The sequence below is a fragment of the Rattus norvegicus genome, chromosome X, assembly GCF_021556685.1.
Source record: "Rattus norvegicus strain SHRSP/BbbUtx chromosome X, alternate assembly SHRSP_T2T, whole genome shotgun sequence".
NCBI lineage: Eukaryota > Metazoa > Chordata > Mammalia > Rodentia > Muridae > Rattus > Rattus norvegicus.
The window spans coordinates 114,376,313-114,520,491 of record NC_141554.1 but is presented as its reverse complement, the minus strand read 5'-3'; the positions used below and the strand labels follow the sequence as shown (position 1 = coordinate 114,520,491).

At 40.0% G+C, this 144,179-nt stretch overlaps 1 protein-coding gene across 1 annotated transcript; it reads left to right on the top strand.

The window, feature by feature from the left end:
* Positions 1 to 39,538: 39,538 nt before the first annotated feature.
* Positions 39,539 to 137,361, top strand: Gucy2f (guanylate cyclase 2F). The gene is given in 20 exon segments (NM_053831.2): positions 39,539 to 39,709; positions 46,662 to 47,477; positions 55,981 to 56,282; positions 74,345 to 74,699; positions 76,059 to 76,143; positions 79,908 to 80,004; positions 85,366 to 85,497; positions 92,940 to 93,029; positions 104,651 to 104,827; positions 107,004 to 107,160; positions 112,170 to 112,319; positions 115,430 to 115,578; positions 117,655 to 117,818; positions 118,555 to 118,747; positions 122,186 to 122,360; positions 125,262 to 125,360; positions 128,367 to 128,461; positions 133,758 to 133,846; positions 133,943 to 134,031; positions 137,211 to 137,361. Coding segments are annotated over 18 exon segments (3,327 nt in total). The 5' UTR covers positions 39,539 to 39,709; positions 46,662 to 46,747; the 3' UTR covers position 134,031; positions 137,211 to 137,361.
* The last annotated feature ends 6,818 nt before the right edge of the window (positions 137,362 to 144,179 follow it).

Below are 144,179 nucleotides of genomic sequence, written 5' to 3'. Positions count from 1 at the left end.
TATTTTTCAAGATAGGATTTCCCTGTGTAGCCTTGGCTGTCCTGGCACTTGCTTTGTAGACCAGGCTTGCCTCAGACTCACCGAGGTCTGCCTCCTGAGTTTTGGAAATATAAGCATGAGCCACTACTGCGTGGCTTAAATAAATTACATTTTTCAAAAACTTGACAACAATATACTAGTGTTCCCTATGGCCTTTTCATTCCTTTTTGCTTTGATTAGCCCTCTCTCTGCTCCCTTGTCTTCTCCCATTCCCAGGTCTCGCTCCCTAATTAAGCCTTTCAATCCCCAGTATTCACTCTCTCTATTTTCATATTGCCTACGTTCTACTATGGCCTGCCCATCCTCTTAAACCAATCCTCTCTTAGTGGCCTCTCTAGTTTTCTGGCTTTCACAAGTACTCAGATTTTAACACATAGTATTTAAGGCTCTACTGTAATGGGAGACTGGGGATGGGTAACCTACTACCTTTAGTGACTGAACAATAATTTTGTTAAGGCCACCCACCCAACTCCAAAATTTTAACTCAGAATTTTTCCTGTCTAAAGCAGATACAGGGACAAAGAGTGGAGTCAAAGAAGGGGTGAAGAAAAAGAAGAAAAGGCCATCCAGAGTGCCCCACCTGGGGATTCATCCCATATCCAGCCACCAAACACAGACACTATTGCTGATGCCAATATAAAAGATAGACATCTTATATATCAATTTATCTATTGATGGATATTGAGCTGTTACTCTTCTTATAACTATTGGAAGTAATGCTGTTGTGAATATACTCACATATGTGTATTTGTTTCCATTATATTGGGGTATTGGATATCGTTTTCTTTTACTGTGATGTATCTGCTATTCATCAGGATCATAATTGTCTGAATAATTTGGGAAGTGCCTCTTTACCTCTTTAATATTGTGCATACACACACACACACACACACACACACACACACACGGGAGTGAACAGTTGGCCCTAATTCTTCCTTCAATATTTAATGGTTTTCACCGGTTGCAGTCATTTACTCCAGGTTTTATTACATAGAAATTTTTAATTTTAATTACTTATCCAATCACTTTTATGTATTTCTTTATCTGTTTAAAATTTTCTTTTTGTAATATTTTTCTTGCACATCCTTTAACATTTTATTTGTTGTTATTTTGTGTATGATAAATATGAGGGGTGCCATGAAGTACATGTGTAGGACATTTTGTGCAATTTTTCTCTCTTTCCACCTTTGCATGGGTTCTAGGGATTGAACTCAGGTCATAGGACTTGTGTGGCAATCACTTTACCCACTGAGTTATCTTAATGGCCCATGTCTTAGTTAGGTTCTTATTGCTATGAACAGACACCATGACCAAAGCAAGTTTTAAAATGGACAACATTTAACTGAGGCTGGCTTACAGGTTTAGAGGTTCAGTCCATTATCATCAAAGCATCTCAGCATCCAGGCAGGCATGGTGCAGGAGGAGCTGAGTTCTACATCTTCACTCAAAGGAAGCCAGGAACAGACTGAGCATCCTCAGGCAGCTAGGAGGAGGGTCTCTAAGCCCCACCCCCACAGTGACACACTTCCTTTAACAAGGCCACACCTACTAATAGTGCCACTCCCTGGGCCAAGCACATGCAAATCATCATAGCCCATATTTAATTTTAGCTGCTTTTTGGTTTGTTTTTACTAATTTGTCCATGTATGTGTGCATGAGAATGAGTGTACTTTTATATGGTGAAAATGTGTATATTTAGAATTGACTAACTAAAATCAGTTTAGATGACCCCAATCTTGTTGTCAACATCCAGAACATCAGGATCAGGAAGCATCCTAACATATGCCTTCTTCTCTATATCAGGCCTCATCAGGGTATTTCCTTTGGCCACATCAGTGTCACTGAGTTTCTTCACAGTCAGCACTGGTGAGTGCTGGCCTTGACATCCACAATGAACTGTTGTCCTCTAACTTCTTCAGGGCTGACTCAGTGGACAGGGAATTTGGTGATGGCATAGTGCTCAAGCTTCTATCTGCCAATCATGTTCTTTTGAGGGTTTTTGTGCTGCTTCCTGCTCTGCAGGTTCTTGGGTCACAGGAAGGTGGGTGATGTTTGGATCTTCTTTTTTTAGGCTGTGGAGATCTTTTACCACTGCCTTCTTTTCATTCAAGGCCTTTGATTTGGTTCAGCTTTGGGAGAGGCAGGAGTTTCCTTCTTTGCTTTTGGTGCCATCTTGGCAAAAAGGCAAGAATGAATATGTTTTATCTAGGCTATATAATTTGTTATTTTATCATTGTTCATTGTATTCTTTTATATTTTTTATTAAAATTGATTTATTTGTGGTGATCTCTGTCTCTGTCTCTTTCTCTGTTTCTGTCTGTCTGTCTCTCTCTCTCACACATGCATGCGCGCGCACACACACACACACACACACACACACACACACACACACACACAAACAAACACACACTTGTGCCACAGAGCATGTGTGGAGGTCAGAGGACAACTTGCAGGAATTACTTCTCTCTTTCTTCCACAGGGATTCATTCCATTGTTTTCTTTTCACTTTATGTGGGTCTCAGATTGAACTCGGGTCCTCAGGCATGGTGTCAAGTGGCTTTTTATGCCGAGGTGCCCTGTATTTTTATATCTGTAAGCTACGACATCACTTTATTTTTCATTTAGTGATTCACCTTTTCTCTGTTTTCCTTGTTAATATTGGTCAATGTTTGCCAGTTTGTTAACCATTTCACAAAATTAACTTTGGATCTGGTAGTGTTCTCAGTTACCTTTACTCCCGATTGCAGTACATGGTAATCTTCATTATTTCCTTCTGCCTGGTGACTTTAGCTTCTTTTGCTCCCCCTAGTTCCTTCAGGTGTAGAGTTATTGATTTCAGATGCTTCTTCTTTCTTAAACATGAACAGTTATTGCAAAAATTGCTCTTTGACCACTGATTTCATTATTTACCACATATTTTGGTATGATGAGTTATTAAAAAACAGAATCTTCCAAAACGTTTCTAATTTCCTTTGTGACTTGTTTGATCTATAGACTTTTTAAGACCACAATATTTAATTTCCACACATTTATGGATTTTCAGAGGTTTTTTCCTAACAATTATTTCTGGGTCTATTCTGTGGTACTCAGAGGAAATACATTATATTAGGAATATTTCTCAATATTAATATATTGAGAAATTTGGGGGAACTTAACATATGATCTATTACAGGGAATGATCAGTGTGGGTTTGAGATGAGTATTTCTACTGGAGGCTGTCAAGTGTTGAATTTGTATTTGATTTGTTTGGCTTATGGTGTTGTACTCCTCATTTTTTTCCTGATCATTAGTCTATAAATTCTACACAGCATTAAATGAGAGGAGGCACCCTGGATGGTCTTTGGACATTTTTTTACCATAGCATTGCTTATCTTTTTAAAAGACTTGGGTTTTGTTTTGTTTTGTTTTTGGTGAGAGGAATAAGTGAAGCATTCAAATTTTCCCCTTTTATTGAACATAGATTTTTGTTTAAACCATGGAATGTAAAATGATTATGATTTAGTATCCCTATACTCCCCCCAGCTACTTCTCAACTCCCCTCCTATTTGGATCCATTGTCTTTCTGTCTCTCATTAGAAAATAAACAGGCTACCATGAGACAATAATAAAATAAAATTTAAAATAATAAGACATACAAAAACTAACATATCAGAATTGGACAAAACAAACAAACAAGACAGGAATCCATTTGTTCATACACTCGGGTATTCCATAAAAATTCTAAACTGGAAGCCACAGTATATATGCAATGGACCAACAGGGTGGTGGGCTACAAGGAAGGTTAAAACATTTAAGAACCATCTTTAAAAATAGGATTTGAAAAAATTAAAGTTGCAGGAGGACTTCCCTCTCTCACTACTTTTACTCAATATTTTACTGAAAGCACTTGCCAATTCAATTAGTCAAGAGAAATACATAAAAAAATCCAAGATGGAAGGAAGAAAGTCACAGATAATATAGTTTTTAATATTAAAAAAACCTGTTGACAACTTCACCAAATACTGTTAAAAACAACCAAGCAAAATCAAATTTGGTAATGCTAAGGAATGAAACATCAACATACAAAAGTCATATCATTTGTATACATTAATAAAAGCTAAAGGAAAAAATATCACAACATCTATAATTACCACAAAATATTTATGAATAAAAGAGTTAAATAATATCTATAGAAAATAAAGTGCTTTTCAGGAAAGCATGAGGATTTGTGGTCAAATTCCAGCACCCACATAATAGTGATGGTTACTTATAATGCTACCACTAAGGAGGCAGAAAGAGAAGACTCTCTGAGGCCAGCCAGTCTCAACCTAACCGAAACTATGAGACACTGAACCTGACATTGATCTCTGACCTCTACATGTATGTTCCATAAATACACAAAACCATACACACGTATACACAGAGAGAAAAGTAAAAAAAAATATTGAAGAAAAATGATACAATCAAGATAAATAACACAAACGAAAAGATATTCTGTGCTCATAGATTGGAAGAATTAATATTATTAAAATGTCCCTATCACCCCAGTCAGCCTATAGATTCAATATAATCCTATCAAAATATCAGTGTTCTTTTGCCCAGACATTTTTTTTAAAAAATCTTGAAATCCACACAGGACCACAGAATACTCTGATAGCCAAAGTAATGTTTAGCAAAGAGAACAAAGCCAGATATTTCACATATTAAATATACTATAAACCTTTTCTAATTAAACCATCATGGCAATGAGATAAACACATGAACCTGGCAGACATAACAGAGCAACTGAGCAGAATAGGAATTCCAGAAATAACCACATACTTTTATAACCAAATTATATTTAAGAAAGGAACCAAGACTACACAATGAGGAAAGACACAATTCTAATAAATGATGCTAGGAAAATTGGATATCCATATGTGGAATAACAAAATTATATCTCTATATTTAAGTAGTTACAAAGTCAACTAATGAAAAATGAAATGAAATATTTATTATAAAATTACAAATTTATGAATAAATTTACAAAATTTATTTTAATATAAATCTATGTATATATATATAAATAAAATTACTAAAATGAAATAAATATTTAAATGTAAGATTAGAATACATTAAATTACTAGAAGAAAACCAAGAGGAAACATTTCAAAAGCACAAGCAACAAAGTAAAAATTAACAAAAGATACTAAATCAAGCTAAAAACCCTCTTTACAGAAAAAAAAACCACACACACATAATTATCCAATGAGAGAAAATATTTGTAGCATATACATATGACAAGGGGTTAATACACATGATTTCATACGGAACTCAAACAATTCAGAAAAAAAAACCACGTCTAAATGATGCAATTTTTGTATCAGATAAAAACCTGAACGAGCATTTTTGAAAAAGAAACATGTAAATGTTCATCAGACGTTTGAAAAGTATTAGACATGACTATTTCTCATAGAGCTAATAAGACCCTGTTTGTGCATATGATAAGAATCAGAGTAATTATCAGTAGTCAGAAATAGTATTTAAAGAAATGCTAAGCAAAATATGTCTAAGACTGACAAAAGACATACAAAAGGAACCCCCTTAAACAACTAAGCAGTATAACACAGAATATACCGGAAGTAAACTTTTGAAAAGTTAGTCAAATAAAGATGAAAAGTAGTTACAATACGAAAAAATAAAAACATATAATAAAAATTTTTTTCTTCAATAAAAAATTAAAGAAAACAGGAGACAAAAATGACACTTTAACAGTTGAGGAAAAGAGAACCTAACAAAAATCACGGCAGGCAGGGAAGCAGGAAGGCTAACTGCAGGTCTTCACATCTCTCTTCATTCCTCCAAATCCAAACCCCTAGTTTCATTCCCAGCAGACCACCTGCCCCCCCCATCACTAGTGGATCACACAGATCTTCCCCTCCAAACTTCCCTCTCCATACTCATTACTTTATTCCAACCCCCAACTCTAGAAGGTACTCCCTGAGATCCCACAGGCTACTCCAACAAGGGAAGCAGGTAGCCTAACTGTAGATCTTCACCACACCCTTCTATCCTCCAGTGTAATCCCTCATTCTCAACCCCTTTTTAGTAGCAGACTACCTGTTGCCACCTCCCCCTCCTTTCTGCTCTCATTCAGGGGATTTAGCAGATCTTATGTTAATCCTGAGATTTTCCAGGAAAAAAACAATTTCAATATTTTGGGCCAAATTTAAAGCAAACATTTGTTAAATATTAAACACTGACCAAGAAATGGACTTTGGTCAGGATCATTTCACCACAATTGCCCAGCTGGAATGCCCTTAGGACTCTTGTTGTAGGGGCTTAAAAGGACAACCATATCTGCCACTGTACTTTTCCATGAGGCTTTGTTATTTTCCAAGTATTACAATTCCCAGCATTCCAGGAAGTTACCTGGTTCCTAGGCAGGTGGGGCTTACAGATTAATTTTAAGAATTACATTTATTCTCCTATCTTATTCCAATTCATATTGTTGTCCCAGCTCTCAACTCCAGAACACCTTCACTGGGAACCCGCCAGCCAAGCCTGGCAGAGAAGCATGTAGACCAGCTGGGCAGATATGTGAGCTTCAGAGTTTCACTCTCCTTTCCTTCATATGAAATGTTCTAGTCCCATCCCCAGCTCTGTAGCAGACCTGTTATGTCCTCTCTTAACTCTCTCACATATCTCAGGGGGCTAAACAGATTCCAGTGGAACACTCTGCTTTCCACACTCCTAAGGACTCCCCCTTACCTCCTAACCCATGCACATGTCAGCTCCAAATACCTAGGAACATGTCTTACCAGGGACCTCCAGTGACCACATCTATCAGAATCCCCGAAGAATTTCCTACCAGGAAACACACAGCCACTAAACTGTCCTAAGAATCAGATAAGGCAACAGAAACCAAGGAACAAAATCTCCCAGACAACAAAGACAAGACCAGATATCAGCACCTAGAACATTGGTTCTCAATCTTCCTAATGCTATGACCTTTTAACATAGTTCCTCATGTTGTGGTGATACCCCCAACCATGAAATTATTTTCATTGCTATTGAATAATTGTCATTTTGCTACTGTTATGAATCACATGTAAATATTTATGTTTTCTGATGGTCTTAGGTGAGCCCTCTGAAAGGGTCATTCAACTCCAACCTTAGGTTGGAGTACTAGAACCATAGCTTGAGAACTACTGACCTAGAATAACAATCTTCAAAGGCACATCTAGATATCTAGAATCTGGTATAAAAACACAATTAGTAAAAGCCAAGACAATATGTCTACATTAGAGCCCAGTAAGGCCCTGAGGATTGCAACATACTTGAAGCATAAGACAAAGATCTTAAAATAGCCCTTGTGAACATGACAGTAATCCTTAAAGGTGAAATGAATATTCCCCCCTAAAGACATGTATGAAAACACATAGTGAATGTACTGCCTGGGTTGTATCAACTTGACACAAGCTATATTCATCAAAGAGGGAGAAGCCTCAGTTGAGGAAATGCCTCCACGAGATCCAACTATGACGCATTTTCTAGGTAAAAGCCCAGCTCATGGTCAGTGAGCAACTTTTGTTTAGCAAGCCAGTAAGCAGTACCCCTACACAACTTCTACATCAGCTCCTGCCTCCGGGATCCTATCCTGTTTGAGTTTCTGTCCTAACTTTCTTCAATAATGAATATGGAAGTGTAAGCCAAATAAACCTGTTTCTTCCCAACTTGCTTTTTGCAAGTTGTTTCATCACAGCAATAGAAACCCTAACTAAGATGCTAAAGAAATGAATAAAACAGTTCAAGTTGGGGCTGGGGGTTTAGCTCAGTGGTAGAGCGCTTGCCTAGGAAGCGCAAGGCCCTGGGTTCGGTCCCCAGCTCCGAAAAAAAGAACCAAAAAAAAAAAAAAAAACAGTTCAAGTTCTGAAAGTGGAACCCAACAGGTAGTGGTAGTGCATACTTTTAATCCCAGCCCTCAGAAAGCAGAAGCAGGTAGATTTCTGTGAGTTGGAAGCAAATCTGGTCTATAGATCAAGTTCCAGGACAGCCAGGGTTACACAGAGAAATACTGTCTTGAGAAAAAAGAAACATAATAAAATAAAGATAAACAGTAAGGAGAACCCAAACTAAAACAAATCTGTAAATGAAAATTTTAGGAAGTCAAACAGAACCTCATCAAAAAATACCAGAGATGGAAGGAAGATAGGCTCTCAGACATTGAAGACACGATAGAAAAAATGGATACCTCAGTCAATGAAAACATTAAATCTAAAACAAAGTCCTGGCACAAAACATTCAGGAAAAACATTCATCTGTGAGAAGAACAAATCTAAGAATAGGAATAGAAGAAGAAAATGAAACACAGGTCAAAGGCGCAGAAAATATTTTTAACAAAATCATACAAAAAATGTCCTTAACCTAAAGGAAGAGATGTCTATAAAGTACAGGAAGCATACAGAACACCAAATAAACTGGACCAGAAAAGAAATTCTCCACAACACATAATAATTAAAACACAAAAAAATACACAACAAAGAAAGGATATAAATAAAATTTATAGACTTATAAAGTATAGATAGATAAAAATTTTAAAAAATGGAAAAAGATCAAGTAACATATAAATGCAGACCTATTAGAATAAGACCTAACTTCTCAATAGACACTCAGGAAGACCAAAAGGCTTGGAAAAATATAGACTCTAGGAAACCACAGATGCCAGGCTAGACTACTATACCCAGCAAAACCTTTCAATCCAATTAGTTCTTTTATAAATTGAAGTCTTTTACATTTTGGGAAGAATGTTGTCAAACTTTCCCCAAAAATCACTTCAAGCTCTTTGCCAGTTTCTTCCCATGATGAGGCAATTTCAGCATTAGTAAAAACGTCCCATAATTTCTGCTGGGTCTATTCCTGCTAATTGACAAAGTCACATGTTTCCTTTCAGAATCAATTCACAAATCTTTTCTACATAGTTCTTTAATTTTACACTATGTGCTAAAAATATCCATTCTAAGATACTATCTTCCCTCTGCATAAGAATACCTGTGGGAGAATGAGTAGAAGACAAAATAACAAAATACATTCCAGCTTTGGAACCAAACAGTCAACATGTGTATCCTGTAATTTCTTTTCTATGAGAGACAATTGTATATTAGCTTCAGTTGATACTTTTCTTAGACTGTTTAAATCCTTATCACCTTTTAAGGTTTGAAACAAATTACACAGCTCTTGAACAGTTAATCCATTTGTGAACCATAGCCAAATAATATCTCCCAACAATTTTTGAAAATTATTAATAGATTATAATTGCTCTACAGATTTGTACTTTCTGGGGTCAAATTTTCTGTAGCTCTATCTTATATTCTAGATAATTAATAGAATCTCCTTTTGTGTATCTTTTCAGGAAAAATTTGTAATCCCCAACAAGGCAAGATTCTCTTTACTTCATCAAACATTTTTTTTCTTCTCTTTTTTTCGGAGCTGGGGACCGAACCCAGGGCCTTGTGCTTCCTAGGCAAGCGCTGTAACACTAAGCTAAACCCCCAACCCCAAACATTTTTTTTCTAAGATGACATTATCTGCATCTGAATCAGCCAGCAAAATATCATCCATATAATGATAAAGTATTACTTTAGGAAACTATTTATGAATCATCTCTAAAGGCCGTTTGTTGTACAAAATATTAGCATAAGGTAGGACTGTTTAATATTCCTTGTGGTGAGACATTCTATTTATATCCTTTTTTTTCTTTTTTTCCCTCCATCTTTATTAAATTGGGTATTTCTTATTTTCATTTCGATCGTTATTCCCTTTCCCGGTTTCCAGGCCAACATCCCCCTAACCCTTCCCCCTCCCCTTCTCTATGGGTGTTCCCCTCCCCATCCTCCCCCATTACCGCCCTCCCCCCAACACTCCCGTTCACTGGGGGTTCAGTCTTGGCAGGACAAAGGGCTTCCCCTTCCACTGGTGCTCTTACTAGGATATTCATTGCTACCTATGAGGTCAGAGTCCAGGGTCAGTCCATGTATAGTCTTTAGGTAGTGGCTTAGTCCCTGGAAGCTCTGGTTGGTTGGCATTGTTGTTCATATGGGGTCTCAAGCCCCTTCAAGCTCTTTCAGCCCTTTCTAAGATTCCTTCAATGGGGGTCCCGTTCTCAGTTCAGTGGTTTAATGATGGCATTCGCCTATGTGTTTGCCATATTCTGGCTGTGTCTTTCAGGAGAGATCTACATCCGGTTCCTGTCAGCCTGCACTTCTTTGCTTCATCTATCTTATGTAGTTTGGTGGCTGTATATGTATGGGTCACATGTGGGGAAGGTTCTGAATGGGCATTCCTTCAGCCTCTGCTCTAAATTTTGCCACCCTATCCCTCCCAAGGGTATTCTTGTTTCCCTTTTAGAGAAGGAGTGAAGCATTCGCCTTCTGGTCATCCTTCTTGAGTTTCATGTATTCTGTGCATCTAGGGTATTTCGAGCATTTGGGCTAATATCCACTTATCAATGAGTGCGTATCATGTGTGTTTTTCTGTGATTGGGTTACCTCACTCAGGATGATATTTTCCAGTTCCATCCATTTGCCTATAAAGTCATTGTTTTTGATAGCTGAGTAGTATTCCATTGTGTAGATGTACCACATTTTCTGTACCCATTCCTCTGTTGAAGGGCATCTGGGTTCGTTCCAGCTTCTGGCTATTATAAATAAGGCTTCTGTGAACATAGTGGAGCATGTGTCTTTGTTATATGTTGGGGCATCTTTTGAGTATATGCCCAAGAGAGATATAGCTGGGCCCTCAGGTAGTGCAATGTCCAGTTTTCTGAGGAACCTCCAGACTGATTTAAAGAATGGTTGTACCAGTCTGCAATCCCACCAACAACGGAGGAGTGTTCCTCTTTCTCCACATCCTCGCCAGCATCTGCTGTCGCCGGAGTTTTTGTTCTTAGCCATTTTGACTGGTGTGAGGTGAAATCTCAGGGTTGTTTTGATTTGCATTTCACTTAGGACTAAAGATGTTGAACATTTCTTTAGGTGCTTCTCAGCCATTTGGCATTCCTCAGCTGTGAATTCTTTGTTTAGCTCTGAACCCCATTTTTTATAGGGTTATTTCTCTCCCTGCAGTCTAACTTCATGAGTTCTTTGTATATTTTGGATATGACCCCTCTATCAGTTGTAGGATTGGTAAAGACCTTTTCCCAATCTGTTGGTTGCCGTTTTATCCTAAAAACAGTGTCTTTTGCCTTACAGAAGCTTTGCAGTTTTATGAGGTCCCATTTGTCAATTCTTGATCTTAGAGCATAAGGCATTGATGTTTTGTTCAGGAAATTTTCCCCAGTGCCCATTTGTTCGAGATGCTTCCCCACTTTTTCTTCTATTAGTTTGAGTGTATCTGGTTTGAAGTGTAGGTCCTTGACCACGTGGACTTAAGCTTTGTACAGGGTGATAAGAATGGATCGATCTACATTCTTCTACATGTTGACCTCCAGCTGAACCAGCACCATTTGCTAAAAATGCTATCTTTTTTCCATTGGATGGTTTTGTCTCCTTTGTCAAAAATGAAGTGATCATAGGTGTGTGGGTTCATTTCTTGGTCTTCAATTCTATTCCACTGGTCTATCTGCCTGTCTCTGTATCAATACCATACAGTTTTTAATCACTATTGCTCTGTAATACTGCTTGAGTTCAGGGATAGTAATTCTCCCAGAAGTCCTTTTATCTTTGCGGATAGTTTTAGCTATCCTGGGTTTTTTGTTATTCCAGATGAATTTGCAAATTGTTCTGTCTAACTCTCTGAATATTTACATCTTTTTATTGGACAACTATTATTATAAGTAGGTAGTGAGAATGTCATGGACATTCTTCTATCCATACAGGTTTGTCAGTTAGCTATTTTAAAGTTAGGATAGCCGATACATTTGAAAGACCTTTCCTCATCATACTCAGGCAAAGGGATTGTGAAAAAAACCTTTTATTTCAATTAGTATCGTAGGTCACAACTTGAGCAATAAAGAAGATACTACGATTCCAGGCTGTAAAGAGCCATTGACTGAATAACCTTAACAATGGCACTTAACGTTTGTTAACACCTGTCATTTTCCTGATTTCTTTTATATAGCACACAGGGGAATTCCATGGGCTGGTAGATTCTTCAATGTGTTGAACACTTAGTTGCTCTTGTAACTGCTGTGCTCTATCTGTAAATTTTCTTCTGTCATAGGCCATTCTCCCATGTATACAGGTTTGTCTGTTAGCTATTTTAAAGTTAGGACACATGGTACATTTGAAAGACCAAAACTATCATGTCATACTCATGGACAACATGTACAGTCTGTGACTGTTCTTGATAAACACCTTTTAATAATTTTCTCAGGACCATTTTTATTCTATGGTTTACGTCTGAGATTGAAAGGATGTTAATATATGTCCTCTGTTGCTGCAACAAATCATGTTCCCAGAAATTCATGGCGATATTAGCCACAGTTGGCTTTAATTTCCCTATTTGACATTCTGGTCCTATATACTTAGGCCCTCTCACACTTCGTGTTACCTGGGATAAAGTTTCCACCCCTAGAATCTAAATGGCTAACTCTCAATATTGCCAATCTGGAGGTCAAAATTTCGCTGAAATTCTTGTTACATCTGCTGTTGTGTCGATCAAACTTTCTGCGTTAGTTAAGATTTTACTGCTGTGAAGAGATACCACGACCAGGGCAATTCTTATAAAGGGCAATATTTAATTGGGGCTGGCTTACAGATTCAGAAGTTCAGTCCATTATCAACGTGGTGGGAGCAGTGCAGCATCCAGGCAGACATGGAGCAGGAGGAGCTGAGACTTCCACCTCTTGTTCTGAAGGCAAACAGAAAAAGACTGGCTTCCATGCAGCTAGGACAAGGGTGTGAAAGCCCACGTGACCCATCTACTCCAGCAAGTCCACACCTTCAAATAATGCCAAGCATATTCAAACTATCACACCTTTCATTTCAATACCACTTATAAGTACTTTTAATTTTGGCATCTGATCACCTATAGCAGATTGCCAAAATATTTGTCTTCTGGTTTCCCCTGAGTTTTCCATTTTATCTACTGAAGCTTTTGTGAATTCGATATCTAGGGTATTAATGGCTATATCCAGAAAGTGCTGTTTAATTGCTATGCAGGTGAGTTTTCCTACTGCCCAATTTGAAGATGATACCAGGGCCTGCAAAAGTCCCTCTATGGCCTTTCCCAACAAGGGGTTACCTTTTTTGCCCTTGTTGATCTGCGTGCATTAGTCTATTGCTGGCCTTTGCTATACCTTCTGCATATTCCGTAGGCTCAGATCTTTTTTGAAGTTATCTTGTCTTTGTCTACAATTTCTTTAGAAACAACTTTTCTTGCTATGCCCAAGACATCTGACCGCTTGATTTTTCCTAAAGTCTTTAGAGATTACTTTTAGTAAAGTTAAATCATAAGTTTGAGATTCAATATCAGCTATATTTCTAATCCATTCATCTATTGGTGCTAATATTGTCTTAGAAACCTAATTATTTTTTGAATTCAGAATTAGCGTTTTTGAAAGTCTAAGATTCAATTAATTATTGCCTCTGGATTAGATATTCTTCTATTTACAGCTAATGTTAATCTTTGTAGAAAGTCAGTGTATGTTTCCTTTGCAGCTTTTATAATTTTAGAAAATGGTTCAGATCCTTTTCTTGTTTCTTCAACCTTGTCAAAGGCATTTAAAGCTGCCATAGAACACTGCACCAAGGTGGCATTGTCATATTCAACCTGCGTTTGTACCTCAGCATGTAGACCTTCACCTAGCAACTGATCTTGAGGAAATATTGATATTGATGGCCCAATTTCTCTGTTCTAACTCCTTAACTTCTTCCTATCACCATGTCAACATTATAACTAAACACTAACTTTTTTTTTTTTTATTAACTTGAGTATTTCTTATATACATTTCGAGTGTTATTCCCTTTCCCGGTATCCGGGCAAACATCCCCCTCCCCCCTCCCCTTCCTTATGGGTGTTCCCCTCCCAACCCTCCCCCCATTGCCGCCCTCCCCCCACCAGTCTAGTTCACTGGGGGTTCAGTCTTAGTAGGACCCAGGGCTTCCCCTTCCACTGGTGCTCTTACTAGGATATGCATTGCTACCTATGAGGTCAGAGTCCAGGGTCAGTCCATGTATAGTCTTTAGGTAGTGGCTTAGTCCCTGGAAGCTCTGGTTGCTTGGCATTGTTGTTCGTATGGGGTCTCCAGCCCCTTCAAGCTCTTCCAGTTCTTTCTCTGATTCCTTCAACGGGGGTCCTATTCTCAGTTCAGTGGTTTGCTGCTGGCATTCGCCTCTGTATTTGCTGTATTCTGGCTGAAACACTAACTTCTAATATTGCTTTTGTAATATCATTCCAGTTTTGGGGGATTACTCTATTTTGAATTACCTAAGTATCTTCTTCATGTATGGTGAATGCATATTATATGAAGTGGCAGCTTCTTTAAATTTTTTTAAACCCCACATTTCTACCTTGGGGGTGCCTATCATCATCTAGCATTTATCATATAGTAACAAGATAAGCTAAGGTTGGTTTTCTTTTTTTTTTTTTTGTGTGTTTTTTTTTTTATTAACTTGAGTATTTCTTATATACATTTCGAGTGTTATTCCCTTTCCCGGTTTCCGGGCAAACATCCCCCTCCCCCCTCCCCTTCCTTATGGGTGTTCTCCTCCCAACCCTCCCCCCATTGCCGCCCTCCCCCCATAGACTAGTTCACTGTGGGTTCAGTCTTAGCAGGACCCAGGGCTTCCCCTTCCACTGGTGCTCTTACTAGGATATTCATTGCTACCTATGGGGTCAGAGTCCAGGGTCAGTCCATGTATAGTCTTTAGGTAGTGGCTTAGTCCCTGGAAGCTCTGGTTGCTTGGCATTGTTGTACTTTTGGGGTCTCGAGCCCCTTCAAGCTCTTCCAGTTCTTTCTCTGATTCCTTCAATAGGGGACCTATTCTCAGTTCAGTGGTTTGCTGCTGGCATTCGCCTCTATATTTGCTGTATTCTGGCTGTGTCTCTCAGGAGCGATCTACATCCGGCTCCTGTCGGTCTGCACTTCTTTGCTTCATCCATCTTGTCTAATTGGGTGGCTGTATATGTATGGGCCACATGTGGGGCAGGCTCTGAATGGGTGTTCCTTCAGTCTCTGTTTTAATCTTTGCCTCTCCCTTCCCTGCCAAGGGTATTCTTTTTCCTCATTTAAAGAAGGAGTGAAGCATTCACATTTTGATCATCCGTCTTGAGTTTCGTTTGTTCTAGGGATCTAGGGTAATTCAAGCATTTGGGCTAATAGCCACTTATCAATGAGAGCATACCATGTATGTCTTTCTGTGATTGGGTTAGCTCACTCAGGATGATATTTTCCAGTTCCAACCATTTGCCTACGAATTTCATAAACTCGTTTTTGATAGCTGAGTAATATTCCATTGTGTAGATGTACCACATTTTCTGTATCCATTCCTCTGTTGAAGGGCATCTGGGTTCTTTCCAGTTTCTGGCTATTATAAATAAGGCTGCGATGAACATAGTGGAGCACGTGTCTCTTTTATATGTTGAGGCATCTTTTGGGTATATGCCCAAGAGAGGTATAGCTGGATCATCAGGCAGTTCAATGTCCAATTTTCTGAGGAACCTCCAGACTGATTTCCAGAATGGTTTTACGAGTCTGCAATCCCACCAACAATGGAGGAGTGTTCCTCTTTCTCCACATCCTCGCCAGCATCTGCTGTCACCTGAGTTTTTGATCTTAGCCAATCGCACTGTTTTTCTAACAACTTTTGGCTGACTTTTAAATTCATTATATGTTGATGCAATAGGCTCCTGTCTTAATACCCCTGTCTCTGTCCAACTATCTTTTTCATTTTTACTTATGTCTTTTTTTCTTCTAAGGGCTGTCTTTCATCAAGTCACCTTTTTTACTTTTATTTTTCCTGTATCTTTGAGAGGGCACAGAAAGCCATATGGCTATTAATAATGAAATGTAAAATACCGAAATGGTAGTAAACATAATCATCATTGAGCCAATCTCAGTTAATTCATTTATTTTTTCCATTTTGTTTCTATTTTTTTTAGAAGAATCCACATTATTTATTTTTTAAATTTTTTTTAATTTTTTATTTTTTATTAACTTGAGTATTTCTTATATACATTTCAAGTGTTATTCCCTTTCCCGATTTCCGGGCAAACATCCCCCTCCCCCCTCCCCTTCCTTATGGGTGTTCCCCTCCCAACCCTCCCCCCATTACCACCCTCCCCCCATAGTCTAGTTCACTGGGGGTTCAGTCTTAGCAGGACCCAGGGCTTCCCCTTCCACTGGTGCTCTTACTAGGATATTCATTGCTACCTATGAGGTCAGAGTCCAGGGTCAGTCCATGTATAGTCTTTAGGTAGTGGCTTAGTCCCTGGAAGCTCTGGTTGCTTGACATTGTTGTACATATGGGGTCTCGAGCCCCTTCAAGCTCTTCCAGTTCTTTCTCTGATTCCTTCAACGGGGGACCTATTCTCAGTTCAGTGGTTTGCTGCTGGCATTCGCCTCTGTATTTGCTGTATTCTGGCTATGTCTCTCAGGAGCGATCTACATCCGGCTCCTGTCGGTCTACACTTCTTTGCTTCATCCATCTTGTCTAATTGGGCGGCTGTATATGTATGGGCCACATGTGGGGCAGGCTCTGAATGGGTGTTCCTTCTGTCTCTGTTTTAATCTTTGCCTCTCCCTTCCCTGCCAAGGGTATTCTTTTTCCTCATTTAAAGAAGGAGTGAAGCATTCACATTTTGATCATCCGTCTTGAGTTTCATTTGTTCTAGGGATCTAGGGTAATTCAAGCATTTGGGCTAATAGCCACTTATCAATGAGTGCATGCCATGTATGTCTTTCTGTGATTGGGTTAGCTCACTCAGGATGATATTTTCCAGTTCCAACCATTTGCCTACGAATTTCATAAACTTGTTGTTTTTGATAGCTGAGTAATATTCCATTGTGTAGATGTACCACATTTTCTGTATCCATTCCTCTGTTGAAGGGCATCTGGGTTCTTTCCAGTTTCTGGCTATTATAAATAAGGCTGCGATGAACATAGTGGAGCACGTGTCTTTTTTATATGTTGGGGCATCTTTTGGGTATATGCCCAAGAGAGGTATAGCTGGATCCTCAGGCAGTTCAATGTCCAATTTTCTGAGGAACCTCCAGACTGATTTCCAGAATGGTTTTACCAGTCTGCAATCCCACCAACAATGGAGGAGTGTTCCTCTTTCTCCACATCCTCGCCAGCATCTGCTGTCACCTGAGTTTTTGATCTTAGCCATTCTCACTGGTGTGAGGTGAAATCTCAGGGTTGTTTTGATTTGCATTTCCCTTATGACTAAAGATGTTGAACATTTCTTTAGGTGTTTCTCAGCCATTCGGCATTCCTCAGCTGTGAATTCTTTGTTTAGCTCTGAACCCCATTTTTTTTAATTAACTTGAGTATTTCTTACATACATTTCAAGTGTTATTCCCTTTCCCGGTTTCCAGGCAAAATCCCCCTCCTCCCTCCCCTTCCTTATGGGTGTTCCCCTCCCAACCCTCCCCCCATTGCCGCCCTCCCCCCATAGTCTAGTTCACTGGGGGTTCAGTCTTAGCAGGACCCAGGGCTTCCCCTTCCACTGGTGCTCTTACTAGGATATTCATTGCTACCTATGGGGTCAGAGTCCAGGGTCAGTCCATGTATAGTCTTTAGGTAGTGGCTTAGTCCCTGGAAGCTCTGGTTGCTTGACATTGTTGTACTTTTGGGGTCTCGAGCCCCTTCAAGCTCTTCCAGTTCTTTCTCTGATTCCTTCAACGGGGGACCTATTCTCAGTTCAGTGGTTTGCTGCTGGCATTCGCCTCTGTATTTGCTGTATTCTGGCTGTGTCTCTCAGGAGAGATCTACATCCGGCTCCTGTCGGTCTGCACTTCTTTGCTTCATCCATCTTCTCTAATTGGGTGGCTGTATATGTATGGGCCACATGTGGGGCAGGCTCTGAATGGGTGTTCCTTCTGTCTCTGTTTTAATCTTTGCCTCTCCCTTCCCTGCCAAGGGTATTCTTTTTCCTCATTTAAAGAAGGAGTGAAGCATTCACATTTTGATCATCCGTCTTGAGTTTCGTTTGTTCTAGGGATCTAGGGTAATTCAAGCATTTGGGCTAATAGCCACTTATCAATGAGTGCATGCCATGTATGTCTTTCTGTGATTGGGTTAGCTCACTCAGGATGATATTTTCCAGTTCCAACCATTTGCCTACGAATTTCATAAAGTCGTTGTTTTTGATAGCTGAGTAATATTCCATTGTGTAGATGTACCACATTTTCTGTATCCATTCCTCTGTTGAAGGGCATCTGGGTTCTTTCCAGTTTCTGGCTATTATAAATAAGGCTGCGATGAACATAGTGGAGCACGTGTCTCTTTTATATGTTGAGGCATCTTTTGGGTATATGCCCAAGAGAGGTATAGCTGGATCCTCAGGCAGTTCAATGTCCAATTTTCTGAGGAACCTCCAGACTGATTTCCAGAATGGTTTTACCAGTCTGCAATCCCACCAACAATGGAGGAGTGTTCCTCTTTCTCCACATCCTCGCCAGCATCTGCTGTCACCTGAGTTTTTGATCTTAGCCATTCTCACTGGTGTGAGGTGAAATCTCAGGGTTGTTTTGATTTGCATTTCCCTTATGACTAAAGATGTTGAACATTTCTTTAGGTGTTTCTCAGCCATTCGGCATTCCTCAGCTGTGAATTCTTTGTTTAGCTCTGAACCCCATTTTTTAATAGGGTTATTTGTTTCCCTGCGCTCTAACTTCTTGAGTTCTTTGTATATTTTGGATATAAGGCCTCTATCTGTTGTAGGATTGGTAAAGATCTTTTCCCAATCTGTTGGTTGCCGTTTTGTCCTAACCACCGTGTCCTTTGCCTTACAGAAGCTTTGCAGTTTTATGAGATCCCATTTGTCGATTCTTGATCTTAGAGCATAAGCCATTGGTGTTTTGTTCAGGAAATTTTTTCCAGTGCCCATGTGTTCCAGATGCTTCCCTAGTTTTTCTTCTATTAGTTTGAGTGTGTCTGGTTTGATGTGGAGGTCCTTGATCCACTTGGACTTAAGCTTTGTACAGGGTGATAAGCATGGATCGATCTGCATTCTTCTACACGTTGCCCTCCAGTTGAACCAGCACCACTTGCTGAAAATGCTATCTTTTTTCCATTGGATGGTTTTGGCTCCTTTGTCAAAAATCAAGTGACCATAGGTGTGTGGGTTCATTTCTGGGCCTTCAATTCTATTCCATTGGTCTATCTGTCTGTCTCTGTACCAATACCATGCAGTTTTAATCACTATTGCTCTGTAATACTGCTTGAGTTCAGGGATAGTGATTCCCCCCGAAGTCCTTTTATTGTTGAGGATAGCTTTAGCTATCCTGGGTTTTTTGTTATTCCAGATGAATTTGCAAATTGTTCTGTCTAACTCTTTGAAGAATTGGATTGGTATTTTGATGGGGATTGCATTGAATCTGTAGATTGCTTTTGGTAAAATGGCCATTTTTACTATATTAATCCTGCCAATCCATGAGCATGGGAGATCTTTCCATCTTCTGAGGTCTTCTTCAATTTCTTTCCTCAGTGTCTTGAAGTTCTTATTGTACAGATCTTTTACTTGCTTGGTTAAAGTCACACCGAGGTACTTTATATTATTTGGGTCTATTATGAAGGGTGTCGTTTCCCTAATTTCTTTCTCGGCTTGTTTCTCTTTTGTATATAGGAAGGCAACTGATTTATTTGAGTTAATTTTATACCCAGCCACTTTGCTGAAGTTGTTTATCAGCTTTAGTAGTTCTCTGGTGGAACTTTTGGGATCACTTAAATATACTATCATGTCATCTGCAAATAGTGATATTTTGACCTCTTCTTTTCCGATCTGTATCCCCTTGATCTCCCTTTGTTGTCTGATTGCTCTGGCTAGAACTTCAAGAACTATATTGAATAAGTAGGGAGAGAGTGGGCAGCCTTGTCTAGTCCCTGATTTTAGTGGGATTGCTTCAAGTTTCTCTCCATTTAGTTTAATGTTAGCAACTGGTTTGCTGTATATGGCTTTTACTATGTTCAGGTATGGGCCTTGAATTCCTATTCTTTCCAGGACTTTTATCATGAAGGGGTGTTGAATTTTGTCAAATGCTTTCTCAGCATCTAATGAAATGATCATGTGGTTCTGTTCTTTCAGTTTGTTTATATAATGGATCACGTTGATGGTTTTCCGTATATTAAACCATCCCTGCATGCCTGGGATGAAGCCTACTTGATCGTGGTGGATGATTGTTTTGATGTGCTCTTGAATTCGGTTTGCCAGAATTTTATTGAGTATTTTTGCGTCGATATTCATAAGGGAAATTGGTCTGAAGTTCTCTTTCTTTGTTGTGTCTTTGTGTGATTTAGGTATAAGAGTAATTGTGGCTTCGTAGAAGGAATTCGGTAGGGCTCCATCTGTATCAATTTTGTGGAATAGTTTGGATAATATTGGTATGAGGTCTTCTATGACGGTTTGATAGAATTCTGCACTAAACCCGTCTGGACCTGGGCTCTTTTTGGTTGGGAGACCTTTAATGACTGCTTGTATTTCCTTAGGAGTTATGGGGTTGTTTACCTGGTTTATCTGTTCCTGATTTAACTTCGATACCTGGTATCTGTCTAGGAAATTGTCCATTTCCTGAAGATTTTCAAATTTTGTTGAATATAGGTTTTTATAGTAAGATCTGATGATTTTTTGAATTTCCTCTGAATCTGTAGTTATGTCTCCCTTTTCATTTCTAATTTTGTTAATTTGGACGCACTCTCTGTGTCCTCTCGTTAGTCTGGCTAAGGGTTTATCTATCTTGTTGATTTTCTCAAAGAACCAACTTTTGGTTCTGTTGATTCTTTCTATGGTCCTTTTTGTTTCTACTTGGTTGATTTCAGCTCTGAGTTTGATTATTTCCTGCCTTCTACTCCTCCTGGGTGTATTTGCTTCTTTTTGTTCTAGAGCTTTTAGGTGTGCTGTCAAGCTGCTGACATATGCTCTTTCCTGTTTCTTTCTGCAGGCACTCAGCGCTATGAGTTTTCCTCTTAGCACAGCTTTCATTGTGTCCCATAAGTTTGGGTATGTTGTATCTTCATTTTCATTGAATTCTAAAAAGTTTTTAATTTCTTTCTTTATTTCTTCCTTGACCAGGTTATCATTGAGTAGAGCATTGTTCAATTTCCACGTATATGTGGGCATTCTTCCCTTATTGTTATTGAAGACCAGTTTTAGGCCGTGGTGGTCCGATAGCACGCATGGGATTATTTCTATCTTTCTGTACCTGTTGAGGCCCGTTTTTTGACCAATTATATGGTCAATTTTGGAGAAAGTACCATGAGGACCTGAGAAGAAGGTATATCCTTTTGCTTTAGGATAGAATGTTCTATAAATATCCGTTAAGTCCATTTGGCTCATGACTTCTCTTAGTCTGTCGACATCACTGTTTAATTTCTGTTTCCATGATCTGTCCATTGATGAGAGTGGGGTGTTGAAATCTCCCACTATTATTGTGTGAGGTGCAATGTGTGTTTTGAGCTTTAGTAAGGTTTCTTTTACGTATGTAGGTGCCCTTGTATTTGGGGCATAGATATTTAGGATTGAGAGTTCATCTTGGTGGATTTTTCCTTTGATGAATATGAAGTGTCCTTCCTTATCTTTTTTGATGACTTTTAGTTGGAAATTGATTTTATTTGATATTAGAATGGCTACTCCAGCTTGCTTCTTCTGACCATTTGCTTGGAAAGTTGTTTTCCAGCCTTTCACTCTGAGGTAGTGTCTGTCTTTGTCTCTTAGGTGTGTTTCCTGTAGGCAGCAGAATGCAGGGTCCTCATTGCGTATCCAGTTTGTTAATCTATGTCTTTTTATTGGGGAGTTGAGGCCATTGATATTGAGAGATATTAAGGAATAGTGATTATTGCTTCCCTTTATATTCATATTTAGATGTGAGGTTATGTTTGTGTGCTTTCATTCTCTTTGTTTTGTTGCCAACACGATTAGTTTCTTGCTTCTTCTAGGGTATAGCTTGCCTCCTTATGTTGGGCTTTACCATTTATTATCCTTTGTAGTGCTGGATTTGTAGAAAGATATTGTGTAAATTTGGTTTTGTCATGGAATATCTTGGTTTCTCCATCAATGTTAATTGAGAGTTTTGCTGGATACAGTAACCTGGGCTGGCATTTGTGTTCTCTTAGGGTCTGTATGACATCAGTCCAGGATCTTCTGGCCTTCATAGTTTCTGGCGAGAAGTCTGGTGTGATTCTGATAGGTCTCCCTTTATATGTTACTTGACCTTTTTCCCTTACTGCTTTTAATATTCTTTCTTTATTTAGTGCGTTTGGTGTTTTGACAATTATGTGACGGGAGGTGTTTCTTTTCTGGTCCAATCTATTTGGAGTTCTGTAGGCTTCTTGTATGTCTATGGGTATCTCTTTTTTTAGGTTAGGGAAGTTTTCTTCTATGATTTTGTTGAAGATATTTACTGGTCCTTTGAGCTGGGAATCTTCACTCTCTTCTATACCTATTATCCTTAGGTTTGATCTTCTCATTGAGTCCTGGATTTCCTGTATGTTTTGGACCAGTAGCTTTTTCCGCTTTACATTATCTTTGACAGTTGAGTCAATGATTTCTATGGAATCTTCTGCTCCTGAGATTCTCTCTTCCATCTCTTGAATTCTGTTGGTGAGGCTTTTATCTACAGCTCCTTGTCTCTTCTTTTGGTTTTCTATATCCAGGGTTGTTTCCATGTGTTCTTTCTTGATTGCTTCTATTTCCCTTTTTAATTCCTTCAACTGTTTGATTGTGTTTTCCTGGAATTCTTTCAGGGATTTTTGCGATTCCTCTCTGTATGCTTCTACTTGTTCTCTAAGGGAGTTCTTCATGTCTTTCTTGAAGTCCTCCAGCATCATGATCAAATATGATTTTGAAAATAGATCTTGCTTTTCTGGTGTGTTTGGATATTCCATGTTTGTTTTGATGGGAGAATTGGGCTCCGATGGTGCCATGTAGTCTTGGTTTCTGTTGCTTGGGTTCCTGCGCTTGCCTCTCGCCATCAGATTATCTCTAGTGTTACTTTGTTCTGCTATTTCTGACAGTGGCTAGACTGTCCTATAAGCCTGTGTGACAGGAGTGCTGTAGACCTGTTTTCCTCTCTTTCAGTCAGTTATGGGGACAGAGTGTTCTGCTTTCTGGCATGCAGTTTTTCCTCTCTACAGGTCTTCAGCTGTTCCTGTGGGCCTGTGTCTTGAGTTCACCAGGCTGCTTTCTTGTAGCAGAGAATTTGGTCTTACCTGTGGTCCCGAGGCTCAGGTTCGCTCGTGGGGTGCTGCCCACGGGCTCTCTGCAGCGGCAGCAACCAAGAAGACCTGTGCCGCCCCTTCCGGGAGCTTCAGTGCACCAGGGTTCCAGATGGTCTTTGGCTTTTTCCTCTGGCGTCAGAGATGTGTGTGCAGGGAGCAGTCACTTCTGGTTTCCCAGGCTTGTCTGCCTCTCTGAAGGTTTAGCTCTCCCTCCCAAGGGATTTGGGTGCAGAGAACTGTTTATCCGGTCTGTTTCTTTCAGGTTCCGGCGGTGTCTCAGGCAGGGGTCCTGCCGCTCCTGGGCCCTCCCCCACGGGAGCCCAGAGGCCTTATACAGTTTCCTCTTGGGCCAGGGATGTGGGCAGGGGTGAGCAGAGTTGGTGGTCTCTTCTGCTCTGCAGCCTCAGGAGTGCCCACCTGACCAGGCGGTTGGGTCTCTCTCTCACCGGGTCTGGGAGCAGAGAGCTGCTGCGGGCCGGGCTTTGTTTCTATTTTTAAGTCATCTTATGTAGCATTATATAGAATCCAAGCACCCTGTGTTAATATAATTTAACTCTATCTCTTTCCAAGTCTGATAACTTCTCAGAATCTCCTGCCCTTTCCACATGTCTGGTGTGATTTTTCTGCTTGTGCGAGATGCTTACTGCCTGGCAGTTTTCTGCCTGACTTCTCCCTCTGTACTTTTGCTGGTGTGCCTTCTGGCCAACCAAGTTTCTGCACCTTACACCCTCTCCACAGGTGCAGGCTTTTTCAGCTAGACCATGGCCCTGGTTGTTTGCTCCAGTCCCAGCCGTTCCCTCTGCTCACAGGGAATAGCTGGTTCGGCTGCTTCAGGCCCATAACAGCCAAGTGGAGAAACCATGGCTTCTGTGCACTGGGACCTATTCCTCCCACTGTGCTGCCAGCTCACAGGCTCTGTCTTCCCTCCAACTCTGGCTGCAGCAACTGTCTGTCTGCGGGCAACCAGCAATGTTCCTTGGGCTACCGTGCCCTCCTATCATCATCCACCACCTGCCCTGGGCCCACATACCACACTGTGGGTTGAGCTGCTGTGTGTTCTCCTGTGAGAGCCAAGCCTCATGATGGCCGGGGGCACCAGTGAGTGCCAGCAGCTCTGTCACAGCTCTGGGAAGTTCCTCCCTTACATGCCTTGCACCGATGCTTCTCTCTGCCTTTTCTTAAAGAGAATTAGTCTCTTGTCAGTTCAGAGCAGCCTCTGGCTGCTAGGGAAATATTTTCCCTGCCTTCCATCTGGAACCTTTCTCAGGCCCTTAGTTTGGATATACATGCCCTCATGTTGGACACCATTTATTGCCAGAATGTCTCAACGTTCCAGCTTCCCAAGTAATAACAGAAAGAGCTTTTATTAATTATAAAAGCTTAAGCCTGATTGCTCAGGCTTTTGACCAGCTCTGTATATTACCCAGTTATACTAATTTATGTTCTGCCATGTGACTTCTTAGCTCTCCTCAGTCCTGGCACCTGTTTGTTCCTCTGTATCTGGCTAGTGAATTTCTCACACCTTATTTTTCCCAGAGTTCCTATTGGCCTGCTTATGCTGCAGAGTTCCATAAGTCCTGCTTATGCTTTGCTGTAGGCTGGTGAGCTCTTTATTAAACTATTCAAAAGGTGAAGGAGACGACATTTACAAAATGCCAAGATAGGCGATGCTTCATAGCAAGAATACCAAAGTCTGGGCCTTCACCAACCGTCAGTACAAAAATCAGTATTTGAATAATATAAAGCCCCTCTTTGCACAGTGCACAAGAGATTATTCCAACATATTTATCTACAAATCCAGCCCTACAGAAGGACTATAACGAAAACTCCAACCGATAGAGTTAACAACACAAAAAAAGAAGGAATAAGGGGCTGGGGATTTAGCTCAGTGGTAGAGCGCTTGCCTAGGAAGCACAAGGCCCTGGGTTCGGTCCCCAGCTCTGAAAAAAAGAACCCCCCAAAAAAAGAGACCGGATAAACAGTTCTCTGCACCCAAATCCCGTGGGAGGGAGAGCTGAACCTTCAGAGAGGCAGACAAGTCTGGGAAACCAGAAGAGACTGCTCTCTGCACACACATCTCGGATGCCAGAGGAAAAAGCCAAAGACCATCTGGAACCCTGGTGCACTGAAGCTCCCGGAACGGGCGGCACAGGTCTTCCTGGTTGCTGCCGCTGCAGAGAGCCCCTGGGCAGCACCCCACGAGCGAACTTGAGCCTCAGGACCACAGGTAAGACCAAATTTTCTGCTGCAAGAAAGCTGCCTGGTGAACTCAAGACACAGGCCCACAGGAACAGCTGAAGACCTGTAGAGAGGAAAAACTACACGCCCGAAAGCAGAACACTCTGTCCCCATAACTGACTGAAAGAGAGGAAAACAGGTCTACAGCACTCCTGACACACAGGCTTATAGGACAGTCTAGCCACTGTCAGAAATAGCAGAACAAAGTAACACTAGAGATAATCTGATGGCGAGAGGCAAGCGCAGGAACCCAAGCAACAGAAACCAAGACTACATGCCATCATCGGAGCCCAATTCTCCCACCAAAACAAACATGGAATATCCAAACACACAAGAAAAGCAAGATCTAGTTTCAAAATCATATTTGATCATGATGCTGGAGGACTTCAAGAAAGACATGAACACACTTAGGGAAACACAGGAAAACATTAATAAACAAGTAGAAGCCTACAGAGAGGAATCGCAAAAATCCCTGAAAGAATTCCAGGAAAACACAATCAAACAGTTGAAGGAATTAAAAATGGAAATAGAAGCAATCAAGAAAGAACACATGGAAACAACCCTGGATATAGAAAACCAAAAGAAGAGACAAGGAGCTGTAGATACAAGCTTCACCAACAGAATACAAGAGATGGAAGAGAGAATCTCAGGAGCAGAAGATTCCATAGAAATCATTGACTCAACTGTCAAAGATAATGTAAAGCGGAAAAAGCTACTGGTCCAAAACATACAGGAAATCCAGGACTCAATGAGAAGATCAAACCTAAGGATAATAGGTATAGAAGAGAGTGAAGACTCCCAGCTCAAAGGACCAGTAAATATCTTCAACAAAATCATAGAAGAAAACTTCCCTAACCTAAAAAAAGAGATACCCATAGACATACAAGAAGCCTACAGAACTCCAAATAGATTGGACCAGAAAAGAAACACCTCCCGTCACATAATTGTCAAAACACCAAACGCACAAAATAAAGAAAGAATATTAAAAGCAGTAAGGGAAAAAGGTCAAGTAACATATAAAGGGAGACCTATCAGAATCACACCAGACTTCTCACCAGAAACTATGAAGGCCAGAAGATCCTGGACTGATGTCATACAGACCCTAAGAGAACACAAATGCCAGCCCAGGTTACTGTATCCAGCAAAACTCTCAATTAACATTGATGGAGAAACCAAGATATTCCATGACAAAACCAAATTTACACAATATCTTTCTACAAATCCAGCACTACAAAGGATAATAAATGGTAAAGCCCAACATAAGGAGGCAAGCTATACCCTAGAAGAAGCAAGAAACTAATCGTCTTGGCAACAAAACAAAGAGAATGAAAGCACACAAACATAACCTCACATCCAAATATGAATATTAAGAAAAACAATAATCACTATTCCTTAATATCTCTCAATATCAATGGCCTCAACTCCCCAATAAAAAGACATAGATTAACAAACTGGATACGCAACGAGGACCCTGCATTCTGCTGCCTACAGGAAACACACCTAAGAGACAAAGACAGACACTACCTCAGAGTGAAAGGCTGGAAAACAACTTTCCAAGCAAATGGTCAGAAGAAGCAAGCTGGAGTAGCCATTCTAATATCAAATAAAATCAATTTCCAACTAAAAGTCATCAAAAAAGATAAGGAAGGACACTTCATATTCATCAAAGGAAAAATCCACCAAGATGAACTCTCAATCCTAAATATCTATGCCCCAAATACAAGGGCACCTACATACGTAAAAGAAACCTTACTAAAGCTCAAAACACACATTGCACCTCACACAATAATAGTGGGAGATTTCAACACCCCACTCTCATCAATGGACAGATCATGGAAACAGAAATTAAACAGTGATGTCGACAGACTAAGAGAAGTCATGAGCCAAATGGACTTAACGGATATTTATAGAACATTCTATCCTAAAGCAAAAGGATATACCTTCTTCTCAGCTCCTCATGGTACTTTCTCCAAAATTGACCATATAATTGGCCAAAAAAACGGGCCTCAACAGGTACAGAAAGATAGAAATAATCCCATGCGTGCTATCGGACCACCACGGCCTAAAACTGGTCTTCAATAACAATAAGGGAAGAATGCCCACATATACGTGGAAATTGAACAATGCTCTACTCAATGATAACCTGGTCAAGGAAGACATAAAGAAAGAAATTAAAAACTTTTTAGAATTTAATGAAAATGAAGATACAATATACTCAAACTTATGGGACACAATGAAAGCTGTGCTAAGAGGAAAACTCATAGCGCTGAGTGCCTGCAGAAAGAAACAGGAAAGAGCATATGTCAGCAGCTTGACAGCACACCTAAAAGCTCTAGAACAAAAAGAAGCAAATACACCCAGGAGGAGTAGAAGGCAGGAAATAATCAAACTCAGAGCTGAAATCAACCAAGTAGAAACAAAAAGGACCATAGAAAGAATCAACAGAACCAAAAGTTGGTTCTTTGAGAAAATCAACAAGATAGATAAACCCTTAGCCAGACTAACGAGAGGACACAAAGAGTGCATCCAAATTAACAAAATCAGAAATGAAAAGGGAGACATAACTACAGATTCAGAGGAAATTCAAAAAATCATCAGATCTTACTATAAAAATCTATATTCAACAAAATTTGAAAATCTTCAGGAAATGGACAATTTCCTAGACAGATACCAGGTATCGAAGTTAATCAGGAACAGATAAACCAGGTAAACAACCCCATAACTCCTAAGGAAATAGAAGCAGTCATTAAAGGTCTCCCAACCAAAAAGAGCCCAGGTCCAGACGGGTTTAGTGCAGAATTCTATCAAACTTTCATAGAAGACCTCATACCAATATTATCCAAACTATTCCACAAAATTGATACAGATGGAGCCCTACCGAATTCCTTCTACGAAGCCACAATTACTCTTATACCTAAATCACACAAAGACACAACAAAGAAAGAGAACTTCAGACCAATTTCCCTTATGAATATCGACGCAAAAATACTCAATAAAATTCTGGCAAACCGAATTCAAGAGCACATCAAAACAATCATCCACCACGATCAAGTAGGCTTCATCCCAGGCATGCAGGGATGGTTTAATATACGGAAAACCATCAACGTGATCCATTATATGAACAAACTGAAAGAACAGAACCACATGATCATTTCATTAGATGCTGAGAAAGCATTTGACAAAATTCAACACCCCTTCATGATAAAAGTCCTGGAAAGAATAGGAATTCAAGGCCCATACCTGAACATAGTAAAAGCCATATACAGCAAACCAGTTGCTAACATTAAACTAAATGGAGAGAAACTTGAAGCAATCCCACTAAAATCAGGGACTAGACAAGGCTGCCCACTCTCTCCCTACTTATTCAATATAGTTCTTGAAGTTCTAGCCAGAGCAATCAGACAACAAAAGGAGATCAAAGGGATACAGATCGGAAAAGAAGAGGTCAAAATATCACTATTTGCAGATGACATGATAGTATATTTAAGTGATCCCAAAAGTTCCACCAGAGAACTACTAAAGCTGATAAACAACTTCAGCAAAGTGGCTGGGTATAAAATTAACTCAAATAAATCAGTTGCCTTCCTATATACAAAAGAGAAACAAGCCGAGAAAGAAATTAGGGAAACGACACCCTTCATAATAGACCCAAATAATATAAAGTACCTCGGTGTGACTTTAACCAGGCAAGTAAAAGATCTGTACAATAAGAACTTCAAGACACTGAGGAAAGAAATTGAAGAAGACCTCAGAAGATGGAAAGATCTCCCATGCTCATGGATTGGCAGGATTAATATAGTAAAAATGGCCATTTTACCAAAAGCAATCTACAGATTCAATGCAATCCCCATCAAAATACCAATCCAATTCTTCAAAGAGTTAGACAGAACAATTTGCAAATTCATCTGGAATAACAAAAAACCCAGGATAGCTAAAGCTATCCTCAACAATAAAAGGACTTCAGGGGGAATCACTATCCCTGAACTCAAGCAGTATTACAGAGCAATAGTGATAAAAACTGCATGGTATTGGTACAGAGACAGACAGATAGACCAATGGAATAGAATTGAAGACCCAGAAATGAACCCACACACCTATGGTCACTTGATTTTTGACAAAGGAGCCAAAACCATCCAATGGAAAAAAGATAGCATTTTCAGCAAATGGTGCTGGTTCAACTGGAGGGCAACGTGTAGAAGAATGCAGATCGATCCATGCTTATCACCCTGTACAAAGCTTAAGTCCAAGTGGATCAAGGACCTCCACATCAAACCAGACACACTCAAACTAATAGAAGAAAAACTAGGGAAGCATCTGGAACACATGGGCACTGGAAAAAAATTCCTGAACAAAACACCAATGGCTTATGCTCTAAGATCAAGAATCGACAAATGGGATCTCATAAAACTGCAAAGCTTCTGTAAGGCAAAGGACACTGTGGTTAGGACAAAACGGCAACCAACAGATTGGGAAAAGATCTTTACCAATCCTACAACAGATAGAGGCCTTATATCCAAAATATACAAAGAACTCAAGAAGTTAGAGCGCAGGGAAACAAATAACCCTATTAAAAAATGGGGTTCAGAGCTAAACAAAGAATTCACAGCTGAGGAATGCCGAATGGCTGAGAAACACCTAAAGAAATGTTCAACATCTTTAGTCATAAGGGAAATGCAAATCAAAACAACCCTGAGATTTCACCTCACACCAGTGAGAATGGCTAAGATCAAAAACTCAGGTGACAGCAGATGCTGGCGAGGATGTGGAGAAAGAGGAACACTCCTCCATTGTTGGTGGGATTGCAGACTGGTAAAACCATTCTGGAAATCAGTCTGGAGGTTCCTCAGAAAATTGGACATTGAACTGCCTGAGGATCCAGCTATACCTCTCTTGGGCATATACCCAAAAGATGCCTCAACATATAAAAGAGACACGTGCTCCACTATGTTCATCGCAGCCTTATTTATAATAGCCAGAAAATGGAAAGAACCCAGATGCCCTTCAACAGAGGAATGGATACAGAAAAATGTGGTACATCTACACAATGGAATATTACTCAGCTATCAAAAACAACGAGTTTATGAAATTCGTAGGCAAATGGTTGGAACTGGAAAATATCATCCTGAGTGAGCTAACCCAATCACAGAAAGACATACATGGCATGCACTCATTGATAAGTGGCTATTAGCCCAAATGCTTGAATTACCCTAGATCCCTAGAACAAACGAAACTCAAGACGGATGATCAAAATGTGAATGCTTCACTCCTTCTTTAAATGAGGAAAAAGAATACCCTTGGCAGGGAAGGGAGAGGCAAAGATTAAAACAGAGACTGAAGGAACACCCATTCAGAGCCTGCCCCACATGTGGCCCATACATATACAGCCACCCAATTAGACAAGATGGATGAAGCAAAGAAGTGCAGACCGACAGGAGCCGGATGTAGATCGCTCCTGAGAGACACAGCCAGAATACAGCAAATACAGAGGCGAATGCCAGCAGCAAACCACTGAACTGAGAATAGGTCCCCTATTGAAGGAATCAGAGAAAGAACTGGAAGAGCTTGAAGGGGCTCGAGACCCCAAAAGTACAACAATGCCAAGCAACCAGAGCTTCCAGGGACTAAGCCACTACCTAAAGACTATACATGGACTGACCCTGGACTCTGACCCCATAGGTAGCAATGAATATCCTAGTAAGAGCACCAGTGGAAGGGGAAGCCCTGGGTCCTGCTAAGACTGAACCCCCAGTGAACTAGTCTATGGGGGGAGGGCGGCAATGGGGGGAGGGTTGGGAGGGGAACACCCATAAGGAAGGGGAGGGGGGAGGGGGATGTTTGCCCGGAAACCGGGAAAGGGAATAACACTCGAAATGTATATAAGAAATACTCAAGTTAATAAAAAAAGAAAAAAAAACAAACAAAAAAAGAAGGAATAAATAATCTCAGAAAAGCAAAATCAAGAAAGAGAACTACACACACACACACACACACACACACACACACACACACACACACACACCACTACCACCACCGCCACCACCACCACCACCATCACCACCAAAACAACAAAATAACAGGAACTAACAAACATGGCTTATTGTTACCTCTCAAAACCAATGGTTTCAACTTTCCAATAAAAAAGACACAGACTAATAGAATGGATTCCTGTACCCAAGGAACACACTTTAATATCAAGAATAGATAACATCTCAAGTTAAAAAGGATAGAAAAGATAGTCCAGGCAAATGGACCTAAAAACAAGTTGGTATAACCATTTTAATATCTGACAAAATAGACTTCAAACCAAAACTATTCAGAAGAACTAGGAAAAGCCACTCCATACTCATTACAGGAAAAATCCTCCAGGATGGCATTTCAATTCCTAACGTGTATGCTTCAAACATAAGGGCATCCAAGTTTGCAAATGAAACACTACTACAACTTAAATCATGTATTGCCCCTTACACACAATACACCGTTCTCTCCAATTAACAGATCACCAAGAAAAAAAACTAAACGGAGAAATGCTGGACCTAAAAGACATAAGCCAAATAGACCTAAGAGATATTTACTGAGAATTTCACCCAAAACAGAAGAATATATCTTTTCCTCAGCACTTTATTGAACTTTCTATTCGAGTTGTTAGACCAAAGAGCCTATGGGAATTCACAAATATCCCATGATGTGGACAAGACCATAGATTGCAATGGAAAAACTGACAGGAAGGCTCCATTGCTGAACACAATACCTATACAAAACATTAAATCTGAAGAAGTAGAGTTTCTGCCTACATAGAACCTTCACTCCTATATGGTAGCATTTTTGGTACAGGAAAGTATTCATGTTACCAAAGGGTTAATATAAACACGAACCCATCCACAACCCTCTTGATATAAAATGGTGTCCTGCCTGAAAGATGTGCTAGTGCGATGGTGGTGCAAAGCTTGTGGGAGTAACTGACCAATGTCTGATTTAGCTTAAGGCCCACTGCACACGATAAAACTCATATTCAAAACTGCTTGGATGATCAAGAATCTAAGTCTAGGGCTGGAGAGATGGCTCAGTGGTTAAGAGCACTGGCTGCTCTTCCAGAGGTCCTGAGTTCAATCCCCAGCAACCACATGATGGCTCACAACCACCTGTAATGAGATCTGATGCCCTTCTGGTGTGTCTGAAGACAGTTACAGTGTACTCACTCATTAAAATCTTAAAAGAAAAAAACAGTGTAAAATAAAAGAATCTAAGTCTAGATATCTCAGGTCCTAGGATAAAACCAAATACTACTGTTTTTAAAAGTAACTTAAAATGACTCCTAATAATATCCTGCTAGCCTGTTGCTCAGTCATCATCAGAGAGGCTTCCTAAATCAGATGGGAACAAATACAGAGTCCCACAGCAGGACATGATACAGGAAGCAAGAGACCTCTTAAAATAGGATGGCTCCATGAAATCCGTTTCTGCAGTACCCAGAGAACTGCTCAAAAGAGAATGCAGAAAGAGTCTAAGAGTCAGAGGGATGGAAAACATGAGGAAAGCAAAGTCCTTTAAATCAATATGATCAATCCACATATGAATTCATAGAGAATGATGGAGCATGCATAGTACATGCATGGGTCTGTGGCAGATAGGTTCCTAGAGCTAAAAAAAGAGGTCACATGCTCCCATCCCTAACGCAGAAACAAGCTTGTATTGATAACCATTTGCAAATGAAAATTTGATTTCCTCCAATTTGGAGAAAAATACATTTTATTAGATATTTTATGTATTTACATTTCAAATGTTATCCCCTTTCCCTGTTCCCCCCTCTCCCCTCCCCCTCTCCCTGCTTCTATGAGGGTCCTGCCCCACCAGAGTAGCATTCCTGTACACTGGGGAATCAAGCCTTCACAGGACCAAGGGCCTCTCTTCCCATTGATGCTAGGATAAGGCAAACCTCTGCTACATATGTGACTGGTGCCATGTGTACTCTTTGGTTTTAGTTTAGTCCCTGGGAGCTCTGGGTAGTCTGGTTGGTTGATATTGTTCTTCCTATAAGGAACAATCCTCTATTGTTGGTGGGATTGCAAGCTGTTACAACTACTCTGGAAATGAGTCTGGAGGTTCCTCAGAAAATTGGACATTGAACTGCCTGAGGATCCAGCTATACCTCTCTTGGGCATATACCCAAAAGATGTTCCAACATATAAAAAAGACACGTGGTCCACTATGCTCATAGCAGCCTTATTTATAATAGCCAGAAGCTGGAAAGAACCCAGATGCCCTTCAACAGAGGAATGGATACAGAAAATGTGGTACATCTACACAATGGAATATTACTCAGCTATCAAAAACAATGACTTTATCAAATTCATAGGCAAATGGATGGAACTGGAAAATATCATCCTGAGTGAGCTAACCCAATCACAGAAAAACACACATGGCATGCACTCATTGATAAGTGGCTATTAGCCCAAATGCTTGAATTACCCTAGATGCACAGAACACATGAAACTCAAGACGGATGATCAAAATGTGAATGCTTCACTCCTTCTTTAAAAGGGGAACAAGAATACCCTTGGCAGGGAATAGAGAGGCAAAGATTAAAACAGAGACAGAAGGAACACCCATTCAGAGCCTGCCCCACATGTGGCCCATACATATACAGCCACCCAATTAGACAAGATGGATGAAGCAAAGAAGTGCAGACCGACAGGAGCCAGATGTAGATCTTTCCTGAGAGACACACCTAGAATACAGCAAATACATATGCGAATGCCAGCAGCAAACCACTGAACTGAGAACAGGACCTCAGTTGAAGGAATCAGAGAAAGAACTGGAAGAGCTTGAAGGGGCTTGAGACCCCATATGAACAACAATGCCAAGCAACCAGAGCTTCCAGGGACTAAGCCACTACCTAAAGACTATACATGGACTGACCCTGGACTCTGACCTCATAGGTAGCAATGAATATCCTAGTAAGAGCACCAGTGGAAGGGGAAGCCCTGGGTCCTGCTAAGACTGAACCCCCAGTGAACTAGATTGTTGGGGGGGAGGGCGGCAATAGGGGGAGGATGGGGAGAGGAACACCCATAAAAAAGGGGAGGGGGAGGGATTAGGGGGATGCTTGCAGGGAAACCGGGAAAGGGAATAACATTCGAAATGTAAATAAGAAATACTCAAGTTAATAAAAAAAAAAACTTGGCCCTCCCTCCCTCCGGCCCTCCCTCCCTTCCCCCACATCACCCCACTTCTTCCCTTCTTCCCTTATTTCTCCTCTTTTTCTGTCCTTCTCCGTTCCCTTTCTTTCTCTGCCTCCACTCCTTTCTCATCCCCTTCCCAGGCCCCAAATAAACTTCATTTTATTCTAAACCCATCATGTGACTGGTACCGCTGTGAGTGGTGCCTCAGCATGGGTCAGCTAAGGCACCCTCTCCCACTGCATTCTGCTGCTGTATTCCAAAACATATCAGGCATCTTGGCTAAAGTCACCTGCATTGACTCCTGGGAGTCCCCATGATATATATTCCACAGTCCCAAAGAAGTTAAACAAGAAGGAAGGCTTAAGTAAGAGTGTTTGAATCACTCTTAGAAAAAGAAACTGGTCATAGGTGGAAGAGTCAGCGAGGGAACTGAGCGGGAGAGGCGAAGGGAGAGGGGAATAGGTTGGTACAAAACAGTATTATTGGAGCTCCTGCTGCATACTGGAATCATCATCTTTAATCCACACAGGCAAACCCAGGATGTAAGGAATTTACACATCTGATTCCAGTTCTGAAATTTAGGAAAGGTGGGGATGGTATTTGAAGAGCGGTTCAGTTTGACACCATAGCCTGTGTTTGTTATGAGAACATATATGTCATAATATCATGATAAAAATGAACTGCACTGGGCATAATGGTGCATATCTTTAATCCCAGCAATTAGGGAGCAGAATTAGGCGGGTCTGTGCGTTCCAAACCATCCTGGTATAAAATATAAACTCAGTGTGGTGCCTCTAATCACAGATCTTGGGAGGCAGAGGAACAAGGATTGCCTCAAGTTTGGGCCAGTCTGTAAAGCGTGACCTTTTCTCAAAAAATGTAAATGTGCACACAAATAAGACATCTAATAGAAACGACATATTTTAATTATTTTGTACTGTTCTCCATCACAAAATATTGTCAGCATCAAGTTAGAGGAATTTTGTAGTCATGATGATGTAATAGTGACATCGTGTGGCTCCCTGCTGTCATTGCAGCCTTAGTTTTAATTTCAATTGCAAAGCTGACCACTAGAGGTCAGCACTGAAATCTGTTCTGGCCATGTATTCTGGACTAAATAAGATAGCATGAACAATATTCCACCTATACAAGTACAGAAAAACAAACCATTACTGATGTCACAGATAAATACATATGTTCACAAAATAATATATTCATGAAAGTTACTTTCCATCCCCCGCACCATAAAGCCTGAAGAAATATAGTGAACTTAGAAAGTTCCAGATTCTCTCTCTTATTTTTATTGGATATTTTCTTTATTTACATTTCAAATGTTATCCCCTTTCCCCTCCAGAAATCCCACATCCCAAGGTTACAGATTCTCAAACCACACTTCCTATAGGACCCCACCATTTACTAACCATGTAATATTATTCAAGCTACATAACCTGTATAGGATCACTCAGTTTCTCCATATGTAAAGTGAGGTTAGGAATTGTCCCTGTGCCTTAGAGTTGCTCTGAAAGATCAATGAAATAATACATTTGCAGTGCCACTTGTGAGGATGTGCACAGTAACTGGTAATTATGATATTGTTCCTAACCCCAGTATCGTCTTTTCTTTTCCTTCCTTCCTTCCTTCCTTTCTTTCTTTCTTTCTTTCTTTCTTTCTTTCTTTCTTTCTTTCTTTCTTTCTTTTTCTTTCTTCCTTCCTTCCTTCCTTCTCTTTCTTTCTTTCTTTCTTTCTTTCTTTCTTTCTTTTTCTTTCTTTCTTCCTTCCTTTCTTCTTTCTTTCTCTCTCTCTTTCTTTCTTTCTTTCTTTCTTTCTTTCTTTCTTTCTTTCTTTCTTTCTTTCTTTCTTTCTTTCTTTTTCATTTGCTTTGTTTCTCTATGTAGCCCTGGCTTTCCTGGAATCCATTCTGTAGACCAGGCTGGCCTCAAACTCAGATCCATCTGCTTCTTCCTCCCAAGTGCCACCACACTAGGCTGAGACTATCATTTTCTTTTAAGAGCTAATGTACACCCTGTGGAGCACAATAAGTATGAAAAATGTGACAAATGCAAAAAGAACTTTGCTATTGCTACTAATTGTACTAAAGAAATGTCAGTGATGTGGCTCAGCAGTTAAGAGCACTGACTGCTCTTCCGGTGGACCTGGGTTCAACTGCTAGCACCCACATGCCATCTCATGACCATCTGAACTCCAGCCTCAGGGAATCTGATACCCTCTTCTGGCCTCCATGGGTATTGCATACATGTTGTACACCATGTAGACAAAACTTCCATACACATAAAAATATTAAATGATTGTTCAAAACTATTTTAAGAAAAAAATTTCGGTGGTATGGGCCACATGAAACAATTTTTAAAGGTTGAAAATTGCCAATAAATACCCTCATTGGAAATAGAGGGGGTTGTGGACATGTGCGGTGTCTAACATCTTGTCTAGTAGCTTTCCTCTTCATTCATACTTATTTTTCCCCAACATTTTTCCCAGGTTAACCCACCATTTCCTGACTTGATGAGAGAACATATCGAAGGCTTCATTCTGAATGATTAATCAGGGGCTTGCCAATAGGAATCTATTTTTATAGCCCACGCTCTAGCCTGCGTCCCAGTCATGAAAGGAATATGAGGGTTGTGGGCTAATGTCATATAAAGCCTGTGCTACTTTTTCATGATAAATGTCTTTGAAGTTCTCAGTAGTGTTTAGTAGAAAAAACACCATTGAATGGAAAGAGACTGTAGTTTCTTTTGTTTGTAGTTATGATTACAAAGGACGATAGGAGTCAGCTAGATGTCTCAGTAGATAAAGGGACTCCCCAAGCAACCCTAGAAGCCTAGAGTTCAATCACCTGAATTTATCTAGAGTGAAGGAAAGAATGGTCTCCCTCTGCAGACATGCAAGGCGACTGTGCCTAGGACTTCTCTCTGTGTATACCCAAGAGAAAAGAAAATACTACTTCCACTTGGTCTTTTGTTTTGTTTTCAGAGACAGGGTCTCTCCGTGTGACCTTAGCTGTCCTGAGGTTCACTTTATAGACCAGGCTGGCCTCAAATTCAGAGATCCACCTGCCTCTACCTCCTGAGAGCTGAAATGAAAGGTGTGAGGTACCACGTCTCTGCCCATCTAAAATTTGTATATGAAATTCGAGTTTCAGAGATGGGTCAGTTTATAAAATGTTTGCTGTGCAAGCAAGGACACCTGAGTTTATCTCCTAATGCACCCATAAAAAAGAGGAGCACTGTGGCTTGCTCCTGAAATCCCAGTGATGTTGAGACGGGGACAAGAGACTCCCTTGGGCTTGCTGGTTACCACTCTAGCCAAAGACTGCTTTAGTGAGAAACCCCATATTAAAAAACAAGGTGGATAGTGATTGGGGAAGACACCTTCTTGTCTCTGAATATATGCACACACACCTCCACATTTATGCCCAAAGCACATGATCCCCAGAGAAAACCATTTCACATAAAATAGAACATTTCATAATGACTGAAGAGTGGGAACAACCAAAATATCAATCATCTGATGGTAAATGTAGCATGTCCAAGGTAAGTAAAAGGTGGTATGTCCTGGAGGGTGTAAACTAAATGTGTTATGTCTAAGTGGGTGTAAAATGTGTGGTATGTCTAACAGGGTGTAAACAAACAAAATGCGGTGCATCCAAGAGGGTGCGAAGAAACATATGGTTGTATGTCCAAAAGAGTGTAAACAAAATATGGTATGTCCAAGTGAGTGGAATATTATTTGATCGTTAAAAGGAATGGAATACTCCTGAATGATAGAACAAGCATAAATCTTGGAACTATAATGCTAAGTGAAACAAGGTGGTTTCAAAAGGCCACATACTGCATGCTTCTATTTCTATGTAATCTACAGGATAGGCAATCCACAGAAAGTGAAAGCAGATCAGTAATTCCCTAGGCATGGGAAGAAAGGGGATTGAGTTGCTTTTACTCAAGTCTTGTAGAGAAAGTGAACATTGTCCTGGGATGAAAGAATGGTAATCATTGTACAATCTCGTGGATATATTTAAAACCTCTAATGTGTGTCAGGGAAGTAAATATGATAGGTGAATTATAACAGAATTAAGCTATTGTAAAATGGTTGTCATGTAGTAAACTTTACTTAATACAAGTCATTTTTATTCCTTGATATCTCAACTCTTAAAGTCTGGATGGCAGAATAGAGTCCTGAATGAATGGTGGCAGGCATCTGGGGAAAGGTGAGGGGGATGACAGGGAAAAGCACAGATCTAAAGTCTAAGTGGGGGGGGAGGGGGGGAGGGCCGGAGTGCAGGAAAGTTAGAAAGCCTTTCTTGCAGGGAAAGGAAGTGCTGGTCCTTAAGGGGGAGGGCTATAAGAGGGAGAGGAATTTCATCTCCTTTGAAATTTTCAGGACTCAGCCTGGATCATCACTCATATCTCAGACCAGCATCACAGCTGATAAATGTTCTGGCATTTAGAGCTCTCCTGGAGAAAGGGGGCTTTGTAGTTATTAGACAGACGGGGGATGGGAGGAGGAACACACAGGCAAACTGCAAAGCTATGTGAGCCTAGCTAGAAAGGTAGAAGGCAGTAGTCTGTGGAGGATGCACATGTCTAGAGGATTCAAATTGTTAATCTCTGGGTCAATGCATTTAGGTCAGCTCTAACTCGGCTACAGGTGGGATCAATTTAAAGGATTACAAGTGTCACTCTAAATCCTAATCCAGGTCTTGGTGAGGGGATACCGCAAGTGATTTTCTAAAGGTTTACAATGCCTCACAATTATTTACTCTTTCAATGGAATTTGTCAACAGACTGGAGTCCTTGGTGGGATTATGACAGCCCAAAAGATGGGTGCATTGGAGTAGCTGTGCCTGAGATCTGCATGTTCAGGCTGTCCACTGGAGATGATTGAATGGTGATTTACATGGTAAGTAGCTGATAACTCTTGTCTATGGGAAAGCTTGTAATGGGGGAAAGAAAATCGGTCCACTTGTGAGCTCAGACACTACCTGAGATATGTTACATTTATTGCAATATGTGGTGAAAAGAAGAAAGGAAAGGAAGCAAAGGGAGGGAGGAAGAAAGGAGAGAGGGAGAGAGGGAGGGAGGGAAGGAAAGAGAGAGGGAGGGTAAGAGGAGGAGCTGGTTAGTTCAAGACACGTTTAAATCAAGATTTGGATTTAAAAACTCTCCTCCAAGCTTTCATTTACTTTCTCCCATGGCTCTTTTATTTCTTCCTGACATTGTCTTAGCCAAGCTGTTAACTTAATTCAGGCTGTAACTGCGCAGATCAATCTTCCAGAGAAGTCCCCAGCTTGACGAGCTAAGATAAGGAGTCATTTCCCTCAGTTCTATCCGTCTTAGCTTTTCTTTGTGTATGTTTAGAGAACAGTGTCTGTCCTTGCGAAGCCAGGCTGCCCAGAGGTTGGGGAAGCTACCCATGCCCTGAGCATTGTCTGTGGAAGCAGAACCCTTGTGTAGATCTTCATACCTGAGTTACTTACACAATAATCACAGAACTTTGGGTCAGTAGTGTTCTAGTTCCAAAATTACTTAACTTCAGATTTCCTTTTGGTTGTGTCTAGGCTTCCTATTAACCCCAGGGAACCCTACAGCAGGCTTGTTTTGTAAGCGAGGAACAGAGGTCATTTATATAAGAATTTTATACTTTGTCTTTAAATCAAAATCAACATGTGAAGGCATTCTTACTTCCTCATTCCTCCCTCTTCTTATTTTCACTTCCCCATCTCCATCCCTCCTTTAGTTCCTCTATGCATTCCCCCCTTTAAAGAGTAAGATTTCCTTCTGTAAATCTTGAGTTGGGGAAACAAAATGCAATACTAAAACAACATAGAAAGTTCTGCTTCTTCAGGGAGACCTAGCATTAATAGCAGCCATGCTTAATGCATGACATACAGAAAGAATGTGAGGGCAGATCTTCAGCTTGGTAGAGCATTAACTTTGCAGTTCATGAAGGAAAAGGGCTGCAGCAATGGGCAAGGGACACTTTCTGACCCATGGCTAGAGGAAGGGCCTATGTTATATGTGCATGTAAACTTTGAAAAATGCTTCAAGAAAACCAAATGTTTTAGAACTTGAGATGGGGCAGGCATTAGGAAGACTGACCTGGATTACATCATTACAATGCCAGGCTTATACCAGAGAGGACAGCCAATGGCTTTGATCCACAGGCTCGAATTTCCCTGTTTAAAATGTGAATGCTCTTCACGTACCTGCAATGTATTACAAATTAATACTAATAATGTTGGCATGAACATGCCTCCACCACTTTTTCAAACACTGTTCACTTGAGAAGGGTAGGAGAAGCCATCAAATGTTCTAATTCTTTTTTTTTTTTTTTTGGTTCTTTTTTTTCGGAGCTGGGGACCGAACCCAGGGCCTTGTGCTTCCTAGGCAAGCGCTCTACCACTGAGCTAAATCCCCAACCCCTCTAATTCTTTTACATATCCATGCAGATTATTTAAAGACAGTTTTCTCTAGAGTTGCTTTTCTCTCTATTAATGGAGAAGCCAGAGAGAAATGAGAAAAAAACAAGGGGGCAAGTTTTTGGATTATTTTGCAAAGGTAGCTATTTACCAAGTTCTAAAATAGAGCTGTTTCAAGAACACAGTAATGTAAAAACATCTCATGGCTGCTGTTTAATCCTCTTTGCCAATTGCTCAACAAGTATTTATTGAGCATTTTCTATGTCCCAGGCACAGTGCTAGGTGCTCAGGTTCTAAACAGATGTGTAGGAGCAATATGGTAAGTGATAGCTTTAGAAATCCAGGCTGTCGCCATAGTATAACTCACACTGAAAGAGAAAGTAGGCTTCACATATTAGGGTTTCTATCAAGGATTATAAATCAAAATTTAAAAAACTGGATCTGCCAGTTTGCACTCAGTAGATAAAGGTTGGGTGTGTGACATGAGGAAGAAGCTTTCTTTGAGGAAAAAGGCCTTTCACGGGGGTAGGGGGTGGGGGATGGGGGGTGGGGGGTGGGGGGTGGGTAGTGTTGTTGACTGGTTTATCAAGCACTTTAACTGTGGTATGCTTGGGAATCAGTGTCTGGAAGAAGCAGAGAAGTCAGGATGTCAGAGAAAAAAAGATTATTTAAGATCCCAAAGTCCAGTTTAGGGGGGAGAGGGAAGCAATTTGGTGACAGTTGAATGGTACTGAGTCACTAGCAGAGCTGGATCCAGAGGCCTGGCCTTGTGACTGGCAGCATGGCCCACTTGGCAAGCAGCAAAGAGGAACCAGGGTAATGAAAAGACTGCTGTGTGCCGAGCATGATAACTTATTTAGCTAGCTCTCTTCAAAGAATTGCATTCCACTTAACCACATTTTGCAGATGAAGAAACGGAAACAGTGAGAGATATTCTCCCAAGACATCCCTGAACACCTACGTAGGCTTGCTATATAGTGTAGAGGTACTAGTGACCCCCACTTCTTCCCGAAGCACTGTGCTTCAAGTCAGGTTGTTTCAGGGAGAGGATTAAACATAAACCACAGATTTCTTTCATTTCGATGGTGATTTTCTTTTTCCAATTTGCTTTGTTTCTATACCTCTTGGTCTAATCTATTCTTTCATAGGGGGGTGGGGGAAACTAAAGAAGTCTTAAACCACAAATGAGTCGATAAAACTCAATTTGAGTGTGAGAGAAAGTATAATGAGGTGATCTCAATTATTTTATAGATTAGGGGATATCTGTAAGCCTTCCTTCGCAGTGCTTAATCAACGGGGGTGTAAATCCTCAGTCTACCATGGTGCACCCTCAGGCAAGGTGTCCTCTCAGTACTCTCTCCCCATCTATAATTGATTATGACAGCAGGTGCCTCTAAGCTCAAATGAAGTCTTTAAATTAAGTTGCTATTAAAATAAGATACTACATGCAAAGGATATAGCTAACTGTTTCTCACATACTCAAAACTCAGTAAATGTTAGCCTTTATTATTTGGGGTGCTGATTTTTAATTTAAATATACAGGTTATGGAGCAGAACTCATCAGATTGGTGTATTTGGGTTAAAAGAACCAATTGTTTGTCTTGGTAGTCCACCTTGGGTTGCTATGACAACATATTTGAGGTTGAGTCCTTTGCAAAGAGAGATGTTTATTAAGCTCACAGCTTTGGAATCAGGAAATTCAAGATGTGGCAGCTGCGTGGGCTATGGGCTTCGGCCTACACTGTAATATTTCAGGTGACATTGAATGAGGGGGCACAGATAAGAGATCGCATGGCATAAAACACTAGGAAGAGGTACCAGACTCACTTTATAAGAATATATTCACTTTCTCAAGAACTCATCCATCCCTATGGGAACACTAAGTAACTCCAAAACCCATCAATCCCTCCTGAAGACCCATTCACCTCTTAAAAGTTCCACCATGACACTGGTGGTACATTGGTGATGATGCGTCACCATGAAGTTTGTAATGCACAAGCTCCTTATGAATAACAGCAGCTTAGTTCGCCTTGTTATAAATGAGGGCCAGTTCACCACAAGGAATTGCGTTCATTGCGGTCCATTCCTGGGGGTTGAAAGAGCAAGGACCTGTAAGTTAAGGGGTATGCAATCCAATATCTTTGTCACAAAACGTACTTGAGACAGGAACCCGTCCTGTAAAATGGAAAAACCTTGGAAGGAGAAGAAGGTGGGAGGAGAGGCACATGGCTGTCTGTCAGATCTCAGCTTGTAGCCACACCACTTTAGGTTGTGTCTTACCTGCATGTTTCCACCATAGCACGCAGACCAGATGCGAGGTGGGTTTTTTTTGTTTTTTTTTTGTTTTTTTGTTTTTTTGTTTTTAATGAAAGAGAGGTTAAAGCATATTATCTTTCAGGGCCTAGCAATGAATCTGAGATCTTCAGACATATAGCCATCCAAGAGGCACCTTTTCTCTACCCCTAAAGCTTCTCTTTCTAATGCTTACACCCCTGTCTTCAGTATGTTACTTTTGATCTTCCTAATTTCCCAAGTTACCACCACTGTCCTTTAAAACAACTTTCACTGGTGTATGAATGTTAGCCACAGTAGCTTGTTGATGCTTAAAGATCTACCAGGTGTGCCACAGTTAGGCTTTCTCACAAAATTAGGTGTCGGAGCCAGGATAACATTCAACGGGGCTACCACAAGGAAAACAATTATAGTTTATTACAATAATAATAATAATAATAATAATAATAATAATAATAATAAATAGTTTGACATGATCAGTGTACACCTATGCTAATTATCAACCCAGAGGAGGGCCAAGGCATTATTCTGACATTTGATTCAAGTTAAGTGTTTACTAATGGTTTTCCTCATTATCACCTCTCCTGAGCAATTAATGTTTTTGAATGTATATGTTTTTTGAAATTAATTTTCTTTTGAGGGTCTCAGTCTGTACACTGGGCTATCCTTGAACTTACTTCAGTCTTTTTAACTTAGCTTCCTAAATGCTGTGACGACAGTAACGAGAAATTAATTGGAGGTATTTAAGGTATTCCTGGCCTGGGACTAACTTGAATGTGTTGTTTCTCCATTTCACACACATTCATCTGATTTTCTTTGCTGGGTACTTGGCTACAGGAAATCTTAGTCAAGCAGGGCCTCTTCTCCATACAACCACCCTTATCGTGGCTTATTTCATTTGAAGTTCTGTGAGTGCAGAGAACTCAGTCAGTCCAGTGTCCTTATCCATCCAGAAATATAGAAGCTTAGAATGAGAGTAATACCTCCTCTCAAAGTTATGAACATGGGCGCAATGAATTCAACCTGGGAGGGTTTTCTAAGGTAGCACACAATGGGAAACACTTCACTTGGTTCTTAAAGGGAGAGTTCATCAAAAGAGTCTGAAAGGAGACAATGGAAGAGAGAAGAGGGAATTACACACAGAAGGCATGAGATTTCCTAAATCTTAGCTCTGTCAGATGATGTGACATGTGTCAGAAGAACTATACGACCTTTCTCAGAGCACGAAGAAAGAAGGGCAGGGTATGGGGGGAGAGTAGAGGCAAAGACTGAATCTTTAGCATCTGTTTTCTTGGATTCTCCATGCTTGCCGACTTTAAGTCATGCATTCATTCTTCTTTATTTCCTCATTGTGGTCCTCAAACTTGCATCCCTACTCTTCTGACTGCAAGTCTACTAGGCCCCTATCTTTCACTTACTTGATTTTACTGAGGTGTGATACAGATAAATAATCTGTGTTCTCAAAGTTTTATCATCCTTGGAGTATACAATAAGGTTTTCTTTTTTCCTTAGGAGCTTGTAAGTCATTATGACTTATTTCCTTTCTGATTGTCTTTTAAGTGTTGTGGAGTCTCAGAGATTTGGTATTTTTCATCCTGGAGAAATTCATCTTAATTCTTCTATATCTTCACTCCTATGCTCTTGGTCTGTTACATCTCTTTTATTCATTTTCTTTCTTTTTAAAAAAGATTTATTTATTCTTCAGCACATTGGTGTTTTGCTTGCGTGCATGTCTGTGAGAGGGTGCCAGATTCCCTGGAACTAGAGTTATTGACAGTTGTGAGTTGTTATGTGGGTGCTAGGAATTGAACCCAGATCCTGTGGAAGAGCATCCAATGCTCTTAACCACAGAGCCATTTCTCCAACCCCCCTGTTATGTCTTGTATGGGTGTTTGCAAACTGTCTTTTTTTTTTTAAGTCTTGCCACCCTTCCAGACCATTCTCCACATTGCAGATAGCAGCCATGTCTGATCTACTAGCCAGGCTCATACACAGCTGGGACAGCTATGAGGTTGGCCCAGATAGAACAAGTCATACACATATTAAAATGTTATAAGATTATTTTGTGATTTGGGGGGTGGGTAACAGGATCACACATTTCTGGAGCACGAACGCTGTAGATGACAATGTCTTATACAATGTCAGAAGCTTGAAAACTCATGATATACAGATCTTAGTGATCTGGGCTTTGCTTTCATTGATTCCATAAATCAAGGTCGGCAGAAGAAATAGTTTGAAACTCTGGAATCTAATGTACACTGTTTTTGGTTTTATTTTCAGACAGGGTTTTCTCTGTTAACAGCCCAGGCTGGCCTTGAACTCTCAGAGCAATTCCTGCTTCTGCTTCTTTAGTGTTAGGATTAAAGGTATGCTCTACTACACTCAGCTAAATTCACATATTTTCAACTCTGATGCATTCTACACAGTGTAAGAAACAAAAGGAAACGAAACTCCCTGAAAGCCTTCTAACTTTCCCCTTGTTTGCTCCCTCCCTTCTTGTGGTTGAAAGTAGGAAGTGCTCTAAGTGCAGAGTGCAGAGGTCTCAAACAGGAAGATATCTTTTATAACACCCAGAGATACCCCTTTTCCCTGTTCTCTTCTTTCCTCACGTTCCCTCTACCCAGTTGCTCCTGTCAGTGCGAGCTACCTCAAATAGCACTTCTCTGCACTGCTGCCATCTGTTTTCACCCGTCTGTCTCTAGGAAGGCAGTGTGGGGGTAAATGGACGTCTTGTAAACCATCATGTGTATAATAATACACCAAGTTTAATTCTGATGATTATTCAGGCCATGTTATAAGCACTTCCCATATGTCACCCCTTGTAATTGTTACAAAAGTGTGAGGTAGATAAATCTTATTAATGTTGAATCCACCGGACTTGGTGATGGATTGAATATGGAGGGGTAGCAAACGAGGAACCTCCATAATACTACAGTTTTTGACTGAAGCAAGTGAATAAACAGTGGAAGGAGATGTTGCCATCTACTATGAGGTAAGGAGGACCAGATGAGGAAATGTTTTGGTTGGGGTGGGGAACAGAAAGTTTCACCTTGGGAGGCTGCATTGTTTCAAAAGTGATTTTTTTTTTTTGCCCTAGAAACTTCAGAAATAGAGTAACATATATTTCCCTCTGCTTGACAGGCACTCAGAAACACCACTGTTCATGTCCAGAGGGCAGAGTAATCCTCCAGTATCTCATCACTAACTTGCTGAAGGGCAGCAAGGCTATGTTCCTCGGACCCTGGCCTTTTTCTCGCCTTCTGTCCTGGTTTGCCATTTCCAGCAGACTGTCAGGACAGCATGGCCTCACTTCCTCCAAGTTCCTGAGATACTTGTGCCTCCTGGCCCTATTACCTCTCATATGGTGGGGGCAAGCACTCCCCTACAAGATAGGGGTCATAGGTCCCTGGACATGTGATCCGTTCTTTTCCAAGGCCCTGCCTGAGGTTGCTGCCGCTTTAGCAATTGAACGAATCAGCCGGGACATGTCATTTGACAGAAGTTACTCCTTCGAATATGTGATTCTTAACGAAGATTGCCAGACTTCAAAGGCCCTCACCAGTTTTATTTCCCACCAGCAGATGGCCTCAGGATTTGTTGGGCCTGCCAACCCTGGCTACTGTGAGGCAGCCTCACTCCTGGGAAACAGCTGGGACAAAGGGATTTTCTCTTGGGCTTGTGTGAATCATGAATTAGATAACAAACATAGCTACCCGACTTTTTCTCGGACACTTCCTTCTCCTATCCGGGTGCTTGTAACCGTCATGAAGTATTTCCAGTGGGCTCATGCTGGGGTCATTTCCTCAGATGAAGACATTTGGGTGCATACAGCCAATCAAGTCTCAAGTGCTCTTCGGAGCCACGGCCTACCTGTAGGGGTCGTCCTGACCTCGGGACAAGACAGCCGTAGCATTCAGAAAGCTCTGCAGCAGATTCGCCAGGCAGACAGAATTCGCAGTGAGTGCTCGCTCCTGGCTAAGGTTTAAATGTGGTTTTGGTTAAAAGCATGACAATCTCTGAAAGCTTTTCTGCCTCCATACCCTAGGCCAACACCTTATCCCCTCGTTCTTTATGCATATGCCTTCTTTCACCCATAATCAGACCCCAAGACTGTGGCTTCAACAGAGCCAAACTTAGGGACTTAATAGAGATTTCAAGAACTCTATGGTCAAATGGGCCAGCACTTGATTGCAGTGGCTGGTATGGAAGAACGACATCAAGAGTCCTGTAGGCACATCCTGTCTTTGTCCCGAGGACCACAGCAGTTTCAGACTAACCACAGCAATGCCCTCCGAAAGTTTTGTCTCATTTTTGTTTGGTTATTTTATGTTCTGGTTTCTTTTCTCATCGAGTGGAGATGTACCTTCTGAGTAGCTCCTTCATGGGTGCCCAGTACCATTTTGTCATCACCCCTGTCCTTCTCTCTCCTTCCTAATAAAGCAGGCACTTCTCCCTGCAGAATGCAGCTCATTGGTATGGAGGGCACTTAGGTGGCAAATGAAAGCAGAGCAAAGCATGCTTTGTGTTCGCTCGCCTCTTGTTTCAAGGGAAGCTTTATGCTTGGAAATAATTTTCCCAGAGGCAATAGGCAGGCAAAATGTGCCCCAGGGGAATTGACTCACGGAAGCTTCAATTACCAACAGGATTTGAGTTAATTTGGGGAGGGAACCTTCCTAGTTCTCTAGAATCAGAGTTTTTTCTCTTACATTTCTGACACTTGGTTTTAAATTTTTTCTTCTATATACTATTTGGTTTTTTAAAAGAAATTTCCTCTTTACCTTCCACTGGAAGTGGCAGTGATATATGGGAATGATGATGCTCATGCCAAACTCTAACCCCTTCACCATGATAGGACCTGTAGCTCAGAACCCACTAGTCAAACTGATGGCTTCTAGGATTAGTCCTGGTCCCAGTCATTTCCTTAACATAGCAATGGTCTTGCTAGAAACTGGTCCATCTTAGGTCTGGCCTATAGCCAGAATCCATTTTAAATTTCAAGTGTCTCCAGTATTGCACCTTAATTATGATCACTGAAGGAAGATGGAAGGCAGAGGTCTATGTTCCAGGAGCTACAGTAGTCCTAGAGTCTGCAAGCTCCAGTCTGTAAGACCTTCCGTCCGAGGCAATCAGCGTGGCTCTGATTATTTCATAGCAGAACTTAGAACCTGTTGAGCACAGAATTACTATTTTTTTATATATATTAGCTGTTTATTGTCTACAAAGTTTTTTTTTATTAACTTGAGTATTTCTTATATACATTTCGAGTGTTATTCCCTTTCCCGGTTTCCGGGCAAACATCCCCCTCCCCCCTCCCCTTCCTTATGGGTGTTCCCCTCCCAACCCTCCCCCCATTGCCGCCCTCCCCCCAACAGTCTAGTTCACTGGGGGTTCAGTCTTAGCAGGACCCAGGGCTTCCCCTTCCACTGGTGCTCTTACTAGGATAGAATTACTATTTTTTAAATGTAAGAAAACATTTCCAGAGAGGAGCTATGTTAGAAACAAAACAACATACTTAGTGTCAGTATTTTATGTCAGAGATTCATGAAGACCTGTGTCTCTTATAAGGCTCATATCCCACTCATTCTAAATACTAAGTTCTTCAAATGAGTGTTCCTCGTTTGAAGTGACTGTCATCTTTGCCTTAATAAGACTTCGTTTGGTCAGAATGTATTTTTTGATGATGATATGTGTTAGCCCATTCATGGGAACGAACGGGGAACCCAACAGAGACTGTTTAAGGAGCAGTGGAAGCGCCTGTGTAAGGGTGGCAGAAGCAGGTGGAGGAAGGAGACTCTGAAAGAGACAGTGTTGGAGGTGACGATAAATCAGTATGCTCCAGGAATACTATTTCTCTATTTCTGACAAACATAAGCCAACTCAAGTGAGTCACAATATGATGAGGTATGGAAACAGAGAAATTGAGTTGTAGGCTGGGTTGTAGACTGAGTGTGAGGTCGTGTTATTTCTGTGTAGAGCGAGCAAAGGAGTACGGGGTTCCTGCAACTGGTACAATTAAGTACACTAGATTTTAGTCTGTCCTAACCAGTGGGTGAGATATGGTAGTAGGAGTTGGAAAAGAGAAGTGAGAGTTTGAGAAAATCAATCTTTGGGTCAATGCAAAGAGGTCTTGTTATGCCTTGAAACCAAGAGCTCCCAACACTGTAACCTAGGTTCTTTACAGGACGATAAAGGGACTCAATAATAAGGAGTTTTCCTAGGAAAATACTTTGTAGCTCTGAATACAGCGAGAAGAGACCCATTCCTTTGAAGAGACCTGGTAATAGTTGTAAGGCTGTATCACATTAACAGTGATGACATTTCTTTTTTTTTTTAAGACCTTACATATTTAATACAGTGTGTTACCCCTGTACAAATGGAAAAAACTTAAGTTCAACATTTCTAGACCAATATGGCTGTTAATTTCTGTACAGTGCCAACTCAACACAGTAAACGGGGATACTTTTTTCGAAAGTTGACAGCACAGGTAAAGTTTCAAAAAATTCAAATTATATATCTGTATATATATATTTATATTTATATAAAAAGACCAATAATAGCAGTGTGTTATGCATCAACAGCAGCAACAGCTTTTCCAGGTTCTGCAGTCATCTGAACAAAACTGTAGAGACATCCAGCACACTCCATTAAAAAAAAAAGTAAAAAAACAAAACCCGAGAAAACAGCACAGTTCTGTTACTCTTGTGGTACTTGGCACCATTTTTTTTTTAATTAGCTTCTCAATCAAGTGATGACATTTCTATATGACAGTGGTATCCAGTGGTGGGTACTGGGGGCAATAGGGATAGAAGGAAGAGAAGATCGGGCACTGCTGCATGTACTATTTCTGTTCCTTACAAATTAATGTTTCCAGTTAGGCCATATTGTTGGTCCTTTATTGGAGTTAGAAGGAGTGTTTTTCTGAGAAACAAATCTGAATCATGTTTGCACAGTACAAAGGCAATGGTTAATTAAACAATGGTGTAATGATAAAGCTAAATACTTTTGGAAGGGAAAGCTGTAGAGGTTTCCTTAGATGTTGGGTCACAGAGACAATAAAAGCAACCACAATTCATTCTACCTCACATCTGAACTGCATTCTACAGTTTACAAGGTATGTACACATTGACCAATTCGCTTGTCAGTATTTTCCAGGAGATAGTTGTTTTCATCTTCAAAGTTTACAGTATCTGTGAGGCTCACAAGAACAAGTAGATAGGTGTAGGCATTATTGGTATCAAATAACAGGGGCGATGCAGCCTCAGAGTAGGGGATTCAGCCTTCCCAAGGTTAGCAAGCCATTTCTTTTAAATCTTGGAAGTGATTGCCAATTATCTTTATTTCCAACAAAGTCAAGTGGAGGTATTGATCAAAGACAAAGACCTCAATTTGCAGTCAGAAATCCTGTGTAGGATTATGTAGGTTTTGCCCTGTGCCTGGGAAACCTAACTGAGTGGATAAGGGGGCCCACAATTCCATCCACTCTCTGCTCCTCTACCCATGAGCCCTGCTGGAGGTTTTTGTCCCTTGACACAAAGGAGCATTCACTCCCCAAGGCAAAGCACCTGAGGGATTGCGTCCACCCAGGAGGGGTTCCCTTTCCCATTCCTACAAAGGCCAGCAGGAAGCCTTACCTCTTGCTCTTCAGAGGCCTTTTCAAATGACCATTTCAATTCCTCCCGTCTTCTTATTTTGAAGTCCTTTCAAGTTAAGCTTACCTGGTTGTCCACCAATTGGAGTTTCCTTTAAATCCTTCCAAATTGGAATTGCTTTATTGTGCCAGTCAAAATGCCCTTCTCTTGTTCTCCCCAAATTAGATACAGTTTTCTTTCTTTATGGCCAGGGGGCCTGACTGGCTTCTTTCCATTGATTACATTCCTCCACATGAAAGAATAATTGATAATACCTAATATTTATCGAGAGTTTATTATATCCTAGGCATTTGGAAAGGACTTTTCATTCAGTTCTTCCAACGTCCCTATAAAATAAGGCCAATTACTGTTTCCCAGTTTTATGCATAAGACTTCTGAGGCAGCAAGGTTAAAGAACTTGCCAGACATCATACAGCTAGTGGATGGGAAAGCAAAGAGATATGCCTTCAGGTTTATCTGATGTAGTGGCTCTCAAATCTAAGTGAGCATCAGAATTTCCCGGGGGGGGGGGGAGGCTTTTTCAAACACTTTGCTGAGTTCTTTTCTCCAAAGCGTCTGACTCGGAGAGGCTGGGGAAAGTTCCTAGTAAGTTCCTAAGTGATGCTCACCCTGGTTGCCCACGGACTATATACTTTGATAACTGACCTAGGAAAGGACTTTACTGCTTCATCTCTGCTTGAGATATGCTCCTAAAACACACACACTGGAGAGTCTGTGTTTTCTTGATCACGTATAATTCGGCACTTCTGATTTTCTTTCTTAATTTAAAGGGCCGCTGATGAATTATTTTAAGTATCCTCAAGTGTGCAAGGTTTAAGTCCCATCTCCAACACTAATAACAGTGAGACTGGTAAGACTGTGGTGAATGGTGTTAATCCTGATAGAGATTTTTATATAAAATTTGCTATAGATAAATGTAAATGTACAGAAATATAATTGGCAAGAAGACTGCCTGCTTTTATGAACATTACATCTATGTTGTCTATATTTCTTCCCTCCTATACTCTTCCCTCCCTCTAGTCAGTCTTTACAAATCATTAAACTGAAACAGGCTAAGATGAATGTCAGTGGAAGAAAATGGCACAAAAAAGTCAAAAATGCAGGTAGAGGACAAAAAATGAGGGTTTTTTTTGGACAGTGTATTCCTGTGCCTCTGGCTGACCTTGAACTTGTTATAGTTCAGCCTGTGCACTGTGATACCACATCATGACCTTCTTACTAGTGCTGGCATCACAGGAGTGCAGAACACTGTCTGACAACTTTTGTCCTTTGAAGAATATAAATCATCTACCTCGAGGAAATAGTGTAGGAAGAGAAAAAGAAGAGTAGAGGACCCAGGCTTTCATTCATGACATTCCTTTCGAGGAATACTGAGGGGAGGGAGGTTCCTACAGAGTTTTGCATGGAGAGCCCCACAGTCTGAAGGCATGGCTTCCGGCAGCTCAAGTGGAGTTGTGCATATACCAGAGAAAGTGCTTGACTCATCCTTGTAAGATATGATCTCCACAGGATGTATTTTCAGGTCCTTGTTTTGGCTATAACATGTCTTGACTGTTAACAATCAAGATGGAAACTTACAAATTAATATTATTTGATGACCACCTGTTGACCTAAACCTTGTCTAGGATTTAACTTTTCTGTATACTAATCCTTTCCTGACAACAACTTAGAGGTCAAGTCCCATTTTAATGAATGTAATTTTGAGATAATAAAGCTATTTAGTAAAAACCATCTTGTAGAACAGATGCATCCATAAATCCCTGGGCATGAAGCACTCAATCTATTAAATTAAGATGCTGTTGTTTGAATTCAGTGTTTATGCTTTCTACTTTAATTGTGTCCAATGACAAGTTCTTGCCTTGCAAAAATAGAGGCCAGAGATCATTCAATTTCAACGTTTCTTTTTTTTTTTTTTATCCGAAAATGAAAGGGGAAGCTTGGGCTGGATACTTTTAAGTTGTCTTTCTAGTTTTGGAAATTTGGTTAAAAAGGTCATTCATATGTGCCAACGAGAAAAAAAAAGAGATTCAGATTGAGGGGTAAGATAATGGTACTCAGTATTATGTATAAGCTTGCTAGTCTCTACTCATGTAGGCATATATCTTCCAATTGTTCTGTTTTTCTGACAGTATAAATGTGCCCATGTCTCTTATATACTTCATAGAACATTTAAAAAAATGTTTGAATGCAGGTTATTTCTTCCTAGGAATTTGCTAGCATGCAGACATCCATCTAAACAATGATTTGTGTGTGTGTGTGTGTGTGTGTGTGTGTGTGTGTGTTTATTTCATGTGTATCAGGATAAAAGGTAAATAGGACACAGTCTCTGACCTTAAGAAGTCTACAGTTTCATAGAAGATGCTGTCATATACAAATTAGAGCAAGAAATACAGTGGGTATCATGGTAGAAGCCAGTTTAGGGTATAGTTGTAACTTCAAATTGGTGCTAGATGTATCTTTGAGTCCAGGAACTTTATTGGTGAGTGTTTTCAAGTATAACACTCATGAGGGAGAGAAAGCAGAGAAGTAAGTAAAAAGAACAAAACAAAAAAGGCTAAATCCAATCCATAAGGGTACTCTGGAGCTGGAACAACCAGAATTGAGATAAAGAGGCTGCAGCTCTCCACCACTATGTGCAGACAGCTCATTGTGTAGGCCTACACAAAGAAAGGGTATAATGTGCTAATAATTGTTTTAGCAAGCACCTTCCCGGGAGTGCAAAAGCCCTGATTTGTAGTTTGCTGATTTCCATAGAGTAAATCACCATCACCATGGCCAATTTCAAGCTAATAACATGTTGTTTACTGGATTACAGATGTCCTGAAAATGTAACCATAGATTCAGTGTAAGTCAACCCCAGCCAGCTTCAGTTCCCTGCTGAAGGCATGTGACCTTGTGAGAGGTGGCTCTTTTCAGCTGAGGTTAATTATTTGTGAAGCATTAGCTCTTACATACTGACATTCTCGGCAGCTAGGGGGAACGTGTGTCAGTCCTAAGTGTGTGTCTGGATGGCAAACCATAATAGTTCCCTCTCATGCACTGAAATATTTGTATCTTAACAAACACAAAGTACTTTGTTCTATTTCATGTTTTCCATGCAGTAATTTCAATATCCCTTAAGGGAATTAAATGTTTGGGTAACCTTGATCAAGTCAGTTTATCACTGCCTTTGCTGGAGAAATGCCAACTGACTTTCTTGCCAAGAATACTCACGAACTAGCCAACTAACTAAAGAAAGTTCATATCCTACCAACCCCAATGGACCTGTGACTTGACCGATTGGGTCAAATGAATTCATGTTTGATGGTGTGGTCAAGCAGAAAGGGTGATGCTAGTTTTAATTTTTCTTCCCAAGTCCAACTCTTGCATTGCCAAACATCTCTGGTACCGCATTTCCCCATTTCTACAGTGTGTGATCTCAGAATTCTTTGTGTGGCTCAAGACACAGCTCCAAAGATACATCTCTTTGGAGAGTTCAAAGGAAGGTGTGAGCATCTGAATACATGTAGGTCCTCTTAAGGTATTTGTTTTGTAGGAAGCAATGGTCATTTAAGAACTCAAATTTGCCTGGATTGTATGTGTATTTTGTGTGTGTGTGTGTGTGTGTGTGTGTGTGTGTGTCTTTAAAATCCATGTTGAAAGTTACTTGGTGCATTAAAAATTGAGAGGTGGTAGCTCTCATTCCAAATCCAAACTTTCTAGGAGTCTTTAAAAAGTGTAAAGAAAGCTTTGGAAAACACATGAAGCAATACAGTAATGCCAAAGACAAGTCATTGAATGTAGTTAAGCACACTTAGCTCCTGAGATTAAAGGTTTCATGGAAGCATGTATAATTAATATTTACCAGTGGTGATAGGACTTTTGCTTTTCTTCAAGGAGCTCAGAATGCTTGCCAGGCATTATCTAATTAAACTACTCAATGTACCTGTGAAATGCATTGGAATCTGCATTTTAAAGATGTGGGCACTGAAGCACAAGTGGGCTTAAACTAAACTCATTTAGCATGCCAAGGACAAAATTGGATATAAGACTTTCAGTCTCATGATCTAGCCGCCATTCTTCAACCGTGGCCTACTCTAATCCAGTCTATTCTAGCATAGCCTTGCCAAACAACATAGTTTCATAAGTTTGGGAAGAATTAAATTGAGTGCAAAATAATTCCAATTATAGGGAAGTAAGATTGAAAAAGTTGAGCATATCATCCACAGTTTTAGTACCATTTATAGATGAGTATGGGTTAGTGCCATTCATTTTCTATAATGGCTTTGGTAAGAGTGAGGAACATTAGTCAAAATACACTGGAGTGCACATTTGTAATGAGTGGACAGCAAGAAAGCAATAGTGGCTGTGGGCCTTCTTACACGAGAGTAGATACTATCCATCTAGTGCTATGTACTCATCATATGAATTTTCTCCTTGAATTATCACTACCTCTCCATGAATTATTGACATCTGGAGGCACAGTGAGGACAAGTCATTTTCCCAGAAGTATACAGCTAATACCTCGTGCTATCAGGATATAAACTTAATAGACCTTTCAACCTCAAGGCCTCTGTGTTTGCTGTCCCCAACTTATACTATTATTCCTGTTGAGGATTAGGCTCTCCTTCTGTCTTTCTTCCCTCTATATACAACTTAGAGAGTTCCACATATGACCCAGACTCAACTTAGGACCTTAGTATCTTTCCCATCCTGTGGGAATAGGAAAGAAATAATTTCTAAATGATTGGTTAGAGCACATTTCTTTCTTTTTCCTGTTTGGTTTCTGATTCTATGTTTTACTACCATAACCCCCCTCCCCCCTGTTTCAGTAATCATCATGTGTATGCATTCAGCCTTGATTGGGGGAGAGACTCAGACACACTTCTTGGAATTGGCTCATGATCTGAAAATGACGGATGGGACTTACGTCTTTGTCCCCTATGATGTACTGCTCTACAGTTTACCTTATAAGCACAGCCCCTACCAGGTCCTGAGGAACAATCAAAAGCTCCGGGAAGCCTATGATGCTGTGTTGACTATTACAGTGGAGTCCCATGAAAAGACCTTCTATGAAGCCTTTACAGAAGCAGCAGCCGGTGGAGAGATTCCTGAGAAGCTTGACTCACACCAAGTAAGTGCAGACACACAAATTGTGTCATAAACTGAGAACATAAAAAAAGGGAAAACAAATGGCTTTTTTCCTTTACCAAATATTCTGAGGATTAATTCCCTGTCAGATGAATAGCTGCCAACATTTTCCCCAGTTCTGCTGGCTTTCTCTTCTCTCTGGTGACTAGAAAGAAGGAAAGAAAAGCATTCAGCATGTGGTGGGGCTGTTCAATGGAAACTAATAAAATAGAGGTCTTTTTTTGTGACCCAAGTTTGGAACCAATTCACCAAATTGTGACAGTGGGATATAACTGTGGGCTATAACTGTGGACAACTGGGGAAACCTGGGAGTGGGAGAGATGGTCTTCCCCAGTAAGCACACCAATCCATTGTCTAGGGCCAAATGGCCCTCCCTGTAAACATACATACAAATAACATTATACAAACTGAGCAGGGTATATTTAGGAGTGAGTGTGTGTGTGTGTGTGTGTGTGTGTGTGTGTGTGTGTGTGTGTGTGTGTGTGTGAAGGTTCATGTCACTTAAGGACTACACTCAGAAGAGTGAGGGGAAGACAGGAAGGCAAAGGAGCTGCTTACATTAGAGAAATATACATGCAAGCTCCCTCTCTCCCTTTCTCCCTTCTCCATTCTTCCTTCTCCTTTCTGCCATTTCTCCCTTCTTCCCTCTATTCCACATTCCCTGTGTCTCTTCCTTCCTTCTTACCCTCCTTCCTCCCTGCCTGCTTTTCTTCCCCCCATTCTTTTTCTCTCTCTTCCTCAATTTCTTCCTCTCTTCTTCCCTCCCTTTTTTCGCCTGTCTTCCTTCTTTCCTTCCTTCCTTCCCATCTGCCTGCCTGCCTGCTTCCTTGCCTGCTTTCCTCGCTGTGTCTCTGTCTCTCTCTGCCCCCCTCCCTTTCTTTTTCTTTTTTCCGGAGCTGTGGACCGAACCCAGGGCCTTGTGCTTGCTAGGCAAACGCTCTACCACTGAGCTAAATCCCCAACCCCCCCTCCCTTTCTTGTTGGGCAAGGTCTTGCTCTACCGGGCATAGGCGTGGAACTTGCAATCCTCTTGCCTCTACTTCCCAAGTGTTAGAATTCCAATTGTGTGTACCCATTTCCAGCTCATATGGTAGCTTCTATAGATTATACGTTATATGCACACAGTATGCATTTATAAAAGTAGCTAGAATGGCATGTGAATATATTTCAAAGTACAAGAATTTACTAATATTAGTTCTATTAATTCTCACTATTAATTACAGAGGGCCCCACAAACATTGTACTAAATAATTATTAATTTTGCAAAATGTAAAACAGAGAGCTCTGGGGGTGGTCACCCCAGGAAATCTATAAAGTCATCCAAGAATCAGCTTGTTTTCACTGTTACCCTTCTCAAGTCATGTCATGATAGTTTTGTTTTCACTCATAAACTGGTTTTCCTTATGGTACCCGAATGACTGCCCCATTTCTGGACATTGTACACAAGTATGGATATTCAGAAATGCCAAACAGAAATGTTCCTTTCTTGTAATGTGTTCAAGATTGGGAAAATTTTCTCAGAAGTTACTCATGTAGACTTTCCCCCACACCTTCTTTGTTACAATTGTGTCTCTTTCCCATGCCTTGATCGATAATCTGGAGAGAGGAATGAGACCACTGTGATTTAGTCTATAGATGCTGGCAGACTATGAACTAAGCTAAATTCAGCTAGCAAAGAAGAAGGGGGATTGTGCCTAATGGCTACATTCTCCAATGGCATGCTTTCATTCCAGCTTTTATTTGTCCAGTTGCTTGTTCTTCTATGAATAAGTGATTCAGATCAAATTTAGGATTGCATATGGTTTCCTGCCTTGATAGCAAAGATTTCTCAAATTGGTTTTCTTTTAAGAAAACTGACTCACAAAAATACTGATAGTATTGGATTTATTCTGCATCACTGCTGATACGTCGATTAGAAATCTCTTAGGGGATATACAGACACACAGACACATAGAGACAGAGACAGAGACAGAGACAGAGACAGAGACAAAGACAGACAGACAGATAGACAGACAGACAGACACACACACACACACACACACACACACGCACACGCACACCTGTAAAGCAACTGTCCACAGGACTCTCTCAGATTAATAAGACTTGTTGGTCAGACCAGACATTCACAAATGACTAGGTTGTTAATTTTTGTGCCATTTAAGCCAATGATACACAGCATCATATAAATATAGTCTGAAAACTCATCTTTTTTTCCTATGATTATTGGATTTAGGGAAGAAGAGGAGTGTGTGTGTGTGTGTGTGTGTGTGTGTGTGTGTGTGTGCTATGCATATGTATGAACACATATATTGATATAAAAACTCAGACCTTGCACTCTAGATATTTGATTCAATCCCTTTGAGCTTGTACAAAACATAAGATAATTAAGGCAAAAAAGAGACACCATTAGCTTGGTTGCTAGGCAGCCTGCATTCTGCTTTAGACAAGGAAATAGAGAGCTACAACAAAGAATACAGAGCTTATTTTTTAAAGGCTTCTTGGATGCATTTCTACTCCCACTTTTCAGGTACCTAGGCTAAACTGTATAACTAAAGGATGTAAAGAATGATAGGAGGTTAGATAATTAGCCTCCTGTCTCTTCTAAGCAAAACTCCCATTTAAAACATAACTCTTTTAAAAGGGTAGTTTTGAAGGTAGCTGGTATAGCAGGAAGAGATTATAATGAGAAGCTAAACAAACTTGGGTCTAAATCCCAGCTCTCCGGGGAAGGTGGATCAATGAAGACTCAGTTACAGCAAGATAGAAGTAAGAAGTTGCATAATAGGTGACTATAGATAAGATATTCTAGCATGTTTCTCAAAAGGTAGAAGAAAAGATTTTTTAAGAATATTTTCATTATCGAATGATAGCTTATATGTGTTAGTTATCTGATGTTACAATGATTACATTATAGAGGTAAACATGTATAAAAGCATCACATGTTCATGCATAATTTTGTGTCATAATGTGTCAGTTAAAAGCAAGCAAAAATAAAAACATCAAAACCAGATCTCTTCCTTCCTATCTTGGGAACGTTGCTTGCAATTGATGACTCTGTTTTCCCATCTGTAGAATGGGGAGGCCTATCTCTTGGGATTCTTGTGGTGATTAAACAAAGTAGCATGCATAAACTGAATAGCTGAATGCTTGGCTCACTCTTATCTTCCCTATTTTTCCCCCCTTGAGGCCAGTGTGCCATTGTAGATTGATGGTGACCCAGTACCAGTCCGACTTCAGCTATTAATATTTTCTTTGTTTCAAATTTGGAAAGCTTTTACCTTTTGACAATGTAATGTAAGTTTTGTCTGATCAGGTTGCATAAGGTTCTTTACATGCAAGTATATAATTGCTTGGAGCAATCCTCTCCCTTGTTTTTTCTTACCCCTCCTATTCATTGTTTTTACACCCCACTTCCCAGACAGTGTCTTTTCTGCTCTCACAAAATCTAGCCTTTGACTTTCTTCGGCTTGGGGAATTTTAAGTCAGTTTTTGCAGACTAAAAAATTGCATGCATTCGATGTTGACCTATCTCTGTGCTTGCTTTTTAAAAATTATTTTATTCATTTCAATGTTGGTCTATCTCTGTGTTTATTTTTTTTTAATTATTTTATTCATTCCAATGGTGGTCGACCTCTGTGCTTACTTTTTTTTAAATTATTTTATTCATTTCAATGTTGGTCTATCTCTGTGCTTATGTTTTGAAAAATTATTTTATTTGTTTACATTCTGGTCATTGCCTACCCCTAAGTTCCCCCTCCCACAGTTCCTCATCCCACTCCTCCTCCCTCTTGCCGCCGAGAGGGTGCTCCCCATCCACCTGGCTTCCCCCTTCCCTGGGGCCTCCAGTCTCTGCAGGGTTAAGCACGCTGTCTCCCACTGAGGCCAGACCGGTAGACCTCTGCTACATAAGTGCCTGAGGCCTTGGACTGGCCCCTGGGTGCTCCTTGTTAGAGGCTCAGTCTCTGGGAGCTCCTGCTGTCTGGGTTAATTGAGATTGCTGGTCTTCCTACGGGGTTGCTCTTCCTTTCAGCCTCTTCAATCCTTCCCCTAATGCAACCATAAGGGTCCCTGACTTCAGTCCAATGTTGTGAAAAGACTTCTGTCTCAGTCAGCTGCTGGTAGGGCCTCTCAGAGGACAGCCATGCCACGCTCCTGTCTGTAAGCACATAATAACATCAGTAATAGTGTCAGGCCTTGGTGTCCCCCCATGAGATGGTTCTCAGCCATTCTAGATTTTTCTGTTGTGGGTTCTCTGTTTAACTCTGTATCCCATTTTAATTGGGTTATTTGAGGTTTTTTTTTTTTTTTTTTTTTTTTTGGAGGCTAACTTCTTGAGTTATTTATATATTTTGGGTATTAGTCCTCTGTCAGATGTAGGGTTAGTGAAGAGTTTTTCCTAATCTGTCGGTTGCCAATTTGAATTTGTCCTATTGACTGTGTCTTTTGCCTTTCAGTTTCATGGGGTCCCATTTATCAATTGTTTTTTATCTTAGATGCTGAGCCGTTGGAGTTCTGCTTAGGAAATACCCCCTATCCTCACCCAGTGCCAATTAATTTGAGGCTCTTTCCCACTTTCTCTTCTATTAGATTCAGCGTGTCTGGTTTGATGTGGAGGTCCTTGATCCACTTGGACTTAAGCTTTGTACAGGGTGATAAGGATGGATCGATCTGCATTCTTCTACATGTTGACCTCCAGTTGAACCAGCACCATTTGCTGAAAATGCTATCTTTTTTCCATTGGATGGTTTTGGCTCCTTTGTCAAAAATCAAATGACCATAGGTGTGTGGGTTCATTTCTGGGTCTTCAATTCTATTCCATTGGTCTATCTGTCTGTCTCTGTACAAATACCATGCAGTTTTTATCACTATTGCTCTGTAATACTGCTTGAGTTCAGGGATAGTGATTCCCCCTGACGTCCTTTTATTGGTGAAAATTGTTTTGGCTATCCTGGCCCTGGGCTTTTTTGTTTGGGAGGTTTTTGGTGACTATTTTCACTTCTTTAGGGGTCATGGGGGACTGTTTACATACTTTACATGATTTTGATTTAACTTTGGTATCTGGTATCTGTGTAGAAAATCATCCATTTCATCTAGATTTTCCAGTTTTGTAGAGTGCAGGCTTTTGTAGTAGGATCTGATGATTTTTTAAAATTTCCTCAGGTTCTGTTGGTATGTTTCCCTTTTCACTTCTGATTTTGTTAACGTGAATAGTGTCTATGTGCTCTTTAGTGGGTTTGGCTAAGGATTTGTCTATCTTGTTGATTTTCTCAAAGAACTAGCTCTTGGTTTTTTTTATTTTTTTGTATTGTTCTCTTTGGATGGGTATCGGCCAGGCTCTGTGCTGTTGTTGTTTATTCCGTTTCAGTGAACAGGTAAACTGCTGCTTATTGAGTCAGCATGTGTTAAGCACTGTGATTAAGTGCAGAGAGAGGAAAAGGAACACGACAGGAAAAGTTTCTCTCAGTGGTATGGTGGAGCCAGTCACCAGAGCCAATATGCTGTATCTGCTACCAATTCAGTGTTTACTGACACCATTTTGGTAGCTTGAAATTAGGTATGGAAAGAACGTTGACATGACTAGAACTTGAAAATGCTGCAGATGAAGCTCTTGTTGTGTCTGTAGAATCAATGTTAAACATTTATTAACCTATTGCTATTCCTGTTATGCTGCATGAGGCTTACATTCTAGGAGTAGAGAGAGATAAAATAACTGAGTGAATGAGGAACAAGTGAGTTCTGGGTTTGCAAATGTATTAAAGATAGTTCCTACTTAAAATAATGTGATTGATTAAAAAGTAGGGGTATTGAGTCTGGAAGGAAGGTTTAGTGGTGAGAGCACTTGCTTCACTTGCAGAGAACCTGGATTTCTTTCCCATGGTGGCTCACAACTATCTACAACTCTGGTTCCATGGAATATGACACTTCTTTCGGCCTCTGTGGTTCCTGCACACATGTGGCACATGTTTACTCATGAAGGGTTACACACACACCTAAATCAAATAGATACACCCTTAAAATTCTTTTGCTAATAACTTTCAATGGAATTGAAATTTCTCTACATAGGCTTCATTACCTCCATCAAAGACTTCAAGTACACTTAATTTATTTAAAAGGCAAAATATAAAAGTAAAACTAAGCAAGTAAATTATGAAAGAGATGAGAGCACATAGATTTCAAAGTAGGGAGATGCTGAAATGTTCACACCAACAATAAAAAACAGACCTTAAAATTTCATCTTCTCCTTCAGACGTATTCACTATCATGTGCCTGCGGTCTTGATTCTTGTATAACCCGTCCCTCGTTCTCCCTGTGTGTGTGTGTGTGTGTGTGTGTGTGTGTGTGTGTGTGTGTGTATGTCTGTCTGTGTGTTTGTGGGTATGGACTTGTGAATACAGAGCAGGGGAGTTGCTCTAGGCTGGAGTTAAGGCTACCTGACATGTGTGCTTGAAAACAATCTCAGATTGTCATCAACAGCAGTGTGATCTCTTAACTGCAGAGCTGTCTCCCATGCCTGTTTTATTCTACCATACTCGTTGATCTATCTTGATTTCTCAGCGTGGGTCACTTGTTGCATTCCTATTACAGTGGAGGAAGACTGCTAGGCTTTTTTTTTTTTAAAAACACTCTTATCCTTCTTCCAATCCTCCATCTTATGTTCATATATTTAGTTAAATACAAGTATATTTTACTCGTCACCTCTCTCTTTTTTTGTAGACAGTCTCATGAGTCCATTTATCATGTGACAAAGGAGGATGGCTGTGGACTTCTGATTTTCTTAGTTCTATTAGTGGCTGCTACACCCATCAGTGTTTTTTTTTTCTTCCTATTATGTCTTTTATTCTTTTTTTCATATATTTTCAAATATTTCATATTTCCTCCCCACCCCCTTTCTTTCCCCTTCATCTCCTTTATCCCCTAGGTCCACCCCTCTCCTCTTCCTCTCAGAAAATAGTAAATCTGCTAGGGACATCAACCAATCACAGCACAACAAGGTGCAATGAGACCAGGCACATAGCATGGCATCAAAGGCCAAGCAAGTAGGAGGAAAAGGGCCCATATGCAAAAGAATCAGAGACAGCCACCACTCTACTGTTAGGATTCCTACAAGAGCACCAAGCTACTCAGCAAAAACACGTGTGCAGAGGTTAGACCCCTACAGGCTACCTGATCTCCCCCCAGTGCCTGTGAGTCCTGGTCAGTTGATTCTGTGGGCCATGTTCTTGTGATGTCCCTGACTCCTCTGTTCTTCCACAATCCTTCCTCCTCTTCCTCTACAGGACTCTCCGAGCTCCTCCTAATGTTTGCCTGTGGTACTCTGCATCTGCTCCCATCAGTTGCAGAGTGACGTCTCTCTGGTATCTTTGATGTTGATTCTGCTAGGCTCTGGTCCCAGCCACACAGTGGATAGATTTCAGTATCATTCAATGAAGATTGCAAAAAGCAAAAGTGTATGTGGGGCATATGTTACAATACCAGCAAAATTTACCTTGCACACAAAATAAACCTACTTTAATTTGCATTTCATAGTAATTCCACGCTTCCTGATAAGACTGTAAAATCCTCTCAAACAATTTTATAAATGGTAAAGCCCATAAAATCCCTTCTCAACTTTATTTTTCTTGAGGCCCTTTGTCTTTCTAGTCTGGTGTAAGCCTATACACTTTTAAGAATGTCCCACAACTATTTGTCTGAAATCTCAATTTTTACATTTAAAAAAATGTTCCTTTTCACTTCTCTGTTCTGGATGCACTACATTTCCTAACTCCCATGACACCCATTTTTCTTGATTTGTTTTCTCATTTATTTTGTCAAGCACATCTCTCAGTAGCCTCTGAAGAAAGCATGTTGGGTAGACACTTAAAGTATCATGTGTCCAGAAAGTCTTTAGTCCATCCTTTGCTATATCAGTCTTGGAGAAAAATCATTTCTCTCAGTTCCGTGAAGTTCACTTGCTGTTTTTCTGGGATAGGGGGCATTACTGAGGATGGACATTAGGACCTCACACTTGCTAAGCTACCATTCTACCACTGAGCTAAATCTTCAGCCTTACCTATCTTTGTTTCTGATGCTATGAACCATGATGGTGTATGAGTCTTTCACATATTGTATACTATTCCTTTGGTAGAGCCTTTTGGTCTAGAAGCCCATTCTTCCTGGGAGATTTTGTTTTATTATTTATTTGACATTATTTTAAATAATTTTTGTCATAGTTATCTTTAGGAAGGCAAGTAGGGAGGAAAGACTTTCTGGATTGATTTTTTAAAATATTTTTTCTCCATCTTTATTAAATTGTGTATTTCTAATTTATATTTCAATTGTTATTCCCCTTCCTGGTTTCTGGGCCAACATCCCCCTAACCCCTCCCCCTCCCCTTCTGTATGGGTGTCCCCCTCCCCTTCCTCCCCCCATTGCCACCCTCCCCCCAACAATCCCGTTCACTGGGGGTTCAGTCTTGGCTTCCCCTTCCACTGGTGCCCTATGATTTTGGAATATTTTATCTAAATAAGTAACAAGGAAGTAGGGACGCAGCTCAGGTGGCAGAGTCCATACCCAGTGTGCAGAAATCCCTGGGTTTAACCTACAGCACTGCAGTTCACTAATCCCAGAACTGGAAGTAGAAGCAGAGGGATTAGAAGTTTAAAGTTATTTGTGGTTACATAGGGATTTTGAGATCAGCCTGAGATACATGAGAGCCTGTGTGAAACAGACAAACAAACAAAACCACAAAATGATGAACAAATAAATAAGGCAGATTAGTTTCTAGTTCTATTTTACTATAATTTTAATGCATATTTTAAAAATTAGTGGAATTCAAATTAGTATTTTTTTAAAATATTTTTTAATCTTTATTAACCTGAGTATTTATTTACATTTCAACTGTTATTCCCTTTCCCGGTTTCCAGGCCAACATCCCCCTAATCCCTCCCCCCTCCCCTTCCTTATGGGTGTTCCCCTCCCCACCCTACCCCCCATTGCCGCCCTCCCCCCCCTTGCTGCCCTCCCCCAACAGTCTAGTTCACTGGGGGTTCAGTCTTAGCAGGACCCAGGGCTTCCCCTTCCACTGGTGCTCTTACTAGGATATTCATTGCTACCTATGAGGTCAGAGTCCAGGGTCAGTCCATGTATAGTCTTTAGGTAGTGGCTTAGTCCCTGGAAGCTCTGGTTGCTTGGTATTGTTGTTCATATGGGGTCTCAAGCCCCTTCAAGCTTTCCAGTTCTTTCTCTGATTCCTTCAACCAGGGTCCTGTTCTCAGTTCAGTGGTTTGCTGCTGGCATTCGCCTATGTCAAATTAGTATTTTTATGTGCACATCCATGATGTGTTCACAGGGTCTGTGCCCTCTATCCCCTAAATACAGTTCCTAAAAGTACTTCTTCATTTACTTTGGCCCTTTCTTCCTTTTATCCTTCCCTTTCCCTGGAGACCCCTGTTCTATTATGTACGCTTACGAGTTGATTTATTATTTTTCTTAAATGACTAAGAACATATGGTATTTATATTTCTGGCTTGTCTTACCTAAGATAAGTTTCTCCATTGCCGTCCATATCTCTGCAAATGACAACATTTTATCTCTAACGGATGAGTGTTCTATGTGCTTCCTTTTCTTTATCTGTTCATCTGCTGGGAGGATGCATCTGGCTTGCTTTGCTATTCTGCCGATTCTGAATAATGCTGTAAGCATTTCATCTGCGTTCTCGTTCTCTATATGCTGGGCTGATCTTTTAATTGTTTTATTGTTCTCTTATATGTCCCATTTATTTGATTTAGTTGACCTTATCGAATCGCCCAACTGTGTGCTCTTAGCCTTTTACCAATTCTTTTTAAAAATGCATAGTTTCAACATTTTTATTTCTAAGAGTCCATTCTATTTTAGTGGTGTTCTGTTTCATCAAGGACAAACTGCAATTGTCCTTCAGTAGTTATGGAATATTGGTTTCAGAATCTCCTCCAGATATCAAAGGCTATGTTTTCTCAAGTTCTTTACATAAAATGGTATGGTATAACTTGTATATATCCTATGCTGATCCTCGTTCATACTTTGAATCACATTTAGATCATTTATGATGCCTCATACAAGTGCTATACATGTCTTATACTATATTATATGGAAAATAACAAAAGCTTCAAATACACACACATCATTTTCCAGTATATATGCATACAGATACATGCTTACAATTTTGTATGCATGCAAGTATGTGTGTGTGTTGAATTTTTTTTTTTTTTTGCTTAGCATTTGGTTGAAGTTGTAGATATGGAACTCAAGGACACGAGGAGTTCTTATTTCTTTAAAAGTATCATAGCTTCTTTGAAGCTCACTTCTATTTTTTCCCCTTAGTTCCTCATTTTTCATGTTTCTTTGTTCTGATCATTCTATTTACTGTTAGAAACTCTGCTCAGACATCTAGCAATGGGAATGTCTGCCTGTAGTTAAGAATGAAGCTCTAAACAGCAGATATGAAATAGATATGTTGCCTTAGAGGTCTTCTGAGAGAGCAGTTAGCTAACAAGCTGTTGTTCAATTTGATTTCATTTGTTTGTTTTTGATTAATATATGCTGACCCTTGGGTCCAAGACAGTCTTCAGAGAAAAGACTTAGAAATTTTCACTGCCAGAATCTAGGCACAAATTTTGGTGAAAAAAAAAACTGAGATTCTCACTATCAGTCTCATGAATACTGTAACTTCACCACTCCTTTTTTGTCCTCCACCTCAATTTCAAGTTTCGTTGTTTCCACCATTTTTGATTCTGGAGCTTCTGTGAAACAACAGAATGGATTTCTGGTTGTTGTTTGTTATTTTTTGTTTCATTTTTGCAGGGGTCTGTCTGTTTTCAGTACCTGTCAGGAGAGGGAGATGTCTAAGTATTCCTTCCTTAGATATTTAAAGACCTTTCTCTCATTAATGCTCAGCCTTAGCCCTACTAGCATAGTGTCAAACAACTCTAACTGATACTCTTTTCTAGTATTCTACAAAAACACAGCTGTTTACTGCTTATCAATCAACCTAAGTTTGGTTGGCCTCCATGATGCAAAATCACTTACTGCTCCTATATCAGCCTTCTCTCCTACATGTTCTCTGGCCCAGGTTTGCAGAGGTCTTTGATAATACTAATTTCGAAACACTAATGTTCTGTTTCTTCTCTCTGTATTAAGAAGTCTATGGACAAATAATGTAGGACAAAACAAGTCACAAAAGGGTGCACATGATACTCCTTTTTGTTGTTGCCACAGCTTTGTAATTAATTCAACAATATTTATTAAGCTCAAACATAGCACATTGGTTTAAAGCTTCAAAGAGACTTTAGTATGCTTAAACTCTGTATCTTTTCTTTATTTTAAATTGTGTTGATATTGGTACCCTCTCACAGAACTGTGAGAATAAAATGAGTGAAGACATTAATGAATTTGCCTGATAACTAGTAACCCCTTAATAAATGTTAGTCATACTATTAATAAATTAGCCATTGTTAATATTACTGTGACTCAGGAATATTACTGCAGGGGATGTAATGAGAAGCAAAATATAAACAGGTCTTCGTTCCAATTAAGAAGTAATGGTTTTACCATTTGGGGACATGGAGACTATAACTGGTTACAGATTTCAGACTGGAAAAGGGCAAAACCACCACATTTCCAGGATGATGTTGCCAGAGACAGAAGCTACTTCTCATACATGCAAACAATAGCAGGTATTGTACATTCAATGTTTTCTCTGTACTAAGTAGTTTTCATAATCATCCCACTGAATCCTCAACAACTCACAAATTACACACTAACGTTTATATTTTATGAGTAAGGAAATTAAAGCTCAAAGCAGTTTTCTCAAGGTCAAGACAAGTGATAGACTTGGGATTCCACCCAAGATTGCTACCAGAACCTGATCACGGGACCACACATCACACCGGGCCTTATTATACATAGCTAGTGAGTAGCTAATGCTTATTCTTTACTAAAGGAAAGTAATGGAACTAAGTGACTGATATTTTGATCTGAACATGTTTATTGGATTCTTTTCCCTGGACATAGGAGATAGTAAGTCTTTACAAGGTGCCATGAAAAGGGAACAGTTCATCTAAAATAGAGAGATGTAGGGATGGAAACCCACTGACAAACTGCCTAATATGGTCTCAGGAAGACTGAGCAAGGATTATCACTATGTACCTTTATACTTTGGCACAAAATAGACTTCTGAAATTAGGTATTGATGCTTGAATTCTCCCCCCTTTTCAAAATTATACTTTAATGTTTGTTTTGAATGAAATTCTGTTGGCTACAAGCACACATTGCTAGAACATACACTTTGGATATTTTCCTCAAGTGTGGCCTTATAAGGTTAGGCAAAGGGAATCCTCCAGGTTTCTTAGGATGCTCGTCGTGGGGAGCTTATGGTCCTTATACCTACTGTCCTTCATTAGCCTGAATGTGGATGTTTGGCAGGGCATGCTGAGCTGAAGGGGAGACAGGCAGCAGCTTGGACATTTCAGAAAGAAGCCTAGGAGACATTTCAAAAGTCTGTAAAGAAAGATTTCCCAGGTGTCACAATGACCGCAGTTGTCTACCTTGCTCTTAGAGTATTGTCCTCATGACCGTCACACCAAGCATTGCTTATTCATCGAGCTTCTGACCAAGTCACAGGATTCTGATCATGAATTATTGTATCATTTTAACAACAGAAATTCAATTAACTTAAAGTTCTTAAGTCTCTTCATGTGCCTGGTTCTTGTTTGAAAGTGGTGCTGACTTTTTTAAAATTATTATTTTTTAATATTTCTTTACAGTCCAGACTTACCCCCCTCCCGGTCCACCCTCCAACTGTTCCACATCCCACACCTCCTCCACCCTAGGGCCACCCCCCCAACCCCTGTCTCCAAGAGGATCTCCCCAGCCCAGCCCATCAGACCTCCCCACTCCCTGGAGCCTCAAGTCTCTTGAGGGTTAGGTGCATCTTCTCTCACTGAGGCCAGACTCGGGAGTCCTCTGCTGTATATTTGTTGGGGGCCTCATCTCAGCTGGTGTATGCTGCCTGTTTGGTGGCTCCATGTCTGAGAGATCTAGGAGGTCCAGGTTAGTTGAGACTGCTGGTTTTCCGATGGGGTCGCCCTCCTCCATAACTTCTTCCAGCCTTTCCATAATTCAACCACAGGAGTCAGCAGCTTCTCTCCGTTGGTTGGGTGTAAATATCTGCATCCTACTCTTTCAGCTGCTTGTTGGTCTTCTCAGAGGACAGCCATGCTAGCCTCCTATATGCACTCACACAACAGTATCAGTAACAGTGTCAGGCCGTGGGATCTCCCCTTGAGATGGATTCCAAGTTGGGCCGGTCACTGGACCTTCTTTTCCTCAGGCTCTTTTCTAATTTTGTCCCCGCAGTTCTTTCAGACAGGAACAATTGTGGGTCAGAGTTTTTGACTATGGGATGGCAATCCTATCTCTCCACTTGATGCCCTGTCTTTCTACTGGAGGTGGACCTTACAAGTTCCCTCTCCCCACTGTAGGGCATTTCATCTAAGGTCTCTCTCCTTTTGAGTTATGAGGTTCTCTCACCTCCCAGGTCTCTGGTACATTCTAGAGGGTCTCCCCACATCCTACCTCCCAAGTTTACCTGTTTCCATTCCTTCTGCTGGCCCTCAGGGCTTCAGTCCTTTCCCCCCAATACCTGATCATGCTTTCCTCTTCCCCTCTCTGTCCCCTTTCCCACCCAGATCCCTCCTCCCCTCCTGTTTATTGCTTTCTTCTCCCTCCCAAGTAGGATTGAGGCATCCTCACTTGGGCCCTTTAGTTTGTAAGCCTTTTTGAGTTTTGTGGATTGTATCCTTGGTATTCTGTACTTTCTTTTGGCTAATAGCCACTTATCAGTTAATGCATACCATGTGTGTTCTTTTTTGACAGGGTTACCTCACTCACAATGATATTTTCTAGTTCCATCCATTTACCTGCTAAACTCATGATGTCCTTGTTCTTAATAGTTGAGTAGTACTCCATTATGTAAATGTACTACATTTTCTGTATCCATTCTTCTGTTATGGGACATCTGGGTTTTTTTCTAGCTTCTGGCTATTACAAATAAGGCTGCTATGAACATAGGGGAACATGGTGCTGCAATTTATTTTATTCAAATAATGATTGTTTGAAGAAGGAGGTTTTAATGTACACTTCTGAAGACCAAGTGATGACAATCAACTTTATTCCAGCATAAACTGCTGAAAACAATTTAGATAGCACCGCTCTTTACTGTGACCTTATTCTCATTTTTAAAGATTCTTAAAAGCTTAGAATAGAGTTATTTAAAGTCATGAAACAAAAACCAGTGTTATGTTTCACTTACCATTTATTCTTTTTTTTTTCTTTTCTTTTTTTCGGAGCTGGGGACCGAACCCAGGGCCTTGTGCTTGCTAGGCAAGCGCTCTACCACTGAGCTAAATCCCCAACCCCTTACCATTTATTCTTAATTCAATTATTCAGATTTGGATCTACACAGTAAGCAAAAAGAATAGCACAAATAATTAATGTTTTTTTTCCTTCTGGACTGTGAGGTCAACAAAGTCATCTGTCTGTCAGTTATTCCTGCCCATTCTGTCTTGCTTCTTGTCTTAGTCAGTTTTCTGTCCCTGTGACAAAACATTATGAGCAAGGAAGCTTATAGAAGAAAATATTTAATGGACCTTACAGTATAATAAGATGGTGAGTTTATGACTATCATGGCAGGGAGCATGGCAACAGGCTTACATCTGATCCCCAATGTGGAGAGATACATAGATAGATAGATAGATAGATAGATAGATAGATAGATGGACGGACGGACGGACGGACAGACAGACAGACAGACAGACAGACAGACAGATAGATAGATAGATAGATAGATAGATAGATAGATACGTAGGTAGGTAGGTAGGCCAAAAGTAGTAAACCACCTTCTCCAAAAAGATCACATCTACTTCAACAAGGACACACCTCCTAATTCTTCCCAAACACTTCCACCAATTTAGGACCAAATATTTAAATTTGAGCCTATGGGGGGCATTCTCATTCAAACCACCACACTTTTTAAAACTGTTTTAGTGAGAAGTGAGGATAGGGCTACAGAGCATGTTCAGATATCCCTTGTTTCTTCCTCTACTTATTTTCACTACTTGCTACAAATACTAGCAAGAGAACTAGCTAGAGAACTACTTGCTAGAGAACTTTTGTGATTGATACCAATAGATCATGCTTTGGACTTCGGACTTATGTATGTGAAGGGCAAAACCATTGTTAAGGAGCTAAATGGGTGAAACAGACCCAAGCTTTCCTATGGAATGTGGGCCAGGGTGACAGCTCCTTGTTTGTAATTGCATACGGCTTGTAAACTTTTTTCTCGGCTTCAAGCCCCTTCTCCATTACACCTTTGTGGCTATGAGAGCACTTACAGCAGCAGCCCCGCTCCGTGTGTGTGTGTGTGTGTGTGTGTGTGTGTGTGTGTGTGTCTGTCTGTCTGTCTGTCTGTCTGTCTGTCAGAAATGAAAGAGGTGAGAAAAATCCCAATCTTCAAGTTTCAGTAATCATAGGGAGTTGCTGTCAGCCAGTTCTACCAGTCGGTCTACCTAAGATCACAGAGGCCAGCAGAAAACAGTGTCATGTGTCATCTCAGAACAGAAGTGTTTTTTAAGAGTTTCGATTTTTTTCCATCATAGAGAGATATGGTCTCTTTCCCAGAAGGCTCGATGCCTGTCACAACAGAACACAGTGTTCTTCTCTGCTTTCAGGGGGTTGCTGCACTGTGGGGATTTAAAAACTAGTTTTTATTTTACTATTATTGATTTTGGACTCTGCCTTCTTTCCTTCACCTTTTCTCATAGCCTACCAATATCTAGGAAAGTAGTTGGGCTCTTGCAGGCATTCTAAAGGCAAGAACTGTCCACAAAAGTCAGGATAGGGGATTATTGAAAACTTGTAAAGTGACCTCTGTGTATGTTCGTTCACTAAGAAGGAATATCCTGTTTTGATGTATTTCTAACGTGTTTCTGAAGAGTGCGTATTGGGATTGGATAGTGGAAAGAGTTCACTGAGACAGAATTCAGGAGGCTGAAACTCAGCAGTCTAACAAGCTGGAGGAAGATATAGCTATTTAGAAAAAGGAGGGGTACTTATTGTATGTGGAATGGGGGTATGTTGAAATATAGCATTCAAGTAATGTTAATGACATGAGCAATTGGCTATTTGAGTCTGGACTACAGGACAGAGGTCTGAACTGGAATCTTAAATCTGAGAGTTATAGGGTAGATATGCTATTTCAATTAATAAAATTAAAAGTGGCTATGTAAGGAGAGAGTGTAGATAGACAGGAAGCTAAAGACCTGAGTTTGGGGCACTCTAATATGAAGAGAACAGAAAGCTAAATAAGAACCCATATTTAGGCCAAAAAATATTTACTTGCTAATTTTAGTCTCTTGACTAAGCTAAAAGTCAAAAACTTTTAGAGGAGATCCAAACCAGAAGGGACTATAGCTAATGTTTTTTTTTTTCAAGAAGACTAATCCAAGATATAAGAGTCCAATTTTATGTTTGAATAAGTAAACTTGTCAGATAGCCTAGCTCCTCTGGATCTTCCTTTTCTAACTATAAAGATACCTAATCAAATGTTATAAAAGGTTATGATAACCATAATTCTGTATTATCATTTATGTATGGTAAAGTATGACTCACCCAGACATTCTTTCCTTAGGAATAGTCTATTGCTTTTACAACTTTTAGATATATTAGAATCTCCTCAAGGTTGTTCACAAACCCCAAATTAGCACCTCAATTTGTTACTATGAGTTTGGTGATGCTAATATGTAGTCATGGTTGACCCGCCATATTTTATGAAAACAAGGCATGGCGCTATCCTGCTAGCTATGCACCTCTCTGCATATTGACTTGCATTTTTTTTTTTTTTTTGGAGCTGGGGACCGAACCCAGGGCCTTGCGCTTGCTAGGCAAGCGCTCTACCACTGAGCTAAATCCCCAACCCCTTGACTTGCATTTTTAATACTAACAATTCAGTTAACTGTTAAGTGTTTTTGTTTTTTCCCTCACACATGAAGCTTCTCACAGAAGTTTAGCTCTGTAGACGTTAGGATATAAAACTTGTGAGTAATCAGCTTCCCTCAAAGCTTGGTAAAAACGATATGATCATAAACTTCTTGACTTCCATACTTGATTTGAAATGCGATAGGAAACTATGTGGCCATGGCTGTAGGGGGGCTGCAGAGTAGTGGGGGCTGTTTGTTCTCTTCACCTTTTATGATAAAAATACAAGAGTTATTCCAAAAATAACTTACAATGAATAGTACATCAGGCATGGTATACAAATACCAATGCCTTCGGAATGATTTTGTAGCAGGCATAGACATTCGATTTTCTGTAGCCTACCTATTGATATATGGTGGTTTCTCCAAAGAGTTTTGCCACTTTCCTAGACAATTGGATGTAGGATTTGTTGATTTAAACTCAAGTCATCTAGTATGTGAATATGCATTTAAAACTATCCTAGTGGCCATTTTCTCTGAGGAGTATGTGTCTAATAGACTAGGCATTTTGGACAAAGACAGGGAGACATGACACAGACAAGGATTGTGGTGACCAATTATTTACAAACTTGTCATATATACCTACCACTCTAGTAATGCAAGGGAGTGATTTTATCATGCATAGCACACCAATAATTTTCCTGGTAAATTTCCCCGGAACTCCCCTTGTCTAGTTTCATGCTTGGTTTTTAGTGCTCTTTTTAAATCCTAAATCACATTTTTTAGTTGAGTAGCATAAACATATACTGTATATGACTTGGTTTGCTCGTAAAATTGTCATATTTGATATATTTAAAGATGTTAGGGCCTTGGGGGAAAACAGAAAAATTCAGGGAAGAAACCAAGCAAGTCCTCAGAAATATTTCCCCCCTCTGGGTCTTCAGAGCTCTGCTCCATTCAGACGTGTGGCACATAATAATGAAGAGAAGCTTGGAATATACTCTAAAATTGCTCTAGGGTGAGTAGGGCTCAAGATAATTGTAATTTTTAAAAATAGGTTTCACCGTTGTTTGGAACCATCTACAATTCAATTTACTTTATCGCACAAGCCATGAGTAATGCTCTGAAAGAAAATGGACAGGCTAGCGCTGCCAGCCTGACTCGGCATTCCAGAAACATGCAGTTCTATGGATTCAACCAGTTGATAAGGACAGACTCAAATGGAAATGGAATTTCTGAATACGTAATCCTGGACACCAATGGGAAAGAATGGGAACTCCGTGGCACCTACACTGTGGACATGGAAACTGAACTGCTAAGGTTCAGAGGGACCCCCATTCATTTCCCAGGTGGCAGGCCTACTAGCGCAGATGCAAAATGCTGGTTTGCACAAGGGAAGATCTGCCAAGGAGGTAAGGAGTGGGAAATGACTGGTCATCAATTTAGTTCATCGTGGGCTATAGGGATGCTTCTTTAAGACAAGGTATATTTTAATATTGAAGCACTCATAGAAGGGTAGACATCTGTATTTCAGGTTGTACAAACATCTTGGCACCTTATCTTCTTCACTTAAAAATAATCAGAGCCACAAGAGGCACTTTCTAGTCTTAAAGATTCCTTCACAGTTTAAAAGCTAACCGATCACTGGTTCTGAAAGAGGCCTCAATCTTTTCCAAAGACATTACTTTAATGAAAGGAAAACATTTTCCTCCCTTGACTTTAGTTGCCTGTGACCTGTGGTTGCTATCCTCTACCAGAAAGATCACCTGTATATCTTACTTCTGTCTGTCAGTCAGATCCTACAAGAATGCCATATTTACACCATCTCCTCACTGAACTGCCTACCATTTCATTAAAATTCTTTGCCTTACAGCTGAGCACAAAATCACCTTTTACTTGTTGCTCATGTAGAGGTTGCAGCTCCCCATTCTCTGAATGTATTACACTGCTCCTCGAGGGTAGGGACCACAGTTAGTGATTCTGATGTGCCTCAGCAGTCCAGCAATTTGATTGGCTGGTAGGTCTCTCCTAGCTTTTGGAAGAGGTAAACTTCATCAAATCTCTGACAGCCAGTGCTTACCTTTAGAAGTACCCATGTTATTCTGACTTAAGTACCTGCCTATACATTTCCAAAAATATGTACACTTATTTGAACTAAGGTTTGACTCTGATTTTACGTTAACATGACACATCCAACTGCCTCTTCACTCACATCATCAAATATTTTCTCTTGAAATATTTGCAGTCTATTTTAACATTTAGATTTCATGAGACCAACTTATATGCTTATGAAAGCACTAATTGTCATAAATTGCCCCTACCTCACTCTTGAAGGACAAGTATTATGTAATTCATGAGGTATTGGACTCAGATTAAGAAGGGCTTTTATTATAGAAAACATAACACTTACCCTTCACAGGTAAGCTACCACACCTATTCTCAAGAATGTTATTGCTTTCCTACATAAATGAATGCACTCAGAGTTTTCCGTTTTTTTCTTCCAATGAAAACACCCTGGTCAGCTTTAATTCAAGAGATTCATTATTGTCAGAGTGGTGAGTGGGTTTGCTTCAGAACAGTGAAATTGCTTTCTTGTCCATAAAGTCAACAAGACAGACTATGTTGTAGGAAAAAAAAATGGAATTAGGTTAGGTACATCTGGCTTGATTTTAGAGTCACCAGAAAGCATGAGGAGTCTCTCTATAGTGTGCTTAATTTACTGCTTTTTCTGTTTTAATGTTGTTCTTTTTCTTCTCTCTCTCTCTGAGCAGGTATTGACCCTGCCTTAGCCATGATGGTCTGCTTTGCTTTGCTTCTAGCCTTGCTGTCTATCAATGGATTTGCTTACTTTATCAGGTACTTTTTTGGGTTCTTTTTGTATATACAAAATAGAAGTCGACAACAGCCTTGTTAATATTGATTTCCAGGAAATCATGCTTCAGTACAATTGCCCCATTATATGACCCACTGCTTTTCTTTTCCACAGTGGTTTACCATCCCTACTGGTCCCATTTAAGACTGAAATGTTTTTATGATGCTAAGAAAAACTTTCACAGTTGTACTGTCAGTGGTGATGTTGCCTATGAGTAGATCAATATGATGGTGAGACAAGAGAACAGGATTTTAAGCCTTTCTACTATTGTTTAAATATGCCACACCTTCTCCATGAATTGGTATGGTAGCAGATGGAGTTGGAATACTGTACTTTAGACTTTTGAAACTCTTTGCATAGCGGTGCTAAGTCATATATCTGGTCCTGCCTCATCGTTTAGTGTGTAAGGGCAATTGTTGCGAAGTCTGAAGATTTGAGTTTGAGTCCTATGACCCACAATGGTGAAACAAGAGGATCAACCCCCACAAATTGTCCTCTGACCAACAAATGCACGCTGTGGCACATGTGAGCTCCTCTTTCCTCCTCACCGTGCACACACATAGGATACATACAAATACTTTCGAAGGTGTAGAGAGAATAGCTTAGTGGATAAGATTGGGTACTGAGTAGCTCTCAGCACCCACGTCAGGTAGCTCAACACTGCCTGTAATTCCAGTAACAGGAAATGTGATGCCTTCTTCTGGCTTCTGCAGGCAGTGCACTCATGCAGGTACCCATATGTACATACACACACACATAATTAAAAATAAAGAAGTAAAAGTGAATAAAGCACTTACCTCGGTATGTGATTTTATAGTAGTTACTCAATAGATGGAAAAACATAAACCGTTAGTAGACTTCTCCTGGTAATTGCTGAGAAGCCAGGATCTTCATTTGGACACCCATGCTTCTAGTCCACTGTATTGCAATCCGCACTTTTACTGTTCTTCTTTCTTAGATTAAACATCACCCTCTTCATTCGTCAACATCATAGTCATCACTAAGTCTGTCTTCCACCCTCAAATCCCTTAACAGGTGGTCCTCTAATTTGATGACCTGTTTTCAAGACTGGTCTGAATGTGACATGCTGCCAAATAATTTAATATTCATTCAACATCCTTAGATATTCAGCAACAATAGATGACCAATAATACCCGCACCCGCACCCAAGGAGATTTTAGGAGTCACAGGCTCTTTCTACTCACTATTTAACCATTTCATGTCAAGGTAAAAATGGACTCAGAGTCAGCTGCTTCTATTCCTAATCAAATGATAATTCTTGCTTGTCTTTTAAACAGAATGGATTGGCACTCTGGGTTTTGAGTGAATTCAACCCATTAGTCATTAGGAAGAGAAGGGAAAAAAGAAAAAAAGTGGGCCCACAAAGGTGGGGGACTTGTTTGGAGCTTTGGAGCGGAAGGGCAAAGAAGACTGAAGAGGGACATGATTGGAGAGGGACATGATTAGAGAGGAAAATGATTGGAGAGGAAAATGAGTTTGAGACAATTGGTACTTCAAGTGGTCACAGAAAACTGAGAGATGAGAGAGTGGCACATCATTTCCCAGAGTCACTTGGTCCTTGGTTCCTCACCTAACAAAGCATAAAAGATGTGCCCTCTTCGCTGCCTTTCTCTCTCTCTCTCTCTGCCCACCACGGCTGCAATCAGAAGAGCCAAGCAGCTGATGAGTTTCTGTAATAGATGATTACTTGCAGGAGAGTGACTCTCTGTTCCTTCCTTTTTTTGTGTGTTTTGATTGTTTAAGGTTTTTTTTTTTCCAGAAAAAGAAAGACGTGAAAAGAACCTAACTGCTCCAAAACAAAGGATCCTTTGAACTTCTCTTTTTTACTTACTCCTCGAACCAGATTGCATTGTCTTTCTGTAAAGCTCTGCTGAGCTTTCTGATACTAATGATGATAATGATGATAATGAGTCCTGATACTTCCCTAGTGCTTCCTGCTTTTCAGAGCACTTTCACATACATTATCTCATTTGATTTTCAAAACAACTCTCTACGGCAGGGAATATAAGGAGAGTTATTCAGCTAGACAGGAGGCATTGAGGCAGGAAGGGGTTAAATGATTTATACAAGGTCACCTGCACCTGGCTAATTAATGACAGAATCAGTACTGTACCCCTCCCTCCCAAACTGGGAGTCTAATTTGCTTTCTACTAGACTGTATTGCGAAGTACAATTATTTTCACAGGTGTGCCTGTTTTAATGTGTAGACAATTTTCTACACATATGAAACTGATAAGTTAGGGAGTGATATTTTACTTTGCCAAAAATTCATGTGCTCTACCCAAGAAGTCACTATAGGATTCTTTTAATTTTCACTGTTGGGTAGCAGCTCCCACCAGACAATGAGAAACACATTGTTTGTTTCCAAACTAGTGACATCACCAAGACAATTGGGTTGCTGGTACTTAAAGTCACAGTGATGTTATAGATGTCTCCTCAGACCAGTTTGGTAAAGCATTTTGATTCACTAGTTGGTTCTCTCACCCTGGCTCTTGCAATGAACACATTGCAGTATTGAATAATGGAAAAAGAAAGACAGAGAAAAGCCTGTGAGCAGACCAAGAAAGAAACAGGGGAGAGGGAGAGGGAGAGGGAGAGGGAGAGGGAGAGGGAGAGGGAGAGGGAGGGGGAGGGGGAGAGGGAGAGGGAGGGGGAGGGGGAGGGGGAGGGGGAGGGGGAGGGAGAGGGAGAGGGAGAGGGAGAGGGAGAGGGGGAGGGGGAGGGGGAGGGGGAGGGGGAGGGGGAGGGGGAGGGAGAGGGAGAGGGAGAGGGAGAGGGAGAGGGAGAGGGAGAGGGAGACGGGGGAGATAGGAGGCAGAAACGAAAGAAAGAGACAGTGGGGAGGAGAAAGAGAAAGAGGTGGAGGGTGACAGACAGACAGACAGACAGACAGACAAAGGTTCCTTCCTGATCTTAAGTTGCCTAAGTTGCCTGGTAGACCTACCTGACTGTGTGAGGTAAACATCATACACTCCCATACCTCTACTGATTTGTGTTAAATAATTATATTGCCTGCAAATTAATGGGCATGTTTAGAGAGACTCGTGTTTAAACTGTGTCTGTGTAATGCTCAGACAACAGACTAATTCAGTAAAAGGGGAAAAAAACCCAGCCAGCCCACTTGTATAGAATCATGTAGACAAAGCAAACCACTGACTGATTTTTTTCCCCCACTTTTCAACCTGTTGCTTTGGCAACGCGCGCCTGCAACTTCGTGAGACAAGTGGTCTTATGGGCAGAAATCTGGGCCTACAGCCAGGGGCCAAGGATTCCAGTTCCAGCTCTGCCTAAGGCTAGGGAATCTCACACAGTTTTCATTGTTTTGCTTTGTTTCCTTAATGTGTTTTTGTTTATAAACTGGGGATCAATGACTTTGGCTCCAAGATTATTAGGATGTGTAGGGTGAATAAGGCATATGCAGAACTCCTTAAAATGAGCTGGAGGAGCTTGGAATGTGCCCCTGATGTGAGATCACTATTTTATTAGTCTGGGATCCCTATACGTTACCCTTGATTCTTTTTTAGATACCACTTCAATAATATTTTCATGTGCGTAAATCTTGTCTTTGTAAATTGTGATAACTAAGTTTGTTGCTATAGATATTATGGTAAAGATCCATGTAATGTGATGCATATATTTCATTCATAATGTGTACCTATAGCTATACCTCTATTAAAACCAAGCATCAGCATCCCCTCCCTGACGTCTTATTTCATATTTGTTTCAGGCGACGTATAAATAAAATCCAGTTGATTAAAGGACCCAACAGAATCCTGCTGACTTTGGAAGATGTGACATTTATTAACCCCCACTTTGGCAGTAAGGTAAGTAGCTCCCTTTCTGGCTGTATTGTCTCATGTCATAGGCAGAAGCTACAGGTTAGCATCGAATGCATGCCATTTATTACTTTCAATTATGACTTGCTGTAAGAGTAAAATCTATGAGCTGCAGAGATTAAAGGCTAGGCTATCACAACCGACAGTCTAAGAGGAAAATACATACTGTATTTGGAACACTTGCCAGAAAGAGGAAGACAATCTCACACGAGCCTGCTCATGTGTACAATTAGGAGAATGGACTAATGGTCACCAGAAGGTCAGAAGCGTAGAAGACAGGGAAATAGTCAGATATTAGATAAATGGTACCAAAATACAGTTAGACAGGAGGAATAAATTCCAGCATCCTATAGAACACTTGGGTGACTGTAATTTACAACTTCTTGCATAATTGACAAAGAAAAAGAAAGAAGATGGACAAAGGAATGTAAAGTTTATTTACATAAAGAAATGATAAAGGGGACTAGACCTATGGCTGAGCACTTGAAAGCTGTATTGTGCTTGCAGAGGACCTGAATTTATTCCCCAGCACCCAAGGCCAGTGGCTTACCTATAACTCTAGCTCCAGTGGGTCCAACACCCTCTTTGAGCCTCCTCAGGCACCTATATGCGTGTAGCAGGTACACATACACCTATACACCAATTCACAAAATAAAAATACATTTAAAAAAAAGAAATGTTTTATATATATAATTTAAGAATATCAAAATACTAATAACTCTCATTTTTCAGCATGTATTATGTACACATATCAATTATTCAGTTTTATACCCTGATATATGTATCAATATTAATTGTTAATTATAATTACATATATAGTTCGTGATATATCTCAGATAATGATGACTTAGAACTGTTTCGAATGTGAATACAATCCACTCTGGGCAAGAGTTTAGCTTTGACTTCCTATAACCCCTTTTAGATAAATTTTACATTAGCCTCTCACACCCAACACAGTGCTTTTACTAGTAAATGTACTAATAAAAGTTTGGAGAAACATAGTTCAACTCATCAAAGAGGGTTGAGTTACATGAGAGTACAGGTTGTATTTGTGTTATAGTAGGTAGTCTGTGTAAGGATCTGCTACTGTGTCTGGGATGCATTTTGTGAGATTATATATATATATACATATATATATACATATATATACATATATATATATGTGTGTGTGTGTGTGTGTGTGTGTGTGTGTGTGTGTGTGTGTATCTTCCTTACCTCCTAGGGCATTACAGTCAAGTTGAAGACAATGAAATCTTGCAAGGAAACCAATACGTGCCAAATTGTACAAATGAACCGGAAATAGAATAGGACTTTAGAAAAGTCAGATCAATAGAAGGAGCCTTTTAGAGAACCATATCCAAAGCTGAGTCTTAAAAGAATGGAAGGTAGAATTTGTCTATGTCACAGATTACAGACTACTTATCAATCACTTTTCTTTGACCCTCCCAGGAGAAATTAGTAGTAAGCTTTGAAATTGCAAATAGAAAAACTGAACTTATAAGCTTTTTAAAAACTTGGCTTGTAAGTGTTGGTATTTATTACAGAAGGGTGATTGCAAGCTAACACTGTTGTGTGATATACTGCAAAGTAATTAGAATAGGGGGTTTTGAATATTCTCATCACAAAGAAATGATAAATGTTTGAGATGATAGGCAGCTTAATTACCCAGATTTGAGCAATATGCAATGTATGTAACATAGCATCATAATGTATCCCACAAACCTATATAAGTATTATGTATCAATATATATTTTAAAAAGTTGGGATTGGTCAAAATTTGGTTATTGGTTATTGGTTTTTGGATTATTATTATTATTAGTAGTAGTAGTAGTATTAAAGACTAACTTTCTGTGGTTTGATACAGTTTCCATCCTGTTTTTCTATTGTCTTCCTAGCCCTGAGGGATACCCTAGGCAGAGGAAACAGCCTAAAGAGAAGCATAGAAAAGAAAGCATGTGCGGGACAATTTTGCTAAGAGAGCTGGTGTGTTGCCTTATGCTAACCTCTTTGGTTGCAATAATGATATTGATCTTCGCATAGTTTGTAGTGGTGGCAAGATGTAGAAAGAGGATACAAGAAGCATCATATTGTTTCAATTTACTACACCAGATTTGAGAACTTAGCTATCATGGTTGCAAACTGCTCAGTTCCTTAAAAATGATCCTAAAACTTACATTGAATTTGTTGGCTATGTGAGGAATGGAATTGTGTGGTAATGTCCTGTATGGTCAGTCAAATGAATTGATGAGCTATTTAATTCATTTCCCACTGAAAATCATCTGGATTAAATCCTTAGATGATTTTGTTAGGTGAATATCACCTTCCTAGATATGTACTGATGAAAGACAAAACTATCATTGTGGCTGTATTCTATACCCACGCCCCGAAACACACTAATAATTGGTTTCTGTTTTTTGAAACTACCAGAGGTGACTAGCAGTTATGGTGGGGGAGTCACTCTGGGTCTTCCACTCAGTATTCTTTGTATGGAATTTCCCAACTGAATCAGACATAAAAGCCAAAGCTCTGAGGCAATATCAATCTATAACTTGATACCAAGACAAAATAATTCAGTCCGGTGGTCAAAAATATTTTATCTAGAAATGTGATCACTGATAAAGTCTTGTGAAAAGGGAATTAAATGTGCTGAAGTCTTGATCAAAAGATAAAAACCTGTTCTCAAACCTCCTATTAATTTGGTATTATTCATGTCAACCTGACAGTTCCTGATAGCTGCCTGGATGTTGGGCTGTAAAGTAGCAAAAACAGTAAATATATCCAATTATGGACTAAGTTGGTCTTTCCAATGCATAGACCTTGTATTAGCCTAGTGAAATCTACTAATATTTAAACTCGCCTGTGCTGCAAAATTGTGCCAGCACTTGGAAAACGCCACAAAGAGCACACTAGTGCTACTGTCAGACAGACAGATTGCCTAGGGTCTGAGACAGTGCTCATGATGACAGGTCATTTCATCTATGCATACCTTTTGACCCTGAAGAGAATAAAAACATCATTGCGATTCTTAGTATAAAAATGAAAAGACATCAAATATCAATAGCCCTAAGGGACGTTGGTGCTTGTTTGCTTGTTTAAGTGTTTTGGTCTAAGTGGAAAAGAATGGCATTACCCAAGCAGAAGAACATAGCTCTCTGTCCATTTTAGGGATTTGGCTTCTCTCAAAGATTCGGAGTGGAACAGATAGGGGAAGCATATATTTTGCTTAATTGCTCTGCAGTCACAAACTTGCAGCTGGCTGTGTTTAATCAGTCAAGAAACCAAGCCAAGAATTCCATCCAAAAGGAATGTCTGAAAGTGTAAACTCTTTGAGAATACAGAAATGATTCAGTCTAGAAAAATTGGCAGGTCAGGAGAAGGCAGGTCAGAAAAGGAAGATTTTATAAGGAAGTGAAGCTGAAATCCAAGTGTATGTGGATTTTGGCAGAATTTATCATTTTCTCCCTTGCCCTTTATAGAGAGGGCTGTGTCTTAATATATATCTACGTGCTCTTGCTGAGACGCGAAAATAAGAGAAGTAGATGGCTCCCTGGCCTTGCTTTCTTTGAGGGAGTGCAGGTTGATGAAGAGGTTATGTGAGGAGTCAGGTCTTACATGTTGCCCAAGTCTTGAGCTGTTAACATTTCAGAACATTTTCTTCGGACTTGGTGTGGAAAAGAACTTAAGTCAAGATTAAAGCAACCAGTTGATCAAAGACCATTGTAATCACAGCATCAGAAATGATTTAAGATTAACTCTTATTGGCAAGCAAGTCTGATAAAAAGCATGATGTGGTAAGAGCACAGGATAGGGATGTATAACAACCAGATCTTTGCTCAAGCCCTTTATTCTTTAGCTGTCTGTTTCATCCTTATAAAAAGAGAGAATATTGGTGGTATTGCCTATAACCTTGGTCCTGGAAGGCAGGGGCAGGAGGACTGTGTTCTTAAGGCCATTCTGTAATACATGATAGAGTCTTTGTGAGACTGTCTGAAAATAATGAAAACACTACCGTGACTACTAGTAATAAAAGTAATTAATGATAAATGAGTCAGTGGGTGATATTAGTGTTGGGCGAGGGTCCTTGCCTAGATAATAATGAGGGTATCTAATTCTTTATATTCATTACAATCCTTTTAAAAGACATTTACAGAAATATAGAGAATACTATTGAGGTACCTGTTGACTTACTCCATCTTCACATAAATTATATCTCCCGGCTTACTTGGGGGCATGGAAGCTTATCTTTAAAGGTTAACACAGATTGCAGGGAACTCTCTTCATTTTGTCTTTCAAGTGGGAAGCTTGCATCTCCCTCTTTCGGAATATGTATCCAAGTAAAATCAAGGAGTAAAGGATCTGACCTACTTCAGTCTCGAACTTATCATGGCCTAAAACCCATTTACTACATTTCTTCTTAATTGCTCTGTGGGAGGTCTTCCGTCAGAAAGAACATTGGTATTTGGCAGAGTAGAATAAAAAGGAGCCAGTATTTGGAGTCACGATCTGGAATTATTCCCTAGTTCTATTTTTTAAAGTTTTGCTTTCTCTACACTCACAGTTCTCTTCACTAAATCATTGAGTAGATAATTTTTGGAAATTAATTTCACCTTTGGGGTCTAAATGTCAAGTCTAAAAAAGAGAATTCCATGTCAAATTAACAACAGTAATATTCTTCTTTGTGTAACATGTCCATAATTCGAATTTTTCTAGAAACCAGGAATGATACATTGCACACCTGTAAATCCAGCTCTTGAGAAGCTGAGACAGGAAGATTATGAGTTCTAAACCAGCTAGGACCACACAGTGAGACCCTGTCTCAAAAACAAAACCAAAAAACCCCACCAAAAACAAAACAAAACAAAAAAACCAACCAAACAAAAACCAAACCAAAAACCAACCAGCCAAACGAGCAACCAATCAACAAGTAACAATTTAGGTACTGAGAGGGTTGTATTTATACATTGAGGAATGTATAGCTATATAAATAGATGTATTTATATATATGTATATCCTTCTGTGCATATATATATATATATATATATACACACACATATTAGCAACTAAAGAAATAGGGACTATGAATTTGAAAAGAGCAATTGGGGATGCAAAGGAAGGGGTTGGAGGGAGAAAAAGGAAGGAGAGAAATGATGGAATTATATTTATTTTCAAACAATAAAAACAAGAAAGTTATCTGGGACTTAAAATGGGAAGTTCACCTTTCCTTGATGGTATATAGGATTTAAGTAAGATTCCAATGGCATCCTTAAAAGAGGTTCTGAATGATTAGAATGAATTAGTTTCAAATAATGACAATTTTGTTCAACCCTTTTCCCCCTAATCTTTTCACAGAGAGGAAGCCGTGCCAGTGTAAGCTTCCAGATTATCTCAGAAGTTCAAAGTGGGAGGTCTCCAAGGCTGTCATTTTCTTCAGGTAGTTTAACTCCAGCTACTTATGAGAACTCCAACATAGCAATCTACCAGGTAAGACAGCTGGAGTATTCTTTAATCTGCAGCTTTCTCAGTTTTAAAATGAGGCTGCCATTGAAGAGTCTTCAGGTGAAAATATTGAGGCTTTTCCCCCCTGCAAGTTTTTCTGTCTGCATCCATTTACAAGCTTGTTTGATGTTTTTGGCAGTGATCTCCCCCCCCCCCCCAACTCATCTTCTTACTTGAAACTTCATTAATACTTCAACTTGGTGCATTTACTAGGTTTGTGTGTAAAAGACTTGAGATGCAAGTAGCTAAAATGTGCCAATCATCTCTCAGCACTCTATGTAACAGAAGAAATGAATCTCTGAGTTACTTTTTGGGTTTGAGATGTCCAGAGACACAGATACGTGGGGTAGTGTTTGGAGGTAATAGTCAAAGTCTGGTTGCTTTTCCTTTACGTTTGTCTGGTGACACTGAAACATTAAAAATCCTTTCCTTTTAGTCACCTGTACTATCTTTAGGACTAACAGGTTACTTTCTGCTTTACAAAATAGAAATCCCCTTTGAAGTTTCTGTCTTTCAAGATTGAAACTTCAATAGGGAGGTCACCTCCTCGCTATTGTTCTTAGATATTGGAATTTGGCAACCAGAACAAATCTTGCATCTCTTGTAAAGATGAGCTGTTTCTTCTCAGCAGGCAAGAGTTAAGCAGACAGTAAGGAGGAAACTCTACCGTCCTTCTGTCCCTCCTAGCTGAGGCTTTCCCAGTGTGGTTTCCTTGTGTTTGAAGACAATCCTGAGAAGCAGTAGACACTTTCATTGTGAATAGTAAATGGAAAGAAAATCTAAAACAGGGAAGAATTTACAGTGCTGACTGCAATGGATTTTTCCAAGGGAATATTTTCCTCTATCAAATAAATAATTCACAGGGGGTTTCCTAGGGATTGAACATATTACCCTCCAAACTTTAGGTGTTAAATTTTAATGACCAGCACGATGACATTTAGAAGAGCTTGAGATTTTCAGTGAAAAAGTGAGACTCAGACAAATATGTGTTTTTCTCTCCATTATGGATCCTAGATTTTATAAATATATAAGCCATATATAGAGATATTTGACATGAATGTACAAGAAAGACTGGGGGAAGGGAGGAGACTACTGGGAGAGAGGGGAAGAAGTAGGGTATGGGGACCTGAATGTGGTACAGAATATTCTCAAAAGAACTCTTTAGGAAACCTTCACTGTGTACAATAAATATCTGTCAATAAAGTGAGATGAGTTATTTAAAGGGATAAAATCAATGTGAGTAAAGCCCTTACAAATAAAACTTCATACAATGGCCCACTTGCCTTTCTGCCTTCCACTATGTCACAACATAATGTTTCTCTACTTTAAAGGATGTGACACCACCATCTTGCACATAGACAACAGCTCTCACTCAACAACTGAACCTACTGTCCCTTGATCTTAAACTTTTCACTCTCTAGAACTTTGATGAATAAATTCCTGTTTTTTTTAAATAAATTGCCCAATTTCACAAGTGTACTACCCAGGCCTGCATACTGAATTAGCCTAGCATATGGTCTTTCAGTATACCTGAGGGTTTTATCTTAATTTGAAGCAAAAAACCTCTGGATTTTACCATAATTTAATGAAAATGAAAAAGGGGATTTGTTTCCAAGTGAGCTTGGGGTTCTAATGAATCTTCTTTCTGAAAACCTAAAGGTGAAAATGATTGGATAGCTTTGGAATGTCAAACAGAATGAATTTAGACCTTTACAGTTGCAATTCGCCATTAAGATTCTGAAATGAATATTAATGACTTTTGATTTTCATTTACCAAATTAGAAGTTGAAATGAGTTCTTAATTCTGAGGGCTCATTAAAAAAATTATGCCCAGACTCTCATTCTCACCAATTGGGTCTTGTTGGTATTCAGCTCGTAGGAACCTGTAACCAGGCACTGATACATTTTTAAGTCCAACGATGTGCTTTTGATATGTGTAGCAAGGTGTGGCAATTGCTAGACAGAAATGCCTCTAAGGCCACATCTGGCATGGGTCTGCCATGATTCTCTGACTCAGTGGACAAATTTATGTGTTGGATCATAGTGTGCTTTATTTGGTTGGATTACAAGGTTACAGTGTAGAATTGAGAAAGATTAAAAAAAAAAAAACTTGTTACTGGCCTTGAAGATCTTGTCAGATACTTCTGTGTTTTGGAAGTTGAAAAGAGAGCTAGCTAGATTGCTTTTTTATAATTGGCTGCTGCTCAGTCAATTCCTGAGCTGGGATCTTTTTTTTTTTTTTATTAACTTGAGTATTTCTTATATACATTTCGAGTGTTATTCCCTTTCCCGGTTTACGGGCAAACATCCCCCTCCCCCCTCCCCTTCCTTATGGGTGTTCCCCTCCCAACCCTCCCTCCATTGCCGCCCTCCCCCCACCAGTCTAGTTCACTGGGGGTTCAGTCTTAGCAGGACCCAGGGCTTCCCCTTCCACTGGGAGCTGGGATCTTTTAAAAAATATTTTATTTATTTATTTTAATGTGTATGGGGTGTTTTACCTGCATGTGCATCTGCACCACCTGTGCATGGCCTTAGAGTACAGAAGTGAATGTTGGATTCCCTGGTACTGGAGTTATAAATAGTTCTGAGCTGCCATGTGGGTGCTGGGATTTGAACCTTGGTCCTCTGGAAGAATAACTAGTACTCTTAACCTCTGAACTACCTCTCTAGCCCCAGAAGGGTGTTAATAACAATAACACCACACAGTGAAGTCAATATTAGACTAAGAATAAAGTGTAAAGGAAGAAAGACAAATGTTCATAACTGCCTGGCTAGGGTTCAAGAGGTTTCTAAGATGGAGTATAAATCAATTGAATAAGAATAAGATAGTATTGGTCGCTCTTGGATTTCTGATGGGGTTGAAAGTCCACTTATAGTCTCATAGCCAACAAGTCTAATTAGCACTGAAAGAATATATTTGAGAAGGTAGTTTTCAGATAGTATACAAGCTAATCAGGAAACAAAATTTGGGTTTATAAGCCTTTTTAAAGTTAGGATAGATAACAGAGTGTTCTATTTAATTGACAAAATGATGGACTGGGTGTTAAATGTATCTTATACCTTATAAATTACAGAATGGTAATAGCTGTGCTCAATTTATATCTGAGATACAAGAGCCTTTTAATTGGAAATAACAGCAGCAGCAACAACAACAACAACAAAAACAACAACAACGTCATCCAGCAGCTTTCTCAAATGCTCCTTTATTAGAAATTGTACCACCATCAGTAGATTCTGTTTCAATAAGTCAGATTCCCAATACTTGTTCTATAGCCAAGCATGATGATACATACTTGTAATCCCAACACTTGTGAGACTAGGTAAGGAGGATTGTTACAAGGATGGGCTGAGCTACATCATCATTACCAAACAAGTAAAAGCTGCATAGTGCTACCCTCTTTTGGGGAGATGACTCAGTAAATTGCTTCCCACAGAAGCATCAAGACTTTGTTTAATCCTCTAGAACCATTCAAAAAATAAGTATAACAGTGTGTGTTTATAATCCCAGCACTGAGGAGGTAGAGACAGGTAGATATCCCTGGGACTTTCTGGCTGGCCAGTTTCGTTTGCAACCTTATATTCAGTGAGAGATCCTTTCACAAAAAATAAGGCAGAGAGCAACTGACAAAGAGATACAACTTCAATTTCTGGCCTCTACATGCACATGGACTTCCCTTACATGAAAACACACATACATGCATGAGCGCGCGCGCGCGCACGCGCACACACACACACACACACACACACACACACACACACACACACTTAAAACCAAAGAAAGAAGGAAACAATCCCAACCAACCAATCAAATGAGACAGAGAATTGTTCCTGGGAGTCCTGGAATTCCCAGATAAGATGCTAACTAGCCAAAGATGGGTGTTTCTAGGTGGTTCTCTAAATTGTCCTACAAAGACACATATATGTATTCTAATTCGTGTACAGATATATAGCCTTCCATAGATACCTTTTGAATACAGGCAGGAGAGCCAGATGAGCTGACCATTGGGGAGAAAACAACAACAGCAGATGATCTGCTCTAATAACCATAGTCTGTGGGACTGGAGAGATGAGGTAGGAAGCGATGCAATCTTGACTCAAATCATGGACAAGTCCCTGAATTCAGTTCATCTTCTGCTTCATTTTTTGATACCTTTCAACTCTCAGCCTCACCCTACGGGCTCCTGCTTGGCTCTCCTTTCTCTATGCACTTGTTTATCTTTCTCTGAGCTTTTGCTTTTTCCTCCTTCCTGTAACACTTAACCTCTTTCTTTCCCCCCAGCCATGGTCTCTCATCACAGAAGTATAGGTCAGTAAAGTTAAAAAGCCTTTATAAATTACCAGGTAAATGTGATTAGAAAGGCCGGGAAGGTGAAGACAAGGCCAGTTAAATGGATATGCTAAGGCTAGAAGCCGAGTCATGCTTAAGACCTTGCTCTCTTGTTTAAGCTAATTCACAATGGCCTTACTGAAAAACAGATAGACTTTAAATTACTTCAGAAAACTTTCCCAAGTAGAATTTGATGTTTCTTTTTCTTAATTAAAAAGCAAGTGATAAGTGGAATATTTTATCATTCTGTTTTAAGAGACCAAAACAAAGCTATTTAGCCCGTGTGTGGTGAGGATAAAACTGCCCATTTCCTCCTTCTCCCTCATTTTTCATGAGTGAAGATGCACACGGACTCAGTAAAAATTTCCTTATGGAGTATGTGAGAGAGTTAAAATTTAAACAACCAAATCCTCCAAACACAGGAAGCCTGACAGAGAAAAAGAGGAGTGGACTGGGCTTGGAAAGATATTGGTGTAGTTTTAGCTCTTGGGTTCTTTATGGACATATGAGACTGAGTCAGGTGTACATAAGACCCTTTCCAGTTCTCAAATTTAATAATTTGACAGGAAAAACCCATTGTTAGCTATCATGGCATGAGTAGACCAAATAGAAGGCCAACCTATGTCTCTGATTAAACTCCACTAAGGAGGTATCATGTATAATCTACAAGGTGGTCAGAGCAGACATACACCATATGAGGACATCACATTCACACTGACATGTTCTAACTCAAATGTGAGTTGTACAGAAGGAGATGCAGGCATTCTGGTTTCCCAGACTAGTTTTGGGTGGGGTGTCAAGCTTCACATCTGTCTATACCATCTACACCACAATTACCTATTCATTATGCACATTACTCAGTTATTATTTTGAGTATACTTCTGAAATTCCTTTAAGTTGTGTTTTTCTTGGAACCCAGAGCAAAGTTTCTTTCTTCCACCCTGATAGCACCACTCTACCCCTCCTAAAAGAGGCTTCCCTTGGCAGGGAGAGCTTGGTGATATGCAGAATGCACACACTACCATTGAGATGTGCTCCCTCGTGACCAGGGTGTTGTGTGAGTAAATGCGAGTGTGGAACATGCATGCTTGTAAAAAGCACATGCATTTAGGCTGCTGCCCCAAAACAGAGTGCACAATTATATACTCAAAAAATTACCCTGGTCTTTTTACACCTGAGGGAAAACATCATTATCTAATTAGCACTATGGTGCCATAGCAGCTGGTAGTTACTAAGGGCCAAGTGACAGTTGCCAGAAAGCTGAGAAAGCTCTTTCATCCACCAGTGTATATTCTCCATTGTCTCATTTTGAAGAATTCCAGTTAGACTTTTGTTCTATCGGCTTAAGGCTTAACCTTTGATGGCTGTAAAGGATAAAATCCTTTGTAAAAATAAAACTGTTAATCTCATGGCAGGTCCTCTTGACTTCTGTGAATGAGTTTTAGATCTCTGCCTGAGAGCAGAATTTGATAAGAGAGGCTTAGTGTGAGGTCAGTGGAAAGGCTGTGAATGAAGGGAGCATCGTAGAGATAAGGCAAGGGAAAAGGCTGGACAGTAGGTTGCAAGCTTGAACATGGATTAGAGATACAAAGAAGAGTCTATAACATTCACACCGCAGGTCCCTTTCCTACACCTTACAATTACTTAGGTGTTCTGTGGAACTCAATTATTTGGTGCCTCTGAACAGTTCCCAGCTGACCCTGATGCAGCTGGTCCGGGGTCACACTTTGACCATTCTGGTACAGCCAACCACCAATGCTACGGTGCCTTGCTAAGCTTCATGGGCAAGGAGCTTGCCTCTCCTAGATTGTCCAGCTCTGCAAGGTCTCCTAGAGTCATTTCCTAGTTGAACGGGGCTTTGAACTCCTTGCCTAGGAGAGGCTTTGTAACAGAGTGCGGGGGAGTTACTGAGATGCCTATAGCTACCATTACCCTTTGCCTCTGACAGCTTTCCAGATGAGCTGCGATAGCTGGGTATATTCCTAGGTTACACATTCCTATTTTCACAATTCGATAGCACAGAGCTCTCTGCTTTATTATCTCTACTTGGTGACAAGTAGGTGCAGCCGGAAATGAAATCTCCAGGCTATAGGTAATAGACGTGCAGGCACTTTGAAAACCAGGGAGCACAGTGTAAGACATTACCATTATCACAGAGAAAAAGGAATCTCTATTTATATTGCTTTTAATTTTTTTTTTTGGTTGGACAGAACTAAGTAGGTCTTGATGACCGATGACTCCTTGAGGCTATGCATGCAGAAGAAAATTATCAGGTGCCTGCAGTGAACCGAAGGAAGACAATGAAATAATTGAGTTTGAATTGACAGCGACCATAGAAAATGTAGTTTTGTGTTTCAAAAGTTAAGAATCAATGCTAATTACTTAGATTTGATCTTTACACATGTATCAAATTATCACACTCTCCCCACAGACATTGAAACTCAAAAAGATAAAATGATTACAAATGGGAAAAGTTGGGAATAGACTTTTGAAAGGGTCTAGATGACCTCTTACTATGGCGGCACATGTATGAATCAAAATAAAAAATGTTTAATCTACATTTAAATCAGTCAGTTCAGGTTTAATGTGGGAGAGAGGCCCCACCTCCAGCCCCATGGTCTGTCACAAGAAAGCAGAATGAATCAAGGTAAATGCTGCAAACCTTCCTGGTACTCCATCTCCTGCCTTACATCTCCTACTACAGGCGCCTCAAGGCAGTGGAAATTGCAATCACAGATATCGCCATTAATCGAAGCAAGCTGTGTGCTACATCACTTAGCTATGGATAACTGAAATGACCTGACCCTTTCTGCGGTTAGTTAAGGAAGTCGTTTCAGAGTGGTATCCATGCATTTCCTGGGATCTGTATCCCTGTGGGTTGTTTTCCTGCTCGCCGTACTTTGATACTTTTAACTTTAACTTCTTTGCGTGAGTTCATTTCAACTTAGAATACAGAGTTTCCATGGGGTAGGGGATGGGGAAGGAGAAAAAGACATCGGTTCTTATTGGTATTCTTACTCTTAGTCTTTTATGTGGGAGAGACCTTGCTCTGGCTGCTCACGACTGCATCTCATCAGCTTTCTTTCCCTTTTCTTTCCAGGGTGACTGGGTATGGCTGAAAAAGTTCCCTCCTGGAGATTTTGGGGACATTAAGTCTATCAAATCAAGTGCAAGTGATGTGTTTGAAATGGTATGAGAACCCCTCATTTATATATATTCCCATTGAAATAAATTTCTTTCTTCCAGGAACTGCCAGTAGGTAGGAGACAGTCTTACAAACCTAGAGCAAGTACACAGTTGTTATTGTGAGATTGGTACAATCCTGTGACACAGTGGCAAAGTCATGAAAATGAAAGACACTTACTCTGAATCAAAGAAGGAGCTTCCTTAACTTGAGCCCCGAGCCTTCACGTTTCTGTTTGCAAAATGTCTGTTTACTACGTTCCCTTCTATGCTGGGAAGAGAATTAAGAGACAATATATACAATACTTCTTGCAAATTCCTGGCTTATAACTTCTTTATAAAATGATGCCTATTAAGGTAATTATCAACTAAGCATACCATAATCATTCACAAGCCCATTTTTTCAGACCTTGAAGACTCACCTGCTAATTATTGTTTAGAATATGGTTATTTTCCTAACTCCACTAGCTATGTTCAAAGTGTCCTTGGATGGTTTACTTAAGAAAGCAGCCTATAAATAAGTCAGGCATTATCTCTTTTAAGCCATTTAAATTCTTGTCTCCTCCTTGAACTTGGATTGGAGTCTATAAAAGATTTGTGGATATTGTCTTTGGTTCTTTCAAACACTAGTAATAGTAAATTTATCCACATTTGCAAAGCAGGCAAATCGTTCCAACAAATCTGAATGAGGACCGGCTGTATGCAGACCAAGTGCAAGTGAGAAAAGAAAGGAAACAAGGGGTATGACCTGTGGGGAACAAGGTGTGTCCTAAAGTTTCAGATGAAATATCATGATATGGTATTTCTGTTACATAGGATTTTGGTGCCTGGAGCTGAAGGGAAAATAATTGGAGATAAATTCGAGAGGACCAAGGCAGCTGAAACAGTCCATTTCTCAGTGATTTTATAACCTGAGAGGCTAACCTCCCCAAATCTATATTCAAAATAAAAAGACAAAGTGGCTCAAACTGGGGGAAGTTGACAAAATACAAGAGTGTGAATAAACAGATGAGCCAAAGTAGGAGTTGTGCATTACACCATTTTTTCCTGTGTGTGTGTGTGTGCGTGCATGTGTGTGTGTATGTGTGTGTGTGTGTGTGTGTGTGTGTGTTTGTGTGTGTTGACTTTTAATTTTGGCATAATTCAATTTTATGGACGAACCCTCCTGAATCTTTCGGGGACTTTTGTGGACTCTGCTCAGATTGGCACTTGCTTACCGTTTGCTCAGTTTACTTGGGCTACAGTGATAGAAAACAATTATAAAGCAATTTTTTCTGATGTCAGTTTACACTCTCTGTTCTCATATTGTAGTTTCCTATATGTCTTTTTGGGGTCTGTTAATACGAGAGCTTCTAAGAGTTCTCTACTTTTCACCTTATTATTTTTAAAGAATTCTGGCCAGTTACTGGTAGATCAACCCTCCACCTGGTTTTGCCTAATCTTCTTATGGTTTGCTTTATGCATCTTTAGTCCGATCATTTGAGGAGTGATGTAGTCTTCTTCTGTGCACTTTATCCAAAAGGCACACAATTTCTCGCTGGTGATATTAACTTGGAGTATTTTGTTGAGCTACATGGTTTCCTTGCCAACGAGTTACTTTTCCTCACAGTAATTAATACATAAGTTTTTACACAGTTTGAATCATAGAGATCGTTTGCTTGGATTTATGAGCTAGGATCTCACTCTGTAAAAAACGTTGGCCTGTAGCTCACTTTGTAGTACAGGCTGGCCCTCAAATCATAGCAATAATCCTACCTTAGCCTTCTAAGAACTGAGATTAAAGGTGTGAGACATCATGCTTGGGTCTTTTTGATTTTTGTATAGCCCAGTCTTATTCAGTATTTTACTTACTAGTTGATAATTTTGTAAGATTAAAATTTTCTGTACTTATTGGTTGACATTTATTATAAGAAAGATCCTTCCCTTCTTCCCTATTATTTACATTTTATTCTTCAATCATTATGCATGCATAAAAAGCTTTCCAATTGGTTAGGGAGGTCAACATCTTTGCCATATTTCTGGTTTTAAAATAAAAGGATTTAATACAGTTCATGTTAACTGTAAATCTCTCTCTCTCTCTGTCTCTCTGTTTCTTTCTCTGTCTCTGTGTCTCTGTCTCTGTCTCTCTCTCTCTCTCACACACACACACACATATGTGTGTGTGTATGAATTTTTATCATGCAAGTTTCTCAAAACCATTTTTTTACCTTTTGATATGGCTATTGTTTATGTCTTTATTCGGTTAATATAGTAATTTACATTGTTTTAAAATAAGTATTGGATAAACTTTAATATAGCTGGGATAAATTCCACTTGTTCATTGAACACTGTCAAGAACTTCTGGATGATACTTTAGAGATTTTTTTTTTTGCCATATTTATTGATAGGATCATTCTTTATCTTATGTATCTTTACCATACTCTTGTCAATATGGTTTTCACTTACTATTAAAATTTCCCTATTTATTAATTCCATGATTTTTCTTTGCATTCTTTGATGTTCTAATGTTATAGGTATACAAGTTAGTGTACTAGTAAATACTTTGCATGTCTATGTGAAAAATAACCAATTTTAAGTATTTTCTGATTGTGGTTTTGTAAATACTTTCATTATGAGTGTTTTTTTCTATTTTTACCTACCTATGTAATGAAAGAATTCTGTAAAATTTGTTTCCTCAGCTCCAGGACACAGCTACACATGCACATTTATGATAGCAAGGTCTTTTATTATTATAAAACATTCACTTTTAGCTCTGGGAATACTTATTTTTCTGATTTGATTTTGTGTAGTCTATTTTCCTATCATGTTACTGTAACATCTTTTGGGTTTTAATATTCACTTCTGTCAAGGAACATGCATTTGTTTCCTTTTGCCCCTTCTCCACACTATTCTGCAACCTCTAGCCGGTAAGAACAGTCTTTAGTACACTGGGGCACCAACTGAAATTGTTCAAAGTTTGATCAGCTATCTCTCCTCCATCTCATTTATTCCTCTGTTTTACTTGGTTCATTTTTCTTGCCTTTGGACTAAAAATATGTGGAGGGACTTCAGTTTGCTTTTTATATTTGCATCTTAGGTATACTTTATTGGATTTTTTAATTAATTGTTCTAGAAAGTCTTGAATACATTTTTAATTTGTCATAATGTACTTAGAGTTAATATTATACCATTTTTCCTAAAATATGGGGAATTTGTGAACTTGTTGCTCTTTTTACCTTGTCTATATTCCTTGCTTTACAGTTTGAATGTGTATTACCTCCATGTCAGATTTTACTTTAAATGCTTATATATTTTATAGAAACTAAATCAATAAAATAAAACACACTTTTATATTTATTATCACATTTACTATTTGTAATGATTTTTATATTTCCTAATAGTTGATATATTCCTAACACTGTTAGAAAGATGTGGAAACAAAAAAAGTGGTATAAAAATTTTTAAAGTCAGGGATGAAGAGATGACTTGGCAGTTCAGAGTAATGGCATTTCTTCAAGAGGACCCTAATTCAGTTCCTAGTCCCTATATTGGGTGGCTCATTATCCTTTGTAACTCCAGTTCCGGGGAATCTACCACTTTATTCTGGCTTTTTTTTTATTGTCTTTTTTTTTTTATTAACTTGAGTATTTCTTATATACATTTCGAGTGTTATTCCCTTTCCCGGTTTCCGGGCAAACATCCCCCTCCCCCCTCCCCTTCCTTATGGGTGTTCCCCTCCCAACCCTCCCCCCATTGCCGCCCTCCCCCCATAGACTAGTTCACTGGGGGTTCAGACTTAGCAGGACCCAGGGCTTCCCCTTCCACTGGTGCTCTTACTAGGATATTCATTGCTACCTATGGGGTCAGAGTCCAGGGTCAGTCCATGTATAGTCTTTAGGTAGTGGCTTAGTCCGTGGAAGCTCTGGTTGCTTGGCATTGTTGTTCATAAGGGGTCTCGAGCCCCTTCAAGCTCTTCCAGTTCTTTCTCTGATTCCTTCAATAGGGGACCTATTCTCAGTTCAGTGGTTTGCTGCTGGCATTCGCCTCTGTATTTGCTGTATTCTGGCTGTGTCTCTCAGGAGCGATCTACATCCGGCTCCTGTCGGTCTGCACTTCTTTGCTTCATCCATCTTGTCTAATTGGGTGGCTGTATATGTATGGGCCACATGTGGGGCAGGCTCTGAATGGGTGTTCCTTCAGTCTCTGTTTTAATCTTTGCCTCTCCCTTCCCTGCCAAGGGTATTCTTTTTCCTCATTTAAAGAAGGAGTGAAGCATTCACATTTTGATCATCTGTCTTGAGTTTCGTTTGTTCTAGGGATCTAGGGTAATTCAAGCATTTGGGCTAATAGCCACTTATCAATGAGTGCATACCATGTATGTCTTTCTGTGATTGGGTTAGCTCACTCAGGATGATATTTTCCAGTTCCAACCATTTGTCTACGAATTTCATAAACTCGTTGTTTTTGATAGCTGAGTAATATTCCATTGTGTAGATGTACCACATTTTCTGTATCCATTCCTCTGTTGAAGGGCATCTGGGTTCTTTCCAGTTTCTGGCTATTATAAATAAGGCTGCGATGAACATAGTGGAGCACGTGTCTCTTTTATATGTTGAGGCATCTTTTGGGTATATGCCCAAGAGAGGTATAGCTGGATCCTCAGGCAGTTCAATGTCCAATTTTCTGAGGAACCTCCAGACTGATTTCCAGAATGGTTTTACCAGTCTGCAATCCCACCAACAATGGAGGAGTGTTCCTCTTTCTCCACATCCTCGCCAGCATCTGCTGTCACCTGAGTTTTTGATCTTAGCCATTCTCACTGGTGTGAGGTGAAATCTCAGGGTTGTTTTGATTTGCATTTCCCTTATGACTAAAGATGTTGAACATTTCTTTAGGTGTTTCTCAGCCATTCGGCATTCCTCAGCTGTGAATTCTTTGTTTAGCTCTGAACCCCATTTTTTAATAGGGTTATTTGTTTCCCTGCGCTCTAACTTCTTGAGTTCTTTGTATATTTTGGATATAAGGCCTCTATCTGTTGTAGGGTTGGTAAAGATCTTTTCCCAATCTGTTGGTTGCCGTTTTGTCCTAACCACAGTGTCCTTTGCCTTACAGAAGCTTTGCAGTTTTATGAGATCCCATTTGTCGATTCTTGATCTTAGAGCATAAGCCATTGGTGTTTTGTTCAGGAAATTTTTTCCAGTGCCCATGTCTTCCAGATGCTTCCCTAGTTTTTCTTCTATTAGTTTGAGTGTGTCTGGTTTGATGTGGAGGTCCTTGATCCACTTGGACTTAAGCTTTGTACAGGGTGATAAGCATGGATCGATCTGCATTCTTCTACATGTTGCCCTCCAGTTGAACCAGCACCATTTGCTGAAAATGCTATCTTTTTTCCATTGGATGGTTTTGGCTCCTTTGTCAAAAATCAAGTGACCATAGGTGTGTGGGTTCATTTCTGGGTCTTCAATTCTATTCCATTGGTCTATCTGTCTGTCTCTGTACCAATACCATGCAGTTTTTATCACTATTGCTCTGTAATACTTCTTGAGTTCAGGGATAGTGATTCCCCCTGAAGTCCTTTTATTGTTGAGAATAGCTTTAGCTATCCTGGGTTTTTTGTTATTCCAGATGAATTTGCAAATTGTTCTGTCTAACTCTTTGAAGAATTGGATTGGTATTTTGATGGGGATTGCATTGAATCTGTAGATTGCTTTTGGTAAAATGGCCATTTTTACTATATTAATCCTGCCAATCCATGAGCATGGGAGATCTTTCCATCTTCTGAGGTCTTCTTCAATTTCTTTCCTCAGTGTCTTGAAGTTCTTATTGTACAGATCTTTTACTTGCTTGGTTAAAGTCACACCGAGGTACTTTATATTATTTGGGTCTATTATGAAGGGTGTCGTTTCCCTAATTTCTTTCTCGGCTTGTTTCTCTTTTGTATAGAGGAAGGCAACTGATTTATTTGAGTTAATTTTATAGCCAGCCACTTTGCTGAAGTTGTTTATCAGCTTTACTAGTTCTCTGGTGGAACTTTTGGGATCACTTAAATATACTATCATGTCATCTGCAAATAGTGATATTTTGACCTCTTCTTTTCTGATCTGTATCCCTTTGATCTCCTTTTGTTGTCTGATTGCTCTGACTAGAACTTCAAGAACTATATTGAATAAGTAGGGAGAGAGTGGGCAGCCTTGTCTAGTCCCTGATTTTAGTGGGATTGCTTCAAGTTTCTCTCCATTTAGTTTAATGTTAGCAACTGGTTTGCTGTATATGGCTTTTACTATGTTTAGGTATGGGCCTTGAATTCCTATTCTTTCCAGGACTTTTATCATGAAGGGGTGTTGAATTTTGTCAAATGCTTTCTCAGCATCTAATGAAATGATCATGTGGTTCTGTTCTTTCAGTTTGTTTATATAATGGATCACGTTGATGGTTTTCCGTATATTAAACCATCCCTGCATGCCTGGGATGAAGCCTACTTGATCATGGTGGATGATTGTTTTGATGTGCTCTTGAATTCGGTTTGCCAGAATTTTATTGAGTATTTTTGCGTCGATATTCATAAGGGAAATTGGTCTGAAGTTCTCTTTCTTTGTTGTGTCTTTGTGTGGTTTAGGTATAAGAGTAATTGTGGCTTCGTAGAAGGAATTTGGTAGGGCTCCATCTGTTTCAATTTTGTGGAATAGTTTGGATAATATTGGTATGAGGTCTTCTATGAAGGTTTGATAGAATTCTGCACTAAACCCGTCTGGACCTGGGCTCTTTTTGGTTGGGAGACCTTTAATGACTGCTTCTATTTCCTTAGGAGTTATGGAGTTGTTTAACTGGTTTATCTGTTCCTGATTTAACTTCGATACCTGGTATCTGTCTAGGAAATTGTCCATTTCCTGAAGATTTTCAAATTTTGTTGAATATAGGTTTTTATAGTAAGATCTGATTATTTTTTGAATTTCCTCTGAATCTGTAGTTATGTCTCCCTTTTCATTTCTGATTTTGTTAATTTGGACGCACTCTCTGTGTCCTCTCGTTAGTCTGGCTAAGGGTTTATCTATCTTGTTGATTTTCTCAAAGAACCAACTTTTGGTTCTGTTGATTCTTTCTATGGTCCTTTTTGTTTCTACTTGGTTGATTTCAGCTCTGAGTTTGATTATTTCCTGCCTTCTACTCCTCCTGGGTGTATTTGCTTCTTTTTGTTCTAGAGCTTTTAGGTGTGCTGTCAAGCTGCTGACATATGCTCTTTCCTGTTTCTTTCTGCAGGCACTCAGCGCTATGAGTTTTCCTCTTAGCACAGCTTTCATTGTGTCCCATAAGTTTGAGTATGTTGTATCTTCATTTTCATTAAATTCTAAAAAGTTTTTAATTTCTTTCTTTATTTCTTCCTTGACCAGGTTATCATTGAGTAGAGCATTGTTCAATTTCCACGTATATGTGGGCATTCTTCCCTTATTGTTATTGAAGACCAGTTTTAGGCCGTGGTGGTCCGATAGCACGCATGGGATTATTTCTATCTTTCTGTACCTGTTGAGGCCCGTTTTTTGACCAATTATATGGTCAATTTTGGAGAAAGTACCATGAGGAGCTGAGAAGAAGGTATATCCTTTTGCTTTAGGATAGAATGTTCTATAAATATCCGTTAAGTCCATTTGGCTCATGACTTCTCTTAGTCTGTCGACATCACTGTTTAATTTCTGTTTCCATGATCTGTCCATTGATGAGAGTGGGGTGTTGAAATCTCCCACTATTATTGTGTGAGGTGCAATGTGTGCTTTGAGCTTTAGTAAGGTTTCTTTTACGTATGTAGGTGCCCTTGTATTTGGGGCATAGATATTTAGGATTGAGAGTTCATCTTGGTGGATTTTTCCTTTGATGAATATGAAGTGTCCTTCCTTATCTTTTTTGATGACTTTTAGCTGGAAATTGATTTTATTTGATATTAGAATGGCTACTCCAGCTTGCTTCTTCTGACCATTTGCTTGGAAAGTTGTTTTCCAGCCTTTCACTCTGAGGTAGTGTCTGTCTTTGTCTCTGAGCTGTGTTTCCTGTAGGCAGCAGAATGCAAGGTCCTCGTTGCGTATCCAGTTTGTTAATCTATGATCTTTTTATTGGGGAGTTGAGGCCATTGATATTGAGAGATATTAAGGAATAGTGATTATTGTTTCCCTTTATATTCATATTTGGATGTGAGGTTATGTTTGTGTGCTTTCATTCTCTTTGTTTTGTTGCCAAGACGATTAGTTTCTTGCTTCTTCTAGGGTATAGCTTGCCTCCTTATGTTGGGCTTTACCTTGTAGTGCTGGATTTGTAGAAAGATATTGTGTAAATTTGGTTTTGTCATGGAATATCTTGGTTTCTCCATCAATGTTAATTGAGAGTTTTGCTGGATACAGTATTTATTCTGGCTTTTATGGGACCACACATATGTGTCATACATTCTTATATACATACAGATACATAAATAAAAATATATACCTTTTTAAAAGTTCAAAAAGTCCTCTGGCTCTTGCAGTATTTGGGTTGGCTCTATTACATCATAAAAGTTCTAATATAGGGGCAGGCAACATGGCTAAGAAGTTAGGAGCACACTGTGCTTTCTGAGAGAATTCAATTTCGATTCCCACAACCACCTGAAACTAAAGCTCCATTGGACCTAATGTGTCTGAGGTGACCTGCATTCACATATACATGTGTGTGCATGCATGCATGCATGAGCACAGACAAAAGCATGCACAGATATACAGGATTAAAAATTAAAATAAGGGAAAAAATAATCCTGAAAAATTCCATTTCCAGTACCTAAATAATATATTCGATATGACTATTCACTTTTGGGTAGTAGGCAGTAGGTAGAGCAGTATGGTAATATAAACAATACTTTATACGATTATCAAAACAAAATAATGTGCTAGAAACAGACAGACATGTGTAGCCAATTAGGCAATTGAGGTAGAAAAAGAAATCTTGCTGCTGCAATATGCATCAATGGATAGTTTAATAATACCTAGTATGGGAAAAGGGGGATGGGCTTATCTCTGATGTTGCCATATTTCAGCATGCTTTTTAATTGGCCAAAGAAGTATTTAAGGTTATGTATTTGACCCAGAAGCAGGTATTTCTGCGAGTTGAAGGCTTAAGAATATTATATTAGAGAGGTGAATACCAAAGATCCTGATATAAGACACATTGAAATTTTGATGTTAAACTGCTAAGTAAGCATCGTGGTAGAGGAATAATATATGTCTACCTAGTAAACATTCACCTTGTGAGTGCGTTTCAGACTTTCTCTCCATCATATTTGGAATCTCCGTAGGACATGCTTGCATGTAGGTATTTATATAATTTCAAAACAGGACCTTCTCTCATGTTTGCAGCTGAGGATGGGTGGTTGTAAAGTCCAGGCAGAGATGTAGATCTGAAAGATGCCGTTATTCTCCCAAATATTTAATGCCATTTTTTTCCTGGAGATTGAACCCAGAAAACATGTATGTGGTCATTCATTCTGCTGTAACTCCAGTCTTCATATGTTTTGTTTCTGGGACAGGTTTTCATTATGTTGCCTCCGCTGGCCTGAAGGTTACTATGTAGCCTTGAACTCACAGAGATCTTCCTGCCTTGCCTACTGAGTGCTGACATTAAAAGCATATGCCACCACACTGGGACCATTTACTGTGTTAAACGCTGCAAACATTTTCAAACAATAACAAAAGATGGTTATTCTTGATTGGCAGGTGATCCTCCTTTAATGCGGTGGTTTAAAAACCCAGGCTATAGCGATATTATGGCTCTGCTATCTCTTATGATCTTGTAAACATGTATATTTAACCATGGAATTGGAAAATAATATGCAACTGAGATTATTTGCTTCTAGGTTAAAAGCCTTAACCTAGAAATGGGGGCATATCCCTTCTCTTCTATTCTATTGATTAGACATCAATAATATTGCTATGCTTAGCTTCAATAGAGGAAAGGGGATGTGAGTTATTTTCCTAATCAGTTTTTATTATTTCTGGAACACAGTTCCAGAGACCAGTAGTTTTGGTTGTTTGGTTAATAAAAGAATGAAATCTTAGAAGAAGGTGCTTAATTTATTATATGTAAGCTGAGATTTCATGTCTTCTTTAATTGGTTTAGGTTGAAGTGGACTAATAATTGCGAAGGGTCAGGTCTTTATGCTTAATAGGCAAATGAGATAGTCCATAGTTCTCACTCCTATAAGGGTTAACATAGTGTAGCTCAGACTATCTCATTGAAGGTCTTAACGGTATTATCTATACCAGTAAATGGATTGCAGCTTCTCCATACTCCATATGATAATCTTTGAAGTCTTTTTTCACTTCCCATATCATGGCATGTGATTTGTAGCTCCAATATACATCTGAGATCTAACCTGTTCCTAGTCCTTCAGTGTTGCTATTATTCTAAGCCTGTGTATACATGAGTGTGTGCACACTCACATATATATAAAACAAAGTATGGCCAGTATGTTGTATTTATTATATTCATGGAATTGGTTTCAGGAACCCTTCAGATACCAAAATCCACAATACCCAAATCTTTTACATAAAAGAGAAAAATACTTTGTATCCCACTTGTGTACATCCTACCATCTTTAAATTATGTCTTATTTATCTTGTGGCCATTACAATTTAAATTTTGTGTGCATAAAAGTATTGTTTTGGGAGTGAAAAGAAAAATACTGTATAAATGTTCAGTATATCTGGTAGCTTTAATATGCTTGGCCCAGCGAGTAGCTCTATTAGGAGGTGGGGCCTTGTTGGAGGAAGAGTGTCATCATGAGAGTGGGCTTTGGGAGTCTTCTCTGGCTGCTTTTGGATCAAGATATAGAACTCTTGGCACTTCCAGAACTATGCCTGCTTTAACATTGTCATTCTTTCTGCCTTGATGACAATGGACTGAACCTTTGAACCTATAAGCCTGCTCCAATTAAATGTCTTTTATGATGGTTGCCTTGATCATGGTGTCTCTTCACAACAATGGAAACTCTAACTTAAGACAATCTATGTGATTGAAATATTAATAGATTATAGTTATTTATATTTCATACCAGGGCTCTCTATGAGATTATATGTCACATACGATACTGAAATTATGATATTCACTCCATGACTTTTGGTTCCTGTCTATGTCTATAGCTTGATATTTCATATCCTCCCCACTGCAACTGTAGTCTGGGAAGACTAAACCTGTTGCAATTTTCTCAACTCAGAAGTATTCCTCCATCAGATCCACTGGCCAACTCTTTTATGTTCTTCAGTGTTCTACTTATCAGTTCTTAGGAAAGCTTCCTTTGATACCTGGCTCCCCCACTGACTGTCAAGATGAGATATTTAATCTCTGAGCTCACTCGGCATTTCATGGTCTAATTGAAAACACATTACGTGATAAATATAATTTTCAGATCACTTACCCGCTACTTTCCACTGAGTATGAGATCTTCTAGGACAAGTGGCTGCATTGTATTTATTCTTTTCTCATACATTTTATTTATTTCTTTACAGTTCACATAAAACAGCAGTTGTCTTAATCGTGACATTTTGCATATCCTTATTGTACCTTTTGTGCAGTACCGTGAACAGTAAGGAGCAGCAGCCAAAACAAGACAGCTGTGATTGGTCTCTGTCTTCTTTGCAGATGAAGGACCTGCGGCATGAAAATGTCAACCCTTTATTGGGCTTCTTCTATGATTCGGGGATGTTTGCCATCGTGTCAGAATTTTGTTCTCGAAGGAGCCTAGAAGACATACTTACACAAGACGATGTGAAACTTGATTGGATGTTCAAATCATCACTGCTGCTTGACCTCATCAAGGTTAATGGCAAACATAAAGGAGTCTTGGATTCTCCTCATAGATTTGAAACTGACAAAGATTTTGACTGTTGTTTTTAGTCTATTCTTTTTAGGTTAGGAATTTAAAATACTGAGGAGTGTTCTTTCCTATGGGCTGTTGTGATTACTTCACCTACTCTCCTTGTCTCTCAAGTCCTGAGTCTCCACCCTTTTATCACCCTTTTGTCTACATGTGTTTTAGGGTATTGATACAGAATATAACTGCACATGTTCCTTCTCAACTTGGGGTCCAGATTTCCCTCTCTTCTCATGTTTAACATCAAGCTCTCTTCTACTTTTAACCACCTTCCAGTTCTTTGCTTTGTAGCTATAGGGAAGTGGCCATTCCTAGAATCTTCTGTGTTGTGTAAAAGCAGCTGCTTGGTTTCATTTTCTAAAAGGTGTCACGGTCTAGAAGTAGACGATGAGACTTTGCATGTCTATATGGATGTGGAACTTTGCCTCTGAGAAAGACACTGATCATATAAGGTAGCACCTTCATTGTGTGTGCCATGGACATTACAATGGATATTTATGGAAAGGTCCATGGATGAGCTTCTATAGAGACAATGAACTCTCCAAGATAATATAAAGCTCTGTGTATGTGCATTTTAATGGAATTGGTTTGAATTATTGATTACTTGTTGAGCTATGTACACATTAATCACAGCCTTGAGTTTTGAAAAGCGACTTAAACATTTTCAAGGAGGTACAGAAGGGGAAGATATTATCTCATCCTCACTTTGTAAGATGGCCACAATCAAATCCCCAACACAGAGAGCCCCAGAGAGACTACCTGAGGCAGTCTTTATTTTGCAACATCTAGCCCAGGCCTATATGAGTAATAGTCAAGCACTAGCTAACCTGGAGAAAATCCTGCCTATTGTAGACTTGGTTTGCAAGTAATATAGAGACTATAGGGGCTCTGAGAGGACAACATGGAAATCATGGGACTACAAAGGGGTATCAAGTTTCAAAGCAGAAATAGCTCACTAAAAGGACACTTGGTATCAACAATTCTGAGATGACTTCACTAAAATACAGATATGCAGAAGGATTAAACCCATCTGGTGGAAAGTTCACACGCATCACATTTAAATTCATGTAAAGGCCCTCAAGCAACCCTAGAGAGCAGAAATACCTAGCTTTCTTCTTCATTTAGCTATTCTTTCATTTAAAATTAGTACATTTAATTAACATTTGAAATCAAGTGCTATAAATATATGTGGGGAAATATTGACATTTATCCAACCCTCATCTTTCATCACCTCTACACTAAGTTAAGCTAAAGCTAACAATTTGGAAACTAGATTTGAAATACATTCCATGCCTATTTACATTCTAGTATAACTATTTTATTTGTTTTGAATACACATGCCATCACATAACTTGGAGAGTCACAATTTGGTCCTTACTATTTGGTTTGTAGTTATATCAATATCAGTACACATGGATTGACCTTATTAGTATTGCAGAATGTTCAGTTAAGAATGTATGATTAGGGGTTGGGGATTTGGCTCAGTGGTAGAGCGCTTACCTAGGAAGCGCAAGGTCCTGGGTTCGGTCCCCAGCCCCAGAAAAAAAAAAGAATGTATGATAAATCTTTCCCTTACTGATAATTTAGTTTATTTCCAATTGTATACCATATAAAAAATCAAAACTTCTGTTTGCACTCTTCTTGCTCTGTTTGTATATAAGTAAGCATACATGCTTTTTCTGAAGAATTAGAAGCCTATAGTATACATATTTTAAAAAAATTGCAGCTCCTGTTGAATTGCCAACCTGCAAAGTCACACCAAGTTCCCACTTTTGCTGGTAATGGATGAAAGATACATTAGATCTGCTTTGCAAAATCAGAATCTCCCAGTTCCTGGCAATTACATGCGAATGGATCCATCTTGTGCTTGAGATGTCAATAGATCTCCTAGTAGCACTTACTTCTAAATAAATGCAAGCTATGATTCTTAATCAAAGCCAAACATTTTAGAGCTAGAATGGACCTAAACATTTGTCAAAGGTTTACTTTGCCTTTGCCTACAAATAAGAGAAAAAGCTTGAATTCTGGTCATAATTGCCAATGCCATTAACGACCTCAGAAATTGGCCCTAAAAGCATCAAATAGTGAGTGTCTAAATAAGTTTTATTGTATCATCTGCAGGGAATGAAATACTTACACCACAGAGAATTTATTCATGGGAGGCTAAAGTCTCGGAACTGTGTGGTAGACGGACGTTTTGTACTAAAAGTGACAGATTATGGCTTTAATAACATTTTAGAAATGCTGAGACTCTCTGAAGAGGAACCTTCTGAAGAAGGTAAGCAATGAATTGTACCCTCGGATGTACACAAGGTAACTTCAAGGTTCAAATGAAACTATGCATAGAATTAAAGCTTTAGAGTGATTTCCACTCCTCACTTTTGTTGAAAATCCAGCCTCTTTTCCAAGCCAAGGGACTTGAATGAAGTCTGCAAGCTGTAACCTCAGCCCAGCCCTTCCTTCCAAACAAAGCCATTGCAATAATGTTCAGTCCCTGCTGAGGCAGGATTAGGCTGTATTGTTTAGACACCCCAGCAGTCCCTGGAGAATCTTGCTGAGTGCTAGGCACACAGTAGGCACTCAATAAATACTTGTCAGATTGAATGGAGAGTAATTTAGAAGCTGGACCCCCAGGAAGTATATTCTCAAATGGGATGTCACTAGAGCGTATCAGTACCGTGTCTCTGAGAGAAAGAAGCCCCCTGCAAATGAGTGCTCTATGGGTTGTGTGTATGGCTTTAGAGAGAGTGACAGACTTGTAAGTAAGCAGGCATGCTTGTGACATCCATTGTGTGTGTGTGTGTGTTTGTGTGTGTGTGTGTGTGTGTGTGTGTGTGTGTGTGTGTGTGTGTGTGCGCGCGCGCGCGAGTGCTGTCTTCTGTCTAGTGCACCAGTAGCAGCACTAAGGAATTCCTGGCAGACTCATAACTCATCAAGACTAAAAGAAAAAATCTGAGCTGTGGGAGAACAGACCATCCCCCAAAGACAGGAGGGTAGAAAATAGTGGTCTTACAAGTTTTAGAACTGCTGACTTACCTACCTGGGAGGCAAGAACAATAAAAGACGGAGAGCCACATGCCCAGATAGAGAGCCGTTCTTTGAGGGCATCATACCTGCACTTCCCCAACCAAATGCATGCAGCACTAAACTGTAGGAGTCCATTTAGTCTAACTCTCCCACTTACAGATTAGAGAGCAGAGAGGCTCCTGAGTTATTCAAACCATACGGCTACTTCACAGCAATTCAATTCAGGTCTTCATTCATTCAACAAACCCCAGTTTTCTCTTTCTCTGTTCATTCACATTCTGGAGGAGTTGAAAGTCTTGAAAATCATAGTGACAACTGTGATATTTTCCCTCTCCCACTCCTCTCCCTCCACTCCCAGTCCCTGACATAACTGTGTTGTAATTACTTGTCTAATTCTAGTTTGAATGCCTAGTTTGCCATTTGCCTTGCCTTACAACAGGGTGTTGGGAGAATAGCTGCAGAGATGGCAGGTCCTTAGCATTCTATACAAATCAGACATCTGGAAAAGGTAAAACACAATACTTTTCAGAGTTCATTTCACATTTATTTTACAGACTGACAAAACTTTCAACCTTAGGGACATTCGGTCATAACCTGGGAAAAGGGTATCTTCAGTTGTGTGTGACTGTGCCTATATCAGTGCCTATGCCTCTGTGTATGTGTGTGTGGGTGAGTAGGTGTGCACTGTCTACAGTCTCCGTCTGTATCTTGGTTTCTTACTCTTATTTTGCTTCACTCTTCAAACTGAAGCCTATTCTTCACATACTGTACCTGGAGGGAACTTTCTAGACTGCAAATCTGATTTTGTTATAGGTATCCCTCACTGAATGGCCTTTTACTGCCTTTAGGGTAAAGTTCAAATTCCTTTACATGACATATGAGTCTTATTTGGTATGGGTTTAATACCGATAGCCTCTATCTCTCTGATCCAGCCCCGCTGAACTCCTTCAGGTTGTTTATATATATTGAGCTTCCTCTTCCTTCCAGCCCTTTTACATTTGCTGTGCTTTCTGTCTGGGATACTCTGCCTTTCTCATCATCATAAGCATTTATCTGAGCATAGCTAAGTTCTCCGCCTTTAGGACTCAGCTTAAAGTACTGTTGCACTGAGTGGTTTCCTATGACTCCTTATGCCCAGCTAAGTTCTTCTTTTCAAGAGTCTCTTTAAGGTCAACAGAATTTACTGGGGATTTGTACTTGGTTTTCTTTTCCCTACACCCAAACTATAATCTCAGTGGAGGTAAGAAGCAGGTTTGAGTCCACGGTTTCTAGTAGAATAAATATTCATTAGCTTAGCAAATGAATGAGATGGAATAAAATGTTGGAACTGATCTCCTACCTTAAATGATGAGGCTTATAGCGCCTTATAATTGGAAAGTCTTTGAAGGTCATCTGACTCAACTTTTGCTTTGGGAAAATTGAGTTAAAACTGATTCCTGGTCAAGCTGGGATTTAGAAACCCAGGTCTCTTGACTTGCAGTTCTGTATTTTATTAAATGTTCTATTAGCACGGTTCTTCAAAGTTGACTTTACTGATGGAATAAGCTCAGACTTAGTAGTGGCTACAACTTATATAAGAGAAGGCAAAATAATTTCTTCTAGTTTTTCTGACACCCCTTGTGTAATAGTAACTAGTGGCTGTTGCTTGCTTCTGGAGTGGACAAGAGGAAGGGGAAGCAGGTTGGAAGATGGGGATGAGTGTTCATTATTGTCCCATTTCAACTGTCTGACTGCAGTCCAGATCCAAGCTCTTTTTAGCCATTAACAGCCTAGATGTTGGTGCTCTCTAAGAGTACTATTTGGAAATGATGGTGTTTAATCATCTAGTTTTTTTTTTACCAGACAGTTCGTTCCCCCCTCTGATGCTTTTAAATGTGCAGGGAGAGCATGCCAGGACAAAGACCATGTTTTGGTTTTGCTTTCAGATATCCACTCAGGCTCTCCTTCCTCAGCCTCCTCTTGAAATCTCACCTTCAGAGAAGGCATTCCTTTGACTAAAGGATCATTCAGCCATTTCAGGATTTTTATGAACTTCAGTCTCTCTAGGGAGGGAGGCATGAGAGCAAAACAACTGCCACGAGTGTGCCAGAGACATTCATAGAAGTGGGTGTTGGGTGAGAAGTCAGAAGTGCTTGTTAATTGAAAGCCAAAGTGAGAAAACAGGTACACGAAGAAGACTGAGTCTAGACGTTCTTGTTCCAAACTTTTCTTCTTGGTTGTCCAAAATTAAGGCTGCTTTCTCCTTCCCTGGGTTTTTACTAGCAAAACAAACAATCCCATGTTTTCTATGTACCTTCTTGCATCATAGGAACTTGTCTTCTAGGCTCCCATCTTCATATCCCCCCATTAAGCATGATGCAAAGTCGGCTGTCCCCAGCCTTAATCCTGGCCCTAACTTCTGTACTCCTTAGCAGGCATTCTTCAGCCTTCCCAGATGAATTTAGTTAGCGCAGATATTTGTTGGTTTAAATCAGATGACATTAGCCATATTCAACTATTCTTCAACTCTTATAAATGGTGCCTTTTCTATAGCTCTACAACAACAATTACAACAAAACCCCTGACTCCTCTTTGAACTTTCCTCTCTATATTATCAGGGCATTTACTCCATCCTCACAAAGCTAAGGGGAGGAGATGCCTGCCCTTGTCAATTTCATTTCTATTGTAACCCCAACTCTAGTATATCTGGTTCCTGGCTATGCTGCCACAACATACCCCCACTCAGGTCCCTTTCACCCCTGTGCAAGCTCTTGCTCCACTTCTTAGCTGATCGCCCTGACTCCAGCCCTTCTTCTTGCATCCAGCTTGTGCAGGCTGCCAGATTAATCTTCCCAAACAGTTTTCATCAAATCCCTCTTTAGCTCCAGCACCCCTACTGCCTTCTGTATTCACTCCAAATGCCTTCATTTGGCTCTCAGGGCCTCTCACACTCTGTCCCCATTCTTCTAGCTACCCTCCCTACCCCCACTTCATCAAGCCTTTCTCCCTTCTCATTATTCCTCAGCCCTTCACTAATCTGCTTACCACCTTCCCACCACCCACAATTTGCTCCTTTCCGCCTCTTGTTCTTCTGCTCATACTGTTCTTGCTTCCTGCAAAACCCTTACCTCTCAGCTCCAGAAGGTGCACCCTTGACCTTCTTAAAGAGCACATTTGAGATTTAACTTTTCCAGGAAGCCTTCCTAGATTAATTTAGCTAGTTCAGATGGCCGTTAGTTTATATCTGATGAAACTACCCATATTTAAGCATTCTTCACCTCACAGAAATTAGTTTATATCTGATGAAACTACCCATATTTAAGCATTCTTCACCTCACAGAAATCATCATTTTTATATATAGCTCCATAACAACAACAACAATCCTCTTTTGATTTTCCCCTTTATATTATAAAAATCGATTTCTTTATATATTAAGGTGCCTGCTACAAAGCGTTCCAACGTTCTCACTGGTAAAATCTATGAAAGGGAAGATAATTTTTTTTAACATGTATAGGGTCTAAAGTCATCAGAACATAGTCATTATTCAAATTTGGTTTTTAATCAATTCAATTTCTTGTACTATACAGTAGTACTCATCACTAGCTCTCTTGTATTGATTGCAATAAGGGATGTACATGGCTTTCTTGTCCTCTGGTCTGTGAACTCTTCTTCTGCAGAGTGAAGGTATGATTCATACTTGGAATCATTTTTCCACACAGCACAGTGCCTGGTACATATTTGCAGAACCAGGTAAGTAGCTACTGTACCATTTTGCTCTGCAAGGAACACAGGAGACCTGAGGATGTTCTAATCCGTTCAGAGAAGACCTGGAGAAAGCAAATTGTAAATCCCTGAGTCCTGGCACAATCAAATTACCAGACACATATAGATCTTAGTGAGCAGCAAATCCATGGCAACCAGTCTGGCGGTGCCCTTGCCTTTTCATGGAAACCTGCCAACTGCTACTTGCAGGCTCAAGAGAGAGAGAGAGAGAGAAAGCAAACACCAGAGAGTGTCTCTGCTTCTGGCGTCCTGACCTTCCCCACACCTTTATACTGTGTCTTACTGTGTGGTTGTGGGGGGTAGAGAGAGTAGTATGTTTTCTCTCTTTGTGTGTAATCCCTTAGATTAATAGATTTAGACCCTAAGGGGCACTAGCATGCTAGTCTGTCTAATAAAAATATAAAGCAGTTAATAAAACAGCACCCTTAGAGCCCTTTAGGGCATTGCAGATGTCAGTTAATCCTCCTTCCATTTATTAGACAATTCTTCCTTTGCAGAGCTGCTGTGGACGGCCCCTGAACTGTTAAGAGCCCCTGGGGGTATCAGGTTAGGTTCATTTGCAGGAGACGTCTATAGCTTTGCCATCATCATGCAAGAAGTGATGGTCCGGGGTGCTCCTTTCTGCATGATGGATCTGTCTGCCAAAGGTAAGCAGGAAGTGAGAAAAGGGCACTAGGGGTTCACTGTGTTCCATATCAGCAGGCCAGCCTAGACTGTCATGATTTGCTAGCAGACTGTTAACAGCCTGCTCCTCTGCAAAAGGCTAGCCTGTTTTGTGAACGTAGGATTTGGAGCCAGACAGCTTTAGGCATGTGGAAGAAATTCCCTCACCTAGGAAGCTGGTCATTTTGCAAACATGGATACAAATCAGGGACTTTAGGACCTATATCACTTTTCTAGTCTGCACTATCTCCACTGTGCAGTACCTCTGCTCCCCTGAGTTACTTTTTTACTAAGTACTTTGTTACAGATCGTGATACTCTGTGCTGTCAATCTTTTCAAATAGCACGCCGTAGATTTTTATGCCTGTCTCCCATTGAAATCTATGACTGTTAGGTAAGATGCATCAGTGGAGAATAAAATCATTGCATGAAAGTTTTACTGGTAACAGAAGAGCTGCGTATTCTCAAAGTGTAAGCTTACAGAATGCTTAGTAACTACAAATGGAAAAATAGTAAGTTTATAAGGTGAAGTGCCTGTGACATCACCTTAATCAAATGATTAAGGTTACCGTCACTTATAACAAGACATATGTACATTGTGTACCTCTGATAATATGCACTCATATAAGTACCCGACCTTTCTGCTCTTTAGTACTAAGATAGGTATATCACTTTTGTGGTGTGCTGCTCTTGATGAAAACAACAACAAAAACAAAAGCAAAGCACAAACTTCGAATCACTAGAGAACTTCAGATAAGTCCTAGTTGAATAATTAAAACCTAGTTGAATAACCAATACCAACCAGTAACTGAGCATGGTGGCACAGTGCTGTAATCCTAGTACTTGGGAGAGTGAGGCAGGGGGATGGCAAGTTACCTGCCAGTGTGGGCTATACAAATAAATGAATAACTGGTTAGTCCTTATCAAATGCATCTAAATCATGAAAGACAGACCAGAAAAGAAGACAGTTTCAAAGAGACGAAGACACAACAATTGCATGCAGAAAAAGATCTGGAATTAGATTATGGAACAAAAAACAAATACATTAGAGAAAACACTGATGAAATCCAAGGAAGGGTTGTAGTAATTGTGTCAGTGTCTTCAATGTTATTTCATGTTAACATTACAGTAAGCCCAGTGAGAAGTATGCAGGCAATCACTGAGGTACTTTGGCAACTTTTCTGGAAACCTAAATTTACTTCAAAGAAAAAGGTTTTTAAAATGTAGGCAATGGTTGGGGATTTAGCTCAGTGGTAGAGCGATTGCCTAGCAAGCACAAGACCCTGGGTTCAGTCCCCAGCTCCGAAAAAAAAAAGAAAAAAAAAAAGAAAAAAAAATGTAGGCAATGCCACTAGATTATATAGCTGTCTCTTGCCGCCGTCCACCTTTTTCCTTGTCACACCTTTGTTTAAAGCCCTCCGTCTTTTCTTCACCTCTGTCTAGATGAAGCTCCTCATGGGCACATATTCCATCCACTTCCGGCCTCTCTGAGTTCATCTCTTGCCACTTCTAGGATTCTAGTTAGTGCCTTGAGAGTACATGGTTCCCCCAGCCCCCACTGTGCTTTTTCACAAGCAATTCATAATGCCTAGAATTCTCTCATTTCCTCTCCAACTGGCCTCATCCAACTCCTGCTACCAACTCTGGAAATTCTCCTTTGACTTGTTCAGTATGTGTTAGGTATCCCCATCTGCCATTATCAGTATCTATTTGTTCCAGTGAAAGCATCTGTAATATTTTTTTTTTTTGCTTATCTCTTTGGACCATGAAATCCTCCAGGAAATGTGCCATGCCGGGCCTTAGCAAAGAATTGACCCAGTCAACTGTATATATTCTGCCCAAAGTAGACTTTCTGGAACAGTCTCTTTTTCAAGAGGTTCATTGCTATGGAATCTGTGGCACTGAAAGCCCCATTATGGGCTGCTATGAGTTAAAGGAGGCAAATCCAGGGCTGTACAAGGAGCTGATAAATCAGAAGCAAGAGCAGAACTCCTCCTATCATGCGTTTGGATATGCAGCAGCACTATTGACTCAGTACAGCCAATGCAGAGGTAGACTGAGCAGTCAAAGTTTGGTTGTTGATGCAGAAGTTAAAAGTTGGGGGCATTGGTGATGAGAAGACCTGGGATGAGCAGTAATTCTGAAGAAATAGAGGCCACAAATAAAGAGCTTGGATTTTATTCTGTTGGCAACAGAAGCCAGGAAGAGAATTTTGAATAAGAAATTGACATTGACATGGCTATATACATAGTTTTAGAATGATTTGGAGAAGTCCAGTCTGGAAACAGACAAATTAGTTTGAGGCCCAGTATGAGTTGATGGGGACATTGGGAACTAATGATTTTCTTCTATTTATTTAGTTTTTACTTTTGAAAAAAAAACTCAGTTTGTATAAATAAGCCTTTGGCCAATAAAAGACTTAGTTTATACAGGGTTCTATGCTCTTACAGTTGAGGCCTGAGGTATTTGAAAGCAGAGAATAAGTGGAGATTGCTTGAGTTCTGACCGGAAGTCTGTCATTTCCCATGTGACCTTTGGCAAGTCCCATACTCTGTGTGTTCCAGTTTTACCATCTTCTTCACAGAAAGCATCTGAATGCTCACCTCATTCATTTGTGCTAAGCATCCAATAACACAGCGCATACCAAGTGCCCATTTCATAGCTTGGCATACAATAAGTGGCATTCATTGATCAACATCCATGAGAGTTCCCTTTGTTTAGTGATTATCCAGGACCCACTTTGGGTGGTTATAGCCTTACAGAGAAGGCTCAATGTTTTTGTTCTGGTAATTGTGAGACTTAGGTGACTTGGGGATATCGAAGCTTCAGTATTGGAACTGGGCTTAGATAAGCCACACCTATAACATAGTAGAAGCAGGATAACATGATAACTCAATTATACTAAGATTCTGATTGATCAGTTTCTCGCTCCTTTCTCCAAAGTTTGACACAGCCTTTTCAGCGATGTCACCATTAAAGCTATCTAAGGAGAAATCAAAGAGAAGCTTTCTTCATTTTTTTTTTTCTCCTGACAAATCCCCTTCTTGGCTGAAAGTTATGATTCACAAACTTTTCTCTTTCTCGTGCCTTGCCAGAAGTCATAGACAGACTTAAAATGCCTCCCCCTGTGTATAGACCAGTGGTTTCTCCTGAGTTTGCCCCTCCAGAGTGTCTCCAGCTGATGAAGCAATGCTGGGCCGAGGCTGCAGAACAGCGACCAACTTTTGATGAAATATTTAACCAGGTAATTACTATTAGCATAATCACTGCTCGGTAGTTAGTCTCTCTGAGACTAAACTCACTGGGTCCTTATATTGTGGACAGGGCTTCCTTTCATAAGGGGAAAAGGTCATTTCACTTTCAAAAGCAGCCCGGGACTGGCTTTGAGGTCCTAAAGCCTGGAACATCACTGGCACATCCTCTACAGCCTAAGGTTTAGTTCTGGTGCTTCTGTGCCTGACTAACTTTTCTGAAGCACCCAAATCTGCTGGGATCAGCCTGTCAATGATGGAATTGAAGCACCAGTCATTTGGAAGAATTAGTACTGGAATTGTTGCCATGAGTATCCTGGGCACATGTGATACTCACATAGCTATGTTTCTATAAAAGTTTCTAGGGAACTCTAATGAGGACACTATTAAACATCTAAATGTTAGATGATGCCAGGTTGTTTTTGTAGGCTCAGAAAAAAAAATAGGTTTCTTAGGTTCCCTGAGAGCTACTGAAAAGAATGGGTACATGAAAAGTGATAACCCCTCTCCTTAAGATATGCATTTCTAAAGAGTCTGATCCAGGAAGAGGATGGAAGAAAAGACAGAGTTCCTCTGTGAGTGCATGTAATTTAAACTTTGTTCACTTGCTTGATAGAGAAATTGTGGATGTTCCCCATGAGTGCTATGTCAGCTCCGGAACAGAAGCATTTGAGCCTGGCTAGGGTCCAGCCCTGAGCTGCCTTATGACTGGCAGGTATGTGAGGCAGAAAAAGAGAAAGACTTTGACTGAAAGCCTGAAAGGTTCCTGCTTTTGAAGTCATCCGTGTCCTCCAGCTAACAATACTTCCATTAGTCTGGCTGGAGTTCTTGAGGACACTCTAACAGATGTTCAATGGCATGGAAAAAGCAAAGGACCATAAAGGTCACATTTCTAAAAACTTATCATGAGGCAGGAGCAAAAGCCATTTGTCCTTGTGTCGATGCTGAAGATGTTATTTCAGAAGGCAGCAGAGAAGTCACTGATAGACAGGAGTGCCCATCATGCGACTCTCAAACAAAACATTTCTGGGGCTCCCTTCACTAAAATGCTTTACTGAAGTTTATTCTGTCTGATGACAAGAGTAACTTTCTTTCTTATTGCATCTAATACAACTTAAATGCACGAGATGAAAGAACTTCTCTAAGTGAGGCTAGAGGGGGAGCTCAGCGGATTCAAACTGGCTGATGGATTTTGATGGACTTGTAGATGTGCACAGAGTTCAGAAAGAGCCTCTTATTCTCCACTTTGGGACATGGAGTTCTATGCAGAGCACTTGTGGCCATGTGGAATGAAGTTTGTTGGGCAGTCCCTTTAATGTCTACTCAATAAAGCCACTACCAATCTTTTCTGGTTATGTTCATGGTGACTAAAGCACCATGGAGGATGCTACCCACTCATGAGTCAAATGCTCATGTTAATAGGCTGTTTGTAAATGCATAAGGTCCCAAGAGAGTATATTGAACATTCACACCAAGCAGTTACCTCTTGAGTATCAGGGAGCACAGGACAAAGTTGCCTGAATGTCTACATGACCCTGACTGATATGAAAGTTAGGTGCTAGATGGAACCATCTAGTGTTAGATCCCATGATAAGCAGTAGAGGAACATCTTTCTATGTTATATTTTGAACACTCTTAGTCAAGATCCTCTTTGATGACACTGTATCATTTGCGGATAAGGGTGATTTTATAGGTTGAAAACTTGAATGATAAAATGTAAGTCCCTGCCTTCTTTCTCCCTCTTATGTTACCCACAATTGACTTGGGCTCTAAACCAGATCTTGTTTTCTTGAAAGTGGCTACAATTATGATAGCATTTCAGAAGTGAAGGAGGTTACTATGAACCCTTGTGCTCAGATTTGAAAGAACCAGAAAAATTGGGGGAACTCTTTTGGTGCTAGGGGTGGAAAGTGCTCTTTGAATGCACCGGGATGACAATAAGACTGGATATCGACTTCTCCTATTTATATCTGGGCTCATTTCTCCTGGTGGAGGGAAAAGGTGGTTTGCTCCATTATACTGAGTTTGGAACCCAAGCAGTCATAGGCTTCTTTTTCCTTTACTTTCAGTTTAAAACTTTCAACAAAGGGAAAAAAACTAATATTATCGATTCTATGCTCCGGATGTTGGAGCAGTATTCTAGCAACTTGGAAGATTTGATCCGGGAACGGACTGAAGAACTGGAAATTGAAAAACAGAAAACGGAAAAGCTTCTAACACAGATGCTACCACCGTATGTGCGAATGCCCAAGGAGTGTAAATGCTTGTCACAGTGTGCTCCATTTTAAAAATGAAGAAAAAGTTACTCACCAACTAACTGTTCCCTCCCCGTCCTTCACCCTTCCACTCTATTCCCAGTGGCTTCGAGTCACACCTTCAAATCAAAGTAGAATTGGAAAGCGAGAAAGCAGAGCGTGCATCCCAACTCCCTTCTTTCTGTGGAACATGATGGTCATTTCAGTTTTGGCGTAGGACATGATTTTTCTATATGTCACTTTGTGACAGAGCCAAGAAGTTAGCCAATTTAAAACAAAATGAAACGGGCATCTTTTTGAATTCCCATAGGAAAGAAACAGGCCTGTTGTTTCCAGTAGACTTTCTCCCTTATCTGTGGCTAAAATTTCCATTTCCTCCCCAAGTTGTATGCTCATTAATAAGGTCATTGTTGAACTAACTCATGGAAAACTTATCACCTTGGAACAGTCCTCAAAGAGAGAGGGTAAAGTAGAAGCCCCAGGAGCTGAAGACATTCCATGGGGACAGAGACCAGATCTTTCTTATCTAGTACCTATCTCATCAGCACCTGACACATTGTTTGTACTCAATATATACTTGTTGAATAAGTGATCTCTTTAATGCTCTGTCCAGATGAAACTCTTTCCCATTATCTAGCAGTGATGTTTTTTAGTGACTTTGTGTCTTAGAGGGAGGCTAATCTTTTCTTAGGAATAGCGGTTTCTCCTTTTCAGATCAGTTGCTGAATCCCTCAAAAAGGGCTGTACAGTGGAACCTGAGGGATTTGACTTGGTCACCTTGTACTTCAGTGACATTGTGGGCTTCACCACCATCTCAGCCATGAGTGAGCCCATTGAAGTGGTGGACCTTCTGAATGACCTGTACACACTCTTTGATGCCATCATTGGCAGTCATGATGTCTATAAGGTATGTTAATTAGCCGACTAATGCTTTCTAGCATGAAACTTTTTACATGGGATTTATTTACCTGTAGTCCAAAATTGAAGGATGTGTTTATAGAATGTTGTCTTTTAGGAACACTCTTAGTCAAGATGTTTTTTAGAATTATGACTAAGAAACGGTTAAGACAAGGAGACCTATTGGACTAAGAATAGGTTAAGATGGGGAGACTCACTGCAGGTCATTGGATGAATCTAGATGACAGAGCAAATATTTTGCTAGTTAATGAAAAGGATATAGAAATATTGGCAATTTTCTCATAGTTTATGGCTGCTACAGAGTACATTTTGGTAAAGTTTGTGTTGATATGATACATGTTGTGAACATTTTTATCTTCTTGTTAGTTATTGTTTTTAGAAAAGAAGGAACATAGAATTATACCAGAGTACTCTAACAGATGGGACTTTTGGGGATTGATACAGGGTAACCCAAAGTATATCTATTGATCTGAAGTTTGAGGAAGTATCCATTCCCCATATCCCTTTACTCCAGCCTAGTTATGTTCTATTTTTAAAAATAATAAAAGGTTGCAGAATATGAGAGATGACACATGACTCCTTTCGACCTTTTTGGTACTACAATTCTATACTATTATTCTTTGTACATGGTATATTTATAGTCTATACGTACAAAATGACTAAAAATATCTAGTAGAGATATTTCCATGTTGTGAAAAACATGGATATTTGTCATATTAGAAGAAAAAGACGTGGCAAGTATCCCAAAGTTTAAATAACTCTTATGTCCCAGGATCCATGGAAAAGCTGGAAAATGAGTGGTTTCATTTATTGGATCCTTCGCAGCAGTCTCAAATGGTTCAGTTCTCAAATCACATTGGGCAGTGTATTTATCTCAGATTAGACAGGTAGAGACCCTGAAGGCTAAACTATGCAATCTAAGTAGGGTTCAGAAATAGACATCATACCTGTCAATCAGCAGGAGCTGCAAAGTAATCAAGAGATGCACATGGAAACCACTGTGGAGGAAAAATCTATGGAATCGGGCTACCTGTCTAAACTTGTTGAACTCAAGAAGCCTGAAGAGAAAAACAAATCGCTGAAAGCTAATTCAGTTGAAACTAAAATCAAAGATGATTCAGCATGGGCCGTAACACAGCCACTAGTTTAATCAATCCAGCTGATTCTGCTCAGGCAAAATCATTGGGGGTCCTGGGGATGAGGCCATTAGCTATTTTGGTACTTCTTGGCTGTAGTACAGAGTTAGTTGACTGTTTTTAAGGTGGAACAGGACTGTCTGAATCCAAAAATGGGATCTAAATTTTCGGGCTTGTTTATTAAAAAGAACACAGGCAACGGAAATAAAATTGAACTATCAGTGAGTCACCAAACCTGTGGGTATTTTCATTTTCCTTCTCTGTAAAAATGGAATCACCTCCCCCTGGAACTTGATAATCTAAAATGGATGTGAGAAGCCTACTGCAGAAGTCTGTGACTTGTTTGCACATTCATCCCTTCAACTGCCCCATCTCAACCGGATCCTTTTCTATGCCCTTGCTTCCCTTGAACCGTTCTTTGATTGATGCGTCCCATAATTCCTCATGGCCATCTACACTCTAATTCTCATTTGAGCCAGATTTTGTGTTCTTTTGATGTTCTCAGATCATTAGGTTCTCTGGGGTGACAGCTTATCAAAGCTAAATGGTTAACTACCATGCTCTGATAATGGCCAGCCACTAGCATACCATACCTGCATAGCATTTGTATTATAATTGTTCCTTCTTTTGTTCACTCTGTCCTGTTCATTTGACAGCAGTAATCTTCCTTCCTAATGATACCAGTGTTGGGAGACTGAAAGGGAGAACACCGAAGTAAAAGTCCTATGGGCAAATGCCCAGATTATTAGTTATTTAGAAAGTCATAATGTGAGCTCTATTGCTGAATCCTAAACTTCATTTTCTGGAACTGAATAATAACCATCCTAAGACTTCAGGACATACTTTTTGTTGGTGTTGGTGTTGGTGTTGGTGTTGGTGATGGTGATGATGATGGTAATGGTGGTAATGGTGATGATGATGGTATTGGTGGTAACTGATTACCCTTACTGCATGTTATCTCCACCTGACCAGTTTTAAGTGCTTTGATGAACATTACATCATTTAGTTCTAAAAATCCTATGAGGTAGACATTGAAATTATCTTATTTTAAAGATGGACACACTAGATGGAGCAAAAAGGAAATAAGTGATTTGCCCCATGATTGTAAGTGGTGAATTTGAGATTCCACCCAGGCCAGTCTGTCTCCAGAATTACATTGATTTTTAGGTGTAATCAAACACATAGTAAGTCAGTCTGATTGGCATACTTGACTGAAGTCCTTTCAGTTTGATTTGAATTTACCTGAAGAGCTTCTACATATGAGGTATCTAGAAGAATGAGCATACTCTATGGGGAAAATGATGAATAGGGACCTGTTTTCTGCAGAATAGTCAAAGGCCAGAATTATTGCCTGTCTTGGTCAGGGTTTTATTGCTGTGAAGACAATATGACAGGGGAAACATTTCATTGGGACTGGCTTACAGTTTCAGAGTTTCAGTCCACTGTCGTCATGATGGGAAACATGGCAGCCTGCAGGCAGACACGGTACGGGAGAAGGAGCTGGGCGTTCTACATCTTCATCCAAAGCAAACCAGGAGTAGACTGTCTTCTGCAGGTGGCCAAAAGGAGGGTCTCTTCCTCATGGAGCAGAGTTTCAGCACTAGGAAATTTCAAAGCCTACCTCCACAGTGACACACTTCCTCTAACAAGGCCCCGCCTATCCCAACAAAGCCACACCTCCTAATAGTGCCATTTCCCATGGGCCAATCATATTCAAGCCTCCACATCATCCCTCAATGATATAGCAATTGGAGACGAGGGGGTGATTGGTGCGGAGAGACTCAGTTTTCCTAACACAAAAGACTTGTGAAATTGACTGTAATATTAGCATGGACAAGTAGAGGGCCCAGACCCTTTTTTTCTTCCTTTTCCTTCCCTGTATTTCCCCCAGAGCTGCCCATTTACCTAAAATTAGCTGGAGAAGAGGCTCTCTCTCTGACAGTATTTTGGGTACTTTTTCCCCGAATAATTTGCCTGGGGCATCTTAGGGGCAGTGCCACTTTTTTCATACAGAAATTCATTGACCTTGATATTTTCCTAGAGTCAATCAATAGCCTTTGAAGTAGCTATATTTACTTCAGGATCCCTGGTTGTGAGGCCTATGCATCAGTATCTTAGTAGAGTTCCTTAAATGATTCTGGTGGACAGCTAGGCCAATGAATTATTGACAGACCCACCCTGCCTCCCTCACTTTACACATGTGGCTTCTATCAAACTCCTAAAACCCCACAGAGGAAAAGGTAGCATGAAGATGTTACTTGCTTGTTAATCCTACTTTTTATAATTCCCAGGTAGAGACCATTGGAGATGCCTATATGGTGGCCTCAGGCCTCCCAAAGAGGAACGGCAGTAGGCATGCAGCTGAGATTGCAAACATGTCCCTGGATATTCTGAGCTCTGTGGGTACCTTTAAGATGCGACACATGCCAGAGGTGCCAGTCCGGATTCGAATAGGTCTGCACACAGGTAACAGAAGCTAGTGAAAGCAACAGAAACCATTTCTATATGCCTCAAGGAAGACTTAGAAGAGGAGGAAGAAATATGCAGATGTCCTCTGATAGTGGACAGCTGGATTATCCTGTTGTCCAGAAATGCTCCACTTCTTTCTGCCTAGCCAGACTTTCTTCTTTCCTCTCCCTCAACCACTGCACCACAGATGCTGCAGCCTAACCTCATTCCGCATCACCGTTTCTTTGTGCTATGCTAGAAGACCACCGAATATTTGTGATGTTTAAGATAATATAATTATTCAAAAGCATTTTCCTCCTGCACTCATCCCCTCTTAAATAAATGTCTTCAAGCCCTTCCCCCCCATCTTTTTAAATTGAACTACTGTATACCTGTTGGTGACTGTAGGCAATTTGTTTCTTTATTTTATAAACATATTTTTAGAACTTAAAATATAATTATACCGCTTCTTTTTTAACACTATGGTTCCCTTAAGAAAAATATGTGTGTCAGCTTCTCTGATGACATTTTCACAGGAGGGTCTCATTTGGTCCTCAGACTCAACAAGTCTAAAACAGAATGATTTTCTTTCCCTATCAATGCCCTCTCTCCTGTGTTTTATATTTAATTTAGTGTTACTGCCAGTGAGTTAATTATAATCTCAGAAGTTATTCTTGACTCTGTCCTCCCTCTTAACTTCAGTATTGAATCAACTACTTGGTTTATTTTATTTTATTTTATTTTATCTTATTTTATTTTATTTATTGTATGGGTGTTTGTGCCACAGTGCTTGTGTCAAGGTCAGAGGACTATTTACGACACTTAGTTCTGTCCTTCTATCATGTCAGTTCTGAAACACAAACTCAGGTTGTCAGACTTGGTGGAAAGTGCCTTTACCTTCTGAACCATCTTGCCAGCCCCAGCTACCACTTTTTAAAAACTTTTTGTCCTTTTAAACATTTCTTGAGACTGTTTTGTGTTACCTTGTCAAAGACTCCTCAAGTCTAGGCACCAGCATTTCTTTCCTAGATTGAACATTGTACTAGCATCATTTTGCTTCCTCATTTGCCTCTATTTATCCTTTCCATAGCATCAGTGGAATCCACATTGCCTTGTTTGTATAGCCATTAAACATTAAGCTCTAAAAACAAAAAAACCCCAAAAACCCAAACAAACAAACAAACAAACAAACAAAACTCGTTAAGCTGTTTGCCGCCGGAACCATATCTTATTCATATATTTGTGTTGAAAGCTTCATATATAGCAACTGATCACTCTTTTTCCAAAACAAAAATGAAAAACATCATTCGGTACCCTAATTATTTCAAATATAACATTTAAATTGTCAAACTCTCTTTTCCAACACAAACTTAGAGCCCCATGCCAACTTAGTCATGGACTGCCGACAGGTCCGTTGGGTCTCTTTCATAAAGTAAGTGTTTTAGGTCCCCACTTTGGCTGCCTACTTTATCACATCACCTCCTTTCCAAAGCCTTGTGTTTGTTTTTATGACAGCATATGCCTAAAAGCTTTTCTATAAGGTTACCCATCCCCTTCAATGCATGCAATACACTGACTAGAGAGGAAAAAAAGACACAGATATTCTTCATATCACCGTTGCTCAAAATTTTCTAGTGGGCCAAGGCCCTTATTTTGTAAAACCCATTTACCTCAACCTGATACCTTTCCCCAGATGCATGAATTGGTAGAATGTTTTCTCTAAGAGTTCCCCAAATGTCCACGTATGTTGAAATCCCAATCACAAACCTTTGATGTATGGCTCTTTCCCCCGTAACTGAATTCCACTCACCTTACAAGAGTCTGGGCAAGCCTGTCTATAGGAAACTTCTGCACTGAGTCAGGTCCGAAAAACCATCTCCACATCTTCAGTTCATACTCCAGTTCTTACTTTACAATTTGCTTGGCCTCAGCCACATTGTCTTGCACTGTTGCTTCCTTGCCTTCTGCTTGGCAGTCTCTTCTCTTCATTCAGATGTGAATATCTGATGTAATTTAGACCATACATTATTTATTTTTGAGTCCCCATAGTGCCTACCATGGTACCCTAGTAGTTGCTACCGAATGAGAAAGACATGAATAAAATGAATATATATATAATTGATATATGTGCATATTGATATATATATATATCAATTTTTCTTATTAGTAGTAGAAAAAACTTTGGAAGCAAAACAATGACTTTAATTCAGGAAACAGCATAGATATAATGAAAAATTTAAACATAGAAAGAGCAAAAATCACCAAGGTACAGATTAGGGTCTTTCTATTGACTGTTGAGCTCATTTTTCTGCCTACCTGCTGAAGTTGTCTTTTTCCTCAGCTATCTTGAACATGTAACACAGCCATACTAGTGTGAGAACAAAAATTCCTGCAAGGGCAAATGGGAAATAATTTTAGATCATCTCTGTACACTGTTCTTCCACACCCCTACCACAGATAATGAAAAGTCAGCTCTGCTTGTTTACACATTTTCTGATTCTCTGAGCAATAATTCTCTTCATTGACACAGTTGGGAGGTGGGCTGTCTTCTCACTCGTATGCCCAGGAAATGGTCACGTTTTCCCCCTACAACAAACTTATTTTGGATCTGGAGTCCTTGTTCAGACTTTTCTGGTTTGATTTTGATGTTTCTTTATCCTTGCTGACAGATATCAGCATTTGGAGTAGAACTCTTACAGGAATAGAAGTGTAAATCAGTCATGTCTAGAACATAGTAAATTCACTTTCTTGTAGACCAGCGCTCATTATTCAATCACCAGTCTTCCTTTAGATTCTAGAGCAATGGTTTGATGGAGGCTTTGGTTCATCTACTAAGCCAGCCACCTGCCTGTGTGGCTCTCCTATTAGCATTGAATGTCCACCTGCTGACTCCAGCCCCACTCTTCTGCTGTTCAACAGGGCCTGTTGTTGCTGGAGTGGTGGGCCTTACCATGCCTAGATATTGCTTGTTTGGTGATACTGTGAATACAGCTTCTCGAATGGAATCAACGGGGCTACGTGAGTATTGTAGATAGCTCGGGTGAGGCCATCTTTCCATTGGGATAGTGATTCTTCAAGAGTGGAGAAAGAAAATTGGGTACTCGGTGCTTTAATGTTTTTTTTTAAGAAAAAGGAAAGATAATTCGAGACAATTAAGGTCTATCACACATTTCCCTGGTCTCTAATAGCAAACCAGTAGGGGGTGATGTTGGACCGAACATGTCCCTTAGCTTGTTCTGGAAATAAAGCTGTAGCTAAGTGCCACTGAAACAACCAGTCAATTTGATCAAAACAACTTCAAAAAGACTTTTGGGCAAAAGAAAGAATTGGCCAGCCTGGTAGGTGTGAGGGAGTCATGTAGAGAAGAGAACTAGGTAACAGACTGACATTTTCAGTTTTCAACTAGTTTGTAAAAGCACACGAGCCAGCTGCCTCTCAGCTGGCTACTGCTGCTTGCTACTCGAGTCTAATTTTTGAACTGGTTAGGTCTCCAGGAGTTCCTGGTTTTATCAAATAAGCCCCTAGAATTTAGCTTGTGATAATTCTACAATCCAAGGAACTTGAGGTTCAAAAATAATTAATTCCAACCTGCCTGTATGTAAAATCCTTAGCTTCTATCAAAAATGGTCATAGTAACAAGGATTCTACTTCTGCTTCCTCCTTTATTTGCAAAGAAAACTGTACAAATCATTCCGTCACTTGTCTGCTACGGGCAAGATGCCTCATCAACTATTTCCTGACCACTCACTGTCTCTACTGAAATACAGTCAACACCATAATGTTTTTTTATTTATATCATGGTTGAGGAAAGCAAATTCTCCACGCTGTTATAAGAAAAACATAGAGAATAGAATTGAACCCTATGTACAGTTCTTGGAGTTTTTTTTTTAAGTGAATGAAAGAGATCATTTAAATCAGTAGCAGCCCTGGCCTTTGAGATGACGAAGCAAGACAAGCTTCTCCTTCAGCTCCAACTTCAGCATCATACTGACCCTAGTTTCTGATGTTATGGTGGCCTGGAGCACAGCTGGCAGTGCCCTGTACGACCCCACTCCACATCATTCACATACAGAAACAGGTTTATACAATGGGTCCAGTCTTAACCGATCAACCTAGGCTGTGCAGCCATGACTATGAGGCAGCACGGAACTTAGAAACTGTTTTCAAAATAAATTTTCTGGCATCTGGGAAAGTCTTTAACACCCCACCCCTCCCCAGATATGGCAGAGGCCATGGAAGTGGTCATCCAGGGACACTGTGTGCATATGACTGGGCCTATGACTTTATCTTGAAACGCAACCCAATATAGAGTGAAAATGGTCATGGGTCTGCAATGCAGAGCTGGCACAGTGCTTAGGACTGATGTAAGCTTTGTAGAAGGCTGAAGTCACATTCTGGTCTGCACTTGGGAAGACTCCACACATTACACTTTGCAAATGGAGAGCTGAGAGCAGAAATTGAATGCTGAGATTTGGGCAGCATCTTGTCTAGTGGTCAGGCAGGAAGAGAAAGTGAATGCACTGAATCACCCACAGTAAGTGTTTCCTGAGCCCAGGCTTGGCATTGTGTGGGATACAAATAAGCATGCTCTCGTGATGTCTGTGCATCGGAACCTGGTCATTGTGCTTTTCTAAAGGCTTATGACTTTGAATGGAATATGCAGTAAGCTCCACCACTAGTGAAGGTCTGTTAAGAGGTAGCCTCTGACCTGTTGGATGTGACACTAGGGTGTGTTACCTAGTTCTTAATAAAAAAAATCAATTTTGTCAGTCTCTCCCTTGTATCCAATGAAATAGACTGGGATTCTTGAATGGAGGTAATAAGGGACTTACAAGGGATCCTCCTTAACATGTTAGACAGTGGTTAGAATCACCTTTTTTTTTTTAAAGCTATGTGCTCCACTGCATAGGCAGGGTTAGCCTACTTCAATACTTCCTGAAGAGCTGAGGCTAATGGAATGACACACAGGGGGAATGGATACACTTCCTAGGGATGTGGTTTTAAGGAACAGGACAACTGTTTTTGAGCAGAGGCTTTGGATGAATGTGCACCAATAGAAAAGAGAAACAAATGCTACTGAGCTGTTAAAGGAATATCCTGTAAATATACGCGATGAAGGTGTCCTGTTCTGTGCACCTATGTCTTCCTATTCAGATTGTAGCCAGCTTCTGCAAATACCTATGAGAACAGATCTTGAACTTTTACTTAAGACTCAATGTCAACAAGTTGTCAGGTCACACAGTGACAATTGTCAGGAAGCTCAAGGACCTTATCTGAGAGAACCAGTGGTTAGTTTTCAGAAAAGAATTACAATTCGATCGTAAATGAATTCTGAAAGATCTAGTTACCCAAACGTAAGTCTCCTAGCTCATGTTGGAATACATGTCTAGAATAAAAATACTCATGCATATTTATGTCTGGAAGCACTTACTGCTCATTTAAAAAATGTTAGCATTGTCTGATACGCACAAAATACTGACTGATAGAAAGAAGTTGGGATACTTCTCACTGATGTTTTAAATGTGATAATACTAAGAGATGGCTGTCAGTGTACCTCTTTTGGAAAAGACACCTTTTTATATAAAGTAGGATTATATAGATCTGGAGAATTCAGCCTTAAGAACAACCCATGTAACAAGCTGCTGAAGGGAAACTTCCCTCAGAGGAAGAGACATTGTAGCTGAGAGCACAGTGGAGGTTGTTGCTTTCTCCTTCTCAAGCTTTGAGTTAAATTAACACCTTACTATTGCATGACCTTTCATCTGAGATGACCTCTAAAAGGCTGACCAATGCTACTGTTAATGCCTTCTTTGGGGCTGATGAGGTCATCGCTCCCCCCCTCCTCCTTTTACTCAACTAGGACTACAGCTCTTGCTCCCCCCCCCCCGCCCCCAGCCTCTCTCTTTCTAAACTTTTCTGAGAGCTTCCTATATTCTGAAGTGGGGACATTCATCACACGGTTCATGTCTTGTTGACTTTACCAGTGAGAAAGGAGCCAAAGCGATGCTTCCCCTTCTTTTACAGCATACCGAATTCATGTCAGTCTCAGCACAGTAACAATTCTTCGGACTCTGAGTGAAGGCTATGAAGTAGAGCTTCGTGGAAGAACAGAGCTCAAGGTAGAAACACCTTTTGTTTGAGGAGCCAAACCTCTTGGACACACCTGTGCCTTGAGAGGTCATGGTCTGTTGAAAAAGCTCACAGGGAGGCTGAGACTTGGAGGTACATGTTGGACAGATTCTGGAATTCCATTTGAGGTTTCTTTGTTCTTCTTTTTCTTTTTTAAATATTAACCTCAAATGGGATGTGAGAGACTTGAAAATCTGCTTTATTTTTTTTTAAGAATGTAAGTTATATTTTTCTATTCAGAAAAACTGTTGAGAATTTGGTTTAGTAATGTGTTATGCTATTATTTTGATTGCCTAATTTCCATTTTATTTACTATTTGGCACTGCTGAACATAGTCACAGTATTGGTAAATTTAGATTTTTCACTTAGCCCACTCAGTGACTGCCTTTGATGACTTATTTTTAAGTCACACCATTGGCCCAGCATATACACAGGTCTTTCTCCAAGGCCAGGGGTTATCAAAGAGGGGAAGGGTTGGTACGGATTCTGCTTCTATGAAAGACAAACGTTTAATATGATCTTTTCTCTGCCAAGGCTATTATTATTTGACCTGGAAATTGGCATGAGGATAATTCACCCTCCCTTTGGGAATTTCTACTTGATTTTCTTCATTTCCTTCTAGCTTTGAGGTCTTAGGTGTGAGACTCCAGGAATCTGATAATCTAACTTGCTCATTTTAAGAAAAAGAGTCAAGACCCAGAAAGACAAAAGTCTTTTCACAGGATAACATTGTCCCTGACTAGCAGAACCAGGCCAGATCTCAAAAAGTCTGAACTGCTTCCATGACACCATGGTATATGAAGATGATTTTAAAGTGATTATTCATGGGAAGAAGCATAAATGGGCAGTAAGAGGGTTCAGCTTGTTCCTCTCATTGGCATGCTTTCCCCTAATGGTGGTGATTGTCATGTAAGTAGATTTTAGGAGTTAAAGATAGGAGGGCTTAATGCTAGTCAATCACCTCTTTTTCTACCTCATATTACATCAGCTCTTCCAATAGATGGTTAATACCTTCTGGCAAGTAGGATGGTGCACTTACAGAGGGATAGAAGCTTTTCCTCACTTCTGCAGAGAACTCACACAATGACATGATGGGGTAGGGTTATTACATGGGCAGCAAATCAGATCGCTCAAGGCCTTTGTGATTCTACTGTACAGTCTGTCATTTCCCAGCCGTGAGGCACAAAGGCAGCTTGGTTCCCTGAAGCACTTTTCTCTGTATTGCTGGGTACAGAAATCTCACCTAAAAGCCTAAGAACGGAAGAGCTCTCACTTTTAAAACTGGGGGAAAAAATACTGGCCATAGTTCCATGGGTTGGTTGCTTGTTTGTTTGTTTGTTTTATTGCCCTATAGATTCTAGACAGGAGCAGTCACATCTTTAGGAGTTTCAAGTACACAGATGAGGCTAAGCTTCGAAAGAGCCCTTTGTAACCTGAAGTTTCCCCCATCTCTGGGAATTTTTGGAAGATGGTTACAGTAAATGTGAGGAAGAACTGCTTTTTAAATGCCACACTAGTACCTGGTTTTTAGAGTGGCAGGAGCCTCATGAGGAAGACATAGTAAGAGTGAGACGTTGAAAGTGAAAGGAAGGAAAAAAGACAGCAGAGGAAAGGAAGGCATTTTGAAAGAAAAGAAGAGAAGACTCAAAGGAAGAGCATAGGAAAGCCCCCCTGGCTGGGGATTTAGCTCAGTGGTAGAGCGCTTGCCTAGGAAGCGCAAGGCCCTGGGTTCGGTCCCCAGCTCCGAAAAAAAAAAAAGGAAAGCCCCCCTGCCCCCTGGTTTCTCTTCATTCCACCTTCCACTGGAGTCAGAAATTACACATTGTAAAGCATGAGATGGGCAAAGGAGTTGTTGAGTACATCGGAGACAGATACCATATATGCCCAATCTGACTATATCACATAGCCAATCCATTTCAGAATGTTTTCCTTCCACATTTCCACTCTTCATCCACTCTGTTGTTGCTTGCCGTATGCAAGCTGTGATTTCAAAGCTGATGGCTACAAACATGTTTTCCTTCCAGCTTGAAATCCCTCCATTATAGCCTCTTTTCTTGAACTCCACCTTTGAATCCAGTAGCTATGTTCTTTCCTTACTACATTACCTTCTCTGGAGTGATGATTTTTTTTTTCTATATTGTTTTTCTTAGTGGAATCGACACAGTATCTTAGATTGGGCAAGACAATAGAATATAATAATTACATGGGATACTCATAGTGATTCGGTGACTATAAAAAGAAAGAGATCAAATGAGAAAACTAAGGTTGCTTGGGAAAGGAATCATTTAAAGTTGAGAAGCTTGGCCTATTTGGAGAGTTGTCCCAATGCCCACGTAAATTCCTGCCATATTATACTGGCACCATATTTTCCTAATGCCTAAATAGACAGTTCTGGATTTTCAGTATTCTCTTCCTGATGGCTTTATTAAAATTTAGGACATTTTTATTAAGCCCTCCCTCAGCTGAGTTCACTTAAGTCACTGTTTCCTTGACAAGTTTGGAGCGTGTTGCAGAGACTTTTTCATATCAGTTCCATTTCTCAGAGAGTTTTACATAAACGTGCATTCTAAAACGATTTCCCTCAGCAAATGTAAGTTTTCATTGCTACAGGTGGACCTTTTTAGACTTTGTTTCTGGCACTACATAGTATTTGAGTCTCTGGTTCATAAATACTAGTATTGTTTTGTGATTTTTCTTCTTTTCCAATATCTTTTACTCCTTCTCTTAACCGATAACACACACACACACACACACACACACACACACACACACACAGAGAGAGAGAGAGACAGAGAGAGAGACAGAGAGAGAGACAGAGAGACAGAGAGACAAAGAGAGAGAGACAGAGATAGAGACAGAGACAGAGAGAGGGGGGAGGGGGAGAGGGAGAGAGAGATGATCTAAGAAATGTAGATGTAATATTGTTAGATTTATGAAGACCAAGGTGTGTTCTCTAATTTTTGAGTGACATCAGACAATCAACTGCATCCTTTCCGTGTTTCTACTTGTCTACACAGGGGTGTGTTCTTACCTAAGATTACCAGAAAGCTCATTAGTCTCACACCTGTAAGATCCTAAAAACTGTCTTTTGGCCTCAGACATGTATGCCCTGTGACTCTTGTACACTGGAAAATCCATGTACCATGTAGTGTGGAGGGAAGGGGCATTGATAATTTTCAATCTGATAGCCTTGGGTTCAATTCTGTTATATTCAATTATTAACAAGCCACTCAGTGTCATGAACATCAGTGTCCCAAACTGTAGAATAAGATTGATAATAAGAAAACCTTTGGGCTGTAGAGATGGCTCAGTGGTTAAGAGCACTGACCACTCTTCCAGAGGTCCTCAGTTCAAATTCCAGAAACCACATGGTGACTCACACCATCTGTAATGATGTGATGCCCTCTTCTGGTGTGTTTGAAAACAGCTACGGTGTATAAAATAAATCTTAAAAAAGAAATATTTTTAAAAGGGATACCTTCAAGGATTTCTGTAAAGAATAAATAAGACAGGAGATGTCAAGTATCTTAAAAGTATTATTGTCAAAGCATGATGCTATTTTTCAGGTGGAGGGGGCGGATCCTCTGGGGCTTCTGGCTTTGGGGTGTGTTGAGGTGTGTTGCTCTACTGTTTTGTCTCTTTCTCTTTCTTCAGATTAGTGGAAGTGGGTATTTAAGCAGGGAGCCAGGATTCCAAAATAAGATTCTTGGATGAGCTCCCAAACTTCAGGGTACCCCCGGAGCTCCTTTACATCCTTTTTAATTTGGAAGCTTGCCCGAGTCTGTACACTTCCATATTCTTTTCCAAGTAATGGTTTGGGCATTGCAGAATGACTCTGGATCCACCCAACCTCTTCATAGTTTTTCTAGAAGTTAATGTGCTGTCCTAGTGACCTATAGATCTCAAGAGAAACAATTAAATGGCTAAGGGTTGGGTCCTCAAGTGTGAGTTCTAACAATATGAACCTTAGGAACTGTAAGTGCTCAAAGGTTAGGAATTTCCGTTAATGAAACTGTCTGATCATTTACTAAGCAACTATTCTATAAGACATTCCACAGTGAGAAAAAAAAAGAAAGCAGACAATTAGTGTCTAATGTTTTAGAAAAGGTGACCTGGTAGTTGTTTTCTGTTAACTATTTTGTGATCTGTTTAAGGAGAAAACCATTTTCTTATTCAAAACTGTGGTATAGGAAGGATATAGTAAATAAAAGAATGAGTGATAGGGTACATTCTTGTCATTTTAGTCCTCTTTAGAAATCAGAAGACCACCAAACAGCCTTACTGTATGAAAGTTAGGGTTGGTTGCTTGTCAATTAATGCAACTTGGGATTTGCAGTACGTTTTTCCTACTTGCATCATGAAGGGTTTGTCTGAACCATATATTTTACAATCTGCTTAGAGAATATTAATTATATATGCTTATTTTATATGGCAATTGTCATTATTATTAAGGAAGGAATGGATATGGCTCTTTGTCTAAATAATTTTTTTCCAAATGAATTAGAGGAAATGAAAAGACAGCCAAAAAAAAAAAAAAACAATTGAAAGGAGGAGTGTAAAGCACAGTAAGAAAAAGTTTTACTAGAAAAGTGGGGGAAAATAGAGGGAGGAGATAAAGTCATCAAAGACATGCTCCTGTGGTGGTTAGCGTAGAGTTATGATCATTGTCTTCTAAGATCTGTGATTCTTAACAACCTACCAATTTGCCTATAAATGGAGGCATACTTGTGATGTTACTCTACTTAGAAAAACACCTTGTCATTAAAAATTATGCTGCAGACATATAGACTTCTCACAGCAACCGAGATGCCCCAGGCTTAAAAATCAAAGTTGTAAATCACATTTGTATTCTCCTCTGGGGTTTTATAATACTAGCTGTTGGATTGTAGAGCATAGAGAATGCATGTACTCTAAATGGAAAAGACAGTGGCTTGCTTAATGCCAAAAGATCAGTCTCAAAATAATAAACAGGACCCTCAGATGACCATGCAGATGTTTGCTCGCTTTGAAGTAAAAAATCCACATGCTGCCAAAGACGGAGCTGCCTAGTGATGAGTACACAGAATGCCTGAATGACAGACAGCTCAGTATGGTGTTCACTTTGAATCTGGAGCTCGTCTTGCCTTGGGTAAGGAAGCCATATAGAAAAGTGGGTAAAGAAATGGTAACAATGGGAGAACAGAGACTATTTTTGAGCTGAAATGAATGGTTATATCCTACTGACCAAATGATGCTTTTAGAAAAAGTGGCCACTACATGGTTAAATGTTTCCATATTTTCAATAAGGGTAAAGGCACAGAGGAGACCTTCTGGCTTGTTGGAAAAAAGGGTTTCACCAAACCTCTTCCTGTACCCCCACCAGTGGGCAAAGATGGGTAAGTGGAATTCATACTTAATCACCAGATTCCTTTCCTGTGCCCCACTTTGGCATCCTCTCTTTATCCCTATTTTGGTGTCTCCTGCCCCTGCAGGCAAGTGGGTCATGGCTTGCAACCAGCGGAGATTGCAGCATTCCAAAGAAGAAAAGCAGAAAGGCAGTTGGTGCGAAACAAGCCATAAGGTAATGGCCAGTGGGGAAACAGATTTCCCAAGCTGGGACTCCCTTTGGCACGTGTGCCAGTCTTAGACCTTACTTTTTTTTGGCAGAAGGTAGCACAGCTGGTTAATTTCCAAGCTGCACTGAGTTGGGTGAAAAACTTATCATGGAGATGCCTGTTTGCAGAGGTGAATTATACTCGAGGGATATTGGCTGCCATGGTCTGAGAGAGCCTTTTGTCTTCTACATTGATAACATGTTTGAAAACTAACAACTGTGACTTTTTTATCTAGTTATCAAGCAGGTGTACCTGTCTCCCATTCTTAAGCACATGGGTCATGTGGTTAGCCAGTGCAGGTCTCTAGAGATTTACATCCGTCTAAGCCATACAACAATAGCCCCCATTTCGTGGACCCATGCATTGGCATGGCTATATTGCCTGAGATACTTACATCATTTCCTCTGGAAACACTGCTTGATCTAAGCAAATTTCTAAGTGGAATTTCTAAGCAAAAATAAGACTATATATGTTCAATAGCTTGAATTCAGGATAACTCTCATTCCTTCTAGGATGAGATGAATTTGTAGGTGTAACAGCAAAATAATCATGACCACAAAATTACATCTGAGGGATATACTACTTTCTTATATTTCCTTCACCATCTTTTCTTTTTACTGTTTTTGTGTGTTTATGCACACACCCGTATACAGGTACACATGCACACATATACATGTGCAGGCCAGCAGTTGATGGTTGATGATGGCTGTCTCCTTCAGTTGTTCCTCACTTTCTATTTTGTGACAGGGCCTCTCACTGAACCACAAGTTCGTCAATTCAGCTAGACTGGCTGGCCAGCAAGCACCAGAAAATTTCCTGTCTCTGTTTTTCTAGCATTGTGTTTAGAGGTGCAAACTACTGCCCTCAGCTTCTTACATGAGTAATGGTGATCTGAGCTCAGGTCCTCCTGCTTGAATGGCAAGCACTTTACTGCTGAAGCCATCTCTCTCATTCCTTCTTTTCTGTATATCGATTTCTTATTCTCTCTCTCTTTCTTATGGGAAGAATCTTTGCCCCGAAAGTCCACTGCCCTCTCTACATGTCCTTAGGAAGTCATAAAAGTTTAAAGATATCAGAAGATTCTAAAGAAAATGTTAGAGTATCTCTGTATGCTTCTGATCTCTTGCTTTGTAGAATGTTCCAGAATAATCACAATCATAGTAAAATCTACAAAAGGCATCCACATGTTAGCATCTAGAGTGTGTCAACTCTCGGTTTCTGTCAAAAGAAAACCACAGTATATCTTCTTTTTTTTGCCACAATCACAAGTACTATGTACTAGTCAAAAAGGTTCTGTTTGACAAGCATCTGATCTTGGCCTTTCAGTACCACCTCCTGATTCTCAACCGCCTGGGGTCTGGCTTGCTTCTTTCCTGCTGACCAACATAAGCAAATAAGCAGCTGGGACACACAGTCATCCAACTTCTGCAACATTCTTTCCTATGGGTTGGGAAACAAGGATACCACCAGTCACAGATTCAGTCTCTCCCTTCTTCCTTCCTCTTTTCTGCCCCCTCCCCTTGCTTCTTCCCCCTTTCCCCCTCACACCGCAGGAAAGGTTGGAAACTCTTGGAAGATTTTCCCCCTGAAACAGTGCTACAGACATTGAAGGCATTAGAGAAGAACCCGTCTACTCCTAAAGATGTCTTGGATTTTGCAGCAGAACACAGTGCAGCTGACTCATCACCATTGGCTGAGTGCTTGGTGGTGCTGTTCTGGCCTTAGACAGATGTAGCTTAGACTGTATACAAAACTTACCCATCTGGATCCTTGGCGGGTAGCCAGCACTGTGGCTATATAAAACATTGAAACCACAGGCCCAGGAGGGGATCCCACCTCTGATCCAAGCTTTATTTGTATTTGTGCTTTAACTATAATGTTAATTGAGCATTCTGACCTTGGTTGCCTGTGAAATTTACAAAAAGTCTCTAGAAAGGGCTGTACCCTTGACAAATTCTGGAAGGCTTCAAGAGTTCCCAGGTATCACACTTATTTCTCATTAAATGTCTTATATTAATGCCACCCAATGAGATCACTTTCTCTAGGATGTTTGCACACTTCTGTGAATTTACAGGCTTATCAAAAGAGACCCAATGTACAAAAGTCCCATAATGCCTGTGAATGTTCTGACTTGCTGCCAAACATCACCTGTACTATGGAGGGAAAACAAATTTTAATTAAGCCTTGTGTGATCAGTCAGTCACTAAAGATGGAAAGAAGTTATGAAAGAGGTCACAGCTTCAGTAGATTGGTTCCAGGGGCTGCCTGACAGGTATTGTTGATTCAATATCTTTCATCTTGTATCCTTAAATATTTGTAGCTTCCCAAACCAGCTTTTTCATCTTACCTCCTTACAAAAACTGTGGTGAATTTGAGATTGACAGGCCACTTCTTTTATTCCTGGACCACCTTTTGCAGAGTAAAAAGAAATTAGTTGTTCATAACTATCATCATAGATGTGAACTGAACTCTATGTTTAGAAGGACCTCACAGCTTCGTTTTGATTGGGACAGGGAAATTGAGGAACCTGGCAATTTTGAAGAACAGAGTCACAGAGGCAGGATTGGGACAACAGGGCAAACATGAATCTCTGAGAGATGGGTGGAATGAGTATAATGGTGGGAAAATCACTTTATACTTTGCCTTTTAAACCTTTTCCTTTCTTTTCCTTCCTTTTCCTTTTCCTTTCCCTTCCTTTCCTTTCCTTTCCTTTCCTTTCCTTTCCTTTCCTTTCCTTTGGGAGAAAGTTTTCTTATCCTTTGCTTTCAGCAGGAGAATTAGATTGGAGCTCCATGTGCATTAAATTAGCCTTTTCAGACTGGGTAGAAATCTAAGCTGTGTGTGTGTGTGTGTGTGTGTGTGTGTGTGTGTGTATCACAGTGTCTATAGAGGAACTCATTTAAATTATTCATTAGCAAATTAAAACTACCTGTATATTTGTCTTTTTTCCTTTGTCCAATATTTGTGAAAAATAAATCCTGTATTCATGCAAATCTGACAAATGTGATAATGAAATATTCATTTAAGGATTCAGGAAAGTTTAGCAATTCACTAATGGTGGTGGATAGAATTGGTCATATTAAAACCCTGTTGAAGGGGCTAGATAGAGAAAGTATGCTTACTATTTTCTCTTTCTCCTACCTAGATGGAAAGAACTCCAGCATTTGAATCTCCTCTTGACAAAGCAACGCTGAAGCTCATTACAGATCAAGATATTCTTCTTCTTGAGCAAGATATTAGTGAATGATTGTTCTTCTGAGGTTGCCTAATGTCCAGGGATGGGTCAAGCCTAGTGTACGGAGTCTCCTGAGAAGGAAATTTGCTCCTAGGTTTTGTTCATTACCAAGCTGTCACCAAAACCAAACCAAACAAAAGCAAAGCGAAAACCCCAAAACTATTTGAATACAAGAGAAATAGATGTGAAGACCCAGAAAGGGTATACACCCATCTCCCAGTTTAGTCATTCCAAAGTAGCATGGTTAACTTGGATGAAGAAAAAATGGTCTCTATTTTCACAGAAAGAAGGCACTACTTTGTTTTCCTTTTAATTTTATTTGAATTTCTATAAATTTTTTAGTGAGCATAACTAATAACTCAGAGACCATGAGATGAGATCCAGGGAAAGGGATAGCTGACTTCTAGCCTATGTCTGTAATGCCATGATATTAGGTAACTGGAATACATAGAGAATGGAGGGGAGGAAAAGAGCCTAGCTAACTGTGTTATCTGGATAACTGAAGGCTAAGAAGAAATTTCTCTTCTCACAACTTATTGTTCAAAATCTTTTCAAAAATTTTATTGTGTTTTTCTAGAATCTAGACAATAGAATTGAATTTTCCTTGCTAAGTGAGAGTCTTCCTGGGCCTCAGGGACATACGCTGACCATGACAGAATAAATGTAAGGGACACTGTCAGGGTAAAAGACATAGAAATCACAGAAGCAAGGGAGCAATTTCTTTGAAGTCTTATATTTCCCTTGCCTTCAACCCCTTATGCGTGTTCCTAAGAGGGATCTCTTTCAATACATGATGTGATTTTATAATTTTAGTTTTCAAGGTTGTATTTTCAAGAGGCTATTGGCAACGGCTTGCCATCATCACATGGACTAAAACAGTAAGGCTTAAGACATAGGCGTGTTCAAAATGGTTAAGCAAGCTTTTCTTTCCTTTTATTATAAAAATAATCTATTAAAACCGAACCCAAACACGTAAGCCAGTAAAGAAGTTAATACTTTTAGAACAACCCCTTTTTTTTTTCTTTTTCTTTTTTCTCTTTTTCGGAGCTGGGGACCGAACCCAGGGCCTTGAGCTTGCTAGGCAAGTGCTCTACCACTGAGCTAAATCCCCAACCCCTAGAACAACCCCTTAGAAAGGAAGAAATGCCTAAGGTATAATTTGATACCTTTGTCACTGTTTAATTTTTCGATAACCAACTTACCCCAAATCTGTGTTTGGAGTAAAAAGCCAACCCCAGCTGTTCTTTTTCCTCCAGTGCTGAATCCAAGTGCCCTATATTACTAGCTGTCACAGCCTCAGGTGGTTGACTTACTATGCAGGAGGATGCAGAAAGGCCAGTGTTGACTTTACTTCCTTCTGATGAGTTTCTTATTCTTTGTATGGATGTTCTAGGGAAAAGGAGACACAAACATGTCATCATTTCTTTGTGTCAGTCAGAAGCTGAGCTTTTAAGACTCTACTTCTAGAGTAAGAGATGATTCCATGCAGTGGTTCTCTTTCAGAAAAGGTAACACAGCTCTCTACTATGAAAATGGATGGAGCATTGGAGGCAAAGGATGGGAATAGTGCTAAGTAATGCATAGAATGCTGGGTACAGCGTTCTATGGATCAGGATCATCGCAGACACGTTCCCATCTGGGCTTCCCTATGTGTAGGCCTTCGAAATAATTACAACCTAACCGAGTGCTTCTCAACCTGTGGCTCATAACCTCTTTGCAGGTCCTATGAACCTTTCACAAGGCTTGTCTAAGACGACTGAAAAACAGGTATTTATATTATGACCAATAACAGTAGCAACATTACAGCTATGAAGTAGCAACAAAACTAATTTTATTGTTGAAGTCATCACAGAAGAAAGTATTAAAAATATTAAAAGGTTGTAGTATTAAGAAGGTTGAGCCCACTGATCTGGTCAAATTATTTCATCGGACAACAAGACCTAAGGCGAATGCCCCCTTCTTGTCTGCCTGATCCTTCTCTCTACTTCCTTTCTTTCCCTTTAGCTGTCTCAGTATGTCAACCAAATTTACCTTTCGAGCCTGTTTTCTTCCTCATCCCATTTTACTTTCCTTGATATAATCATAAGTGAGTTCCTAGGTAAAGCTGTTCCATTCACCTTGGTTTCTTTTGCATGAATGCCTTTACCATTAACCAAAACTAAACTTTTTTCTACTTGCCTTGGTATTTATTAATTATATAAGAAGAAGGAATACATTCTCCATTCCTATTTGATTGACTTAGTGAGGTGTAGTCTGATTTCTATACACAACTGATTATCAGCCTGTGGCTTGCTAGCACAGCGGGTAGAGCTGGTAGGGACCCAAATGACTTTTTCCAAGCACTGCTATTGTTTGTTTTGTTTTTATGTTGGTGGTGGGTTTTTTCTTTTAGATATTTTTATTTTTATTTATTCCTCTCTCATATATTACACCCTGAATGCAGTTTCCCCTTCTTTCTCTTCACCCAAGCCCCCCTCCTCTTTTCCCTGGATCTATCATTCCAACTTCTTTGTCTCCCCTCGGAAAAGCACAGTTCTTTTTTTTTTTTTTTTATTAACGTGAGTATTTCTTTTTTTTTTTTTATTAACTTGAGTATTTCTTATATACATTTCGAGTGTTATTCCCTTTCCCGGTTTCCGGGCAAACATCCCCCTCCCCCTTCCCCTTCCTTATGGGTGTTCCCCTCCCAACCCTCCCCCCATTGCCGCCCTCCCCCCACCAGTCTAGTTCACTGGGGGTTCAGTCTTAGCAGGACCCAGGGCTTCCCCTTCCACTGGTGCTCTTACTAGGATATTCATTGCTACCTATGAGGTCAGAGTCCAGGGTCAGTCCATGTATAGTCTTTAGGTAGGGGCTTAGTCCCTGGAAGCTCTGGTTGCTTGGCATTGTTGTTCATATGGGGTCTTGAGCCCCTTCAAGCTCTTCCAGTTCTTTCTCTGATTCCTTCAACGGGGGTCCTATTCTCAGTTCAGTGGTTTGCTGCTGGCATTCGCCTCTGTATTTGCTGTATTCTGGCTGTGTCTCTCAGGAGCGATCTACATCCGGCTCCTGTCGGCCTGCACTTCTTTGCTTCATCCATCTTGTCTAATTGGGTGGCTGTTTATGTATGGGCCACATGTGGGGCAGGCTCTGAATGGGTTGATCATCCGTCTTGAGTTTCATTTGTTCTAGGCATCTAGGGTAATTCAAGCATTTGGGCTAATAGCCACTTATCAGTGAGTGCATACCATATATGTCTTTCTGTGATTGGGTTAACTCACTCAGGATGATATTTTCCAGTTCCATCCATTTGCCTACGAATTTCATAAAGTCGTTGTTTTTGATAGCTGAGTAATATTCCATTGTGTAGATGTACCACATTTTCTGTATCCATTCCTCTGTTGAAGGGCATCTGGGTTCTTTCCAGCTTCTGGCTATTATAAATACGGCTGCGATGAACATAGTGTAGCACGTGTCTTTTTTATATGTTGGGGCATCTTTTGGGTATATGCCCAAGAGAGGTATAGCTGGATCCTCAGGCAGTTCAATGTCCAATTTTCTGAGGAACCTCCAGACTGATTTCCAGAATGGTTGTACCAGTCTGCAATCCCACCAACAATGGAGGAGTGTTCCTCTTTCTCCGCATCCTCGCCAGCATTTGCTGTCACCTGAGTTTTGGATCTTAGCCATTCTCACTGGTGTGAGGTGAAATCTCAGGGTTGTTTTGATTTGCATTTCCCTTATGACTAAAGATGTTGAACATTTCTTTAGGTGTTTCTCAGCCATTCGGCATTCCTCAGCTGTGAATTCTTTGTTTAGCTCTGAACCCCATTTTTTAATAGGGTTATTTGTCTCCCTGCGGTCTAACTTCTTGAGTTCTTTGTATATTTTGGATATAAGGCCTCTATCTGTTGTAGGATTGGTAAAGATCTTTTCCCAATCTGTTGGTTGCCATTTTGTCCTAACCACAGTGTCCTTTGCCTTACAGAAGCTTTGCAGTTTTATGAGATCCCATTTGTCGATTCTTGATCTTAGAGCATACGCCATTGGTGTTTTGTTCAGGAAATTTTTTCCAGTGCCCATGTGTTCCAGATGCTTCCCTAGTTTTTCGTCTATTAGTTTGAGTGTGTCTGGTTTGATGTCGAGGTCCTTGATCCACTTGGACTTAAGCTTTGTACAGGGTGATAAGCATGGATCGATCTGCATTCTTCTACATGTTGCCCTCCAGTTGAACCAGCACCATTTGCTGAAAATGCTATCTTTTTTCCATTGGATGGTTTTGGCTCCTTTGTCAAAAATCAAGTGACCATAGGTGTTTGGGTTCACGAAAAGCACAGTTCTTCCAGGAACATCAACTAATTACAACATAACAAGCTACAGTAAAACCAGGTGTATATTCTCATATTCCAGAAGCTAGATAAGCCAACCCAGTAGCAGGGAAAGGGTCCCAAAGGTGGGCAAAAAATCAAAGACAGTCCCCAACCCCACTATTAGGAATCCCACAAAAGACTGAGCTACACAACGTATATTCAGAGGGTCTCAGTCAGACTCAAACAGGCTTGCTGATGACTTAAGTCCCTGTCAGGTACACTATTTTTAAATAGCTTGTATTACCTGTATGAGACAAAAATATTCAGAAACCTAAGACTTTTCCAATGGAGACTTAAGTTAGTTGTATTCTAACCATTTTATCTTCTTGTTTTCTTGTGGATTGTCTCTTTTCAAAATGGATTGCTGCAAAAAGAAGTCAAAATGCTAATGAAGTACAAGTTAACTTTTATTTGAAGTTTTACTGTACATTGTAAACATTGTTTGCTGCAATGATCATCCATTGGGAATTATATAGATTTTTTTTTTGCTCTTTTCCTCTATAGATCACAGTAACAGTATATGTTTCTTGTATTAAATGTAGAAAACTTAAAAGCCACAAGTGATGTTAGAATTGCTCAACATCACTTTAGATTATTTATTCTATTTTGTGATTCCCATTTGGCTTGGCATAATAGATTATGACATGTTATAATATCATCTATCCAGCCTTAATCAGCCGATTCTCAAACCATTCTGTTTTGCTTTTATTTTCCTGTCAGCAATGTTTCTAATATTTTGATGATACAAGTTGATGTTTGTATATTGTCGGCAGATTTCAGTGATCCATTTGTTCTTTCTCTCACTTGGTATAACAGAGTAGAAGGAGATAACTGATGACTACCTCTTCTGAGCTCTACAACTTGACTACATGAATTTAGCCCATCAAGATGTATTAGTCTAAGGACTCCCATGACTGACTAGTCTTACACTTACCATTATTATACAAACAACTTGATTAACTTGAATCTCCTCTAATCGTATCAATTGGGTTGTCCTCAATTCAAATGGAATCAACTTGCAAGGAGTAGGAAGTGGCAAACAGCCAAGCGCAACACTAGGTGCTTGTGTCCATGTGATAATCAGGCAACAGAATATAACTTAAGCACTTAGTTGAATCAAGTCGGTATTAATTAGCTGAAAAAGCACAAAGGTTTAACCATTTATGTTAACTTCTTCAGGTAACCATGGGTGGTCTAATCAAGAATATTCCCCACTGGGTTGATCGTTAGATCATTAAAATAATGGATTCTGACCTGGGATGTAGCTTAGTTGGTAGAGCGCTTACCTAGCATGCACATAGCCCTAGCTATGTCTAACCTCCCCCCCCCCCCCGTACTCCAGTCAGGCGTGGTGGTACATGACTATAATCCTAGCCCTAAGGAGACGGAAGTAAGACTCAGAAATTCAAGGTCATCGTCCTCTAGTTAGTGAGCTTGAGAACAGCCTGTGATACATGCAAGCTTTACAAAAAATATAAAAAAAGGAAAAATGAAGTAACAGCGTCTACACAATAAAGTTTTTTGTCTTCCTGCCACATGTCCTCTTGCAGGTCAAGGAGTTGATAGGTATAGCTCGGGCATAGACATAAACTAGCTTTTATAAAACATTTATGTCATTTAATTGTACTTCGTTAGTTTTCTTCTGGAGTGGTTTACAGAAACCCTGATGTCTTCCGTATTTTTTTCAGTTTGGATTTGCTATAAGCGAACCAATAATGAATCGCATTCAAAAGAAAGACAAAGGGCCTAAGTAATCACTGATTTGTAGACTTACTCTGGCTTCCTCTAAATTAGACTGGCTAGAAATGTCCCTAACTCTATTCCAAAGTGTTTAATCCCAGTTAAACTGCACAGATAATCAGACCTGGTAGGGCCTTTGGAGGTGTCAAGTCTACCATACTAGAGAAAAAAATTAATGGACTTAGGGAAGGAGAAGCCATTTCCCTGAAGTTACCATTTAGTTACCAGATAATCAGCCATTTTTACCAAAGCAAAGCTATAACTTACTCAAGACAGCTACTAATATCTGAGGCTACTTGATAGAAATCCTAAGGATGGTATTTCTAACTTTATATATAGACATGAGTTTGACAGGAATACTTTAGCCTGGGATGGTGCAACTGTTGACACCATCACAAGTCAGCAAGAAAGAAAAGATGGAGAAGTCCTTGGAAACCAATTGTCTTTACCACACACACAGAATCTCATGCACAGCAATTACTAAGCTGATGTGACATAAACAGATGCTAAAACAATCGCCAGTTCTGCCTCATCCTATGGGTTCACTCACAGGTTATGGTACATGGTTTATGTCTGACAGAGTTAGAGTCTCAAAAATCCCTGAGGTTATGGCTGGACATCTGCAGATGTCAAGAACAGTTTCAAGGTGCCTGTCACACAAACGAAGGCTACAGTTTTGAATGAGGGAAGACGGAGGAAAACCAAGCCTTCATGCTTTAAAGTAGGATTAAACCCTGAATATGATTACTACTTGGAAACAGCACTTTTATCCATCAGAGCCATGAAAGAG